At 37.7% G+C, this 108,466-nt stretch overlaps 3 protein-coding genes and 1 long non-coding RNA gene across 4 annotated transcripts; 2 read left to right on the top strand and 2 right to left on the bottom strand.

Annotated features, from left to right (window-relative positions):
* Nucleotides 1–499: 499 nt before the first annotated feature.
* LOC119772728 lies at nt 500–1,333 on the bottom strand. The gene is made up of 3 exons (XR_005279295.1): nt 1,262–1,333; nt 941–994; nt 500–703 (listed from the first exon to the last, which is right to left on the bottom strand). It is a non-coding gene; the product is annotated as an uncharacterized LOC119772728 (long non-coding RNA).
* A 15,875-nt stretch (nt 1,334–17,208) lies between these two features.
* On the top strand, nt 17,209–26,579 carry syt4 (synaptotagmin IV). The gene is made up of 5 exons (XM_038269299.1): nt 17,209–17,507; nt 19,908–20,527; nt 20,620–20,943; nt 24,761–24,881; nt 25,291–26,579. Exons 1-5 carry the CDS (start codon nt 17,474–17,476, stop codon nt 25,608–25,610), a joined length of 1,419 nt encoding a protein of 472 aa, XP_038125227.1. The 5' UTR covers nt 17,209–17,473; the 3' UTR covers nt 25,611–26,579.
* Nucleotides 26,580–53,968: 27,389 nt separating this feature from the next.
* si:dkey-183c6.7 (urea transporter 1) lies at nt 53,969–75,976 on the top strand. The gene is made up of 8 exons (XM_038269283.1): nt 53,969–54,480; nt 54,785–54,974; nt 55,850–55,978; nt 56,784–56,973; nt 60,241–60,388; nt 72,227–72,361; nt 74,871–74,920; nt 75,348–75,976. Exons 1-8 carry the CDS (start codon nt 54,354–54,356, stop codon nt 75,528–75,530), a joined length of 1,152 nt encoding a protein of 383 aa, XP_038125211.1. The 5' UTR covers nt 53,969–54,353; the 3' UTR covers nt 75,531–75,976.
* A 2,919-nt stretch (nt 75,977–78,895) lies between these two features.
* On the bottom strand, nt 78,896–108,221 carry si:dkey-183c6.8 (protein O-GlcNAcase). Its single transcript, XM_038269270.1, has 17 exons — nt 107,948–108,221; nt 101,493–101,544; nt 98,267–98,364; nt 96,745–96,875; nt 96,485–96,656; nt 96,299–96,397; nt 92,484–92,753; nt 91,283–91,369; nt 90,670–91,145; nt 90,409–90,583; nt 89,898–89,954; nt 87,534–87,619; nt 87,303–87,407; nt 85,937–86,028; nt 85,158–85,347; nt 82,847–83,006; nt 78,896–81,540 (listed from the first exon to the last, which is right to left on the bottom strand). The coding sequence occupies exons 1-17, from the start codon at nt 108,114–108,116 to the stop codon at nt 81,404–81,406; spliced, it is 2,556 nt and encodes an 851-aa protein (XP_038125198.1). The 5' UTR covers nt 108,117–108,221; the 3' UTR covers nt 78,896–81,403.
* Between the last annotated feature and the right edge of the window lie 245 nt (nt 108,222–108,466).

Below are 108,466 nucleotides of genomic sequence, written 5' to 3'. Positions count from 1 at the left end.
TTCTGAGATTAAAGTCAGAATTCTGAGATTAAAGTCAGAATTCTGACTTTTTTCCCATACTAAACTGAAATTTTTTTTTAAAAATCAGTTAACTTTTTTTTTTTTTCAGTGGCCCTAATCCTCTTCCGTAGCATTTATTGAAAGCTGAATATACATATATATGTATGTAGGGGTGTGTGTGTTTGTTGGGGGCATTCACTTTTTTTTGAGACATCAAAAACAGAAACATAGTTTGTTAGAAGTAAACAAATGTAAAATAAAAATAGAGCCAAAAAGACTTACAAAACAAACATATCGATTTTAACAATAGCAAATGGGTTCAACTTTAATCATAACTATAAAGAAGAGTAATCACTGACACAACTTATTAAAAACATGTCTCATCAATCAGTGGAGTTCTTCTGGTTTTAAATTGAAAAGAAATCTCATCTTTAACAGAGAATAAAGTATTAAACTGCTTGAGCTAATCCTCACCCTGTTTTATGAAATTCCAAATATCCTCAATTTCCTGTTGATGTGCCCTTTTGCCTTTTGCAAAATCTTTCTTTTTTTTTAACAGGATATCTGTGATGGCACCCGAGAGTTCTTTATGCCTTGAAGTGCTGGATGTCGCCGCCTTCACTTGATCCAACATTGGATAAAACTTCTCAAGATCTTCTTCAAAACGCCGTGAGGCGACTTTCAGCAGGTTCTCAAAATCTTTCTTTTAAACAGAATAAACAAAGTCTTTATTAAATAAGCTTTACAGTGTGTGTATGTCATGTTACATGATGTAAGATACACAGAACTTTCTGCTTGTTTTGATTGTTCTCTACATGTGATGCACTTCATCCATATTTATATTTCTAAAATTAACAATAAAATATCTAAATCTACAATTTTTAAATTTTTTGTGTGAAATCTAATCTATTCTATCAAAAAGAAGAGTCATTTAACCAACCTTCTTGTCAGCTGCATCCTCCAATCCACCTTCATAGTATTCTTGAATTATTTTCTGAAATATTTGCAAAATAATGTGATGTCATGCATGTCTGAATAACAAGATCCTGAACTCGAGTCTCTTTCTTTACAGGGTAGCTGTTCAATAAAAAGGACACTTTTCTTTTTAAATAGTAGAAACAAAGAACTATTAAAAAATGATCTGTCTTTAAAAAGGACTAGCTAAAACAACATTCTCTTTATACACATTTTTTAATAAGGTACATACAATATAAAAATTGTATTCAAAACCTAAAAGGAAATTAAATTGTACATAACTTACCAGGTAATTTTTTTCAACCAATGAGTTGCTGATGGAAACTAATGCCAGCAGACAGGAGATGAAAAACAGACCTTTGGCAGATCTGACAAGCGCAAAATGTCTGCTTCCAGATAAAGCGGCTGTCATGATTCCTGGAATCCAACCATGGCAAAATATTGAAATTATTTTACCCAAACAAATTAACCTAAGCGTTTATATTTACTAACAAAAGAAAAAAACCATGTCTGAGATAAAATGTAAAAGAGCTTACCTACTACAGGTGCTGGTCATAAAATTAGAATATCATGAAAAAGTAGATTGATTTCAGTAATTCCATTTAAAAAGTGAAACTTGTATATTATATTCATACATTACATACAAACTCATATATTTCAGATGTTTATTTTGTTTAATTTTGATGATTACAAATGACAACAAATGAAAATCTCAAATTCATCATATCAGAAAATTAGAATATTGTGAAAAGGTTCAAAATTGATGGCTCCTGGTGCCACACTCTAATCAGCTAATTAACTCAAACCACCTGCAAAAGCCTTTAAATGGTCTTTCAGTCTAGTTCTATAGGCTACACAATCATGGGGAAGACTGCTGACTTGACAGTTGTCCAAAAGACGACCATCGACACCTTGCACAAGGAGGGCAAGACACAAAAGGTCATCGCTAAAGAGGCTGGCTGTTCACAGAGCTCAGTGTCCAAGCACATTAATAGAGAGGCGAAGGGAAGGAAAAGATGTGGTCGAAAAAAGTGTACAAGCAAGAGAGATAACCGCACCCTGGAGAGGATTGTGAAACAAAACCCATTCAAAAATGTGGGGGAGATTCACAAAGAGTGGACTGCAGCTGGAGTGAGTGCTTCAAGAACCACCACACACAGACGTATGAAAGACATGGGTTTCTGCTGTCGCATTCCTTGTGTCAAGCCACTCTTGAACCACAGACAGCGTCAGAAGCGTCTTGCCTGGGCTAAAGAGAAACAGGACTGGACTGCTGGTGAGTGGTCCAAAGTCATGTTCTCTGATGAAAGTAAATTTTGCATTTCCTTTGGAAATCAAGGTCCCAGAGTCTGGAGGAAAAGAAGAGAGGCACTTCATCCACGTTGCTTGAAGTCCAGTGTAAAGTTTCCACAGTCAGTGATGGTTTGGGGTGCCATGTCATCTGCTGGTGTTGGTCCATTGTGTTTTCTGAGGTCCAGGGTCAACGCAGCCACATACCAGGAAGTTTTAGAGCACTTCATGCTTCCTGCAGCTGACCAACTTTTTGGAGATGCAGATTTCATTTTCCAACAGGACTTGGCACCTGCACACAGTGCCAAAGCTACCAGTACCTGGTTGAAGGACCATGGTATCCCTGTTCTTAATTGGCCAGCAAACTCTCCTGACCTTAACCCCATAGAAAATCTATGGGGTATTGTGAAGAAGAAGATGCAATACACCAGACCCAACAATTCAGAAGAGCTAAAAGCCACTATTAGAGCAACCTGGGCTATCATAACACCTGAGCAGTGCCACAGACTGATCGACTCCATGCCACGCCGCATTGCTGCAGTAATACAGGCCAAAGGAGGCCCAACTAAATACTGAGTGCTGTACATGCTCATACTTTTCATGTTCATACTTTTCAGTTGGCCAACATTTCTATAAATCCTTTGTTTTTATTGGTCTTCAGTAATATTCTAATTTTCTGATATGATGAATTTGAGATTTTCATTTGTTGTCATTTGTAATCATCAAAATTAAACAAAATAAACATCTGAAATATATGAGTTTGTATGTAATGTATGAATATAATATACAAGTTTCACTTTTTAAATGGAATTACTGAAATCAATCTACTTTTTCATGATATTCTAATTTTATGACCAGCACCTGTATATGAAAAGAAGAGCTGCTGTTAAGGTGTGAATGGGAGAAATAAAAGCAGTCTCAGCAGTTTCGCTTTTTAAACACTTTCGTTTTCGTTTCTGATGTAAAAAAAATCCTGAGTCATCTGATTATGCTTTGACGCAAAATACAATAGCGGCATTCCCCTCTGGAAACAAAACCTACTGAAGTACATACCTGTCTGTTGATTTTCATTCAATGATCTAGAAAACATGTTCCAATCTATGATCTATTTAATTTTGTTTTCTTTACAAATTCTGATTTACTAATTATTTAAAAACAATAAGGTGATAGCTTCAATGGCATTGAGATAGGATCCCAGTTTTCATCTGCTAAATGTTTTTTCAAAGCAAATAAAAAAAAAACTTAATTGAGTTCTTGAGTTCTATTTTATAGAAAACGGTAACTTTAACTTAAATTGAGTCAAAAATATGTAAAATTCCTAAATTATGAATGTATATTGACCTACTAAGACATAGAATTTCAATTAAACCTAATTGAATAGATTTTTCACTTCATGGAGCTATATTAATATATTTGAATCCCTTGCCCTGTTTTATATTTAATGCTTTTCTGTGCCCCCATGAAAATACGCTGGCCCCCTCCAGGCCCCCTCCTGACCCCCTGTTCAATTTGGTCTAGAACCTTTATGCAGGTATTACAATTAATCAAGCACACATTCCAGTCTGACAGATATTCATGGTATGAGGTAATGTTAAAACATATAAAATGAAAACGAAACATAAATCTACCCACAGTTATACTGTAAATCTAGCAGCAGGGATGGGTAATTTTTTATTTTTTTTATTTTACTCTAAAGGTGCTGTAGAATAACGTTTCCAGCAAGCTATATTTTTTAACATACACAACCATGCCTCTCCCTTCAGACCACCCCTCAAAACCACACTTTTAAAACACATGAAAGCACATGTTGTCTGTTGAGGTGTTCAGATGAGGTAGAGAACGAAACGAGTTGAGACAGAGTGCTCATGACAGCAAATATATGTGAATAGAATAGTCATACCACTACCTCACCTTTGCTCCTTACCTACTATACTTTAACTTAATCGTAAATCCACCTGTATATAAGCCATCCGGATTGTACATATTTTTATTTTTTATTTCTTATTTCTTTATTTCTTATTTTTATTTTGTTTTTCATTGTGTGCGATACATGTACACTTGCACCTTAATCCTTATTTATCTTGATATACTGTATATACCTGGATATGCTGTATATATATTGTTTATTGTTTATTCTTAATGCACCTTTTTCCTCCTTGTTTGCACCTTCATTGACTTGTATGCCAATATGTGACAAGTGAATTTCTCCGCTGTGAGATCAATAAAGCTCATCTAATCTAATCTAATCTAATCTAATATAGCTGCCATTGTTACAGCCAAAGAAAGGATACGCACATCGGACCCACGTTTTCCACCACAAAGCTAGAGCAGCAGAGAAGCTTGAGCCGCACTTCAGAACTAAACTTGTACAGGCATAAAAAATTAAGCTGCTCTTGCTGCTTTAGGTGTGAATGTAGCATATTAGTGGCTAACTTCCAGCCATGGAGTCCTGCATGAGCACTGGGGGGGTCGATTTGTTTACAACAGACCGTGTTTTGTGATTGCTGGATGTTACTCATTGATTTCACACTGTAGTGGGGACCCTTTATTTAAGTTTCCCTTCCAGACCTTCTATTTCACTGCTTGCTAGGTGACTGTGGGGAGATCTTCAAGCCACATGGTAAAAAATGCATCAGGAAAGATCTCCTACTGCACCTTTAAACTCGATGGCAGCCCACTGCTGCCATCGAGGGGGGACCTGGGGAGCAATCCCCCCGATTTCTCCCCAGGTCCCCCCTCGATGGCAGCCCACTGCTCCCGAAGGGGATGGGTTAAATACAGAGGTAAATTTCTCCAATGTGAGATCAATAAAGTTTGATTATTATTATTGTTCGTTTATTGTGTGTTTCCTTTGGATCTGCTGGTGGAGGGCTGCAATGAGCTCCAGCTTTCCTCAAGTGGTTGTTGCAGGCTAATCAGTGGATCAAACCATTTGTAATGGGAAGGGAAATGTATTTATCATTTGTTTAAATATTCTTAGTTTGTGTATTTTGTTAATTAGTTAAATTTAAAAAGTACTTAGTGTCTGGCCAATATTTATCTGTTTAATTAAGTTTATTTGTTTTTAGTTTGTTATCCCCCTTTGTGTGTCAATAGTGGTGTGATCAGCCACTATTTAAGTTTCCCTCATGTCTTGTTTGTTAGCTCAGTTTGTGCTTGAGTTCTTCATGTTAAAGCCTGAATTGAATTCTGTTTTGTTGACCTCTGTTTTTGGGCCCAGTTTATAATTTTTTTAAACACTTTTTTGGAGTAAGTTAAGATTTTTTTTTTTCAATTCTGCAGTTTTCTGGCTGGTTTGTGCAAATTCCTCACAAACTGCTTGTCTGATGTCATCATCGGTGTTGTGTCTGGTAATTTTCCGGAGAGAGGAGTGTGACAGTAATTTAGTGTACATGTTTTGATCAGACTGATCATTCCACCAACGTTGTATCACCACAATCTGACATGCTCAGAGTAGTAAAATATGATTAAACCATGTTTATCTGCATTTTAGTTGTTTGTTTCTTTAGGCTACGCACTATATACCATAATGTTAACATGAAAGGTAAACGTAAAACTCAAAAAGACAAGATTTATGTTTACATCCAAAGCTGAAAAAGTTAGCTCCCCGATGTGGCGTAGGATCCCATTTCCGGTACCGATAGTGCATAGATGAGTGATAAAACAGGATTTTATGGCATTCATTTTCTGAGGATATAGTTTATTAACCTTTAAAACATTATACTTTAGTATGCGTACTATTATAGGGAGGGAAAAACTTAATTTAGGTCTATTTTACAAATTAAAATCGAGGGCGAACCTGATGTATATCTGGTTGCAAATGCAGGAATGGTACGGATCAGTTAAATAAAGGCTGTATTAAACGAGTAACCCTGTAAAGAAAGAATATGAATAGCATTTGTCCGCCAGACGAGCTGAACCTGTGAGGAAATGTTTAAGAACACGGGGGAGAATTTGAACAAACCTGAGCTATATTTGATGGCTATAAGACAAGATGATGGCACTGATTGTTGGAAGATGGTACTCTTGCTAACAGTAGCAGGACATGCTGCTCTGGATGTTTACAAAACCTTCGTCTTCACAGAGGAAAAAATTTAACACTGAAGTTATGATAAAGAAGTTTGAGCACTACTGCACATGGAGAAGAAATGAAATTTATGAAGATTATGTCTTCAGTCATTGGAGTAGTATGTAACAGATATGTAATTAAAAAGCCAGTCCTGCAACTTTGGCTCACAGTGTGATTCAATTATAAGAGACCAAATTGTTATAGGAGAGCAAGACAAAAAGTTAAGGATGCAGTGATTAAAAGAAGCAAACCTTAGCCTGGAAAAAATAATCAGCATATGCAAAGCATCAGAAAGTACAAGGATGCGGTTGAATTTGTTTGGAAATGAAAGTGAAAAGCAACAGTTGATGCAGTGAAATACACAAATAAGATGACAGATAAGAAACTGTCCCAAAAATAAAAGACTGTGAAAGATGTGGAAGTAAACAGCCTTCAAAAATGTGCCCTGCATATGGAAATGACTGCAAAAATATATATTTTTGCAAAATGCTATTTTTCAAAGAAAAAGTGCATGATGTAGAAAAAGAGATGAGGACAGACCAGGAGGATGATGAATCACTATATGCAGAAGAGGTTACACTCAAAAGCATAAAAAACAGTGAGGATGAGTGGATAGCACAGCTGTAGCAGTTCAAATAAAGATAGATGCAGGTGCACAAGTGAACATGCTGCCAATGAAATATCACAAGAGATTCAGCAATAGGCCAAAAATGAGGCTCAGAGCATTCAAAAACCTAGACGTTTCCAACACAAGGAGAGTTTAGAGCCACTCTTAAAGGAGATGGACAGTCTTTAAGAACACTGTTTATTCTGGTTGAAGAGGATAGACAAGCCATTCTAGGACTGGAGGCACGTTAAAAGCTAGGACTTGTTAAAATAGTTCATGTCATTGGCAGCCCTCTGGTGACCCCTAGAGGCAGCACAGAGAAGCTAAAGGATAAAAAAAAACGTTTTACAGCAGAGATCATGGAGGAATTTGGTGATGTATTTTGGGGTACTGTATAGGATATAAAATACAGTTGAAGGAAAATGCTGTTCTAGTGATTCATGCCGTGAGAAATTGCCTGTAGCCCTAAAAGAAAGACTGAGAAAAGAACTGAAGACACGCACAAAAAAGGGAATAGTGAAGAAGTTGAAGAACCTACTGATTGGGTCAACTCGTCATTTTAGAATGAAGATATAAGGCTTTGTATTGACCCTAAAGAACTAAATAGATGGATAAAAATGGAGCATTTCAAATCACCAACTAAATCAGACATAGTGCAATGGGTGGAGCTCAGTTTTTCTCAAAGTTGGATGCTTCCTCAGGTTTTACCAAATCAAACTATATGAGGAAAGTGCAAAGTTTTGCAAATTTAATACACCCTTTTGCAGACCCTGTTTCCTCTTCATGCCCTTTGGGATTGCGTTGGCACCAGAAATATTCCACAGAACTGTTCAACAGCTGTTTGATGGGATGGAAGGAGTTAGATTTTTTTTTGGATGTGGTCATACTGCGGTCATATGCTGACTTCTTAAATTAACTAAACAACTTCTCTGTCAGGTTTGAGGCACTACACATCGCTCCAGCGGTGGAAGTCGTTCCGCACCAGGGTGAGAAGGCACTCAACCTTGAAGTAGATGAAATTAGCAAAACTCTGAGGAGAGTCAACCCAAGAAAGGCCCCAGGCCTGTGTAGGTCAGCTGGCTGGTTATGCTTCACAGACATTTTTAACAACTCGCTGGACCAAACAATGGTGACAGCATGGTTTAAGTCTGCCACCATCATTCTGGTTCCAAAGAAGCCTCAGGCCACCTGACTCAACGACTACCGGCCTGTCTCACTAACTCCCATAATGATGAAGTCTGCAACATTTGACCCGTTCCAGTTCGCCTACAGATGAAACTGCTCCACTAAGGACCCCATCTCCTCTGCTCTTCACCTCAGCCTAGCAAACCTGGAGAAGAACACTGTACAGCTGCTGTTCCTGGACTTCAGTTGAGCTTTCAACACCATCATCCCACTGGAAAAGCTGGGCTTCAATACACCCCTCTGAGATTGGCTGATATTCTTCCTCACAAATAGACTTAATTTAGTCCGGATCGGACAGAAAACCTCTTATGTCATCAGCCTAAGCATAAGCTCCAGTGAGGGTTGCGTCCCGAGCCCCCTGCTTGTCACCCTGAATTCATGACCCCCAGGTTCACCAGAAACCACATTGCAGATGACACAAGACCAGGACTACAGAGAGGAGGTGGAGCAGCTGGTGGATTGATTCAGAGACAACAGACCGATCCTGAATGTGGAGGAAATGAAGGAGATTGTCATTGAAGAACCAGGAAGAACCGGCCTAACTATGCTCCACTGTTAATTTAAAACAAATTTCTGGGGGTGCACATCACAGACAACCTCAACTGGACTGTAGACACCACCTCAATGGTCAAAAGGGCACAAAAGCTCATGAGCAGGATGAGCAGAGCCCACCTGCTCCCACCCATCCTAACGACTTTCTACAGAAGCACCATAGAGAGCAGTCTGACCAGCTGTCTCGCTGTGCTGTGTGGAGGTTTCAGCACCGTAGAGTGGAAGAAGGTGAGAAGACAGTTGAAAAAAGCAGAGAATATCATCGGGGCTCCTCTTCCCTCCATGAAAAACATTAAATCACAGTGCTGCGTGTCCCGAGCCAGTAACATTATTAGTGACCTCTCACACCCCCAAACTGGACTATTCTTATTGCTGCCCAATGGTATGGGGCTTTGAAGCATCCAAAACAGGTCCAGCAGATTCTGAAAAAGCCTCTTCCCCACCGCATCAGACAGCTGAACTTTTGAAAAAACTCTAAATCATGTCACAGACTCTACATTACAATGACAAAACCAAATAATTACGTCGCATAATTGCACCATATATATTTATTGCTCTGAACTTCCATATCCATGCGTTTTTTTGCACCATGTGTTTTCTCCCACACCGTTTACATTCCATCACTGCTGCACTTTAAGAGATGAAAATGCTTGCACCAGCAGCACCTTTCCCTGGACAAACTCTTCCCCTTTCAACATCCGTCACTAACCTGGGTGTTAAAATGGACTCGCATTTGACCTTTGAGGCTCACAACAAACACCTCTGCAAGACCTCCTTCTTCCACCTCAGAAACATCTCACACTCACTTCTGCAGAAATGCTTGTCCACACTTTTGTCTCCTCCAGGCTGGACTACTGCAATGCACTCCTCATCAGGATCCCTGAGAAAAGCCTTAAGAGGCTGCAATACATACAAAACAGCGCTGCTCGGATCCTGATGAGGGTGCACAAACATGACCAAATCACCCCTTCCTCAAATCACTTCACAGGCTTCCTGTCACACTCAAATTGTGTACAAGGTCTCCCTCCTTACCCACCACTGCATCCATGGTGATGCCCCACCATACCTTAAGGAACTTCTCACCCCACAGACCACAACACCTACCCTCCGATCTACTGCAACATATCTGCTGAAACCACCAAGGACGAAGCTTCATACAATGGGAGATCGGGCTTTGTGTTTGCTGCTCCCAGGCTGTGGAATGCTCTCCCTGGCCACCTGAGGACCCCACAGACCATGGATGCTTTCAAACGTGGCCTTCAAATCCACCTTTTTAGGAAAGCTTTTAATTGAACTCTTCCCCCTTTTTTTTATAGTCTTTGATTATTCAATCTTTTCTTTAACTTTTTTATACTCTCCATTGGTTTTTATTTATCACTTACTATGTAGCACTTTGGGATTTTTTTAAATATAAAGTGCATTACAAGTCTAAAGTATTATTATTATTAACAATAAATAATACAATTACCCTATACATACGACTTTGTGGTCTTAGATTTCATGTGATCTCTTGTTTCATTTTTACTTTGTATACATTTCTAGTTTACAGGAACACAATGGTTTGGTTCAGAGTAGAAATTAAACAAAAATTAAAAACACAAACAAAGCTGTCATAATTCTTTACAGACATATCTTTTTTGACGCATAAAGTTACCAATAAATGCTTTATTCATATTATGAGCTCATCTTTACATTCTTTATTTATTTTTTTTCTATAGCAACAGCTTAAAAACAGCTTTAGTTATATATATCTACAAGAACACTTCAGCTAAACTAAATTATGACTGCTTTAATCTAATTGTTTCAGCTCATTTGCCCGGTTAAAAAAATGTACAAAGAAAACATTTTACTTTTTATTTTAATTTCACATATGATATGTTAAAATACAAAAATCACACTACACTCCTGTTACAGAGTCTTCATAGAATCATAATGTTCAGTTCCTTATACAGCTTTGGACTCTCTGATTACTGTCTGCTTCATCTCATTCCCATCTACTGGCAAAAACTAAAAACTTCTAAGCCTGTGGTTAGAACTGCAAGGAAGTGGTTGGTTGACTGAAAGTAGATGTTCCAGGCAAGTACAGTAGATGTTCTTGCTGATCACGGAATGTTAAAGTTCCTGTTCTGTGATGACTCTTTCAACCGACTGGTTGATGACCAAAGTTTTGTGGTCAGGATTTAGAAAAGTTATTCACATGTCTAACCTCTTCACCCAAACCTCACTACCTCACAAAAGTTACACCCTTTCATAAAAAATCTTATAGTTTCCACCAAGGATGAACATTGAATAATACAAGAAAGGTAAATGATAGGAGTACAGCCTAGCAATAGGGCACAATATTGCTATAGTAATATATAAAAACTATTTATTTTCTGAGAATGGGTTTAGCAACTATGCAAATGAACAAATATCTAGAAAAATTACACTATATTATACTATTATCCATGTGAATCCCAGATTGATCATTCTTCTTTGCCTTTTCTAAAGAGTGTTTTAAATCAGTCCTACCTGCCTTTATCCATGCTGGGTCAGATCCTGACGTTGGAAAAAAGATGCAGGGAAAGCAGAATACAGTGTTAGCCTTGCTACATGCAGCTAGCCAAGCCTTCTTGGTAAACCAGGTCCTTGAAAAGGAAGTCTCTTGTACCCTCTCTCTCTCTCTCTCTCTCTCTTTCTCTCTCTCTGCAAATACACTTCCTGTCTCCTCAGTTCTCCAATACCTTTGTATTGGAGAGAATCTAATGCGCATGTACAATTTTTAACGAGAGTCTATTAGGCCATTTCTTAATATGTGTACTTCTTATGTGCTCGTGTCCTTGTAAAACGTCATCAGCCTCAGCCCTAGTACTGTTCAAATTCACAAAAACATCAGACCGAGAAACAAATTTCCCGGATGTTGATCTCTCCCCTCCCTATTTACCGAGTATGCATAAGAGCAGACTTGTCCATGCTTGAGATCAACAGCTGTCCCAGCATGCACTGCGGCAGCAGCAGCTTTCAATGGAGAGCTCACAGAGCTTAGAGTATTAAGTTAAAAGTTCTCTTTTCTGTTGCCGTTGCCCAGTAAAAGTACATTTTAAGATCATTTTAGGCAAGAACATTTTACTTTAAAATGTTACTATAGGGTTCATTTACCGATTTAGTGCATATATATATTTTTTTTTTCCCGCAGTTAAGAGAACTGTGGCAACCAGCGGACCTCTGAGAGTAACGGCAGCAAGGGCTAACCGATGCCTGTCAGCAGCAGCCATCTCTCGGCATAACCAAGTGTGAGGTACCACTGGCTCTGATGGCGATGTTTTGTACTTTTTGGCAAAGTGTTCATTTGATTTGTGTTTATCTGACTGTGTTAATTATTATTCCCCGAATAAATTAAAAAGGTAAGAATGTATTATTATCTAGAGACTATTAATAACAGGAGGTGAAATGCAGCTCCAGACTAGCTGAGCGTGTAGTGACGTCATAAGTATGCTTCTCATCCAATTGACCGATATTTATGCTGTGTGCTCCCGTTTTCTCCTAGTCCACACTTTCCTGTGATCTTCTCAAGAACATACATGGTGAAGACATGAGTCTGTATTCGTGTTCTTGTGAGTTGAGAAACGGCCATTATCTCTCAAACTTGCTTCACCCATATCACCCTTTACAGTCTCTAAGGTCAGTAGATCAGCTGCTTCTGGCCATGCCAACGTCTAGGCTGATGCTCTGAATTGATACGGCTTTTGTGGTAGAAGTTGTTCTGGAACAGGTTACCACTGCATGTAAAGCAGGCATCTCTGCTATCTTCTTCTCCCACACTGTTTACATTTGATCACTGCTGCACTTAAGAAATGGAAATGTCATGAAAGCTGTACAAAACCAAATACAGATACACAGATATGCATACAAAATGACAATAAAAGTTGTCTGTCTTCTTTTAATTCATTTTTAAAAGATTCACTTTTTCCTTTGGCTCACAATACAATTTGAGTTGTTTGTTTCTTTTCCCCTCATGAGTCGGCTGTGTACTTTGTTTTTGTGTCTGGTTCAATTTCTTTTATTGATTTGTAGATATCATTTCTACTTTCACTGCTTGGTATAATTTACTGTGCCAAAGTGGATGTGTCATTCCAAATTGTGTGATTTTATCAGCTACACAATTTTATGCTATTTACATGCTCTTGTTTGTTTACACATTAGTATTTATGGCACACTAGCTTGGCTTATATAGAAAGTAAAAGTAAGCAATTTATTTTGCTGTTTGACCTTAAACAGATAAAACTCTGCACCAACATTACAAGAACAACCTTACTTTTGGTGGTTTTGACATGATACGACACGTATATTCATAGACAAGATTGCTTCTGATGGTGCTGCTAAAATATTTATAAAATTGTCATTGCCTTCCTAAAATACTTTTTTGTGTCTTTACAAATGTGTTTTGGAGGTTTTATTTTGTAAAACTACTGTGAACTGCTTTGTCAAATTATAGCATCATGTTATGTGATTTTAAAGAGGCTAGCTGACCAGGGAGGATGAGATGATAGATGGAGGAAACACCGAACATACAGAGCTACAATGGTTTTTGATTCTTTTGAGTTAGAATGGCTTATTAAATGTTCAGATCTAAACCCAACTGAGAATCTGAGGCAAGAATTGAAAAAACAACGTCCACAAGCATTTTACATCTAACCAGGTTGCTTTCTAAGTTATGACTTAAGAGTCTTGTCTTAAAAGTAATGTAATCTATATAACCTTGAATTTTATGCAGTGCATTAGAGGAAAAACAATACAATTTAAGCTATAAATCGATAGTTGTATTTACGTTAGTACTCTGCATCATAAATAAAAAATAGTCAGTGGCAACTGTTAAAGGTTTAAAAGGTATTTATTTTGGCCAAACTTTTTCAAATCCAAAACTCTGTTTACCGAAGTGAATCCTCCCTGGGGAAATTCACATTTACTTTTCTAAAAGCAATAGTCTGCTACCACAAAGAGCTCTATATTTTTTTTTCTGTTCTAGACTCAATATGATATTTTCCAACTCTTCAGTTTTTATTTTATAGTTCATGATTTTTGCAGCCTATGGCAGGTTGTGGATGACATATGTATGTATTCTAATTATGTATTAGAAGTTCAAAATGATTATAAAGCTGGCTTAGTCATCATGCTTTAGGGATGCTTTTCGTCGACATAGGTTTGGATTCTAGTCAAACTTTCGTCTCTATGTTTATAATAATATAAAACTACAGTTCAATGTAAAAAGCATTTGTATTTTTAAAACATGCAATAGATGATTCAGATCTATTGGAGTATCCTTTGCTCCCCCCCCCCTCCCCCGCAATCTTTAGATTAAGGTAAATCTTTATTTTCTTCAACAGGCACAATGGGTGACTTGTTTTACTAATGGATGTGTATGCATGATTTTCTTTTTCTGTAGTTGAGAAAGAAGCTTAGCCATCATCTCATAATACTTGTCCATTGCAATTGCTATTCTGCATCTTTAGAAAATCTGCATTAAGATAAAAATGTATTGAAAAAAATAGATTATTATGTCAAAGAGTCTTTTGTTCATCACCAAGCACTTTAAATGCCAAAAGAGGTACCTTGTTTTTATGTGTTTTATCTGCAGCTTGAATAAATGCTGAAATTTACCATATAAAACCATGTTAGTATGACAGGGAAAAAGGAAAAAATAATAATAAAATGAATAAAAAGGTGTGCACAGACAAAATAAAAATACAAAAACATTAAATATGAGGTTTTACATTAAAGTCCCCACAAAAGGTTAACCAAAAACACTTCTGGTTCCAAATTCTTGATTTAATTTTTTCCAAACGCTTTTCAATTGCTTCAACTCTATTTCGCTCTTCTTTCTGAAGCAGACCACTTATTATTTTTCAACCAAAGCTTTTACAGTATTAGATCCTTCCGGCGGAAATCTGAGAAACATTTATACTCACTTGGCTTCTGATCATTTCCTCCATTATTATCTGAAGATTGTTTATTTTTCCATCCTTATATGTACAAAAAGAAAGACCCATCTAAGTATTGCATAATGAAAGTATGACTACAATTCCAAATGAGTATATGATTTGGTTTAGTGAAAAATAGTCTGCAGGTACTTACCATGGCTTTCTTTATTAAATGTAAGTCCCCATTGTAAAACAAACACAACATAGATAGGGCCATGAAAAGGGATTGAATGAATTTGGAAAAAGCCTTTGCTGTGCATCCGGATGTCGCATTTCTAAATAGATTTCCGTGGCACATGAAAAACAAAGAAAACTTTGAAAACAGTTTTTAGATCTTCAAAAATAGGGTTCAATTATTTGGCATTACAACTTTTTGATAAAGAATACAGAATGTAAACAATTTTATATGTCTCTGGATAGAAAAAAAGTCATTTGACAGATGGGGTGATACAGTACAAATTGTTGAAATATTTGTTTCACTTCTCTCACTTTGTGTTACCAACCCTTCTACTTTCAATGTTAAAGAAACATAATCACATTATGTCTGCCTATTCATCATCTTTTCTTTTTCCTCCTATTTTATACAATATTATACAATATTATACAATATTGCAGTTATATTAACATTTAGTTCAAGCAAATAGAGTCCATTTTGATTAAAGGCCTAATCTACTTTAAAAAAATACAGGCAATTTGTAAAGGAGGTTAGCAATCTGAGAAAATCGGAAGGTTGTGTTTCACCCTTATTTCAAATATATGTTTCTGACAATAGCTACCCAAAGAAAATTCAGGGAAAAAAAAACTAACTACAACTAAATGTAGAAGCTGCTGTTAGTGAGACACAACAAATTTTAAGATTAAGGGTTAACTGTGAAAAAAGCAGACAGTTGGGTGCAACCGTCTGTTTGCGTCTAATTTAAGCCTGCTTTGTGGTTGGCATGACCAGGATGACTGGAAATTTACACATGTTCTTAGTCTAGTTTATTCAAAACTACATGTCAAATTACAGAGAAAAGAAGGTTTTAGTGTTTAGTGTTTGAGTTTAAGTTAGGTATGAAATTCACTATAGTTCTTTACAAATAACTTTTTATGAAAAGTGAAAAGATTCTCAGTCTTTTTTCCCCCTGCTCCAAATAAATGACTTTACAGCCAGTGTAAACTTTCCTGTATTCTTTCTTGATAACACTAAGGGGCAGTGTTGCATAAACTTACAGTGTGGTAACAGCATATTACCAGTGGTGGACATCAAACATACTTATAGGTTATCAAATAATGAAGACAGCACTAAAAAATATGTATGCATGTTATTTCGCTTCTTATGTATCTTCCCAGTTTATCATATTTTATTTTTTGTGACCTGTGCTCTTGATATTTTGACTTTTTGCAGCTACTAACCTTTGTGGCTTTTGGTAATAAATTGTGTAATCTTTAAAATTATCAATATCAGTTTATACTCATTTTATGACCAATTCATACCTACATTGTCAATCAATGATTTAAACATATTTTTTTCTATATTCTAATATTAGGGTACTTAAAATATTGTAATCACATTCATCCAAAACTATGTTTTTAAAAATAAAGACTCCACAAAAGACCAGAATTGGTTTGATTGTTTCACATTTTGTAAGCAACCTCAAGCTAAAAGAGGGATCAGTAGAGAAATTCAGAAGAATAGTGTGCAGCTATTGTCTCCCCCCTTTGGGAGACATTAAAGACTATAAAGCTATAATCCCGAATAAACAGCACACTATGATATAGTACATAACTATCCTCTCTCGTTTCCTCTCTCTCTCTCTTTCGCTCTGTTTCCCCCCTATATATATATATATATATATATATATATATATATATATATATATATATATATATATATATATATAGGGGGGAAATGTTATGTTATATATAACATAAATCAGGTGGTGCACAGAGGTCCTTGTTTTCCTGTACCTGCTAGCCTGCTATCACAGGCTTTCATTGGAAGGCAACTAAACCTTCACTCAGTTTTTCCTGGAGACATTTTAATACCTATCCAGGATTCTTTGTAAATCAGAATTGACATGAAATGAGAAAAATCTAACTAAAACTGTAAATGGTCTTTAGTTTTAACATAACTACATAAAGGTATGTACCTTTATATATTAACCTATGTTAGAGGTAATGTGAGCTCTGATTAAGAATGCAATGTTGCTACAAGATGAATCCAAATTAAATAACATTTTAAACTTCTTTATAATTTACACACACAGCAGGAACTTGCATCTCATTTCATTTAACACATCTGCCATCAGTGCCCATCAAAGCATGCCATATAACCAAACTGTTTGACATAAAAACACACACAGAGCTAAGGATGCTTAAAGAGGTTGACAGCATTTATTTCCTCAAAATCAATCACAATGAGGACATTGGCAGGCTCTTTGTGCTGCTTCACCAGGGGTCCTAATTTCTCAGCCAGCCTCCGTCACCACTGCGTCAGCAATGATAAGCTCAGCCTTGCCGGGGAATGGGAGGGGTCGAGAGAGCTCGCTATCAGAAAATGGGAGAGAGACCAAGAAGACAAAGAGAAACGGAAGGAGAGAGAGTGCAGGGTGTTGCCGCCTCTGAGACTCTCTAACGCATCAAAGAGTAACAGAAGCAGAAGCTTGTGAACAGAGCAGCCTTTTCCCAGGAAATTAACAAGATTTTCTACTGCATTATTAAAGCTGTTGAATTAGATTTCTAAGCAGAATCAAACTCAGATTTATAGCAGTATTCTAAACCAGGTCATCAGCAGATTGAGGAAGGGACAGCGAAGTGTGGATACAAAAAGAGGCTTCAGCACCTTGGATAGCGATCATGGCTCCTATGATGGGGGAAGGAGCACAGCCTGGTGAGTCCTTACAAGAAACACACTGGTTAATATCTCTCTATAGATCACTAACATGGTGGCTCTTATTAAGTGGTGGCAGTTTAATGATTTTGACAATTATTAGTACCTGATAATCCTTTCTCAAGACTTTGCCATAATTAAAAGCTGAGAATTGTTTTCCAGTCACCAATTTAGCATGTCTGTTCTTCTTTATTTAAATTCATTTTAGTCTGTGAAAATGAAGGAAAATTAAGTTGATAAAAACAAATGAAAGATCTTAAAAAGAAAGCTTAAAACCTGCATTTTTAAAGTACAGTCTATATTCTGTTAGAACAGTCATCATCTTGGATGTCATGGTATGCTGCAGGCACTAAAAATTATATAGGTAAAAATTATATAAATAAATACTACTGTTAAATTAAATAATTATATTTAAAATTTCCCCTTTGCATAATTAAAGCCTGAAAATGACAGCTTGTGTTTTATGCTCTCATGCATCAACGCCCCCCCCCCCATCATTTCCTCCATCTGTTTGGCGTTGTTGCCTTGAACAACATCCCACCCAGGATTACAGACTAAAATATTAATAAACTCAACAGCAGAAAACATTTTGTACAAATGCTGTGATTTAAAATTGTATATTTTTAGATAGATGGATGGATGGATGTAAAAATAGATAGATAGATAGATAGATAGATAGATAGATAGATAGATAGATAGATAGATAGATAGATAGATAGATAGATAGATAGATAGATAGATAGATAGATAGATAGATAGATAGATAGATAGATAGATAGATAGTTAGATAGATAGATAGATAGATAGATAGATAGATAGATAGATAGATAGATAGATAGATAGATAGATAGATAGATAGATAGATAGATAGATAGATAGATAGATAGATAGATAGATAGATAGATAGATAGATAGATAGATAGATAGATAGATAGATAGATAGATAGATAGATAGATAGATAGATAGATAGATAGATAGATAGATAGATAGATAGATAGATAGATAGATAGGGTAGACAGATAAGGTAGAATCAAAGGTTAATTATTATCATTAGTTCAATGGGGTTTCAGTAACACATCGTCATCACATCAATCATGCTGTGGCAGCTATCATGTGTGAAAAATCCATGAATAAATGATCTAACACATTAGCTTAAACCAGATGAAAAAGGCAAGTGAGTGAGTGATTGGTCACCACCCCCACACCTCAAGCCTGTCTCTCTCTATAGATGGGTTAATCTGAGTGCTTTTCCACTGACTCTCCCTCTTAATTGTGGGAAATGGACTGCATTTCCTTTTTTGAAATCTACCCATTAAATCTGGCTGCATGAGATAGCTGTGAGATTGCAGACGAGACAGGGCTCAGTGCCACAAAACAAAGAGGAAATCCAGTGAATCATATTTCTTGTACTGTACATCCTGTTCATGGTCTTTGTGTTTGTTTCATTTTAAAAATATTTACCTGGTGGATCTCTACTCCTACAAATGTTATCTCTATTTGTTAATTTACCCTTTCTAAATTATATTTTGAAACCATATGATATTGAGTTAACTTTATTTATGAATATCAGAGATAATGATCCTATAAATCAAACCTTAAATGTTTTTAATGTAAATTGTTATTATAGGTTGAAAAACTTCAGACATATTTTCAGTTTGTTTCAGTTTTGATGCCTAATATCCAGAGAATTTAGTATTTTGTTACAAGTAGGACTCCTGATGAATTGAAATCAGGTGTGAAGGACCTTCTGTTTGTCTGTGTTATTTTGTGGAGTCATAAAACCAGAATTATTTTTCCAAATAATACATAAAAAGATAATTCAAATATCTAGTTTCCAGAAGTAGATAAAACTATATGTTTGTATGTTGTATTATCAATGAAAGGTTGGTATATACAAACAGACTGCTCTGTTTGGTATCTGGAGTTAACATGGCTTCAAAAAACAAGAAATACACAAAATGGCCACTTGGTGAACTGTACAGTGCCCTATTTTTACTTTCTTAATAATTTGAACACCATATATATTCAATTAGCAATATTTTCCAGTTTTTTTTTTTTATTGTCTTTTGGATGGTTAAAATATGTAGAGTTACAGATAAATCTATCTGTTTCCAGCGGTACATGTTCATAGTCCATTACCAAATTTGGTATACAAAAACAACAAAAGGTTGGACAGATTGTGTTGTTCTTGTTGTTCTCTGATTCAAGACTGCAGGGAGTGTCCGAACTAGTAACATTAATTCAGTTGGTTCAATAAAACCCTGGAATCATGCTGTCTCACGTTTCAGATATTGCTTTATTTCAGAGTTCCTCTTTATTGAAATAACACATTTTACTCTACTTTTTTCAATTTCCTCCATCCCTGTTTTCTTCCTCTTTCTCTCTATCCATCTTAACAGTGGCAGTGCCTTTAGGTGTTGCAGTGATGAGTGTTTTTGGCCTTGTCTTTACTACATCAGCCTTTGCCTGGATCTGTTGCCAGCGCAAAAATACCAACAAGTCCCAGAAGACACCTCCTTATAAGTTTGTGCACATGCTTAAAGGGGTTGACATCTACCCAGAGAGCCTGAGTGGCAAAAAGAAGTTTGCAGCACCCAACAACCCAACAACTAATGATGCTGGTAAAACAGATGTCAACGGAAACTGCCAAACCACACCAATGAGTCCTTCCAGCACTTTTAAAGCTGCCACAAGTCCAAATGATTCTAGATCAGCTCTGCATCTTGATTTGGAAAAGCGTGATCTAAATGGAAACTTTACCACCAAACCATTTCATCACCACCATCAGACAGTGCGGAGCTCCCCAGATCTGGAGCTTCTCTCTCCGCAGACAGGATTCACTCAACCTGGTGCAATGGAACGCTGTGACCTCCCTTCACCATCCAGTGCTCTTTCAAGCCAGGCACCCACCCCTGCTGCTGACAGGCCTCAGGGAGAAGAAAAGGAGTGTGGTTTAGGGACACTTCACTTCTCTCTTGAGTACCAGGCAGAGAAGAAGGCATTTATTGTTCACATCAAGGTACCATACATTTATAACTTTTTAAGGTGAACATCTTGAGTGTTTTCAAATTTATATCTTACGTAATTTCATCTTCATTTATTTTAATCCAGGAGGCCCATGGTCTGAGTCCAACAGATGAGCAGTCACTTACCTCTGACCCTTACATCAAGCTGACCCTCCTGCCTGAGAAAAAGCACAGAGTGAAGACAAGAGTCCTTCGGAAGACTTTAGACCCTGCCTTCGATGAGACCTTCAGTTTCTATGGGATCCCACTAGCCCGGGTGTCTGAGCTGGCCCTCCACTTCATGGTACTGAGCTTTGATCGGTTCTCTCGTGATGAGATCATTGGAGAGACTTTTGTGCCTTTGTCGGGAATCGACTTGTCTGAGGGGCGTGTCCTGATGAGCCGAGAGATTATCAAGAAAAATGTAAAGGTAAGATGATGTGCAAATATTTAATTTATTTAAGAATTTGTTAACCAGCTTAATCCCTATGGGATCTCAGGGGGCCTTGTGTTTTCAGATCACAAAACAAGAGTACACCCTGAATCCTGTTATCAGTTTGTCCCAAGGCAACAATGTGGCAAAAATAAATTCCATCCATTCATATTTAGGGGGCCATTTACATATTTTGGTTTGTACATGCAAGATTTTTCTGAGCGATTAACCAAACTACAGCAGTTTCTGCAGAGTTAATCATCTTAAAGAATACCTTGGATCTTTCCCAAAAGACAGATTTTACTTTGCCCTTAAATGTCAGTTTATGTGTGCAGTGTTGTTAGATTAGGTTTAGGGTTTTTCGGCAGAAGACTGATATTCCCTCCACTGTTGAACTATGCTTTGCCTAAATCAGTTGATGTAACATAAATGAATATATCGTATAAAAAAAAAAACACACACACATTACAAAAATAGAGGTACATAACTAAAACAATGCTTTTAATAGCATAACATTAAGCCACAAAATTATTTTGGAAGTTATCTCCAAATACTTAAAGGGGTTGTAATAAGTGAAACCACTAGCTGTGGGTGTTGAGTACTACTGTATTCGTAGAGCAAAAAATTCTCTACCTCCACTCTGACTGCAGCCCCACCCTGAATTCCTCCAACCACCACCACCACAATCAAACCAGTTGGCTCTTATGCCAATGCTTTTAAAAGATAAAAACACAGCAGAGAGTATTACCTTTCAGAAGAACAAATCTAATGAACTCTAATTATGTAAATTTGTTAGCAAGAAAACAACATTATGGCAAATTGTCCTCTTCAGGTAAATATTCCAATCTTCTGAACTCATTGTGAATTTTGCTGCTTCCCCTTTTTTATTGCTAAGTAATTTGCCAAATGGCAATTTGCTATGTAATTATTGCTAAATTCAACTCTAAATTACGATTTATATAAGTACAGATATTTTGGGGTTTAGAAAAAATATTTAAGGCAAATTAGACTAAGGCTTACACAACTTTTATTATAATTTTGTATGCACAGAGTTTGTACAAAAACAACATTTAATTTATAACAGCTTTTCAGACGGTAAAACGTTTTCATTCCATAATATCCCCCTAAATGTTTTCTGAATTCTTTTACAAATGGAAGTTGACATAAATGTATACAAATAATAACATATTTAATTTAAATTAAAACCACACAGTACAAGTGTTATTTAACTATATCTAAATGTAAGGATCATTGCTGTCTGTGTCTTACTTTGGTAAGGAGTTTGGTAAAGAATTAATGTGAAATTAAGTCACCGGAGAAGGCAGATGGGAAGCTTATCTCTCTGTAGAGACTTAATAGATCTATTAAAGTATCCTATGTATGGATGTGAAAGCTTAGAATTAAGCCCCAGGATTTGCTTAGTGTAAGGTGGGCTATATTAGGTTTGGACAAATTAAAAAAGGCTTTTTGTGACTGAATTTTTTCATCAGGTAGGATGGATGGATGTTTCTCATTCCTCTGTAATTATTCCTATTTAAATTTTCTTACAATCAGCAGAACGTTCCTAAAGATAAACTAAACCATTTCATGATCATTTAAACTTTTTAATGCTGCTATTTTGTCATTAACAAAAAATATACATGTACATGACTGCATAGCATTTATGATAAATACAGGATTCTATTAATGAATTTATTGTTGCAAGTAATTTTGAAGAACAATTTTCTGTAATAAGGGGCGATGTTTGCCATTGTACAGATTTGCAGAAAAGATTTACCATGCAGCTAAATAATTTCTATGTTATTATTTATTATATTTCAAAGAAATAGTTCCAGTTTGCAGCAGGCGTTCTTACATGATGATATTAGATAAGAGGCATTGCTTTGCTATCAGGGTGGTGGCTCCCTTTGTCTGTGAGGCTTAAACTGTGTCCCATTGCCTCATCTGAGTGGGTGTTGGCATACAGCACTACAGTCGATCGATGCAGAATTGCCATAAGCAGGTGTTTTAATCAAATGTTATATTAGATAGAATCCTGTCCCTGGTTAGCAGGTAACAATTTTTTGTTGTGGTATTTTATCTTTCTGCTTTATTTTGGGGAATCGTGTTGTTTAATAGAGCCGATCACATAAGTGCAATAAGAGAAAAAAAATCATCCAGTAAGCAGAATTACCATTAGAGGTTGAAGATACACCAAACACAATAAACATTTTTTACAATTCTTTTAGGTACCCAGAATACAGCAAACAGATTTGTATTTTTTGGTGATAAATTTCAGGTCAGGGATAGGAGTTCCATTTCCATGGCAACTATCTGCAGGGGTTGGAAATCCTGTTATGTGTGATGGCAAAATCCCAGGCGCCTTGTGGGTGTGGATACAAGTACATGCATATGTGGAGCAGAAAAAAAGAAATCCTCTACAAATAAAGTGTTAGGGATTTGTTAGTCAGACATTTTGTATCACCTAAGATCTGATAATTTAACACATTGAAAGATAATGTTAAAAATCTCTATATTCAGCTGTCTAGAGTGAAAACTAAGGATAGCAGTAGGTTCATTTTTGGTTTGTAAATATGTGCATATATGCATTATCATTATTTAATCATCATTTGCAACCTCCAGATCAACACAGTCGATCAGCAACATTTGTTCATTTGCATGGGATTAGCCATAGGGGATAAAACAAACAAACAAAAAAAGATATCTTGCATCACCAAGGCTATATTTGGGAGTTCTGTTGTTTAATAAAGCGTTTTACATGAAGGTGAAGCAATCAAGGAAGATCAAAACATAGTTGTGTGTTTATTACTTTAAACAGTTGTAAAAAAAACAGCAAACTATGGTGTCCATTAATAACCAGCCTGGCAGACAAACAGATATGTATACACAGCATATCAGTCTGGTAAAGAGCTGATACACCTAGATTTCAAAAGCAGGGCTATCTGCGTCAGCTTTTTCAGGTCAGAACCATAAGGTAACTATGGATGTGACACAAAACTCCAAGATTTCTGTGTTGTGGTCATCAGCATAGAAGCGCTGCTGCATTATGCATACTTCTGGCACTGGAGTAATGCATCACAAAGTTCTGCCTCCTGAGCTTTGATTGGGTCTGCCAGATCTGGCTGGAGTCAACAGCAATTTGCCAGACTTTATTACAGCAATGTACACTCTGTGTAATTAAGCCTGGCTGGCTAATAACAACTAATTTCAGAATTACTTCAGGAAACAAGCTGAAATAGTGGAGTTGCTGGAATGCCAGCTGCTAGTGTATGCCTTTGCAAAATAATTCAGGCATAGAAAGCACACATTTACTTTAGGTATGCTATAAAGATCTAGATGCTTTTGACCACTGAAATATTATTTTCATGTATTACAGGACCTGTCAGAGGGTAGCTGACAAGTAGCTGGGTGTTAGAATGATTGCAAAATACATAGCACATTGTAGTTTTTTCTTCATATCAATGCAGACCATCTTACAACTTAGGAAACTGATGCCAGATATAACATACACCTTGAAAGGTCAGAGCTGTTTTTGCAGGGAAAAGGGCAACTTTCATTATGCCTGTCTAGAGAGCTATGCTAATGTCTAAAGCAAAAAAAAAAAAACAATGTCAAGACAACTTGAGTTTGCTTTGTATTGTAAATTAAACATGTAAGTTGACCTAATCAGTTTTGGTAAAAGTCCTGTTCCAAAGGTACTAACCGGAACCTTCCTGTTCTTTGTCTCCTCTTTCTATTTTTTTTTTTACCTGCACTTTCTTTTCTTTTCTTTCAATTATCTTTAATTTTGCCATCATTCCCATTCCCTATACAGAAGTCCTTAGGTCGAGGAGAACTGCTGCTCTCTTTGTGCTACCAGTCCACCACCAACACTTTAACGGTGGTAGTCCTCAAAGCCCGGCATCTTCCTAAGACTGAAAACAATGGTCCAAGTGGTATGTACAACTTTATGTTAGCATCTTTTTAGTAATAGAACATCTGCAGGCACTAAAACTGTTCGCCAAACAATCCTGTGATCTTGCAACATGCTTAAAAAGAAACTTTTTCTGCCAATATGAGGCTGTAAAAGCTATTTTAATGTCACCATTACTGCACTGAAGGAATCTGAACAGGATGTGACCTGAAGCACTTTAGTGACAAGCACACAGAGATATGCACACCCCAGTTGTACAGAGAAGATATTATGTTATCATCAACATCCATCTCTTCTGCTTTATTGATTTTTTTATTGATCTGGCCTGGGAATAACAGGCCACTAGTCAACTGCTAGAAGGATGGATATTTTCATTGTTTTCCTTGCATCTTTGCAATGTTTCTAACTGCTATTTCCATCATTTTCTCTAGATCCATATGTCAAAGTGAACATGTATCATGGAAAGAAGCGCATATGCAAGAAGAAGACCCATGTGAAAAAATGTTCTCCAAACCCAGTCTTTAATGAGCTTTTTGTGTTTGATCTGCCCTCTGAAGAGGGTCTGAGGGACACCAGTGTAGAGCTGCTTCTGATGGACTCAGACAATGGATCTTCACGCAACCCCAATGCTGTTCTTGGGCGTCTGTTATTGGGAACATCAGCGGCAGGAACAGCCGGTGAGCACTGGAGAGAGATCTGTGACCACCCACGTCGCCAGATTGCCAAATGGCATGTCATGTCAGAGGAATAGAAAAGCTGAGGTTGTTGTTAAGTCTCTTACCCATAGCTAAACTGGTGCAACCTTAAATGCTATTAAGTGGGGATTGGCAGGATATGATGTATCATCAGCGCGGAATCATTGGACATTAGGAAAATAGTGGTTTGGGTAAGTCGGGGTGGTTAAAAAATATATAAAAATATGAAAAGGACAAGATCATATTTCAAGTGATGTCATACTTCAGTCATTCATGAGATCTCTTATGTTTCAAGTTTTGGGGTTTATTTGGTAGGCAGGTCATGTTAAAGTTAACCCTATAGCTTTAAACTATCCCAAAGACTGCTACAGAGAATCCCTTGTTAACGTGCAAATTTAGCTTCATGACAACAACAAACCAACACTCCATTGCCGAATGTCCAAAATGTTGCTTTTACACTTTCCTTTTTTTCTTCTCTTCTACCTATGCTCACTCTGCTTCTCTTTGTAGCTCTTCCTCTTATAGTTCAGAATCAATAGACCATCATATCAATAGCAGAAAGAACCAAGTTTGATCATATTGTAAAAAAATGTTGACTATTAAAGAACATTTTATAATGCCAATGTTTTATTCTTCGATAATGTATTTTATATTTTAATTGTCACATTGATTTTAAACCTTCTAGTTCATTTGCTGAAACTTGTTTTTGTAGCTCTAAATGTCATTTCATATATTGTGACCAAGACAAAAATCCGAGCCTAAGTTAGGTGGTTTATCAATGGACTGGAACGGACTCAATGCACCGAGTGCTGTAGTGTAGCTGTGGATGCATTTATGTGTGTGCCTGTTCTTGTTAGTCTTTTCCAGAAAGGAATGTATGCAGAGACACAGCTTTTGTAGTGTTTGGATGCAAGTCTCACGTTGTTAACTGTTGGTGTTTTGTTTCTTTTACCGTTAGCACAAAGGAGGCTGAAATGTAAATGTATGTAACTTAACATAAAATATGGCAACTTCTGAGAAAAATATGCCTGAATCTTGTTTTAATTATACTCCCTGTTGTATTGAGAGTGTGCATGTTTTTGTGTGTTGTGATTACTGCACGTATTTATCTAGCCAAAACATGAGATGGCACAGGAATGGAAGGGTTTTATTTTAAATATGGGTAAATTGCACACTCAATAAGCCAAGGACTAATACACTACTGCGAGGCAAGCACTGACCTGAGACACAGCAAGAACCAAAGGGTCAATAAAGGCAAGGAAGAAGAAATACAAGGGGACCCCTGAACTGCCATCAGATATGGAGGGTCAAGACTGAGGATCCTCCAAAACAATATGCCATAATATGCCTAATGTGGATTTTAACGAGTTTTCAGTCTCACAACAAATCCATCTTGAAAGACTCCTGCTAACACGTCCGTCTCCGAACCACCAGCGGGTCGGACTAATGACATGCCAGCAGTGTTTTTTAGGGCTAGGACATTGTCATATGAATGACAACAGTCAAAAGGGCCTTGCTGGGGCATTACAAACATGGCTACGTTGGAGGACTTACCGGTCAATACCGCAATAGACTCAGTTTTGGCCAAAATAGTAACAATTTCTCCTTTAAAGAAGGAGCAAAGAGAAGCGCTTCTTGCATTTTTAAATGGGAAAGATTCTGACAATTGATTTTTCAGCTTACAAGTTTTCACACACTACGATTGGCTGAAAGCGTAATATGGAAGGTGGGTACTAGCTGGCACACCACCCAAACAGCTCAATGTATTGTACTAAACTTCCCTACCTTTCACGGACAGACTGAACGGCAGCCATCACAGATTGATAACGCAGAACTCAACTCAGTTCTACAAATATTAATCTGGCTACTGCCATGTTATAAACAACCACCTTACCCTCAAACTTTAGTTACTCTCTTATGACACAGGACTCAACATTATGTGGGAAAGAACGTGCATTCTAGACAGCAACTCTCCTCCATATTACGGACCAGCAGTCATACCCACCACCACCAATAAATGAAAAATTGGCTATTTGCACTCAAGATAAATGTTCAGTTGTTATTGATAACAATAAAACTATGTTTTGATCTGTTAGTAAAAAGAGGTATTACTTATTAAACCTACTTTACTTGACAATAGGAAAAAAAAAGCTTAAACAATGTTTTTGTTTCTTTATACTACAAAATTTTACTCAAAACCTCATGGGCCCCTGAGGCGCCGTCCACACGAGGTCAAAACAAACATGAAACGCTAATATTTTCCAGAACGTTTGTCGTAAAGACGGAGACGTAAAATAAATGTGATCGATCACACGAACGCATGAAAACGCTGCAAAATCTATGCCAGGCCTGTAAGTGGCGCTGTGGTGCCAAAGCAAAAATAGGCGAAAACAGGCAACGAAATGTTGAGCATGCGCAGTAATATTTATACAACAACCAAACCGGAAAACCCCTGCGGCACCATTTTCGTGGTTCAGCCAAATTCAGGTGCTGAACTTTGGAGTCTATATTGCTCTGTTCTTCCTGGAGATATTCCAGAAGAAGATTCTGTTGTAAGCCCGACAGCAGGGTGAGTAGCATGAGCAGCAACCATTCAACACAGTACGGCGCCATTGTTGATGTGATACTGTGTCGTGCATGCGTGTTTAGAGGTGACGCTATGACGCATGCGTGTAAGAAAAAAAATGTGGTTAGAGCTTAAAGATGGAAACGCGAAAACGGCGTTTCAAAATCTTCCCACTCAGAAGGCTTAATAAAAAAAAGATCGTTTACAGACCCCGAAACGCCGGCTTCGTATGGATGAGAGGCTGGTTTGGTGAAAAATGTGTGCGTTTAGGCCAGGGTTTGACTTTGTGTGGACGGGGCCTTAAATCCTTAATACAATACACAACCTCCACACATTTATCAACCCTCATCAAGAGGATGAAATCACTGGGACAATTTCCAATTTGATGATGTAATAACTTCTGAGTCTCTAAGTGCTCAAGCATGAAGTCATCAGGCCTGAATTTAATTCAATTTAAAGCTAAGTGGTTCAACGAAAGAACAGCTGTTACAGTGTCCTTCCTCTCTGTCTTTGGTTTTACTGTACCTTGTTCCCCTGTATACAATATATGTATTGTTTGACTTAGCCCAGGTAGTATCAGATGCTCTAAGCTGATTTAATAATCCTAGAATATTTGTTATGGTGCTATTCCCAGTTTTGCTCACACAAGCCCCCCCCCCTTGATTTTTTTTTAAATTCCAAACAAGGCCTTTTAGCACCATAACCCGAAAGCTCTAAACTAACTATATAAATATAATTAAATTCCCCTGTTAATAGCAGATCACCAACATTTCAGTTTGGGTTCTTTGTGGCTCAGTCCCTGAGTTACTTTGAAAGCGGCTTTATTGAGTCCTGAAAAGGCAGGAAGGTAACTACACAATGGCAATGTTATAAACTTCAAGAGAGAAGCTTAGTTCAGTTTAGTTGCTTTGAGCTTATGTGTGAAAAAGCTGAACTACTGACTATTTTTGCTAATTTTCCTCCCCTCAATGATAGGATGGTTTTTATTTAGCTGCAAGTATGCAATCAACATGTAAAATGACTGTGTTTGTTGTGTTTTCAATGTAACAGGATGTACAGGTGAACTAAAACTCCTTCAAGGAAACAACACTCGGTTCTGTAGTTATCCGTAAATACTGATGCTGATATTTATATCTAGATAAAACATGTAAAAGGAAGGACTACCCCATTTCATTAAGTTTAAAAACTGGGTATGAAGGGGTTTTTTTAATGCTGGCTTCATCAACTTTTGTGAAGACTTAGGTTGTTAGTCAAACATCAGAGTGTCAAAGATTTTTTCAAAGAAATATTCCAAAAGTTCCTAACTTCCTGGCTGTTTTTCTGTGCGTTTTTTTTCATTCGAAAGCAGGTAGCCTGATAAACCAGACTAAATGTGAGATTAAATGTGTAATTTAGTCTTGCCCCAATGAATGACACATTGGAAGATTGTTGATGAGAACAACCCGTTGTTTTTCAAACCATGTCAGTGCCTATTGGCCAACGCATTGACCAATGAATGCAACTGACTGTGACGTAGTAAGCGAGACAGGAAGCTGGTGGGGATATGTAAACAAACAGCCTGTCCGTAAAACGGAGAACACATCCTTAAAAATGAATAAGCGTAGAGCCTTTTCCTGCACGTTTGAACAAAAACCCAAAGTCTAATCCTTCTAAAACTGATTCCAAAGCTGAGTCAAGCGAGAACTTTTCAATAGTTGTGGACATCTTTCTTGTTGTGTTTTCACCAGTGTCGCGCAGCTTTGTCGTCACACCCTCAAAACCCCTCCTGCTTTGCATCCGAAAATTCAAAACACATCTCTGCGTTGTGATTGGCCTGACAGTTCTAGGCACAGGGAATTGATCGAGGCTAGACCACTCGCAGGGAAAAATGATTTTGGCCGCTGGCGGGTGGGGCTAGTTTACTAAGCTACAAAGCAGGCTATAATAGACCAAGAAAACTTTTTTTTAACTTTTTTCATGTACACATTTTTAGTCAAACTGAGATAAAAAATAATAAAAAATGTCAAACTTTAGAAATAAATTAGTGGGGCCTGCAATAGCAAATCAAGGAACATAGAATATCCTTGTGAACGCAGCCCAAAAATCCCATTAGAATAAATTGGAAATGGAGAGGAATCAAAAACAAAACTCAGAGTAGAGAGCGCAGTTGGTTTATGCAGAATTCAGAGTTGTAGCTGTTTTTTTTTTTGTTTTTTTTTTGCCATTATCCTTACTATTTTTATTTTTTTTTGTATCAGATACAGATAATAACAATGGCAAAATTCAGCCAAATCTTTTCTAAAAGTTTATTTAGAATTTTTATTTTTTGGGGTGCCATAAAATTAAATTTACTAATAAAAGTGACATTTCTTAGCATCCTCTGTAAGAAAAAACTGCTTTTTTTAACAAGTCATGACATTTGAAGTCACATGTATGAGTCAAATAGTCGGCGTTGCTTCAGCCCTTCGAGGAGAGTAGGTAGTTATTGGGTATAGAGGACATATGCAGATTGCAGCTGCATACTGAGATCCCTCACCAACAGAATGATGCAGAAAAGAATGAAATTTTTTCCTCAGAGGGACTGAGATTCTACTGCTGTTCCACTCCACATGCAAATCTTATGGGAGCAGATGGACGCACTTGCTTGTGAATGGCTTATTAGGTACTGTGAATGGGATCAATATGAATTATGGAGAAACCTTAAATAAAAGGAATAAAAACTGATCTATTGTCTCTGGCGGTGCAGCTCACACCCACACAAAAATCTCTGGATATTGCCCCACCAGCAGCTGGTGTTCTTTGAAGCAATCTCTTTTAAGTTCTAAAAACAGATCACTACAATACAGTAACTTTTAGAATGGTTTTGATGTTTTAAAAAATAGCACAATTGCCTCTGAGGACAAGGTATGGCACTACAATGGCTGTCTTAAATTACATTACTTCAACAGTCCAGCAATGACTTAAATAAAATCATTACAATTTAATGCATTTACTAATTGCTTTTTTAACCAGCAACCCAAATAATGTCAGTATGATATTATAATGTTAGCACGCAATATAACCGTGATCTCTAACATGACACCTGCCCTTGACTTCACCAATTGCTCTCACACCACAACTCAACCTGTCTTCTTTGGCCAGTAATTTTCCCTCCACTGTCTCTTTGCTCTCTTGGGCAATAGGCTCATAATTATAGGGATGTTGTCGATCATATGTAAGAATGTGGTCTACATTGAAAGTCTCTTTCCTGTCTGAATTAGTATTAGTACGCATATTTGGTTCTAGTTCTGGGTGTACAGAGTAGGCTTGAACAAGAAGACAACATTGTATGAGTAACTCAAACAGTTCTGAAAGACTGACTACATGTTTTGAATCATTTTCCATACTACTGTGGCCTTTTAAAATAAGATCCCACAGGAAAGTTCAAAGTAAAAGCCTTATATTTCACTAATCACTGTGTACTATTATGCTGTCAACAATTGGAAATTGGTTTGGAATTAAATACTTATGCAATTTAACCTTAAAACACAATCATGCCACGCTTTTCAAAACATAGCCTGACATACCCTATAAGATAAAAGCTCTCGGATCTCACATAGCAGATCAATACAGTATATGCCTCGACACTAAGGCTGGGCTTAGATCAGTATGGAACAAAGACTACCACAAAAATATAACCCACTTATAATTTCTAAATAAAAGCAACACCCCTCCATGTATCTGTACTTTATTGTACTTTATTTACCTTTGATTAAAACAGTTTTTCATTATAATAATGTGTTCTGTAGAAAAATGCTGAGCCAGAGAGAATGTTTTAATATTATATGATGAATCATTAATCTTTTTTAAATGAACAGGACAACCTTCTTGGCCATATAATGAATGATCTAGAGACTTAGACAGTTTTTCTCTTTTTATCTTACCCTCTTACCTGATGCAAGGTCTACAAACTTGCCAACACAACCTTTAGCTCAGGCTCAGTTGCTAAGCACCAAATGGCACATAAAAATTTCATCAGGAAATATATAATTTGATTTATTATTTTCTTTTAACAAATACAAACCTCTATACACACACAAACCCTGAATACAGTTGCTTTGGCAACTGCCGGTGATTCGGGTAAATGCAGAACCTTGCTGGTGGGAATGTGTGTCAGTATGAGTTAGCTGGTGATCCCATGGGCTTTAAGTAAAGAGCATAATCAGTGATGCAAACACAAACCCCAGTTAAAGAATTCAGCCAGAAAAAGTTGACATGTAAATTGACAACTTCTGACTCATTTGAACATGTGCATCAAATTGTGAGCAATTATGTAACATCAGTATGAGTGGTATTCAGTACAACCATATCTTTAAGAAGAGATGCAAAATAAGAGTTTTTTTACTTCATTTTTATTGTTGATCACATCATAATTCTTTAGATTCAGACAATTGTGATCTGTTGGGACATTCTTTTAAAGCAGGGGGACTGCTCAACCCTTCTGAATATAGAAAGTCCACATAAAAATGTCAATTTCATTTTTTGAATTCATTAGTTCATCATTGCACCTGTTTAGTTGAAAACACGAATCTCCTCCTGGTTTGCCAACTCATTGAGGCATTCTAGCAAAAAGGAGTTTGCAAAAATATGTTTGCTCAAAAGTTCTTGTAGGAAATCAAGGAGATGAGGGGATAGTACTAGTGTTAAATCTGATTTATTGTTTTGATTGACATGAGATTTGCTTAGTTAGAAGGATTTGTAGATATACAATTCTTTATCACACACTTATTATTGTTTTTGAGTCATCTTTGTGTAAAAATAGGTTATTTCCTGTTTTCTTATTTCATCTAATGAAACTGTAACCTGGTTATAAAAGACAACTAGTTTCTGTCACTGAAATGGTGTTGATGTGTACATGAATTGCAGCTCAAACATAAAGACACTACTAGATCTTAATTTAGTAATCCCGCCCCTCTATTAAATAGTGACTTTCCACTGGTTAAAACTGAAAAAAAACAGAAAAAGTTCTATGTTTGGTTGCATGACTATATATAATCCAGATATTTTAGGTTAACCTGGTCATATATTGATATTTCTAATGCAATGAGGCAAATTAGTGAACTATTGGTAAACAAGCCAAAGCAATGGAGGCGAGTTTTGGAAAAAAAAAAAGAAAGAAAAGTCTAATATGAGTCTAAAAGGGAACAAAAAGATGTTCGATTCGAAGAGGGATAAGGTTAATGGATGCATCTTAAACCTACAGGAAAGTATATCTCAAGGATCAGTGTTGAGACCCCTGCTTTAAAGAAATGTTAACACAATAAAGTTAAAGTTACAACAACACTGAGGCTCCCCCACATCAAAGTTATTCTTTAATAAATCCAACTTCTTTTTCCCACCCCATGCATGAAGCTGTAGCTGAACTGCAGAGCTCCTTCAGTGACAGACTGCTGCACCCTAAATGCACCAGGGAGCGTTATCACAGAGCCTTCCTTTTATAACCACCACTGTTTCCAACAACCTCAGTAAGTTGTTACATTCATGCTGATTTTGCACAGTTTCTGTCTTGGTCACTTCAATATCATGCTGCTGTCATTTTGCACATCTCTGGCATTGCTATTTTTTCACATATCCACTACTGTAAAAATGTCCACAGCTGTATATTGATTATTTGTTCTCCAGGTGCACAGTATTTATATTGTAAAAACAAAGTACAGTACAGTATTTTATTTATTTATTTTCTTATCTCTTATTCTGTTATTTTTATACACTTTTTAAGGTCTACATTTTTGTGACCACTTTTATTAAAGTCCTTTGCTTCTGTAATGCCACAATTTCCAAATTGTGGGACAATGAAGGGATCTTTCAATTTCTATTGTTTTCAATTAAGGTATTAACATCTGATTAGCCAATTAACAGCTTTTTTAAGCTCAATAAATAATGTGGTTTTGATTCACCAGAGCAGAATATAAATATGTGCAACATTTCTCACTGTCCAAAGTGAATATTTATATGAAGTATGACAGACATAAGTGTTTGCCTCGAAGCTCAGCTTCTTCCTGTAAGATTCAGCGTTGACTGAGTCACAGCCTTGATTGTCCTTCCCTCCAGAGCTGTTGTAATTTTCCAGTGAGCTCCTCTTTAAAGGCATCCTTCTCTCTGTGTGTCTGTGTGGAGAGATTCATCCCCAGTGCACTGTGGGGATGGAGGGATGAGTCATCATGCAAAAGACTTCCACCCAAGTAGACAATTAGTGTCAGTGAGACCTTTACATATGCTTGGTGTGTGATGGGTACCAACGTCATACAAAAGCATAATCCAAAAAGCTTTTAGGATGTCTTAAAGAACCCTTCTCCTTAATTACATCAATCAAGTGCTGAGTTTTTGTACATTTTTAATTCACACTAATTCACAATAGCTCAAATTACCTCATTAGTTTGTCACTGAGGCAGTGCTATGAGTCATATTGTGGGAGCACTGAGAAATGGAAACCATTACAGAGAAAATGGCAGGGCATGAGAAATCAATGCAGCCGAGTCCTATGTTTGACATTATGTAAAGATTAACATAGGAAGGTTAAAGCTATTTCTCCCCCAGATGAAGTAAAATATAATTTTGCAATATGTTGGAGGTTATGAATAGAAAATAGATCAATAGAAGGAAATGAAACAGCTGTATTTTGTGAAAGGCTAAAAGCTGATTGCCTTCATTCCAAACAGCAGGCAATCTCAGTGATTAATAGGCCTGTGCAGAAGAATTAATTATCTGCTTGTGTGCTTAGTTAAAATAGAAATCTGCAGATTCTAATAGCACCATCTAAGTAAAAATGCACATTGTGTCTCCATATGCAAACATCCACTTTTACGATTAAGCAGGGGCGGTCTTACCATTAAGCAAACATAGGCAGTTGCCCAGGGCCCCGAGTTCCTGGGGGGCTCCATGAAACTCCTTTTACATGTATGGGTAAAAAAGCTATTACTTATTTGTCCAAATTGATTATGTTTTTGATAAAATTCCTTTAGCTAAAATGCCATCAGAATGATTATTATATTAAGTGAGTCTGCGCATGTGCAGAAAGGCCCAAACACATTGAAGCACAACAGTTGAAAACAGACGAGCAGAGAAGAGAAGAGAGGAAAAGAACAGTACGATGAAAAGAAGCTACCCTAGCGGTACCGAAAAGAGGAGAAAGAAGGAAGAAAGTAGGAAGCTGCTTTTAAAGTTACCGAAAATGACTGACTTCTGCTTCTTCACTGCGGCAGCGGCTAACACCAACAGCATTAACCCACAATCAGCAGCAGTCTAAGTGGCACGTTGGCACCTGTGGAGGAGGGTCCGTCGCATTGAGATGAACTACTGGTAAGTATTAAAATATTATTTAAAGGCATACTATGCAACATTTTTCAGTTAATTAATGTGTTTCATAACGTTTTTGGATGATTAAATGAGTCATTTCAGGTCGAACAAAGGTTTTCTCGGCCGCCCTGGTGGTCTGTAGGGGAAATACCGTACTTGCAATTGCAGGAGCCCTCGGCCCCACAGGCTCAGAAGTCTTGTGCATCGCGAGAGTCGGTCTTGCTTTATGGCGAGAACTACTACATGCCCCCAGGGAAAGGCATGCTCGTTGCTAGGGCAGTGGTGATATTTATGCAGTTATCATGGCGGAACCAGCGAGAAAACAGCGAAAGCCCATGCATAACAAATAATGTATGAAAACATTCTAAATTTTCAAACTCAAAAATTGGAACAAAATAGTCACTTACCGCAGTAGACATGGTAATTCTTTGCGTTCGCCTGTCTGCTAAGCTCAAAACAACCGCGCCAGGCTTGACGGAGAAACCAGAAGAACAGCTGAGCATATTTACGACAGTGCACTTTTACTTTCGCCCTCTGGGGGGGGAGCCTTGCTGGAAAATCAACACCGGTTGCATAGTGTACCTTTAATAAACTTTAATATATAAAGTAGTATTTATTTATCTTATTGAAGATGGGTGATTTTAAAGTAAGTTTTCAATTTCGTTTTTATTTGCTAGTCCAGTATCATCCACTCAGCTAGTAAGCAGTGTACTTCTGGAAGATGACACAGCTCTGTGGCTAAAACAGCTGTCTGATTGAAAATTTGTGCTACAAACGATGAAAATTAGTTGAATATTTTTAGTTGTTGCTTTTTTTTCATGTTAAATTTCAGGAAAACCTCAGACTTTCCCTTTTAGGTGACATAAGCAAGTTAATACCAACTTCTCTGCAATACGGTTTTGTATTAACATTGCTTTTATGCATGTTATTGTGTACTGCTGTGGATGCTGAGGGTCGAGTTAATCATAGATTATTAATTATAGATGAAATCCTTTACTGTTTGGTAGTTTAAGCGTTTGTCATATTTGTATGTGTCCTGTGACATGCATTATATTAATCCTCTGACTTTCAGTGACGTAGACAAAATGGAAGTTGTGTAACATCCTTTTTCTACTTTAACAAGTGAGTAAATATACTTATATTAAACCACTGGGTAAAAGCCTTATACTGTGTTTTATGTATGATTGTTTTCAGCATGAGACAGAGATGGGCTCCGAGATCCCCAGCACTCTGGTCAAAGAAGCTGTCTGATGAAGCACACTGCTTGATAGTACGGGGACGACCACTTTAGGTGAAGGACGGGATCCTTCCAAAAAATGGAGACGGGCGCGGAATTATTTCCAGCTATTATTTCATTCAAATGAAAAATGGAGAAAAGATAAGCAGATCATGGCTTGTCTAAAAAAAAGAAGGACTTTGTTATTTAATTTAGCCGTCACCTTTTTTGAAACACAAGAAGGAGCAATCAGCTAAGTGAGCTTAGCTCTGATTCCTTTTGAGACAGCATGAAAGGTCAGCTGAGTACAAAACATACAGAGGAAAACAACAAGAAAAGCGACAAAAAGAGAGGGACAAAACCTAGAACAAATAATGGATATCTATTCTATTAAAATTTCTCTATCTATATAATGTGTCTATTTTATGTTTTGTCTTCTCAATTCCGAGGGCCCTCTGCCTCTCTTTGCCTAGGGCCGCAAAATTCTTAAATCCGCCCCTGCAATTAAGAGCTCCAAAAATATTTGTGACTCGTGTAAAAAATAAATCAGAATGGTTTTAAAAGGCAAACATAAGATGCCTTCTACCAATCATTCAGCACTGCTTCTTACTACCAAGGAGTTTTATGTTTAGATAGAAAGCATTTTAGCTCATAAGATGAAGTGTGATTGAGGCGTAGCAGAAATCATGTCATAACCTTTTAAACAGTGACCTCTGATTAAGGTTTTTAGAAAAATGCACCACAGTCTCCGGTAGAATGATTACAGATGATAGCTGAGCAGATGGAATGCAGAGTCAAGCTGGGATTGCACAGCTTGTTGCCCACAAGGTTCTAAACCACAGTAGGTTGTGAGGAAGTTAATCAATTATACTTTCATATTTTGTCGGATTAAACGGACTTTAACCATATTTTGGACTTAAGCTGTGTACATATTCAGAGTTTTTTTTTTGCAAATCCACAGTTGCAATGCTTAAACTTAATGAATCTTTGAGTAATATGTAACACAATGGTTACAAATCCTATGGAGACAATAAAAATGCTGTCAGTTTTGCTGTGGTCAGCCTATTTATTACTTTAACCACACACAACTTTTTTTTCTGTTGTAACTTCCCTTTTTTTTTTCTCCACCACCAAACGTTTCCATCAAGCTACTTATTATTTTTCTTAAACATCTAACAGCAGAGACATTCTGGGCAATTTTCATTGTTTCAGTCCATATATATATATAATCATTAATACTATATTCCTAATAAACTACTTACCCATAAAACATCTTTTTTGCTAATAAACTGAATAAACAGATGTCTTATATTTCTATGCACAAGAATTATTTAAAAAAAATTACAACACATTTTGCTAAAAGTCCTACTTTCTCTTTGCTGCGCTCAGATTAATATTTAAATTGGATGAAAAGAAGTTTAAATCATCTGTCCTGTCTATAAAAATTATTTGACTTTTTTTTTTTTTGTCCAAAGACCTATTGGAAAGAACATAATTTTTTTCCATGGTAACTGCAGTGAAGCAACAGCAATTTGAATATGTTTTAATAACTTTGATTTGAATGGACAATGTTTGGGGATAAACCGACCAATGGAATTCTAATGGCCATTAGGTGTGCCAATTGAGCTACAGTAAGTTAGCATCCATAAGCTTTTGGTATCAAGTTAAGGATGGTGCCTAACTGCTTAAGAACAGCGTACTTTATGAATGACATCACCTCAGGCTTACAGAAAACAGATAAAGTAAAACAGAGAATCTATTTAAGCTTTAGAGAAAAAAATGGAATAACAAGGATGCTTATAAGAGACTTGGTGGAACATGCACAGCTTATCTTGCTGCCGTCTTTTAAAATAATAATAATAAAAGTACTAACTTCATGGAGAGTCACTGTAACAGCCTCATCCAGTTATAAACCGTTCCAAAGCCTTTGTTGTGGCTGCTTTTAAAAAAAAATATTTTTCATCATACCTTGATATATATTAAAATCCTTCACTACTTGTTTTTGAGATTATTGTGCAAAGGTTGGTGATTAAGTGGGATGCTGCTTTGTATTTTGATTGTATTCCTTGATTCCTGGTTGTTTTTTCAGTGGTAGTGACTGTAGCTCAACTTTATTTACATGTAAGAACCCCTTGAGAATGTTTCTTTTTACTTTTCCTAATCTGACCGTCAGATCAGATCTGGACCTACTCACAGGTCAAAGGTAATCTGCTTTGTAAGGTAGTTTACATCTGTTGCATTTTTTTAATTTATCTCTTCTAAAATTCATTTTGCATTTCCGGTAAGATTTTTAAAAAGAGTATTTTTTAATTTTGCAACATTTGAAAATAAATATTGTGAACGTCTTCAATCCTGATGTAAAATATTTTTTCACCATTCAAAAAATCCATACCCAATCCAGCATGGTAAAGGGTGCAACTGATGTACTCTAGCCTGCACCAATCGAACCGATGGAGACTCAACCTGGGGCTAGACAAACAAGGAGCCATCAAAGAAACAGTGCATGTTTGTTACCATGGCATCAACACAAGGGCCACAGGTGCCCATCCTTGACAATGGCAATAAAATGATAGAGACAGCAAGACCCTGTTATGTCTGGATGTTGTTTATATGTGAAAACAAAGGATGTCTTGCTATGCATGGTTGTCTGCAGATCTATCTTTTTCCTTTGCTGTCATGACAACATATTGTTGTAATGCTTCTAGTGTCAGGAAGAATATTCAGGATATGCTGGAGCTTCAGAAAAACAATAGTCTATATGTATTATATAACCTATTAACCTAGACTATACAGTAGATGAACTGCTGTAAATGACCCGATCAGGAGTTTAGTAAAACAGCAAAGCTGAGTATAGTACTTTAACTGCTCTATTATTTCGTCATTTAATAAATTCAAATATGAAATGGGCCCAAGTAATGTCTCAGCAGACATGTTTCCATCAACCTTTTATTTGAGCTTTTCAAAGTATTGCATTAGAAGAGATTGATGATAACAGCAAAATTTTTATAAACTCACAAAACATTTTTTACACTCCTCTTTTTTTTTGAAAAAGCATTAGTGCGCTAAGGAGGAGATGAAAACTGATTTTTTTAATAACCAGGCGAATATTTCCCTCACATAACTTATCTGCCGTTTGCACTGCAGTTGGCATCCTGAATGCAGCACTAGAATCATACTTTTTTTTCAATGGCTCAATCCCAAACTGGTCCTTAACCACTAACCCTTAACTATCATGGTTCACTTCCAGTGAAGTCTCACTGGCAGCTGTGGAAGGTGCCTTGATTATAGGTGGGAGGGTATTAACGAGAATGGGGCGGCTTCTTCCCCCCAATGAAAAAGGAAAGCAGTCGTTGCTAAGGCAACACAGGGATACCCAATGTGCATGGCTGTAGCTCTGTTAAAATAAGCCCCTTTTATAAAACAATGTATACATTTAAATAAAACTGTTTCAAAGAGGACCTTCAATTTTTGAATTCTGTTTTTTTCATAGAATAACAAGGCTGCTGCAAGTAATTTTAAACATCTAATAGCCTATAGGCCAATTTAAAATACCATTAAAATAAATAAGTAAATAGATTGAGATTCACTACTTTATTGTCATATATACTTCAGTGCAAACAACCAGGGTCTGTAACACACAGACAAAGTTCTGAGGTGAATGTATGCGCTATTAATTAAACTTCACAATAACACAATGTAGATTTGGTCAGTTAGCATGAAGCCGAGTCAGTTTGTTTATGTCACACATGACTATTAGCTCCAAAATAGTAATTTATATTATATAAATGTGATAAAACAGTTCTCGATTACACAAAGACACTCTAAAATACTATGGTTCCAGTAAACTGCACAAATAGATATGAATGTGCGCAGTGGCACCATCCTCTTACTTTGAGGTAGAGGCAGGGTGCGCTGCCTGCTTACAGGTGTCCAAATGTTGAGGTGCGCTCTTGGGTCAGGGAGATAACATCTCTCATGAGTGGATGAATCCGAAATGAATTTATGCGCCATATGTCTCCCTCGTTTCTGCCATTAGACTATGTATATTTATTAGTCTGCTGCCGCGGGTGAGATATCTCTTTACTCTGCGAACCTCTAGCTGGCTTAATGTTGCCATCACAACATAACTACCGTGAATTTGGGTTTATTAGGCCTCAAAATAATTAGATCAGTATCAGAATACATGTAATAGTAAAATGAAAAAGGCAAAATCATTTCCCGAAATACTCATAAGTTAATAATAAATTGTGCAAAGTATTTTTGATAATTTTTTTTCTCATCTCCCTCTCGGCAAATTTTGATTCCGTTGGTTTTCTGCATCTTCGTCAAGCCATGCCATAGTGTGACGAAGATGCAGAAAACCAATGAAATCAAAATTTGGCTGAATGTTCCGCCACCAGGCCGCTGTTACACCTGCTTCCTACAGCTTTAACATCTACCACAATTGGAGTTTATGAATGTAAAATAGGTCAATAGAAAAACAGGGTTACTGCAACATTTCAGTTCTCTTTGGGATCAATAAACTATTCTTGAATTGAATAGAACTGAATTTGATTTTAACTTATATGCAGCGGTTAAGAACATAGAATTTATCACTTTCTGTTAGCCACTGTCAGACCTCTTCTAAGAATATATATATATACTTTTCCTTCCTGCAGACCTCAGTTTCCAAATGCATTTTTTTTTGTTTGGCATTTCCAACTATAATCCCTTTGGCTAGCATAAAATATATTTTTAAGGTAGTATGTCCCTTTTTTCATACACACACAGGCACACACCAATGCGGTTTGATCTCTGACCCTCTGTCAACATATGTCTTCAATCTTGTTATGGAACCCACAGAGTAGATCAAGCATCCCTGCAGTGGTGTCACTCACTTTTCTTGTCTGTCAGCATTTTTCCTGCCATTCTTGCATGTAGCTTTTTGTGATACAAACAACTAACTGCAGAGGATGTTTTGACTTAAGAAACAGTATGTAGCTTGTGAATGCTTATACTCTGCAGATGCTCACAGGACACACTATGCAGTGTCACATGTGTAGAGGATTAATCTTATGATTAAAATTACTTAAACACAATTACTAAATGTCGTAAAGACCGATAACTTGGCATGAACTTGGCACAAGTCAGGTTGATTTGTGTAGTTTGATTTAAATTTCAGACAGCATCCATCTAAAAAGGATGCTGTGAAAAGCGTTTGCAAAGACAGGGTTATCCAGATTAGATAAATCAAACTGCACCTGCAGCACACGATGGATTAAAGAGGTGTGAGATGAGCCTCTGCAGAAGCAGCTTATTCAAGTTGCTCTTTTTTAAGAGTTATTTGAAAATTGCAGTTTTTAGGGCATGGGGGGGAAACTGTCAGGGTTCTGCCCTTTGTATAGGTTTCTTTTTAATATCACTGTAATTTTGTGTCTGTAGTTGTTTTCTTACAGTGTTGTGATTTTGTATTACTCTCTGTTGACCCCTTGTGCCAGTTTATCTTGCCCTTGGCACTTTCTAGCTGCTTCTGTCCACACCTGCTCCCAATTAACTGATTACTCCACTCTTTGTTCTGTCTCCCATATATTATCCTCCTCTGGAGTTTGTCAGTGCTGGTTTCTCTTCATTGCTTTGCCCCCGGTGTGTGTTTCTTTCTGGTGTCTCCTGGTTTTTGGTTTTTCTATTTTGTTCCTGGATTTGTCCTTCTGTTAATATCAGAATTTTAATAAAATCATTGAGAACTCATCTCTGCCTCCTCATCTCTGCAAATGGGTCCTTGACTAACTTCCACCAAACCTGAAAAAAAAAAACTATGGATTCAAATCAAACATTATGAAATCCAAACTTTCTTTAAAAAAGTATTATTAGTAACAAAAAAAACACAAGAGATCATAATGTGTCAATATTTCTTAAGTAAAGGTAATTTATTAAGTAAAGGTAATTTCCAAAAGGACCTTTACTTGGATACAACTTTGGTATTGGACTTGATAGAGAAGTACTTCTCTAATCTATAATTTTTTTTCAGGATAAAATTTATCAAATTCTTTACAAGCTCTTGTAGAGTGAAGGTTAGACTTACGGACAATTTGAAACTGGGTGTATTTTCAACCTGGATGACACTATCAAGTTTCACCTGCATATCCAGACAGCCACATTATCCTGCTCTACCTCTATCAATCTACTCCAGCAACCAGTAGCTTCCAGTACTATCCTTTATAAGCTGCCTTATCAGTGTCAAGTGTCTGCCTTCCAACCAGCTAACACCCACTTCCACCTACATCACTGCCCTGGTCACCTGTCCAGTTAATTTCAGCTCCCTTCCTCGTTAATCTTCCAGTCCACTACCTGTGTCCAGGCCCCTGGGAGATAAAAAAACAAAACAAAACAATTCTCATGAATCGCCCAATTCTATCATCCTTAGCAATGCTCAACTCTATATCTTCTGCTGGTCTGAGCACCAAAAATATCTGTATTCAAGTAAATAAATTATCTAAATGCCTTTTTAATGGCAATTGAGGCACATGAATTAGAAATATTTTTGTTAATAATGTCAGAGAGGAAAAATTCCCCTACATATTTCGCTTTCATGTTCTATTAGTAAAGTTTCTCTTTATAGATGTTATAGGGAACCTGATGTACAGTTTTTTTTAAATAGAACCACAACTCATGTCAATGCTCACCATGCCTCTGTATGCACCAAAGAATTGAATACTTTTACCCCCCCCCCCCCCAAAAAATTTTTTTTTTTTTTATTATTATTGTAAGTTCAGGTTTAAAACGTTGTTTGTGTTTAAAAATAAAGAAAGAAGCTAATGAAAAATGTTTAAGCATAAAGAAAAGCTTTAATACTGACTGTCACTGCATCCCCCTCAAACAGACATTTTCTTGCATGGGAGCGTTCATGGCTTAACTTTTGTACTGAAATCAAAGCAGTACTTTCAAATCTTATCTCCTGACTTAGTTTTTTTCTCTTTCAACAGTTTAGCAAGACTTTTAAATCTTTTTAGCCTTTACAGTTTTTTATTTTATTTGTTTTTAACAAAACTCAATATTCTACACTGAAATGAGTGGAAACTGAGCTTTTTCAAGCTGACTGCTTGTGACTCTTGTAATTCAGAAACCTTAGCCTAGCACCAGAAGACTACCCTCCTCCTTTCATTGCTCTCTGGATTTAGGACCAATAACCTAGATTTGAAACATTTGGTCAGGACCAAGAACTCATGAGAGAAGATTGATTGGCAACACCTGTAGGTTTAGTGAATGGAAATAAAATCAAGGGTGCACATCTTGCCTTGGTAATAGATTGTGTGAGATCATGGATCCATTAAATTAAATTGTGTTGTGATTTATAAATTGTAACACTTCCAGACTAGAAACAAATTACAACCTAAATGGTAAAGAATTATTTTAAAATTGTTCAAGAAGAGAGGAGGGCTACTTAGTGATAAGTCAAGCTTTGTAGAAAAGACAGAACAAGATAATCAATACAAAGAAACATATAGGATAATTAATCTCCTCTCAGGAAGTGTACACCTGACTCTAATAATTATCGATCTGCATCTGGAAAAGGACACTCATTTTAGTCACTTTACTACTATAACATTTAAATGATTTAACCAAAACCTGACGAAAGCTTATCTTGATTAATTCTTAGAAATCTGAGAACATTTTGTGAATTCTGCATATTCATTTTAACAAATTTTTTTTTTTATGTTACACACACCATCTTATAACAAAAAAAATACTCAGGCTGGGATTTTTTTTCAAACACTCACACTGATAGGATTATGCAAAAAAAATAAACTGTTCTTGAGTTCAGGGAAGAAGCTATACGTCTATGGAAAAAGTAAGGTCCAACACAGATGCATTCCTTATGTTGTAAGACTGTTGGACTCAAATTGGACACCAAGCCCCACTTCACACACCCTTCAGCATCCTTCACCACCACCCAGGACAATACTGCTACTTTTGTTTAATTTGCAAAACATACCTTCCTACAAAATGTATATTATGCATTTCATGAAATGTGTTCAACTTCTTTTGACATAATGATTTTCCTTTATAAATTTTATTCTTCTTACTTAGGATCATCTTTTGTTGCTAATTTGTTAAGTTTGATCAATTTACCATAATGCTGCTGAGTTGAATGACAATAACATTAGTCTTTTTGCTCTATCTGATTAACCTGATACATTGCAAAGTTTTTTTGTATATCTAAGACATTTTTAGGCTTCCCAGTAAGCAGGAGCTCTGTTTTCAAAGAAATAGAGTAGAGTAGTTCCCCTTTCACCCGGAAGATAATGAGTTTTAAATAATAACTATATCAGGTGCATGGTTATTAATAACTTTCAAAAACAAATTATAAAAAGACTATACATCATTAATATTGTCAGGTTGTGTGGAAGTTTAAAGGGGACCCAAATGCAGAGACAGAAGCTGAGGTTGTTTCTTGCAGATTTCATTATCCAAAAGGGCAAAAATCTAAAGATAACTAAATACAGAAAACCACAAGACTTCAGAGAAACACATGAGGGGCAAAGAATGATAAGGAACCAATAAAGAGTAACTGAAGAGGAGGAGTATATATTGGAGACTGAACAAAAACTGGGATGATGAATTGACTGGGAGCAACTGTGGACAGAATAATCTAGAGGGGAGTTGGGGCAAGAAGACTGAGACAAGAGGGCACCAGAGGGTAAACAAGAAATACATAAGAACTCAAATAAGAACTCAAACCACAAAACAGCACAAAATGAAAACAAACAGAACCAAAAAGTGCAAAACCATGACAGATATAGAGTATTAAGTTCAGTTTATTCCAGTTAATGTTAAGCAAGACATTAATATAGCTATCTCGGTTAAATTATTTAGATTTACAAACTGAAATAATCTGAGGAAAACAAGGGATTTTTGTCTCTGATTGACAATAAATAATACATTGATCAGTATATCAGTCATAAAAAGTCCCATATTCCAGATATCTATCGGAATAAGTTAGCAAAATCCAATCATGAAAAGATTTAGAATGATGATTTATGCTAGTAGGTTAATTGCTATGTTAAGTAAGACATTACACTCACTAACTTAAGATGGAGATAAGAGTTGATAAAGAGTCCCCATCAATCAGAAGGGGGATTTGGAGGTCTAAAGATAATTCCAATTAATACATGTTTTCACATAAGATCAATTTAGCAGACTTACTTACAGTATTATGCTAAACAATCAAGAACTTTTTTTTTGCTCTTAGAGTATTTCCTATTACATACTTACACTAAATCCTTTGAAATGTACAAAATCAGCTTTTTTCTTCCTAAGTGGGGTAGAAGTTTTCTGAACTCTTAGCAGATTTCAGTCAGATGACAGGTTTCCTAACAAAAAAAGGTCTAGTTTTGAATAATCAGTGCTAAGTGTTCGCTCATCAGTACCATATAAAACAGACTTAGACAACTTTTACTGTCATTTTGTTTACACAGTGTATACAAAACCAAACTGTGTTTAGAACCGCTTTCAGACAACAAACAAACCTACGATGACCAGTTAAGCCTTGTTTAAAAGCTGACACTCAACTTTATTTGAATTGCTGTTTGTGGTCACACTGCACACATGAAATTAACATGAAATCCACCTGAGCTGGATTTAAGGTGGATAAGTGTTTAACTAATCCACTTGAGGTACCTCCTTTATTTTAAGCAATCATAAAACCCACCATGCTTTGTCTAGGTTTCCCATACACTCATGTCCTGCACTTCTGCACCTCATTATGAATTACATTAAAACCTTATTAAAAACTAAAACATCTATTTTGGCCTTTAAAGCCCCCCTGAATGATTAGCTATTTCAGTCCAATTCTGTATGGTTTCTCTGCACCTTGAAAGGAGTATTATAAATGGCTGATGTGACTCAGAGCCTTTAGAGAAAAACATCAAAAACTCCCTTTTATGAATAATTGCTCTTTGCACAGCTGGAGATAACACAACAGACGTTTACTTTAACAAAGTTATTTTAGGATTAAGGCTTAATATCAAAATCTTTTAGTTTTAAAGAGGACAAAGAAGTAATATTTTTAAATAGTGCAAACTATTTAGACTGAGGATACATATTTTACTGAGTTTTCTCAGGAAAAGTAACTTTAGGTATGTGATATTCAGTGTAGCATTGAGTCAGGTTAACCTAAGGTATCTGAGTTTTCCTGATTAGTAAGATGTTGCTGATCAGGAAACTAGAGGGGGAATATTAACAAAATCACAAAAAACAAGAAGAGTTTTACTGGAGCAGGCATTGTTGCCCTTCTAATCTTTTCTAGGTATTCTTTCTATGGTTTTGTAGTCAGCAGGTCTCATATCCACTAATGGTAGTATAAAATGATACCTAAATCCTAAAGAGGTTGCAAGGTTGATGCAGACCTTACCACTGATGAGATTGTAGTCGAGCTGGACAGGGATGTAGAAGGTCCTTTACATACTATCATGAACAGTACCTACAACATTAGTGCAAGGATAAACTTGATATGTTCCACCATCAGGTTGGGGGGTTCAGGGTTAGTCACATGACATGAGAGGGTCATACACAGAGTGGCAGGATCAGAAACCATTCCAAAGGCTCAGGCTCCTGTTCTGGATACAGAACCAAAGTTCATCGTCAAAGACAGAAAAACAACGGAACAACGAAGTAAATTTGAATTATGGCACTCCAACCAGGTTACGACAATGTGATACAAATCCTTATGCAAGAACCAGGCAAGAAACTGTAGTGTAGAGAGCTTAAATATATATATATATATATATATATATATATATATATATATATATATATATATATATATATATATATATATAAAACAATTGCTTGCTAAAGAAACAATTGGCATGGCATTAACAGAGAAACTAATCATGACACAGTCCATTAAAATGTACTGTAACAGGATCTAGTAAAATTTTTATAAGGAGATTTGATAGCTTCCTCCGATCTATTGATCAATGTATTTGCATTTTTCTTCCAAAAACATGATAGTGTTGGGTATTAAAATAGAAAACTGATTTCAGACATATTGTGAACTTCAAGCTCTCAGTGGATAGCAAGGTAGTCAAGTTCCAAATGAAAAGATAGAGGCTTTTTCCCAGCACATCAAATATTTATGAATTTTACTCTGGAAGGCCAGAGTGGCTTTGTCTGGTATTATGTTCAAGGACATGCTTAAGGAGATGGTAAATGAAACTACTGTGAGACAAAGCAAAGAACTACAAGAAAAAACACTCATGTAGGTCTGTTTTAAGAAACCTTATGAACTGAAAAAGTGCAAAATATTTTTATCAATTAAATCACTAGTCATTTTAAATAATGCATATTATTTAAAATGTGTAGTGATGCATATTAAGAGTTGATTGAGAAATACACATGAATGATGAACTAAATAAACTGTAAACTTTGCTATGGTTATTGGGCTGTTTGCTGCCTGTCCCTGTTTTGATCTGTTTGCCTGACCTGTCTTTGGACTCCTGCTGGATTCCGCCTGTAGACTGAACCTGGATCTTCCTCTTGACCTTGACTTGGATTTCCCTTGCGATACCTCTTTGGACCTCTGATCTTCTGTTTCTGAATCCTGAACATGTCCTTGACAACAGCTTTGACTTTGACCTCTGGATTATCCTGCCTCCCTTCATCTGCTTGGATCTGATCTCCAGTCAGTTCTGTAGTCTTCAGGGCTTTAGCATCTGGAACCATCCGTGCAGCAACCGCTGTGTCTTGTCAGTCGACCAGCTGCAATCAACCTCGTTCTGTGGGCATGGACTGAACTCTAAAACCAGGTTAGTGACTCACATGTTCATAATCACCCTGTATATAGCTAGCTCTTACTCATAGAAAACATATTTATTGTGCAGGAATAAGGTCTTAGCTCTGTTACACTGGTAGTCAAGTAATCAACATTTTGTTGTCAAGATTCACCTTGTGTTTTTTTGTGCAATGACAATAAAGGAAGTCTAAGTCTAGGCCTTATCGGATCTGGATGGGGTAATAAAAGGGTGATACAATAGAACATACCTTTAAATTCAAAAACTGCACTTAAATCTTACTTCATTTAATTTTCTGTCAAGCATTTTCTTCTGACTGATTTGAAAGTGTATGAGCAGAACTTGCAAGGCAGTCACAAACATCGTTTAATTTAGTTTTCTTTGTTAAAAGCTGTTTTTTCATAGATTCTGACAGGCTTCTGCTTACAAAAAAAATTAGTTAGTCATCTGCACAGTATTCAAATTCTCTTTAACATTAGGAGCTCATGGTCGTATGTGTTGAGTCACAAATGCTCAACAGTCACTCACTGCCTACATGCTGTTTGTTCCCTCTTTACTTAATGACGTGAATTTGTATGAATGGTTTTATTTCAGATTTCTTCCTCTAAAACCTTAATAAGGCAGGGTTATTTTTAGATTCCTGTGACAACTTGCTCTAATCGACAATAGTTAACATTGCTATAAACATGATCACCTTATTGTGATTGCCATAGAGTACTAGGCTTCTAGATTATTAGAAAAATTCGTAATAAAAGGACTTTAAAAAAAAGTTATTAACATGAGATATATATATGTAATTTTCATATAAAGATAACAAAAGGAAGTGTTATAGTCCCGATTAAAAAGAAAACAAAACACAAATTCACCTTGTTGTTATTCTTCATGGTTTTTCTTAAAGAAGTATTTTAATAGTTCTTTACGTTCTTTAGAAAGTAAAATTTTTTTTGTTTGTTTGTTTTGTTTTGTTTTTTTTTACCAGGGTTTTCATTTAAAACAGTTTCCTCCCCTTACCTAGCAGAGCTCAGCCTCTGCTCAGCACTTGAGCTGCTCAAAGTACCATTGCCTTAACCACTCGGCTAGAAACCCACTCCCTCAGACTGCTACTATGGCTCCCGGAGCGAAGACCCTCAAGCCCACACTGCTCCATGGGCGCCACAAATGGCAGCCCACTGCTCCCCAAGGGAATGGGTTAAATGCAGACAGTGAATTTCAGCCCTGCACTTCTGACAGTGTAATGCCAATAAAACGTTGAAAAAAAAAAAGAAATAACTAACTCCTCCTAATATAACACACATGTCAGTAAATGTGTCCCTGGTAAGTTTTTATCAAATTTGCAAGTAGGGGGTCTCTAGAAAGAACTGTAAAGGAGAAGTCAAATGAAACCTAAGGTTTTACTTTTACATCCACTATCTTCAGTCAGACAGGTAGAGATAAAACATCACATTTAAATAATAGGTTTTTGAATTGTGTGCAAACTGAAAAACATATTACCACTATGGATCTACTACCATGGAAACAGCAAGATTTCACTGCTAATTAACTATATATCATTTTACAAAAATGTCTGTTCCCTAGCCCTTTTGGTTGCAATTATTTGTGCAAATTATGTAGACTTTCTTTACAGTTGCAAAATCCTCAGTGTTATCATATTAGAGGATAGTTTGCCTGCTCAGCGATGGCCTTTGGGAAAGCACAGCTATAAACTGTTTGGAAATTGTTTCTAGATGTCCAGATGGGCTGTGATTTCAGCTTCAGCTCGTTTGTAACATGATCTTGGATCATACTTCATTAGCTTTAGAAATTGGATCTTTTGAGCAAGGCTTTTTGTTTCAATGGCCTCAGGGAAAATTCAAACAAATTCTACACAGACTTGTATTACTTTAGGTCTTAATCCTGATATATATATATTTTGCTGTTACTGTTTAGAGAAATTACTGATGTTCTATGTTGCTGTTTTTGAACAATCATAACACTTGCAATGGTGTTATTTTAAATAATATCTTGACATTTCTCAAAAGAAGAAGATGAGATAGGACTTTCACTAATTAAACTGTTATGTTGAAGATATCTGTTAAGTGTCACCTCAAAAATAAGCTCATTCTAGAATTTTTAATGATCTATAAAATCTGATGTCATTTAGTAGTTTTTTAAGGAAAGGAAAATAAATATCCTTTTATTTTTCCACACTGGTGACATTCTTGTATCCCTTTTGGAGCAGTGTGCTGCCACACTGGGTACCACATGGAGAGCATTAGGAAGGGTGGTCTTGACGAGTAACTCAAAGTGACAGTAACAGGTTCAAACCAGCACTCTGCAGACTCTCCAGGGCACAAACACCCTGCTCTCTAACCAACACACTACAACTTACCTTATTTTACCACCTCACTTAAAATGAACTGCATTCTAGTTTAACTACATATATTTTCCTCCAGAAATGTTGACACTGTAAATAAGCCTGAAATGTTGGGTACTTCTAAAGCACTACAATGTTAAGAATAAATTTTGAAGTCCTGAATCTGTTAAAAAACAAAATAGATAAAATGTCACTTAAGTAAAAAAAAACCTTGGGGTGTTACAATATCTGCTCCACATTTACTTGTGAAATATTGATAACCTTAAGCTTTAGGGTTGTTGTCTAGTTGTCTTTTCATCCTTAAAAATCATAGCTGACAATTTCACATCCTGCAGAAAGTTAAAGTACAGTCACAAGAGATATCATATGAATGAAATTTAAATATATGTAATTTATTATGTTACATTAAGTTTAAAGCAAGGTAAATTATTATTAACATCATGTTAATATTGAAGGTATAGTGGAGGATTTTTAAAAACAAAATGCATACGTACAACCCTGTACCCGCTCCTGAGAGGGAAGGCTTATTAAACACATGCAAGAGCCCATTTCTTCTTGTTCAAGCTCTGTTTAAAAGTAACTGTTTGCATTGATCATACAAGCTTAGTTTCCAAAAGTAGATTTGTAATTTTTTCACTACGTCAGACTCACCACTGGTAAGTGAAAATAGGGAAGGGCACATAGGACAGCCTTACAAAGACCTATCACCAGAATAATTAATAATTAGGAGGACCACTTATTTTGATGATCCACCCAGAAAAAGAACATCTTCCATTATACCTTTTAGACAGTAATTTGTTATAGATAGGTTGGTCTGTGTAATTTTGAAGGTATTTCTTTTCTTGATTTTTTACGTACAACCATTCTTCAAAAATACAAACGTTGTGAGGAACAAAACACCTTGCTGATTATAACGTCAGAAAACAACGAGGGTGATGTTTGGAGATGATGAAGTGGCAAATGCAATTTAAATGTAACAAAACTCAAATATCCTCACACGGGTTTCACAAAAAGGGTAATGACTCCACTATCAAGACATCAGGGTTCTGTTTCATGAAGCAGGTGTAACTAATTTATATTCCAATCCGCAACTCTAAATTGATCTAGGCTAAAGTCGGGAACTCTTAGTGTTCGGGTTCACAACGGCTGCTATCAATAAGTTAAATTAATTTTAAATAGGTCCACTCAGGTTTAAACGTGTGCCCAACAAATATGAAAAACCATTATCAATTCAGCCCCGATTCATGAGTCACCTTGACAACAGGCAACAGGAAGTGCCTATTTCACCCCACTGGAACTAGAGATTTTAACGCAGAAATGCAAAAATAAAAAAGAAGAATGTGTTTTAAAGACAGAGTAACAGCGCTACATCTACAAAGGAGAAAAGATGGTGTAGAAGAAGATTGTTGCTCCAGGTAATGCATCATTTTATATGAAGTAATCTATGGCAGGCCTGTTTTACATTTATTAAAAGCACTCCTCTCTGTTGTTCCATTTGTAGATCACTAAAATAAGATTCTTCCTGATCAAAATCACACTCCTACATCTAACTGTATTGGTATATTTTCTAAATTACATTTTTGAAGCAGACACTTAATTTTATAAAGTAAAAAAAAAATTGAAACTAGTAAGAATTTTCATATATTATTTTATATATCTATAAATGTTCACACATTTTAAGTGGCCGTTCTGACATTTATAAACTTGACTTAAAATTTATATATGACATCTGAAAAAAAAAATGCTCATAGTAAAAAATTGTGCAAATGCGGACCAGTAATATTAGGAATATGGAGATCTGAAATTACTTTCTAGACATCCAGAATGTTTATTCTAGATGTGGAAATGGTCATTTAGACTATCAGAATATCAGGAATACATATTCAGTAAAACTAGTACATATCAAAACGGCTTGCCATAGCCGTTGTTACGTGACAATATTACAGATTTATTTCTTGAATAGCTGTAGAACAATGTATCTATTTAGGTGAAATCTTCTGGCAGTGAGTGAAAATTATGTCTAAAAACGTTGTTCTAATATATAGAAGTTGTGGATCATCTCATGCGTCCCTTCTCATGTTCACTCAGTCTTCTTTTACACAGTGAAGTGGCTGCTTGCAGATACATGGCCGTTATAAGCAGCTATCAGTACCATAGAATGGCTTCAGATTGTGCAAGTATGCCCATTAGGTTGTTATCATCCAATGAATCCTAATCCTAACCCTAAAGTAATTCCTTCTCCTCCGCGGAATTAATTAATCTATTTACGAATAATCTGAAAATTATTTCAGTAGTACTTCATGAACTGTAAATATAACTAAATAAGAATAAAATAATCTGCATAATTAGATTTTTGTCAAACGGAGATGCAATGTTTGCTTTTAAAACCTGATGTGTGTAGCAGACCTAGTGAATGATATATATATATATATATATATATATATATATATATATATATATATATATATATATATATATATATATATATATATATATATATATATATATATATATATATATATATTTTTTTTTTTATATATATAAACAAAACTACGACAAATATCTGACTATTTCAGTAAGGAGAGCGGAGATAGAGGACACTCCGAATTTGCTACAGACCAGGTTAGCTCTGGGGAGAATGTTACCAAAGTGACTGAAACAGACGTTAGGGAAACTTTCTTCGTGAACCGAAAAGGTCATTTTACCTGTTTTCAAGCTTAGACAACTTAGAGTTAAACCTGCTTCATGAAACAGACCGCAGATCTCTATCCAAGATAGCACCTTTATGACTGGGAGAACTGTATCATACTGTAGATGTGCAGCCAACAAATCTGCAATATATGCTTGGTGGTGACAATATAGACCAATAACTCTGAAGAATACTCTAAAAACCTTAAACTTTAAATCTATGTTTTTTAATACAATTTCTACTTGGCACTATCAAGTCAGTGTCACACTACACTTTACAGCTAAAAGAAAGCTCCTGTATGGTTATTTGGTTAAAGTTCTGTGAAAGGTTCCACCCATACCCCATTATCTACGCCGCTCCAGACTCTGCTGGAGCAGCATAGATAACTGTTAGGGATTCTGAGAAATAAAACACCCACTAATGGGTTTATACATGAAGGAAAGACAAACATTCATCAACATGGTGCAATAAAAAGTGGATGAGTAGCTAAAATGGACAAACAGTAGGTGAGGAACTGTCACTCTGTGTCTGAAGCTGAAGAGAGAGCAAACAGGATGATTGTGAAATGGTAAAACAGGGTAGGAGCAGGCTGTGGGAATAATGATCTTCTCTGTAATCACACACAGCTGACAGTGTTGAACTTTGTTCCACTGTGGCACATGAAGCTGAAGGAATATATCACCCACCAGTTTATAAGTCACCCCTTACAACTTCATGGAGAGGGGAAGAGTTACAGGAGGAAGAGAAGCGATGAAACAAAGGAAAAAGGAAGTAGATGAAAAAAGACGGGAGTGAGAGGAATATAAAGAAGAAACAAAGTTTGACGTTTTTCTGGATTAGGGGGACGTTGGATCTCCAGTTTTCTGTGAGGAAACCCTACAGCTGTCAAAATGTGGATTGAAACTAAAACAGAGATGCGGGAGCCCAGCAGGAGTCAGGCCAGCTTTGGTCGGAAAGTGTTTGACAGGCTGATGTTGTGCACTGGGGACATGGATAACTTGGATAAGTACATTAAGGGTAGGAAAATTGAAAAACTGCTAAATCGTAGGAAAAATAACTATGTTTAAAAAAACAGCATTCATTTAATAGGTTTGCAGATAAAGCATGTCTGTCCAAATTAACGATGCCTAAGCATATGAGTAAAATGAGTAGAACTATTCATGACATGTATATCCCACAGTAGAGAGCATTCTGCCTCAAACTACATACCAGTCATTGAAATAGTATTTTGTCATTCCTCCCCCAAGACCAAAATATATTTTTCTGTGACTTTTTTAACAGCTGTGAATATTTGGTTTTACTGCTTTTGTTTTTCCACCAGATAAATCGTTTGTGCTGCAGCTGGCTGTGTGGGGACTCAGAGGAGTGGCTAGGGTGATTCTGGCCAACAACCCACTGAGCGGGGCTGTCATCCTGGCTGCCCTGTACTGGGCTTCCCCCTGGCAGGGCCTGCTGGGAACTCTGGGGGTACTGGCCTCAACGCTCACAGCTGTCATCATTGGACAAGACAGGTGGAATTTATGCTATTACAAGAAAAAAAAAAGACACTGCAAAAATTGCAATCCTTAATGTGATTTTTTTTTATCTACATTGGACCGACAGAATAGATAGGTATACAAAAAAGGTTGCTACTTACATTCTTAGCATTTTCCATTGTTCCTTTAGCACAAAGGCTCTGCAGTGATTTTATGGAACACATGCAATGTTTGCACATGCTAACATTGCCTCTGCCATTAAGCAGCTAAAAAAACAAACAGCAGCATCTAAAAAGTGACCAAAGATTCTGACATTAAGGCTCAATAGTCATGCTTTTGGTAGCTATTCATGCTGGCATTGTTTTACTTTTAGAAAACATGAAGTGCTCCAAATCTTTTGAAGACTTGACAATGTTGTTTTTTTATGTGTTAGTGAGCTGTAGTTTTGCTTTCCTTTAAAACTAATTTCTCTGCTCTGTCCCCACCTTACTTAATTAAACTCGCTCTGTAGTCAGGCAGCATTGGTAAACACTATTGGTAAAGTAAACATGCTCAAGCTAATAATTTAATTATCGTGCCACACAACACGTGATAAAAGTTGTTGCCAAAACTAAAACAAAATTAATTTGTTTTTGCTGACCTAGATTGCACATCTTAGTTAAAATCTGCAGTAAAATAATCATAATGTACACCCTTATTTTAAAGTTTTAAAAAACAAATTCTTTTCACCAGAAAGCAATGGTTCTTGCTGATTTAGAGTTGCTGAATTACTTTAACTTTGGAGTTAAAGACTGTTTAATAATGTTAAAAGTAATAATGACGTTGACAGTAATGATGTTTTCAGGTTATTGAAAAGTTGTCTTTCTTTTTAAAAAGTCAAGTTAAACATAAGAAACATTGTTTGTGTGCAGTGCTGAGGTGGCAGGAGGTCTTCATGGATTTAACGGCATGTTGGTGTCTCTGCTGATGGGAGTTTTCAGTTCAGCCGGAGACTGGTACTGGTGGCTCCTGGTGCCTGTCTTTTTGGGGTCAGCTACGAGGTATGAATCTCTCACATACTGTTTATACAGCAGTCTAGAATCATTCCCCTAAAATAACCAAACAAACTAAAGGCTGACATCTGCAGTTTTCCACAGGTAGGATATCACAGGACTATGTGTAATTATTCTTTGCATTTGTTATAATTTATGAGCTGTTAAAATAAAAAACTTTTATTATGTTTGAATCTTTTGAATGCATGCATATTTTTATTTATTTTTACTCAATGTGAATAGGTGTAAGGTATATGTTTCATAATCATTGAAGTGGAAGGATTAATTGGACTTTTCACTTTATTTGGATTTAGTTTTTACATATACATAGATATACGTACAGATATATATACAGAAGAGCTATATGTGTATATATATTTTATCTCTTTTTATTCTTATTTTTTATCTTTATTATATTGTATAGTTGGATGTGTGTATATATCATGTAAAACTGTAACTAGAGCGTGTAACAAAAGTAATTTCCCTCTGGGATTATTAAAGTATTTCTGATTCTGATTCTGAAGTTGTACCTGATACTATTATTCCACCCACAAAGGGGAATGTTTCAAATGCAGCTGTGAAAAATGAAAATATTTCATCCTTTGTGATTATACCTCTCCCATTCAACGAATACACCCCACTGATATTAGTTCGTTTTACATCCAGGAAAGCAGAAAGAGTTTCATGTTACTTATTATACTCATAGCAGAAGCTAGAATGAGTTTGATTTCAATTTTTTACAAATCATTTGTACACTGGAGCAGAATCTATGAAAAAGCTGATTCCTTCCCTCAATTTTCTTTTATTTTCGCAGTGTCTTCATGTTCAGTGGACTCACCACATTACTGGACAACTGGGATTTGCCTGCTGCTGTGTTTCCCTTCAACATCATTATTGTCCTTTACCTACTATGTACTGGAACAAACAACCCTTATTTTCCTCATAACCCAGCAATGCCACCGGGGGCACTAGAGCCCAATAACACAGAGCTCATAGCAGTGGAGGTGAGAATAAATCAAACTGATACAACACCCTAATGTTCTGCAGGTCCATAAAGCTCAGTGTAATATAAGCTTTATAATACAGCTAGATGCTAGCAGTTGAAGAACCTAAACTGAGCACAAATGTACGCAACCAAACAATCCAGTTAATAGAGAAGTTTTACAATGAAACATATCCTTAGACCTATACTGGAAAAGTAACTTGGTACATTGCTAAATGCATACTTTTGACAAAATGTAGGCCTTGCATTTGTAAATACAGCATTTATAAACTTGTAGTAATAATGATTTTAAAATGGCATACAATCTAAATGAAATAAATGAGCAAATTGCCTTTAGCTACACTTCCTTGGCCATCTGTTGAGATCCATCTGTAAGTACAATTCTTTAACGGCTACAGTAATATTGAAAGTTAATAATTATTCAAAATGAAGACAAATATGGTTTTTACAAACATGTCCAGAGATAAATCAAATAAAAGACCTTTAATAAAAGAAATAAGAACAAAAAAAGTGGCCGAATGAGGCATCTAAGTTAAAACAGAAATTTTGCAACTGGAGAATAACAAACGAACCTAGAAACTGTCCGAGATAAAATTTTACCCAGTAAGGAAGAGAACTGGGTAAATGAAAACATGGGATAATCCATACTGAAAGAGTAAAAGGCGAACAGAAAATACACATTTTAATTTGTAACTAAATGTAGGTCTAAGGGAAGAGTGGATGCAGAGACAGACAAGAGGTAGAATGAGACACTGCCAATGCAACAATAATCAACGTGACCTTTTAGCAAAACTGAACCAAAGCAACAGAGCTGGAAGCTTTCAGGAGTGACTGTGAAGTAACTCAGTCAGGTCTGGCTCACTCAGAAACAATCACAAGTGAAGTTCTTGAAGAAAAGTTACAGTATAATTACTAAGAAAAGTTACATTGTTCCTTTATAGTTTTAATACCAGCTTTAAAGTATTTATATCCAAATTCGCAGATCAATGTAAATGTCGAAGCTTTGTTGAGTTTCTTATTGTTATAGCTGGAAAGAAATAGACTGAATAATTGACTGAACAATCATAATTAAACTATGTTTAATTATGGCAGTAGTAGCCAACATGACCAAAAAGAGAATGCCGCTTGATACAGTTTAATAGTTTAATAGTGGAAAATTTTCCTTTTCCGGGTGGATCATCAAAATAATTGGTCCTCCTTATTGTCAGCCATTCTGGTGATATGTTTACGTAAGCCCCTCCTACATGCTCGTCCCCATTTTCACTTACATGTGGTAAGACTGGCATAGTGAAGAAATTGCAAATCTTCTTTTGAAAAGTAAGCTTGTATGAATGATGCAAACAGCAACTTGTAAACAAAGTGTGGATGAGGAGAAATGGGCTTGTACATGCTCTTGCAATCCATTAATAGGCGTTCCCTCTCGGGAGCAGGTACAGGGTTGTGCATGTGCATTTTTTTTTTCTAAAGTGGAGAGGGTGGGTCTTTTCAAAAATTGGCAAAGATCCTCTAGTCTACAGTACCTTTAACTTCTGAAAACATATGCTTTTTTAGTTTTTAACAAAAATGTTTACACCAAAATATGCTTCTTTAACAACAGTAATTGTTGTGATTCTGCCATTTGAGTTTTTTTTTAGTTTTCAGTTACACTTGGATTTATGTCATTATGTGTTTTGTTGGTTATTGGTTTCTCTTCAATTTTGTGTTGTATTTAAGCAGTGTAGTATTATTTTGAGTTACCCTCTGTTTCCTTCTTGTGCAAGCCTCCTTTCCCTTAGCTCCCTTCTAGTTACTTCTTTCCACACCTACTCCCTATCAGCTGATTAGCCCATTCTTTGTTCTTTCTCCCATATATACACCTCCTGTGCAGTTCCTCATTGCTGGTTCTTCTTTATTGCTTCACTCCTCATGTTTGTTTCTCCCTGGTTTCTCCTGGTTTTGGTCTATCTTTTTATTGTTCTTTTTCATTCCGTTGTCATCTGCATTTAAATTAAATCTGCAACAGCTCAGCTCTGCCTACTCATCTTTGCATTTGGATCCACAACTAACTTCCACCAAACCTGACATGAACCCAAAATTACCAGCTGTTATAGTCGGGTTTGCTAGTATTTCAGTGTTTCAAGAGAAAATACATTTTATTGTTCAGGTTATAGGTTAACGGATTCTCAAGAGATAATATTGTTATACATCAAAATGACTGGGGACCTGCAAAATTGCTTCTTGTGTGCAAAATGTCAAAAAAATAACTTACGAACCCTGGTGGTTTATAACAAATTAAGTGTGACACAATTATCCCCTCAGTAGCACTCTTGGAATATCAAAACAATGGCAAGATATAAGCATCAAGGAGTTTGACAAAATTCACCTTTTTCTTAATTTGTCTGCCATAAGACCTAAACACTTGACCTGTTAAATTGCCACACCAAAGTGTCCAAAAACTATTCTGAAACACATTAAATTCCACGAGTTAAATCCACTGCTGTTCTTTAACCCTTGCAGAGTTTGAGCTAGCCTGCCATATAAAACAGTTTAATGGTGGACAATAACCAATTGTGTGACAGTATGTCATGATAAGGCTTTCTTCTTTCTCCTTTTTTGTCCAAGCTATGCCACTTTTTCACCTTATTGTACCATTTTTTACATCTCTGTCAATTTTTTTTTATTTCACCCCTTTTCCCATTCCCAATTTATGCTGGCCATTTGGGGATGAATAAAAGTCGTACATTGTATTTATGTTTCTAGTAAAAGCGGCTATTATTTCTCACTTTTCTTTTGTTTTCCTCCTCCATTATTTTTATTCTAGCCATCACTATCCCTTACCTTCACTCCACCCTGGTTTCCTCCTGAGATGGGGGGTGACATCAGTCCTATTTATACTTAATGTGCTCAGCTTCAGTCTTGCTGCATAGGAAAGATTTGAGCCTTTATGTATAGTGCATTGAATTTTACAGATATATAGATGCATACTCACATTAAGGCATAAGGAGCAGTGAGGCTGCCATGTATTTAAGACCATTTATGACTTGTAAATATCAGCAACATACAGGTGCAGTCTTCATGTCACCATGGAAACTGCTATTCTGACTGACTGCTGAGAAGGCAGCAGTTGTCATTACAACTACTTAAGCAGGATGGAGGAGAGGAAAAACTGATTTTTTTTTTTTCTTTTTACACTTGTAAAAGTCTTTAATTCAGTACATGTTTGAACCATTTTTCATGATTTAAAGTTAGCATTTTACAAAATTCTTCTAAAATCTCTATGATTTCCCAGGTGATCCGTGGCATCCCTCTTGGTGTTGGTCAAATTTATGCAACTGGAGCTCTGGGACCCTCTCTGCTTATTCTGGGGGCCGTTGTTCTCTACTCCCCACTGATGGGCATCCATGCTGTGCTGGGATCTGCGGTCGGAACATTAGCTGGTTAGTCCTTCTTTGTCTACTTTATCAAGCAGCTTCCGATTTATTTTCTAAGGCAGTGTTGACAAATTTGAAATTTTACTTCAGTTTAATGCACTCACAGCGCTCTACTTAAAGGATGTATTCACAAGCAGACTAGAATGTATTTCCTTTTGTACAGGTGGGAATAAAGGCCAGTGAACTCTGCTCTGGATCAAACACCCAACAAAAACTAATTTTTTGAGGTGATCTTTGTCTGCTTCCTAATGGACTCTAGCACAGCTTACTTCATTTATGAATACAAACCAGTCATGGTTTGACCCAAATGCAGAAAGCATGCTTATCTTTGGGCTTAGCAAACTATCCTAGTAGTTAATGTAGTATTGGAATCTGTTGGGATCCTCGGGCTTGCCCACCAGAGGGCGCCGAGGATCCTCTTCTGCTCTCTTTGTTTTTCCCTTAGGTTTGGAGTTACTGTGGGGATCTGGAGATTACCCTGTCTCCAGCAGGATGCGCTGTGGGTCTTCTGGAGCTGGAACTTTCCTGCACACCTGTTCCTAATCCTCTCATTAGAAGACCTCTCCTTTATAAGCTCCTGCCTGACCTTGATCCCACGCCGCAGTGTTGATCTTAGTTGGTTAGCTTCCTGAACCTTCTGCTATAGACTGAGTCTTGGTTGTTCCTAGGTTGAGACCAGATTCTAACTCTTCCTTGTTTCTGCCTCACAGGAATCCTGTCTCCTCGTGAAGCTCTGGATGAGCTTAACCTCCTGTCTCCTCGTGAAGCTCTGGATGAGCTTAACCTCCTGTCTCCTCGTGAAGCTCTGGAAGAGCTTAACCTCCTGTCTCCTCGTGAAGCTCTGGAAGAGCAGTCTCTCTGGCAACTTGTTTCTGGCCTGCAGCTCTGGGAGAGCTGCATCACAAGAAACCAGTCTCAAGCCAGAAGCTCTAGGAGAGTCTAACCAGCTAATCTACCCTGGTGAGCCAACCCGAAGATTCCTACGTGGATGAAGCCTGATGACTTCTGTGTGGAGTTTCCCTAGAGGTTCCCACGTGGATTTTCCCCTGTTGTTCCCTGCTAAGAGCTGGAAGCTCAAACCCAGGACTGCCAGGCTAAGCCTGAAGCTAAATGCTAGCTTCACATGAACTCAGCTACCAGCCATCCCCCGTTCCCCGTACAGACCCCAGTGAACCAGTCACCTGCCTGAACCGTTTCATTATTTCATGTGCTTGTGTTCTAAAATAAACTCTTTTGGACTTTTTATCCAGTTCTCCCGTGTGTGTTCTGCATATTGGGCTTGCCTCAATAACCCTTCATGACAGAACACTGCGGCCAAACACAAAGCCCAGCAGATCACCTCCGTCGTAGATCTGAGAAACAGCACGCTCTGACTCCTGATCACACACAGTCCCTCCGTGAGTTAAAATCCCATTTAGACTTTAAGAAAACACACGTTTCAAGATCCCACAGGCTTCGTGGGAATCACAAGATGGCGCCAGTTCAACTTCCGGTTCCGGTTTCGTCACTTCCGGAAGTCCGTCCGTCACTTTCCAGTCAAGATGATAACCCTCCTTTCTGTTCTGAGCTCAGTCCGTCGTTTTCGTCACCTGGTCCTTCACTTCCTGAGAGATTTTCTGGCAACCCATGTAAGCTAAGGGGATTTCTATTTCAGTGTCGGTTATTTTTCAGTTTTCATTCTACTAGCTTTCTTAATGATAAGGATAAGATTGCTTTTGTAGTTTCTTTTCTTTCTGATGAGGCCCTTGAATGGGCAGAGACAAAATTTCCGCTCAAGACCAGAAAAAACCACACATATGAGAGATTCATCCGAGAATTAGAAAGAACCTTTAGCCAGTCCTCTAGTTTCTCCGTTTCCAGTTACCTGCTGAATTTTAAACAGGGTATTAGGTCCGTTGCTGAATGTTCTTCCGAGTTCCTGGGTAGAGCAGCCGTTTCTGGTTGGAACGAGTCTGCACTCAAGTCCGCTTTTCTCTTAGGTCTTAATGAATCTGTCAGAACCGAGCTTTCCTTTTACGTCGAGCCACCTAGCCTCGATGACCTCATTGAACTAGCCATAGGATTAGATCTAGCATCTCAAACCAGTTTCAACTCCTCTTTGCGCCGGTTTAGCCTTAGTTCCCATGTTCTTGACCACCATTTAAGTTCATCCGTTAGAAGCCTCAAAATTAGTCCACCAGTTTCACGTCCATCAGTCAGAGTTCCACGCCAGCCAGATTCTGATCCTGAACTAGTAATTAACCCGGATAGTTTTAAACCTGACCCCGTGCCTGATCCCTTAGCTTCTGATCATGTTATTCATTCTGGTACCCTTACGTTTCAACCGGTTTATTTATCGCCAGATCCAATCAGTGAACCCGTCAGTTTAGCTTCTAAGACCCCCCGATGTAAGAGACGGCGTCGCCATAAGCACGCTCTGTGCCGTCCAGAGACCCCTGAGTTAGCCCTGTGCCGTCCAGAGACCCCTGAGTTAGCCCTGTGCCGTCCAGAGACCCCTGAGTTAGCCCTGTGCCGTCCAGAGACCCCTGAGTTAGCCCTGTGCCGTCCAGAGACCCCTGAGTTAGCCCTGTGCCGTCCAGAGACCCTTGAGGATACATTTAAGAGGGCTTCAGAGTTTTGTGTTGGTGAAAATGTGCCTCCAAGAGTCCCTCAGCGAAGGCCTCTAATCACCAGGGACCCTCCACTGACGCCCCAAGCCACCTCAGAGGCTGAACTTGAGCCTCAATGGGTGATCCCTTCGTTTCCAGAGGTGGAACCACAGTTGGTGGTCCCGCCTGTTCCTGAGGTGGAACCACAGTCGGTGGCCTCCCCAGTTCCTGAGGCTGAACCACAGTTGGAGATTCCGCATGTTCCAGACCCGGAGCCGCAATCGGCGGGCTCCCCTGTTCCAGACCCGGAGCCACTATCGGCGGGCTCCCCTGTTCCTGATCGGGAGCCGCAATCGGCGGGCTCCACTGCTCCTGACCCGGAGCCGCAATCGGTGGGCTCCTCGGTTCCAGACCCAGTTCCTGAGCCGCAGTCGGCGGCCTCTTCAGAGCCACCTCCAGAGCCGCAGTCGGCGGCCTCCTCAGAGCCTCCTCCAGAGCCGCAGTCGGCGGCCTCCTCAGAGCCTCCTCCAGAGCCGCAGTCGGCGGCCTCCTCAGAGCCTCCTCCAGAGCCGCAGTCGGCGGCCTCTTCAGAGCCTCCTCCAGAGCCGCAGTCGGCGGCCTCTTCAGAGCCTCCTCCAGAGCCGCAGTCGGCGGCCTCTTCAGAGCCTCCTCCAGAGCCGCAGTCGGCGGCCTCTTCAGAGCCTCCTCCAGAGCCGCAGTCGGCGGCCTCTTCAGAGCCTCCTCCAGAGCCGCAGTCGGCGGCCTCTTCAGAGCCTCCTCCAGAGCCGCAGTCGGCGGCCTCTTCAGAGCCTCCTCCAGAGCCGCAGTCGGCGGTCTCCTCAGAGCCTCCTCCTGAGCCGCAGTCGGCGGCCGCTCCTGAGACTGTTCCTGAGCTGCCGAGGAGGGGACGGTGTACCCCGTGGGGGTACCTACTGAAGCTTGGGCGTCATCCTCCTGATAAGCTGCTTCGCCTTCGGCCTCGCGGCAGACCCCCAGAGCGTCAGCTTCGCCTCCGGCCCCGTGGCGGACCCCCAGAGCATCAGCTTCGCCTCCGGTCCCGTGGCAGACCCCCAGAGTGTCAACGTCGCCTTCGATCCCGCTGCCGGCCACCTAAGACTCTGCTCCGTTGCCGGATCATAGGCCGGCCTCCTGAACCTCTGCCATGCTTCCGGCCCGGCGGTGGTCCTCCTAAGACGCTGCTTCGTTCCCAGCCCCGTGGTCGGCCACCTGAGACTGTGTTCTGCAGCCGGCCCTACGGCAGGCCACCTGAGACTGTGTCCTGCAGCCGGCCCCACGGCAGGCCACCTGAGACTGTGTCCTGCAGCCGGCCCCACGGCAGGCCACCTGAGACTGTGTCCTGCAGCCGGCCCCACGGCAGGCCACCTGAGACTGTGTCCTGCAGCCGGCCCCACGGCAGGCCACCTGAGACTGTGTCCTGCAGCCGGCCCCTCGGCCGGCCTCCTGAGAATCTGTCTCGCTGCTGGTCCCTTGACCGGCCACCAGAGATTTTGCCCAAGAAAGTTGTTGGGTTTTCTTTTGTTTCTGTTTTCTGCCCTCCTGGCCTGTTTCCCCCTTCGCCCACCCTGGGTGGGTTGTTTTTTGATTTCTAGACTCTATTTTTTGTTGTTTCTGGCCCTCCTCGCCCTAGTGCCCCCTCCGCCTGCCCTGGGTGGGTTGTTTTTGTTTTCTGGACTCTGTTCTTTGTTGTTTCTGGCCCTCCTCGCCCTAGTGCCCCCTCCGCCCGCCCTGGGTGGGTTGTTTTTTGTTTATTTTTTTTCTGGGGGCGTCTGGAATCCGCCCTTGAGGGGGGGGCTCTGTTGGGATCCTCGGGCTTGCCCACCAGAGGGCGCCGAGGATCCTCTTCTGCTCTCTTTGTTTTTCCCTTAGGTTTGGAGTTACTGTGGGGATCTGGAGATTACCCTCTGTCTCCAGCAGGATGCGCTGTGGGTCTTCTGGAGCTGGAACTTTCCTGCACACCTGTTCCTAATCCTCTCATTAGAAGACCTCTCCTTTATAAGCTCCTGCCTGACCTTGATCCCACGCCGCAGTGTTGATCTTAGTTGGTTAGCTTCCTGAACCTTCTGCTATAGACTGAGTCTTGGTTGTTCCTAGGTTGAGACCAGATTCTAACTCTTCCTTGTTTCTGCCTCACAGGAATCCTGTCTCCTCGTGAAGCTCTGGATGAGCTTAATCTCCTGTCTCCTCGTGAAGCTCTGGATGAGCTTAATCTCCTGTCTCCTCGTGAAGCTCTGGATGAGCTTAACCTCCTGTCTCCTCGTGAAGCTCTGGATGAGCTTAACCTCCTGTCTCCTCGTGAAGCTCTGGATGAGCTTAACCTCCTGTCTCCTCGTGAAGCTCTGGATGAGCTTAACCTCCTGTCTCCTCGTGAAGCTCTGGATGAGCTTAACCTCCTGTCTCCTCGTGAAGCTCTGGATGAGCTTAACCTCCTGTCTCCTCGTGAAGCTCTGGAAGAGCTTAACCTCCTCATCCTCGTGAAGCTCTGGAAGAGCTGTCTCTCTGGCAACTTGTCTCTGGCCTGCAGCTCTGGGAGAGCTGCATCACAAGAAACCAGTCTCAAGCCAGAAGCTCTAGGAGAGTCTAACCAGCTAATCTGCCCTGGTGAGCCAACCCGAAGATTCCTACGTGGATGAAGCCTGATGACTTCTGTGTGGAGTTTCCCTAGAGGTTCCCACGTGGATTTTCCCCTGTTGTTCCCTGCTAAGAGCTGGAAGCTCAAACCCAGGACTGCCAGGCCAAGCCTGAAGCTAAATGCTAGCTTCACATGAACTCAGCTACCAGCCATCCCCCGTTCCCCGTACAGACCCCAGTGAACCAGTCCCCTGCCTGAACCGTTTCATTATTTCATGTGCTTGTGTTCTAAAATAAACTCTTTTGGACTTTTTACCCAGTTCTCCCGTGTGTGTTCTGCATATTGGGCTTGCCTCCATAACCCATCATGACAGAATCATGCTGCCTGTTGCTTAGCAACAATGCATTCTCGTAAGAGCTGCTTTTGACACCGTCAATGTTTTGTGCATGTAATAACAGCACAGACATGAAAAAAGAGGTGTTGCATGCAGGACTCCCATGGCAGTTTTTCTCCATTGCACCCATCGTGTCTGATCAATGGGGGCAATGATCGTCACGTGCGTGACTTTGTTGTGAATTAAATTTTCAGATGTGGTCATGAGATATCTAACAGATCACTAACAGAAGGATGGATAAGTAAACAAGATGCTTGGATCCTAAATATTAAGGTTTTACAAGGTAGACTTACTGTGAAAAATTATTGCCATGGAGAGGAATTCACGGATGTCTCTCTCTGATCTGATGTCACCGTCTACCATCTTTGGTTAAGCAATAGACAAAGGTTCACTAGTAGGCCTAAAATACTTTCCAGGGAATCAGATCAAAGGACTTAAAACTGCAGCAGTGGGACATAGATGATCTTGCTGGATGTTATTAACAATGTACGATTCTCATGTATAACAAATGTAATGAAAATATAAAAAAACAACTGGGCTTGGACTAAATGTCATTGGTGTTATATTTTTCAGCTTTTGCATGGGGAGAAAAAGCTGAGAAAGCATGAAGTTATAAGTGGAACTTAATAAATTCTGCAGAATGGGAGAATAGAGATAGAATAAAGGAAAATGAGGAAAAGTGGTCTTTATGTCATCCAGCAGCTAAACATATGGAAGCATATTTATAGAAAATATATAAACAGGTGCTAGGCTTCAGGTACTTAGAGATTCACTTCCAAACAGAAACCCCACATTCATATCTTCAGGTAACACAGAGTACATGTCAGACTTAATAATATTAACTTAGCGATAGTTTCAAGGTGTTGCTTTATTGTATATCTCGTACCGTGTCTTTTGGTTGTGCTGTTCTTTTTTCATCTCGTTGCAGGTGTTGAAGCAGACTGAAAATGTTTTGTCATTGTCTCCTTTCTATCTCCTCTTTCTTTCATCTTTTGTCCTTTTTTTTCTTTTTCTTTTTCCTTTTTCTTCTTCTGTTTTTCTGCTCTACTTACATTGCAGTGTCCATATGAACTGTAAAACTCCCTGCATAATTATAATAAAGCAATTTATATGCATGAAACAAGTGGAGCAGTATGGCAATTGCCATACCGCTACACTTGTGAAAGTAAAATCTGTTGGGCTCCTTTTGGCATCAAGACAATTATTCTTATTGCCACCTTGCCAGACAGGACACTGTAAAAAAAAAAAAAAAAAAAGAAAATATAAAAACAAAACAAAACGTGTCCGAGCTTTAATTCTCCCCCTCTGGATCCAAATGCTCCATCCCCACCTACCTCTCTACTCACCTAGACATTAAGCAAACTCTGGTTTTATCCACATGCTTTATCAAAAAAGAAAGTTTTAAGACCCTGTCTACTCTTATTAAAGTCTTAAAAGTAGACAGGGTGTCTGACTTACAGACTAAAACATTTAGTTGGTTCCACGGGAGAGGAGCCTGATAAATAAACAGTCTACCTTTTGTCCTACTTTTAGAAATCCTAGGAACCACAAGTAAATCTAAAGAGCCAGAACAAAGTGCTCTGTTAGGAAGATAAGGAACTCACAGATCTCTGAAAAAGATGGGGCTCGGCCATCTAAGGCTTCCTGTTTGAGAAAGAGGATTTTAATTATATCCAGAGAGCCATTGAAAAGAAGCTAGGATAGGAGAATTTTCATCAGAATTGAATCAAAATTCTGGCTGCCGCATTTTGATCAGCTAAAGGCTTTTTTTTATTACAGTGGAATTTCCGATGTCAAATTTAAGCTTACTATCTAATAGACAAGGCAATCTAATAGACCTAAAGGGAAGAAAAAGGGGACAGTAGATTATCTGTCACAGGGAGTTGAAAGAAAGATCAAAGGCATTAGAGTACTGGAACAAAAGAAGGGGAATAAACTTGTTGCTCAGCCAGAAGAGAAGACAAAAATCCTGGAAAATTTGAAATAGATTGGAAAATGTTTGTTTCTCTGTCCTTACTGTATGTGCACTCTTGTTTCGGCACTTGTTGGTGTATCCTCTCTTTTTTTCCATCCTCTTATCATCTTATGCTACTGCTGTTATTGCTTTTTGACAATTTATGACTTAACGCCTTAACATAAAACCTTGTTTGATGTTATGCCCGTGATTTCCTTTGGGAAAATTCCATCAAAGTGCATCTGAAATGAAGAACAAGAGTTTATGAAACATCGACTCCTTTCATGTTTACAATCTGTGTAAAGTTTATATAATGTGTATATATATTGTGTATATAATGTATATTCTATGAGTATTGAGGTGAAATGTGTGAAATGTACAGTCTGTCCCTGCATCAAGAAAAACTCCCTTCTCCATGATGTCACTTCATGTAATGTCAGTTCAAGTTACGTAATACCTAATAACCAGCTAGTGATTAAACTTTAATACACTATGAAAAGCATTTTTAGCTGATTTAAAAAGATCAGATGGATAAATGTTGCTGTTGGAAGCACTTCAAGCATAGCATTCTCTGCTGAGGAACTCTTTATCAGTTTGTCTGTATAAAGTACTGTGTCAAAGTATTCATGGTTCCATCAATCACAGCACATTGTGCAGGTCCTGAAATACAGAGCAACCTAGTCAATCATTACCTCCGTATGTTATTTTTCTGAAATCATGGTGAGGTTTTATGGCTGACTTAATTAGATGAACACATTATTAAATGTTCCACAATATATGACTCCAAAAAAATATTTTGCCAGAATAACTTCTTATTAATTGAATTACACTACATGAGGAAATTGAGGCATACAGTGTTTTAGACCTCATTCATGGTTCTTCTTTGAACTCAACATGAGTCGTTGATTTGTTCTTAAGGTAAATTTCATTAAACCACTCCTTTTAAGTAGAGGAAAGATTTTTTTTTCATTCGATAATTATGGCTTTTACTGTAGTCCATCACAGTTCAAAAGTCTTAGAGATGATTTTTTTTTTATCCTGGATTGATTCATGATGCACCAGTGTTTCATAGACAGCCAGTCTGATTTGGATAATTTTTTGGTGAACAAATTTATATTCAAATCTAACATCTCAAAAATATTCACATAATTTGAAAATTGCATTTTGTCTTACAAAACAAACCCCAAATGGGAAAAATAAAGGGAAAAAACCTAAAAGGGGTTAAATATAATTTTTTCACATCACTGTATATCTCAATCTTTAAACACAACATCAGCAGTACTTATAAAATAGAATCTTGTGTGGGTGTACAAAGATAATATTCACATATCTTTACGCTGGGTCACCTGGGAGCCAATTAGGCATCTTTCTTAACCTCTTGTTAAAAACAAAATAAGAAAGGTAAAAGCAGAGCATTAGCACATCAGAACTCAGTCAAAAAAAAGGAAAGAATAAAACTCAACAGGGACAGACATTTATCCTATATTTAGAGCTGCTACTCAAACACAGAGATGAATACTGTTCCCATCAGAGGCTTCCAGAGGAGAAAAGCAGAGAATGCATGTTTGACCTACATGCAGTCCCTGCTTTTCTCCTTAACTCTAACCTGCTAGAAGAAAACAAAGAAAATCAAGAAATGTGTTGTCTTACTGTAGGATGATTATCTAAAAGAGGTGAGACAATTAAAGTTATAGAAAAAACCTCAAGATTACTGCAAAAATCACATATTTATATATATATATATATATATATATATATATATATATATATATATATATATATATATATATATATATATATATATATATATATATATATATATATATATATATATATATTGTTAAACATAAAGCGTGTTGGTTAGCAACATTTGTTGCTGCAATAGTAATTATTAATACGTGTCACTGGCATTCTAAAAGCCTCAGCCATACTAACATTTTGGAGTCTTCTTAAAAGCATATTATTGATAATACCAAAAAGTATTGCTGTGTTACTTTCCTGACATAACATTCACACTGCAGTGACTAATTCAGCTGAATAAATAAATGTCAGCAGGTTAACGTCAATAAATAGCACTGGATAAAGAGGACATTTCATTTTGTTTTTACTAGCACTGTTGCATTTTTCTCTATTCTGTGTGGAGCTATGTGCCCATGAAGGCAGTGAAGCTAAATGGAGTGAGGAGGAGACGTATTTTATGATAGAATAAATCTTAGAAATCTGCTGGAAAATATAACATGCTCTGAGTTAGTCCAAGCTGTGTAGATTACATAATTATCTGCAGCTTCTTTCCTTTATGACTAAATGCTTTCTTGGTAATGAATATAAAAAAGAGCAACAATTGAATGCTGGAAAAAAATAAAAATAAAAGAAAATAGCTTTGAATATTAATATATGAACAAACCTTATCTTGGCATAGTTGTCCACCATATGCCCATCACAAAGAGGAAGTACAGGGGTGTGGTCAGTCTGATTCAGGACGTGACTGCTAAACTACAGCTCATATTTCCATATTATTTAGTAAAATGATCAAAGTGGAAGCTTAATGATGTCTTCTTTAACATAGGCTCTACTAAGCTTTGTGTTTCTCTAAAAAAAAATCCTGCAGATTTACGATACGAGAACGATGTGGTGTTCCAGAACGCTTTTTGCATTTATCTGTGCTCAGCATTGATGTTTGGGTATTTCAGGGTAGCTGTAGCTTTTTTAAAGGGTTTTGCATCAGCTGAGATTTTCAACTGAAAACATAAATGCTTATATCTTATTAAAAAAAAAGAGAAAACCACCAGTATAGGAAACAATAGCTGGAGCAAAAGATGGTCCTTCCTCTTGTCTAAACAGTCTGGCATCTAATGCTTACACAGAAGGTTAAAAAAACATTTCCTGCTGTGGGCACAGTGATACTCATGTCTATGAATGAAACACTCCGAAAATAGCGGCTTGGATGGTTTCTGATTAACTGAAAAAAAAAACAGCTACACTAAGTGACTATTTCACCCAGCTCTCATCTGCACTTTTCTTTGTAAATCAAGACAAGGGGAACCTGTTTATTTCACACATAAGCTGTTCCTGTGTTCAGATAAGATGCATCAGCAATAATTGGATAGGCTGTTTCTGACATTTCTCACATTCATCGTTCTCACTTGATAAATTTTAATGACCAGAGCGTCTGGTTGACATTTCCAGAGGGCCGTGATGAAATTCTTGTTTGTTGCTAACAACACTGATGAATGGCTGTGAAAGTTGGTTCTGACACGGGTAACCCCTCAGGATGCGCCTGCCGTATTTGCTTTATTACTTTGCAGCCTGCATTGGTTTAAAGTGCTATTTGTTCAATAACATGATTAATGAACCAACCGTGATTATGCAACCTTTATAGTCCAAAGGTGTAAAACGGGAGGGTGTAAGACTCATAATAGTGTTGATTAAGCTGTCAAATTTTGTACTCCCATATACCCTAATTAATGACCTCATTAGGTGTACTTTGTTAGTCCAGGTCTTTAACACAACGGTCTTAAGACTTAGAACCTTTAAGGTGTCTGAAGGCTCTATGTTTGGTGTTGCTAAATTCAGAATCAGCTGCCCTCTCTGTTCATGCGACTGTGTGATTCTACTATCCTCTTCTATGCATGGCTGGGAGAGCCAGACAGCACCTACTAATGCTGGATGCTATGAGTGAAAATGTCAGTGCATCTGGCTGAGCTGAGATCTGCATGGGTCAGAATGACCCCTGTGTAATCTGTTTATGGTTTCAATGTGCCGTTTTTCTGCTGCAGCCATGATTGAGATGTAAGGTTCAGTCTTATCTTCAGCAGCTTGCTGATGCCTACCAGAGATACAGGTAATGCAAGCACAATTTAGTAATGTGGCAGTTGAGATTTTTTGTAGTGTGGTTTGAACTAAAATAGATAAAGGCAATCCTTTCCTGACCGTCCTTTGAAACTGAATACAGATGGCCAATTAGTTTTTCTGAGTGATTCATCGTTTCCTTCTAACAAATTTCCTCCTCACACATAAGCAGGACTAATTAGTTAAATGATGTGTTGAAAAAATGTATCACTTATACCATTTGTCCTCATTTTGGGTACGTTGACGCACAAAAAAAAATTTCCTTATAAGGTTAGATGCAAAAAAAGGGTTGGATGGAGGGTAGTAGCACAAAAGTATGTGTCTAGTGCCACCACATGGACAAGTATGGCACAGCTGATTTGAGAAATACTCCACAATAGATTTTGTTGTTGAGGGTCCATTTGGCTGTCAGCTCTGACTCATTGGTTTATGTAATCGTAAAGTGTCTCTGTCTGTTGATGTGTTATAGGTTTATCCATGGCAGTGCGTCATGAATCATTGTACTCTGGCCTATCGGGTTTCAATGGTGCTTTGGGCTGCATGGCTGTTGGAGGACTCTTCTTCACCTTCAGCTGGAGGACTTTTCTCTTTGCCATTGCAAGCGGTAAAACACATTTAACAAGACTGCCAACATGCAAAACAGCAGTAAGGCATATTATTATGACAACATGGGTATCAATAATGCTTTGCAGGCATCCAGTCACACCTAAATGTTCTTAAATGTTCTTAGGAACCATTAGTGCACTTGTCATCTTAGTCATTAAAAAAATATACAATTTTAAAAGGTAAGAAAGATAATCTATTTTCTGATTCAAAATATGCACCATAGAGCCATAGGAAGGGTTATTAAAGCTTGCTATTTTGTAGCAGTTCCATACCAAATATTATGTAAACTCTATTCTGAAAATAGTTGATATCTATTATATAATCCTCTTAATTACATTATAATAATATTTTCACATGTTGTATTTTACATTTGTTATTCTCTTAGCAAGCATAGAAATCATGAATACTGTAGGATCAATAACTGCTTATACAACATATATGGGCTCCTTATTCTGCATACGTTGTGTTTAATATAGGTCAGTGAAAACTGATTGTGCAACTTTATCATCAACAAAATATCACAACAATTTGCAGAAAAAACAAAGTTAATATGCATTAGAAAATTCTAAACCTGATAAATGAATAAGTAAAAAAAATATTTATTACCAAGGACCCAAAATAACATGTAAATAAAAATGTATGACGAAAAGCCAAAAATTCGGAAATGCAAAAATAGTAAAAATAAATAAAAATTTCACATAAAAAAGAAAAAAAAAAACATTAATCTAAGAACTGTGGTGAGAATAAAATCACAAAAAGTCCAAGAAATAATAACATTAAATACATTCATAGCAAATAACAAAAACTGCATTAAAAGAAAACCAAATTAAAATGACCTAAAATATGAGCAATTTAATTAGAATAAAATATTTTTAGAATAACAGCAAAATTAGACAACGAAATTACTACATTCCAGGAAAAGTGTTTCATTTTTGGTTTCATTTACCAAGTATTGTCAGGATCCGGGACTTTGCCCACCAGAGGGCGCAGTGGATCCAAGCCTAGGGAGTTTGGACTCAGCTTGATCAGCTGTTTGTTGTTCTGCTGATTAAGGAAGCTCCCTATATAAGCTATATGTGATTTTCTCTCTGTGCTGGATCGTTTGTTTTACCTGTGCCATCATGCCTGTCTGAGCCTTGATCCTGTAAGATTCCTCCGTGTTCCAATAAATGTTGGACTTCTATTCCTCCCTCTGTGTCTGTGAGTCTGCATATGGGCTAGTAAAACCAACGCATCATGACAGAACGATCCAGCCAACAGACTAGCCCCGCAGACTCCTTCTACGCGCTCCTGGTGAGCCCGCTCTGTGCCGTCTAGGAGACCCCAGAGCCCGCTCTGTGCCGTCTGGAAAACCCTGAGCTCGCTCTGTGCCGTCTAGGAGACCCCTGAGCCTGTTCTGCGCCTTCCAGAGCCTTCGGAGGTGGAGCCACAAACGGTGGATCCCTCAGTTCCTTGAGGTGGATCCATAATCGGTGGATCCCTCGGTTCCTTGAGGTGGAGCCACATTCGGTGGATTCCTCTGTTCCTGAGGCGGAGCCGTATTGGGCGGACCTGTTGCAAAGCTGCGGGAGCGTGACGGCGTCCTTCCCGGGGCTTCATACGGAAGCGGAGACAGAGTTTCTCCCGGTGCTTCCTGCTGAAGCGGAGTTGACGTCCTCTTCCAAGGCCCTGCAGCTTTTAAGACTCTGCTCTGCTGCCGGTTTCATGGCCGGCCACCTGAGACTTTTTCTGGCATCCCTGGTTCGCCCTTCGCCCTCCATGGGCGAGTTGTTTTTGTTTTCTTTGGGGCGTCTGGAATCCGCCCTTGAGAGGGGGGTACTGTCAGGATCCGGGACTTTGCCCACCAGAGGGCGCAGTGGATCCAAGCCTAGGGAGTTTGGACTCAGCTTGATCAGCTGTTTGTTGTTCTGCTGATTAAGGAAGCTCCCTATATAAGCTATATGTGATTTTCTCTCTGTGCTGGATCGTTTGTTTTACCTGTGCCATCATGCCTGTCTGAGCCTTGATCCTGTAAGATTCCTCCGTGTTCCAATAAATGTTGGACTTTTATTCCTCTCTCCGTGTCTGTGAGTCTGCATATGGGCTAGTAAAACCAACACATCATGACAGTATCATATTTGAATATTTCTATTTTCCATCAAAATGTCTTCCTCTTTTTGTACCCCTTTTATTTTAGTCATGTAATCTGACTATTTGATTAATACTAAGTTTAATTCAAATAATCCGTCTAGACTGAATGTTCATTTAACCAATTTAACCATTTAACCAATTTCACCGTGCTCATATCCGAGAGGAAAGAACACTCCAGAAGACACAGAGTTTGCAGACATTAGTAATGAGCAGCTTGACATGAAACTAATTTGCTACCATTATGAAAATTGGCCTTAATTGCTGCTCTGACTGGTAACAAGAACAAAGAGCAACCAGCAAATGCTGTGCACTGAGAACCTAGTGGGAATGAGTAGAAAATAATCTGGATGAATTGACCCTTTTTTTTTTATTTGCAGCTTTTCTCTCTGCATACTCTGACATCGCCCTGAGCAACCTGCTAGGAACTGTAAGTGTACACCCTCTTTGGTAATGTGCTTTTTAAATTCTTCTCATTTCAGTATTTTTATTCTCCTCTTTAAAAAAAAAAAAAACATTGATTTTTTATTTCTTTTTTTTTTATTTTGCATTTTAAAATTCTCCTCATAAATTCTACATACCAAGGCAGAAAGAAGAGGTGATGTTTTTAACCAACATCAGCATTGTTGAACTTAATACATTTGAATTTGCTTTACTGCCTAAAATGTTTTTGTTGCCAATAAAATACGTGAGGCAAATCTGCTTTAAAGGAAAATAATCGAACAACAATAATTACCATCTTAATAAACAGTTTATATATATATATATATATATATATATATATATATATATAAAGGATTGCACTAATACACCAAATCCCACTAAGTGATTTTGAAATATTCCTTCTTCCCACTCAGGTTGGTCTCCCAGCATGCAGTTGGGCGGCTACTCTTACTGCAACACTTATGTTGCTGTTGACTGGCAGCCTAAAAGAATACCGCATCCCCATTGGACAAGTAAAGGCCCCTGAACGCAACCTGCGCACTAGGAGCCAATGGGAAGCAGGAAACACTGAAGACAGGGAGAGCACAGATGTGTAGTTTAAGGACACATTAAAACTCTTCATATTATGGATAAAAATGAAATAGTTTTAATCCAAATATAAATGTATTTGTGAGTTGTTTTTTAATCAGCTGTTCTACAAGGAAGATGGCAAAAACAGCCAAAGCACCTACTTAAACTGTCCAAATGCTGGCATTAAAGCACTATGCAAGAATTTGAACCCAATGTACTTTGTTTATACTCAGTCAAACCCATCTCTTTTTTGACTTTGGTCTTATTGTGGCGTACCATTACAGCAAATTGTATCAAAGAAACCAATTAGCTTTGACAAAAAAGGAAGCAAAACAAAGTGTCAGAGCTATATTATAAATCTATAGTATCAAGCTCTTTTCTGTTTGTCAAAATGTGTTATTTTTTGGTATTCTTTATTGCTTTATTGTAAGGCTGTGGCTAACAAAGCTAATTAAATCTGATGTTCTAATGACTTTTTTTAATTTCATTTTTATATATGTATATATTCAGAATCAGAAGAAAAAAAACTACATTTTATTAAAAGATCCCTATGAAGTATGTGTGGGTTTAAGGGTTTTTTGTGCCAATCATTGTCTGAATATCCTACAGCAGTTTAAATGGTTACTATCCAAATTCATTGAATATTTTGGGCCACTTGATGCTGGAGCTGCTCACAGGAGCCAGAAAATGAAAGGCACACGCAGACTTATTAGTATTACATGCATGTTAGTCATTTTAAATGATTCCTTAAGCCAATATACTGCTCTTGACACTATCAATGCTACGAGTGGGTCCTCCCTCCATACTTACACAGTTGGCTGAAATACCAACTGTGTAAGTTTGGAGAAGACGCACTGTCGTCGGCCAGGTAATGTGACCTGGGACAAAGTATCACTTTACAGCCACAGGCTCTTATATAGTCATGGAGCTAAAGCTCTATTATTTTTCCACCTGCTGGTCATGGCTGAGGCAAGGAAAAAACTTTAAACCTTCTCAGGAGGATAGGGCGAGTGAAATTTCCTCGCAAAAAGCATTTGAGCTTCAACTACTTTAAGAAAATGTAGCAATATGTGCATATTTGCCACATACTGCAATCAAGATTGTGAGTACAACATTTTCTAATGAAGTATTACATATGTAGAAAGGGTATTCATTCAAACTTATTGATTCCCCCGTTGACAAGAACATTTGGAAGAATTAGACAGATGACTTGGGGTGCAATTTTTGATTCTTAAACGCATTAAAAAAATCCAGCATGATTTGACATTTTGTAGATATATAAAGAAAATAACATATTCCAATTTAAAGAACATGGGAAACAAATTGCATCCAACTGTGAGCTCACATTGGCTTTGAGAGCAGTGAGCAGGGCGGTGAGCAGCGTTCGGCTAACACTGATGTCCACCAGCTCAGGAAGTGCATCCAGACACTCCATTTTTTTTTTTATTCATAGACAGATTAGAGTGCGCTTCCTTGAACAAAACAAACAACAAAAAAACATTTCTCTGAAATTCATTAGTAATGTGCTGGATGCAGGTAGAAGAAAGCTAAGTTCAAAGAAAAAAACATGGAGGCCCCCAAATTAAAAATAATAAGGTATAACTCAACACATTTCCAAATTACAGTATATATTACTTTATCTTCAGCAATATATGGTGATATTCAGGAGAAAACGACAAATTGTGCACATTTTTCTGTGTTGTGTTTTTCCTCAGTGCTTATCCTTAAGCAAATGGAAAAGGTATCTCGAATAAAAAAAAATATATATTTTAATCACATTAAAACAAGATTGTTTATAATCTAAGTTCATATCTAAAGATCTCAACTAGTAATGTCAGTCGAAAAGCCAAACTGAATTCAGGAGTAATGTTTTTCCAAGTAGCTCTATGTAGGCAATCAGTGTCAGCTTGGAACTGTTAAATATACATTGTTTAATTCTCTTTTTTACAGAAAAGTGATTATCTTTATTTTGAATATCCATATACTGAATACGGACATAATTTTTATAATTGTAAAAAATAGTATTGAAATGTAATCATTTGTTTGCAATGCTTCTGTTTATGCAGTCTTGTTCACTGCATACAGTAAACTTAATTTCTGTTGCTATTATTTATTGGACTTTACTAATTTTATGCAAGGTTTTCAGTAATTTTTTTAAATAAGGAAAATACCCCCCAGAACACAGAAATATTTGAACAGACACAACCATCTTTTATTTTTAATTTACATCATGCATTTTATTTATGGCGCTTTATCTATGTTATTCAATCACAACCATCTTTTTATTATTTTAAAGCACCTCGCAAGATTTTTTTTAAGAACGGAAGTACAAAAGTACCTTTTAGTCCACAGAACAGAACCTTTAAAAAACAAATGTTTGCACAAATAGCTGTGTACAGAATGTTTCCATTCAAAAACAAAGAAAACAAAGTAACATTCAATATGCTTTAAGGACTGTGACTGTGTTTGTGCTTCTTTTGGGTGATTTGAGTATGTGTATGTGTGTGTGAACGCTCCGTTTACGCCTCGCTGGGGCTCAGAATGAAGGCAGAATTACACAGCCGTCACAGCTCAATGATTTAATAACACTGGAGCATCTGCCTTAAAGTCACACCTTTTACTCATTGGCACTGTTTAAGTAAAAGGCATTATTGTAAGTGGCATAAAATAAGGAAGATGAATCGTAAAAAAAGAAAAATGCTGAATCGAGTGTAAACCTTATAGAGTGATCACAAATATATTGCATTTTCACTTTTTTTATTATCTATTCTAATGAGTTCAGACATGCAAATATGTATTTTTTTTTTCTTAAATCCCCCTGTGTTCTTACAATTGTAATGATGGATAAATGCCCTAAAAGGAAATCTTCATGTATGTTAATACAGGTAAGCGGCTACCGTTGCAGTTTTCATTGCATTAGTTTTAGTGTGAATAACCTGCTTGGTAGAAAAGCAACACAAAGTTATGTTTCTCATGCATGTAAACATTCATCTGATCTAGAAAAATAGTAAACATTAATGTCCTTTGAAAGGTTTTGAGGTTGTCATACATGGTACTAATCTAACAAAATATGAATAGCAATAATGAGAATGAATGAAATTAACGAGTATCTCGTTCACATCAAATCACGATATGTTTGTTGGTTTTTTTTTTATCTAGCCTTGGTGAATTGTGTCTCATGATCTGTGCAGATGCTTCTACAACTAGCTGAGCGTGCACATATGTTTGTATAAAAATGATATAACCTGCTTTTCATGTGCAGTTGTGCTTGAAAGTTTACATTCCCATTAAAGACAGAAAAAAATCAGTGCCAGGAAAATGAATCTTCTTTTTTGACAAAAAATCTAGATCAATATTTAATTTTACTAAATATTTTTTTTTTTTTATGTATTATTATATATTCAGCTTTGTGTTATTTGAATTACCGGTGTGAATTCATATTTTTTCTTTAATGGGAAGCTATTTAAACTTTCAAGCACAACTGTTTATTAATTACTTTTATAGTTTAAACGATTTGCCATAGATTCCACTGAACTAGTAGGAAGTTAACAGTCTGGAGCACAATCCAAAGGGTTTTTGTCAAAAGCATCAGTAACTGTAAACAAGAGCTTGAACAGTAGGATGTTCCACGCGAACATAAATGCTTGACTATTCAAGTTCACAAAAAAACAGTACATTAAAACAACTAGAAAGCCCAGTTAAATTAGAAATTTAAGATAGAATTGTTACCTGCATGACATTAAAATTCTTGTTTTTAATGTCATGCAAAAGTTAGTGCTTACTAACTGGTTATTAACCTTGTGTTTCCTTAGTTTGATGCTAAGCAGGTTTTCCTCAATAAATTTTTTCTTTTTTGTCTTGTGCTCGTTTTCTTTTGAAATGAAAACCAAGAAAGCAGTTAAGTTCACCCAGAGTAGGAAAAAAAAAAAAAAAAGATTGCTGCAACAGGTCTGCATCTCACCCTTTTGTTGAGATGCACCCAATGTTGTTAGATGCTGCTTGTAAATTATAAATTATTGTTACATTTATAAAATGTAATAAAATTCCTTAGATTTTATATTGTGACCTTATTTTAAACACTTGTTTACAACAAAGCATGACAAAAACTTTAAAGGCCGTTTCAGAAGAATTCCCCAGTTTTTTTTTCTAAACACATAATGGTCATACATGTAGTGCTTTACATATGTAAAAAAAAATTGCCACAGGGCCACAGTGCAAAAAAATTACACGGTGGTACTAAAGGTAAATTGGGGTTTCAATTAGGGCTGAAACTAATGAATATTTTGCAAATCGATTAATCTTATTTGATCTATTAATAATTGGATAGCCAAAGCTTCTTTAAAGATTTTTTTTTTAAATTAAACAAGTGAAACTAAAACTTTTCCACTTGAGTTTTGTATAAAGCATATTGACAGATGAAAACATATTTTTTTTATCTTAAAATGTTTATTTATTTACAATTTTGAGATTACTTCTCTAACTAGGTTGTTCTGTCAGCTAAAAGGCATATTTTAGAGTCTTCATACTTCATTTAATGATTAATCAATTGCTAAATTAGTTAACAATAATTTCAATAATTGATTAATCAGATTAATTGTTTAAACCCTAGTTTCAATATTCCTGCGTTTCAGGATTTTCTGCATGTCTTAAAGGGCGATGTATTTTTCTTCCTTTAAAAGGGTTGCAATGAAATAGAATTGGATGTGATTTCAGCGGCCCAAACAGATCTGCACCAGCATCTAAAAGATAAGGAAACTGATTTTTTTCTCCGTTACTTTTAAGACCTAATTTTAGATGCTCAGTTGTGTTTTTAATCATTCAAATTTGGATAGGTGATTGATAAAACATATTTCAGTGGTGTGACAAACTGAGAAAACACATGTTTTGCTTTACATGAATTGGGTTTTTAAATGAAGGGGAACAGTTTTTAAAAATATTATAGCAGCTCCTTAAAGAATGTTTGAAACCTAAAGAATATTTCATATTTTATAAATGGCTTAATTATCCTAGGGTTCATGCCTGTATTAAAATGTAAAGACATCAGAACATTTTTGATCACCTGATCAAGCTTCCTATTCAAGCTTTAGGATTTCTTAAATACCCTTTACATTGGGTAATAAGCAGTTTTATTTCCTGCAAGTCTCTACTTTTTAAATTTTTTGTGCAACAACTCTTGTTGTTTTTAAGTGATGTATAAGCCATAGTCAGTTTAGAACATGCAGTGCTTTCCATTTATCTGAGGGCAACCGGATGGCATCTATATCAATCTCTTTAATGCTTTATTGAACATTTTGAGATTTCCAATTGCTTGGCAGATAGGTCATATTTTCTATCACTTATGTAAATAAATCAAAATTATTTGAGTTATCTAAAATATCTCATAAAGCTGAAGAAGGACTTTCTATTTGGCATTATCTCAATGAGTTTAGAGATTCTAAACGATTTTAGTTAAAGTCCAGGATTTCTCCTATTTTGATTTTTTTAGGGGTGGTAAATCATAAATATATTGGCAGATTTTAAACCAGTTGACTTAAAAGGTTGACAATTTGCAAATTTCAGAATGGGGCTTCAAACAAGAAACAATTCCCAGTTGTTAAAGCAATATCCAGTTGAAAACAAGTGTAATAGCCTTGAGAGAAACAAACAGTTCTTTTTTCTAACTTTTAAAATGGTTATGTCTAGGGAAGTGACTCTTTAGATCGACTGAACAAGGTGACATTAATGGCAGCAAGTCAACATTTTGTTAAAACAAGCATTAAGACTCCCTCAAGAAAATAATTTTGGTGGTATACCTAACCATGCACTTTATGTGAGAAGCTCATCAATGTTCATGTATCTCAAAGGAGTTTTAATTTCTTATTAAGGGATGGCTTGTGTGACTTTCTGTATGTTGTGGGTCTCAGAGCAGCCTTCCGAGAACCACCCCCTCTCTGCTCCTGGCTTCTCCTCTGAGGATCTCCAGGAAACCCAGTTTGGTTAGAAATTCCAGCCTCTGATGATCCGTGGGCTGCACCTCACAGAAGACACCCTGAGAACCTGCATACGAGCACAAACAGGAAACATCCATCAGTCCTTTCCTTGTGTTTTCAATGACTGCAGAATAAAAGAAAGAAAGAAGAATTGTCTGTTTCTCAAACAAAGTGATATGCAGAATGTTATTAACAGTGCATAGAAAAGAAGAACATTGAGGGGGAAAAATGACTGATGATGATGATTTGATGTTTATTCTCTTTTTACAAATGAAAATGAAAAAATTATGTTTTGCATTAGTGGCAAGGTGCTGCCTCATATCACCAAATATGTTTCTTTTAGCAGCTAATCTAAACAGGTACAGCAACTGTTCATAATGTAGCAAATGTCTAAGTTGTGATCCCGAATATTTTTTTAACGATTAAAAATTCTCTTTGTTTAGCTCTCAGCGCAGCAATGATTTGGCATGAAATGAACAACTCCCACATGGGGAGAGGTGTCCTCATTTTCAAAACAGGTGTTATCAGTGCAAATAACTTTATTGTGTGAAATCTTTCAATAAACATTTGTTAACTTTTACTCTGTTTCCGTGGTGTTCTGCATTTGGGTTGAGCTCCTTAGACCCAACATAGTTGTTTTCTTCCGTTGGGAGAAAACAACTATGTTTTTTTTCTTGCTTAAGAAATTATTTAATCATATATACAGTATATTCCTATGTTTGACTTTGAAAGGCCGAAAAAAGTATGATAAAGCAGCTTTACAGTTAGGTGAGACAGTAAGCACAAAACTACTTGGCTGTCAATCTAAATTAGCTATATATACAGGGAATTTAAAGGTATAGTGTAGGGTGTTCCGGGTGGATCATCAAAATAAGTGGCCCTCCTAATTGTCAATCATCCTGGTAATATGTTTATGTAAGGTCGTCCTCTGTGTTCTTCCCCATTTTCACTTACCAATAGTGAGTCTGACATAGAAAAATTGCAAACCTTCTTTTGGTAAGTAAGCTTGTATGACCGATGCAAACAGCGACTAGGAGTTCCTTCTCAGGAGCGCGTACAGGGTCGTACGTGTGGATTTTTTTTTTACTGGGGAGGGCAAGTCTTTTCAAAATATTTTAATTGAACTTTTTTTTTTTTCCTATGCTCACCATAAAAAGCTCTTTAAATAATCAAAAGAATAAAAAAATGACACTACAAACCACAAAAGAAAAAATTCAGAAAAGTTCAACTTGTATGCAAACTTTAATAGGGTACTAAACATTAAAGGCATTAAAAAAACCAGCAAGATAAGACATTTTGTAGATATCTAAAGAGAATAACATATTCCCATTTAAAAAACATGAGAAACAGATTGCATCCCACTGTGAGCTCACCGTTGGCTTTGAGAGCAGTGAGCAGGGCGGTGAGCAGCGTTCGGCTAACACTGATGTCCACCAGCTCAGGAAGTGCATCCAGACGTAGTTGGGAGGGGAAGTGATAGAGGAGCGAATCTGGGTACTCACCCTGGTCCTCCTCCATCAGTTGGACCAGTTCCTGCTCAGAGAAAAGCAAACATTCATTTCAGTTAAAAATGTTACTATACGTTATCACTTTATTTATAGAGAAATTAACTGATTTTGTAATTCCTTGTTTTTTTATTTGCTTGATTAGTTTGTAAAGATCTCTAAGACAGCTCAGATGTTGCTCCCTCAGCAGATGATGTTAGATACTCTAAGATCACTCTCTACATAAAACTACAGAAAATAAAAGGCATTTTACTGCAAACAGAAACTAAGCTTCTTTAAGAAGTGCACTTTGCTCTGTCACTCTTTATGGATGCCTTCATAGATGCGTCTCCAGCCAAGTGAAGTCCGGCTGAACACTGATATATTGATAATCCACCACCTGCACTTCTTTTCCAATAATTATAATAGCATATTCTTCTGAAACCTAATTCTTCTGAAATCTAGAATGGGCTTTTTTATCCCCATACATTATAAGATAATTATTTCCACATTATGGCACAGACTGGTCCACCTCCCTGTACGTGGCTTCTTTCCAATGCACCCTATGTCTATTTCCGATGCACCCCTGCAGAGCCATCTATTTCTGTAGATGACAAGACTGTCTAGCATGAGCGTAGGTTTGATTTCAACTTTAGTAGGGACACTATTGTTCTAAGTTTTATTGTTCAGATGTCATTCATCCTATTCAAACATATGCATACTCTTTTTCTTTTTTATGCTTGACGTGAGCATCAGGGTCCATATCGTACTTGCCAAATTAACACTCATGCACGCAATCACCAGACGTTGGAAGTAAATCATGTCATCTTTTCAATATCTTTTCAGACAATTTTTGCTTGGTGGGAAATAATATGGACGAGAACTAAAAAAGGCTTAAACATCTGGGATCCAGAGACCAAATGTCCTGGATCACACCATCTGTTGTTCACAAGCACTGCTAACCCATTCCATTGCTTTTACAGCCTTTTTAATATGTCTTGCCTAGCATATGATCCCACAGCCATGTTTCTATAAAACACAAAACTGCAATACTGAAAATCTGCCTGGATCGTTGCTAAGCCTTGGAGTTCTTCAAACTAGTTTGGTAAAGATCAATACCCATAATGGGCAATGGAATCGATGCCTTGAATTTCCTCCATCTATTTGTTCTAATTCCATCTGCTGTGCATAGTCAGCACCTCCATTTCAACTCATGTGGGGACTTGCAGAAGTACTTAAAAGTATTAATTCAGCTTTTATGATTTTAAACAGCTGTTATGTTATGTAATGCATCATAACATAATAAAAAGATGTCAGCAAAAATCCTTTCAGCAACACAGCATACAACACACAGAGGAGAAAAACGTCAGGAAGAAAAGAAAATCTGAACAAGAATATCAGAAAAAACTAGTAGAGCTACTCCAGTCTTCTATCCCCTAGAGCGGTACAATTCTTGAATTATATACATAAGATATACAGGTTTACATTTTTATTGTTTATTTTATTATGCAAAATGTTGACTAATCAGTCAACATTTTGCATAATATGTGAAAGAAAATGTAAAAATTATCTTTATTACACTGAAGCCCATGAAAAAGTTAATTATTTGATCTAGAAAGAGCAAACAAAAAAATGATTTAATAGTAACTGATATCTATTCATCAGTATAAGTTAAGTATAAATTATCCTGCAGCTTGTCTGCTAGTTCAGGCATATGTAAATCAAGATTTTCAAAAAACCCTCTTAAAATTGATCCTATGCCGGAGGGTTTTCCCACCTTTGTGTAAGGTGCATCAGAAGTTTGGAATGCAACACAACAGGTTAGAAATGCCTTTCTTATTTTCTGCCATTCAACATTAAAATAATTATCTGGAAGGAAAAAAAATAATTTCTGCCTTCTGATACAAGTCAAACATTGAAATGATTACATGCCAAAGCAAAATGTCTGACATACACCTTGACTCACTGAGCCCAACGAAAATCGCAAATCATATTTTTGCTCTGCTAAAATTGCTTACTACCGCACCGTCTGCACAATTTATGCTTCAACTACATGTTAACAGCAGGTAGCCAACACAAAACAATTGTGTTCATGACCGCTTGATTCCTTGGTAGGATCCAAACACATAGCGTGCTACGTTTGTTAGAATGAAACAGACACAAGTACAGTAGCTCCTCCACCTAATTTCAACATATTTACCAATGTGTTTGAGTGTGTGCCGTTCCCTTTAGGTGGGTATTTATCTCTCATGGCAGGAATCCAGCTGCCCTGGCATCGCTTAGCAAAGGAGCGGACATCTAAGATGCCAAGCACACAGCCACAAATGCCTAGCTCATCTTCCAAGATGAAGCTGTACTCAGGGCTCAGTGCCAGACATGGACCAAGACACCTATAGGTGGTAAGAAAAAGAAAATATATTATTAAAGCAAGGTTATTGTTCTCCTTATAAGGTGAAATGGTTCAGTCAAGTGGTAACAGAATTAGTAAATCACCCAATCACATGGCAGCATTTCTATACATTCAGAGATCCAGGTTTTTAGCTGACTCAGGTTTCAAGAAAAAACAAAGAGAATTAAGAGATTTTAAAATAAGCCGTGCGTATTGGTGGCAGACAGCCTGGTCTTAAAATTTCAGACACTGCGTAGTGAGTAAGTTTGTTAAACAGAACCACCTCTCAGGATTACATATAATGGTCTGAAATAAAGGAAATATCCAACAAGAGCCAAACCTTTAAATGAAAATGTGGACTTATTGTCAGATATTAGATAAGAACAACTGTATAGGTCATTTAAGAGAACTTAAATTACCACTACAATCATCAATCGAGGCACAGTATGCAGAATGCCATTTCTAAATTTGCAACACATCATATTTGTGTAACCTAAAAAAGAAGAAGCTGGTCAGTGTAAGCAAATCACACTAATAAAAGTCTTGATTCTTAATCTTTGTCACTGTTTAACATAAATAAGGTGACAAACCTGTCCCCGATTACATCAGGGTGAGCCATAGAGGACTCTTGTCCACCTTGAGTCCTCAGGTGAAGCTGGCGGACCATGCGATACAGCTCCACCTACAAGCATGTCAATCAAAATGTAATCACTACCATTTCTGACCGGTTTGATATTAGATTTTAGAAATAAAGCTTTTTTTAAGGCCTATGCTGAAACAGATTATTTTGAATCCGTCAAACCTTTCCCTAGAATGCACCACCAATTTTGAGGCAGGTTCTTTAGGCAGATTTTGCTTTCTCTTCCTCTATTTACATGATAAAAACAAAACGGAAACAACTGCTTCACAGGTCTCAGATTAAAAACACAACCTGTTTTATTCAAGGTACTAATTAGATTAAACATAGCAGTCAACAGATTGTGTTCTGTTGACCTTTCAAACACTTCCTTTCATAAAACTGGTGGATGAAAAAATTAACTATGTGTCACTATATTATTTAGGAAGTGGATACAGACGTTTTGAAGGACTGGTCCAGTGTATCCTATGTAGCCTTGGGTAACCCGTTATTCATTTTGAGTCCAAGCAAGCCGGCGGCTCCGTGCTCAGTGGAAAAAAGGGAAACCAACCAATCTAATTTGGTAGTGTTTTTTAACAATCTATATTGGTAAAAGGGCAACCCAATACAAACTGGTCAAATTGGCCAAAACACTGGTTAAGCAGTATAGCAACTTTCCATCGTTTAAACCTGGTCTTGAAAAACCAATGGATTGGTGAGCTAAGTGTTACAGCAGACGCCATTTGAAAGAACACCTCTACTTCAGTAAGCAATACTATTAAATACTTATTATTACAACTGAAACAGTGGCCTCTGATCATTTTATTGTTTAATCTACCCAAAATTCTTTTAACCACCTAGATTAGCTATAAAAACAACCAATCTATTATTAGAATATATCCAAACTCTATCCAACTCACCGTAACACTCCTACAAACTCCCACATTATGACTAAATACTAAGGCTGTTTAAATGCCTGTGGAAGTTCGTGGGCGAGCTGAACCACATCCCAAAGTGGTCACATGGTATGGCACAGTGAGGCTTCGGATGTCATCAATTTTGGTCCCTCCCCTAAATGAAGCAAGCCTCAATACACGCTTTGCGGAAACGCCCCCTCCACTACTCAACATACGCCTCGAAGACTTGGTTCATCCCATAACATTACTAGTTTAAGACAAACCAGTATTTCCAACAACCAGCAGGTCAAAGCTTTACCAATTCAGAGATCTAAATTCTGCAATAAAAAACTCAGCTTTTTTACATATTTAACCAAAGTATATTAAGTGGATGACTTGAGTTTAATGTATGCTTAGTTGTAAAAATTGTTAATTATCTCTTACCTTGTCTTTGCTGTGATAGGGCCTGATGTTGTAAAGACGAGAGGTAGGAAAGAGAGGAGGGGGATGAGTGAAAAGTTCACTGCTGCTGCCTACCGGTAGGAGCATCTGATTAAACAAGTACAAACACAAATCCAACAACTGGATGAGTTTCATGACTGAATTTGACAAAGATAAAGTGGGAAAGACTATGCAGTAGAGGTAGACATAAAAGGATGAAAACATTTAAGCTACCTGCACCTCCCCTGACACTCCCCCTTTGAACACCCAAGGCTCTGAGTCCACTCCCAGCTGGTCTGCTCCTGTGGTCTTCCCACACCCTGTCACATCCAAGAAGAAAGGGTCTATTTATCATCAAAGGTTAGTGGAAACAGAACCCTTATGGTGTTCTTATGATGGTACTCAAACCAGGTTAGTGGAATTATGACCAAAAAGTAATTTTTTTGTCTCATCTGACTACATGACTTTCTCCCATTACATCTCTGGATCATCCAAGAGGTCACTGACAATCTTAAGACGGGCCTTTACATGTGCTTGTATAAGCAAAGGAACCTTCCATGCCATGCATGAATCGCAACTATGATATCTTGGTGTATTACAAACAATAAGCCTGGAAACGGTGGTCCCAGTACTTTTCAGGTCATTGACCAGCTCTTCCCGTGTAGTTCTGGACTCATTTCTCACCTTTCGTAGGATCGCGGCGACCCCACGAGATAAGATCTTGCAAGGAGCCCCAGACCGAGGGAGATTGACAATCCTGTTTAGCTTCTTCCATTTTTTTTAATAATTGTACCAACAGTAGACCTTTTTTCACCAAGCTGCTTGCCAATTTACCCAAAATCCCATCCAGCCTTTTGGATGTGTACAATTTTATCTCTAGAGTCTTTTGACAACTCTTTGGTCTTGGCCATGTTAGTAGTTGGATTCTCATATATGGTATGGGGTGGACAGGTGTCTCTATGCAACTCACTACCTCAAACAGGTGCATCTAATTCAGGATGATAAATTAAGTGGAGGTGGACATTTTCAAGTCAATAACAGGTCTTAGAGGGTCAGAATTCTAGCTAATAAGTACAGTAGGAGTTGAAATACTTATTCACAGCTGTATCATACAAATATATAGTTTAAAAAATCAAATATTGTGCTCTCTGGATTTTTTATTTTTTTATTTTGTCTCTCACAGTTGACATGAACCTACAATGACAATTTCAGATTCCAGAAAACTTGCAAAATAGCAGGGTGTTCAAATACTTATTAATCGTAATTGTTTCAATTTCTACTCCTTACATTTTAAAAATAGATTCAGTTTTGTTTCATTTAAGCTCCATTTCATTATGGCCTGTTGGTACTGAAAGAAAAATAAAAATCATTAAAATAATTTGTTTCATGTGGACTGTAAATTTCTTTGTGGTTGAACTCGATACTGCTCCAACTTGTTCGACACATACCAAAATATTTTCAAGATGAAGCAAACTTAAATTTGACACTGTTGCCATTAGCTAAGAAGATTAAGTATAAGGAAGTTATCATCCAAAAATCATTGAAAAATGTTTCTTTAATAGGCTAGTTGAGTAAAATTTGTGTCCTTAACCTTTTTGTCCTGCATTACTCTTACTTTTATCATTTTAATAGTTAAAAAAATCATACTTTCACATTTTTACTTTAGTAAAAAGCTTTAGTTGAGTTCTACAAAACTGTTTTTAAACAGTAGGATGTATACTTCTACTTGAGTAACAAACATTAATACTTTTGACCCCTCTGCTGTGCAGTGACTGTAAAACCCAAGTAAACTGCCTGTGTAAATTCTAAGTCATCAGGGTCATGGCAACCAAAACAGGCAACTGGGCTTTTGCTAATTTCTTTTAAGTTTTGACACCTATCCAGGAGTCTAAGTCAATGATGTTGGCTCACACAAAGTCTAGTTGGAGTTAATAGGATGGAGGACTAGCCCCTTGCACACATTTCAAATCAGATCCTAATGAAATAGCCAACCTTTGTTCTTCTGTATTATTGGAGCGTTTTGTTGTGTCTCGGCTTTGTGATTTGTCTTTTCAATCATAATGGGAGTGCTTATGTAACTTCTTGGCAATGAGTTCCATGACTAAATGTAAATGCTTCAAAGCTGAAACCACTATCCTCCCTTTCTATTGAGAAATGCCTTTTCTATTTTCACAAAATGGCTTCCTTGACCCCTCTTTCAAACCATTAGTTAAAAAGTCCAACAAACCAGATTAAATATTTTTTTGTGCTTTATTTGTTATCAGCTTCTAAGTCCTCTTTACTACTGAGGGGAATGCAATTAATGTGCAGCACAGTGATTGGGTTGTATGGCTGTGCTATTAATGTGTAACTTGCATAAATATGCAGTTTAAGCGTAAAAATGTCGCCACCATGTTTGACTTTTCCATGAGGCTTTTTTTTAATCTTTTCGTATTCCTCTTCATATTTCTACCCTTCTTTATTTGTTCCTCACAGCAGAAATACAGCGCTGTCCCTTCTGCGCTAATTATTATTATAATAATTAAAGTTCGAATGAAGAGTGGCTAACTGCACGAGCTGCACAATGAGAAAGGGTTAGAAAAATGATAGACTACTCACAGTGAAAGCAGTTCCTCCAGGAGCCGAGGCTTGAGCTGTCACTCAGCACTCGCCCGTCTGTGGAAAACAACAAGAATGTGTCATTCAAGTATGACAACTCTAAGAGGGCTTGCAGCTGAACAACAGGTGTTCTAGCTTGTTAATATCAAACAGCTTTGTAATGTACTCTGTTCTTAATGCTAAGGAATTGTAAAATGGAGCTACTTTTGAAACAACTGGAATAAACTCTCGTATAAATGTTTAAATGCATACATCATATTAAAGACATATCTAACTTTATCAGTGTTTCTTTCTTTTTGTTTTATTTATCTGTTGCAGCACATCATGCATTACTTTCAGTATTACATACTGAAGTTAGAGAAGAGCGTAATGATCACAGAAAATAAAAGTCAGAATTATATCTGTAGCGCAGTATATGAAAAAAGTCAACAACTAGTGAGATAAAATATCAAATATGAATATTTCAATGTTATTGAATAACTTTTTTCCCTCCCACTATCACTGTCCTCACCCAGCCAGCATATGAAGGCTTTGGCCACCAGAGCGGTGTTCCTCAGGTCCCACACATAAGGGTACAGGTCATACAGCACAGCCCTGTTGGCTCCTCCCACTACGCTGCAGTGTAGCTGAGCTATGTCTTCACATAGAGATAAGAATCTGGAGGCTCTCCCACGCCACTCGTCAACCTGAGGACACCAGAGAAAACACAGTGATGCTCATCTGTGATGTTCTTTTGTTTATAACTACTGAGAAAGGAAATGTCCTGAATCACCTTCTGAGGTTGTGGCTTCTTGCTGTTTGCACCAACTAGGTGGCAGTTTGATTTTAGCCAGGTTAGGTCTTGCAGGAGTTTCTGGGCTGAGGGACCATGCTCATGGGGGAGATAATGAAGACCAACGAGCAGCCGCACCTGGGCCTCACTTAGTAACCCCTTTCCATTGCAGAGTCCACGACCCTGTGCCCGCTGTTCCCGCTGTGCCCGGCCCCCACCAAGAGGTGCTGCCGACTTTGATGCTGCAAGAGGTTGACCTTGTTGCTGTGACCGTTTTTTCTCTCCTTCTCGTCCCTCTTTATCTGCTTTACTCAAAGGTGGGGATGAGGGTGGAGAGCTGGAATCAAGTGGGAAGACTGGAAGTTTGGGCACCGCGTGGGTGGCTCTGAAGGTGGAAGGACAGTCAGACCTGTCAGGTGTTTTGGAACGCGATGATGACACAGAGGCACGATGGTCTGCTTTTGAATCCTGCCGACCTGAAATATTCATTCAAACATAGATCTGTGGTGACTTTAAGTGGCGCTACTGGATACCCCCTGAAATCATGGGATGCAATATATAAACTAACAGTGATCTAAAGACCCACCTAGTTCTTTTGTTTATACAATCTTACCTGCTTGCAGGGGCTGGTTAAGTTCTTCCATCCAGTCATGAAGTGCAGCTGTTAATGCTCTCTCAGGACAGTAGTTATATTCCTCTCCTGAAATATATAACTTTAGTTAAATTGCTTGAAATTAAGGCTAGAGGATCATCACTTTAAAAATTTGGAGAATATTTGACGCAACTAATCATGCAGTTCTTCTTCACCAGCTTCCACATTGCTTGGATCTAAAAGGTACTTATATCAAATTGGCATATTTGAAATAACTAGTAGTTTTTTTCTGTTTCTAATTGCTGTTCTGAAGCCATTAAAATGTATGTTGTTTGTTGTCTCCACTCGTTTCAGTGATATTTCCTTTCACAAAAACTATCTGAGTCTCCCAAACACAAAAGGAATGTTACTTCTTCCACCACCTTTCCATCACTACATAGAGGAGAACCTTAACCCCCTCAATGCTTTTCAGCTGCTTCTGTTTTTTTTTGTTTTTTTATTTATTCTTCTCCTATTCCCTATTTGTCTCCTAATCCTCATGTGTGTTTTCCCTGATATCTCCTGGATTTTGGTTTTCTGTATTTTGCTTTTGGACTTTAGCTTCAGTTGCCACCTTTGCTTATTAAATCTAGAAGTAATCACCTCAGCTTCCGTCTCATCATTTCAGTCCTCTAAAACCTCCACACAACCTGACACAACAGCTATTTATTGACATTGCTTTGTTTGATTTGACTATAAATATTTCTTTTGTTTAAATTGAGATGTGTGTGTAACATTTTCTTATCAAGTAATTTTGTTGATATAACTTGAGGAAGAAAACACAATATGATATAAAAATACTCAATAAAAGCATGTAGTGGTCACTCTCTAGTTTACACTTACTAATGATTACCCTGACAACTGTGTAAATTGCAAAAATTAAATACGAAGGACTACTTAAAATATCATACACAGTGTGATTTAATCTCTATTGAATAAATAATTATGAATAATTTATGATAGTGGAACACATTAAGACTATAAAAAGCTACTTTAAACGTTGCAACTACAGAAAATATGTTCTGAATACTGTTAATTGTATTTTATAAAGAATAAGTAGGAAATTCCAGAACCAGAACTAGTTTGTCTGAAAATCAGGAATAAAAATAAGTTTAGTCTGTTGGTTAAAATGCCTGATTGAATTGCTTGAACAGACTGATTAAACAGAAGGGCATTTTGTTACCTTGTACATCATCCTTTTCAGCTCTGTACCAGCTACCCAGAGTATGCAGTGGGATGTAATTGGCTTCAAATTCACAGTTGGGATTGAGCAGCAGACCCCTCAGGTGGCTTCTAATGTGAGGGTCACGGCCCTTGAAAGGCCCCAGAAAGAGACGTCGAGTATCATAGTCATTAGCGTGCAGGTTGTCCCATATCAGTGGGGGGCGCTGTAGGACTGACTCCAACTCAGCAAGGCAGTCTAAGGACAATTTCCTGGAAATGACTTTGCTACCTGTGAGAAAGATAAATGGAAACTCTGTCATTTTGATGATAGACTAATTTCTGAGGTCTTTAAACTATTATTTGCACGTCTAAAAGATATTATTAGCAGGTTAAGATTGATATCTGAGAAGACCAGTTCTCTGATGTTCTTCAATTAAATTCAGTACAATTCATTTTATTTATATGGACCCAATTCACATCACATGTCATCTCAATGCACTTTACAGATAAAAATTAATTCAGATTGGTTTAAAGTTTAGGCAAAACCAGTTGAATGATCCAGTCATTGACTTGAAAAAAATGCTCCTCCTGGATGAGCTTGCGGCGATGATTTTTGCTTGATCTTTGCCCCAAATAGGATGGTTCCTCTGATCTACCAAACAGTTGGACATTTGAATTTAGCTATAACCCACTATGGTGGTTCAAAGTCATAAACACCATGTAGTAGTAAATTAGCCTTTGGTTGTATTAGTCCATGAAGGCCCTGGCACACCTTGACTTACGTACAAAAAATCTGGCAAAAATGCTGGCATATATTGGATAAGTTATCGATAAGTTTTGTATAAGATGTTCCCACACATAAGCACGCTAGAGCACACTGAAAAATGCTGGCACAAGTCAGCATATGGAAGGTATGAATGCTCAAAATTTTCTGACGTATGCCATACATGGAGCGTAAGTTACAGGTAAGTTATTTGATCATTGACATACGCTACGTGTATGTTACTCATAAGTCATGGCGTCTAGCTTATCCAAAACCTATGAGTAACTTGTGAATAACTTATGTGTAACTTGTCAAGAACTTATCTCCAACGCATATCAACGTTTTTGACATGTTTTAGACGACCACTGAACGTGTTTCTAACTTACACCTACTGTTTAATGGCGTTTTGGTATGAAAAGGAGTTCACAGGAGGAAACCGTCAGTACTCCTCCAGACTTGATCCCCATTAAAGGGTGAGCCAGAAGGTGAGTGTGATGGTTCCTTGCTGTGTTCACGCCCACGGCCATGACCAACAAACTTCTTAGCAGACATGATGCTGAATCTGCTGCGACTGTAAACCTTCTTTCTTTCTTTCTTTCTTTCTTTCTTTCTTTCTTTCTTTCTTTCTTTCTTTCTTTCTTTCTTTCTTTCTTTCTTTCTTTCTTTCTTTCTTTCTTTCTTTCTTTCTTTCTTTCTTTCTTTCTTTCTTTCTTTCTTTCTTTCTTTCTTTTTATTTATTCTTTTTTTGGCAGGGGGTAAACAGCAGCTAGGTTAATACTGGGATCAAAGAAATCTCCTAACGAGCAGCGATTTAATTGATGCTACGTAATGTCCATGAAATAAAGCTTGTGCATCATGGGCATTCGGCTGCCGTGTGTTATGCATAAGTAAGGCTGTCGTTGAACATAAGTTCTGGAGTCATTATGAATACACGATGCATGTGGCCAAAATTGAGAAAATACATAAAAAGTTCAGGCTATGCCAGTGTTTTAGGAGATTCTGAGACGTCAGGCATATGCTGGCTAAATCGGCAAGGTAGGACAGGGCCCTAACTAAACGTGCATTGGGTTGGAAAATAACCCAAACTAGGTTGCTTTATATATTAGATATTTTAGAGTCTATAGCGTAGGTATAAAGTTTTTAAATAAATCTGTTTTGGGAGAAAGTTGTTTCCTCGTGCAAGAGGGCAGATGCCCACATAGGCAAAGGAATGGCAAGTTTATTAGTATAGCACAATTTAATACAAGGACAATTGTTTCAGTACAAGGACAAGTGTTTAATTCAAAGGGAATTAATTCAAAGTGAACAATAAATGTAGAAAAAAAGCAAATCAGGATAAAATCAGCTAGTAAAACAAACAAAAAAAAGCTGGACAAAAACATTAAATGTACACTATGCAACCGGTGTTGATTTTCCAGCGAGGCTCCCCCCAGAGGGCGAAAGTAAAAGTACACTGTCGTAAATATGCACAGCTGTTCTCCTGGTTTCTCCGTCAAGCCAGGCGCGGTTGTTTTGAGCTTAGCAGACAGGCGAACGCTACGAATGACTAATGCTGCGTTCACACTGGACGCAGCTGGCGCGACAGAAGCAGCGAGTTTACATGCAAAGTCAATGGTTGACGCGTGTCAAGGTGCAGCAAAAGGTCCTGCGGCGTGTTTTGAGCAGCAGGCGCAGCGCGTCTGAGCAGCTGAAGCAGTGCGTCGGGTGCGTTTAAGCATCTGCCAGAGGCTGCTGATGAAGGGATTCCTACTGTCGGCGCACCGCTGGTATGTGGGGGTCTAAGTGGCTCCGACAGAAAAAATATTGGAAGGCAGGATGATAATCTGAATGAACTGACGGCACTGATTACGTTTTAAGGTGTATTTTCTCACTTAAAAACATATTAAAACTACTTTATTCCCACTGATCACAGCAAATATAGCTGCAAGGCAGAGAAAGGATAGTGAAGCTCCGCCCAACGCGCGTCAGACACATTTTTGCACCGCGCAGCCAGAGCAGCAAAGCTGCTTCAGCCGCGCGTCAGAACTAACTGGTACAAGCAGCAAAAATGAAGCAGCAGACGCGACTTTGCTGCTCTTGCTGCGTCCGGTGTGAACGTAGCATAACTGCACAAAGATCACCACTGTGCTAGCAACGAGCATGCTTTTAACTGGGGGCATGTAGCAGTTCTCGCCGTAAAGCAAGACCGACTCTCGCGAGACTTCTGAGCCTGTGGGTGCGGGCCGAGGGCTCCTGCAATTGCAAGTGCGGTATTTCCCCCACAGACCACCAGGGCGGCCGAGAATACCTTTGTTCAACCTGAAATGACTCATTTAATCATCCAAAACGTTATGGAACACATTAATTAACTGAAAAATCTTGCATAGTGTGCCTTTAAACTAATAATAATACTTCAGTATATAGTTTAAGTTCAACAGCCAAAGAAAATTCTAAACAATTTTTTTTTTTTTACTATTACTTAAAAAGACACAAGCTTTGAGGACTTTTACAGTCATCTGGAAGTTTTTTCTGGATAAGTGGAGTATAGGAACTAAATGCTGCTTCTCCATGTTTGGTTCAGCAGCAACTTTAAACTTTCTCCATGTTTAAAGCAGACACTTGTTTAAAGCAGGCACTTTTTAAAGCAGACACACAAATGTCCTGAAGCCTACAGAAAACCAATATCTTCTATGAAATTCACACCTGGGTTTATAATCTAAAGTCAGAATCTCAGCTAACTTTGAAGATCTTAAAATAAAATAAAAAAACTGCTTTGGCATCTTAATAATCACATGTTCCAGGGAACAACATAAATAAAGACCTGTTAATGAGTTACCCAGATGGAAAGCATAACCTGCATGACATAACTTCCTCATGCCTTTGGCAGCAATACAACTGCCACTCCTAACAACATTCCTAAATGCATAACAACTTTATCTGCAAGATTCCTGCAGCCTAGGTAAATAAATCAAGTCAGCAGCTGTTGAATATTGATAAGAGAAATCACATAGCAATTAACCTAATCTAGTTTAATACCACAACAACGAAAAATCATCTGAGACAGCAAGATTACACATCTTTTTTTTTTTTACCTGTCCATATCACTGTTATGTTAGGTAGAAGGTCTTCTCCAACTGTTTGCAGGTAGGGAGATTCAGCCACACTTGGGGAGCACAGAGAACCACAGTACTCTAACAGTGAGAAAGAAATAGAAAATAATGGTTCCTGCTGTGAAAACTCATTGGTGGTGTTTTATGTAGACTCGACCTGAACTTTACCTGTAGGGCAGAAAAGGAAGACAGGTGGCTCCCCCAGGAAGCGATAAATCTCATTAGTTACTGTGATCTGAGCATGGGCAAAGGAACTGAAGGCCTCGCTGTCAGCCTGGCACATGGAATGATCAATGTCGTCAAAGAGAATGGCATATGCCTGGCACCCTAGATCTGATACCTGGCAGAGGAAGAAACGAAAACAAGTTAGGCTCTGGCTGACTGAACAGTTAGGTGTGTTTCTAAAAATTTTAAGAAGGATAACAAGCCTGTTTCAGCTTGCGCTTTAGCAGCGTCATGTCGAAGGAAGAGGAGAAGACAATGTCCTGACCAGGAGAGAGCGCATAAACAAACCTCAGACCCCTGGACTGGGCTTCCACGATAAGAGTGTGCAACTGAGCTGTGAAGAAGACCGGGTAAAGGAAAGGAACGATTCATAAATATGAAAGTTAAAGAGATATACACCAAGTCTGGTAAATAAAATGGTAGAGAAGGACCTATGTTAAAAGAATAAGAGGACCCTTTCAGCAAATTTGAAACCTCGTCCACAAGTTGAAGTCCCGCCCACTTCCTAAACCCCCCCTACCTACTCCCAAACACCACCCCCTGCGCACCCCACCTCCTCATACACACACACATAAATTATTTTCATTATTACTATTATTATTTTAAATTATGCAAAGGCATTTAAAATCATCCATCATTGCTTCTTGCTTTATGTTCTCCTTGTTAATCACTGCCTCAAATGCTATAGTGATAGACAAACCTAGAACATAAAAATTCTAATACATATTTAATTTTAGTTAGTGTGATATATTTACATTATTATCCTTTTCTTTCTTTATGTTGTACATGTAGAGCTCTAATGAAGACTGAGAATCCTTGGGTTGACTGTTACGAAGAGGTAACAAACCAACTAGGCTGCCAGTTCCTTCTCCTGCTCTGTCCATTTAAGTTTAGGGTAGGACTCCCCATCTTGCCTGCTGTTGGTGGTCAGACCACCCAAACACCAGACGTCATTTATCTGTTGGTTTTAAGGCTAAATCTGGTCCGTCCATCATAGTCTTGATTTAGTTGGTGAAAATTGGGCTTTGTTCAGACTTTGTCCCACTTAAGTCCAATCAGAGACGTTGAAAAAAAACAGTTTTCAACAGTTTTTCACCTTTCAAATTTTTAACCGAATGTAGAGGTTGTTTGGAGGTAAATCATGTCATCTTTATAAGTTGAAATTTTATTTCCAACTTATTTTTTGCTTGGTGATGCCGGTTTAAGCAGGCTGACTTCTGTGGGTCTGCCCAAGACTACAATGCAGCTGCACACTGCCTAGACCATTTACAACTTCCAAGGATTTTGATAGGCTAAAAAGGCCCAAAATGCATTTTCTCAAAAATCAAATGGCCAGTTTAATATTTAATGACTGTGGAGGACAATAACAGCGGAGTATTGCAAGGTTTTATTTTAGACATTTACTGTTTTCTTTGTAAATCCTGGCCCTTGGGTAAGCTTTTAGAATACGTAATATTTTGTTTCATGTTTGACAGATGATCTACAAATGTATGTGGAAATTATGTTTAATTGTCCTACAGAACTGAAGATAAATAACAGAAACTGTGATGTTTGGAAATCGCTGAGTAGCTAACATCAATCTGCTTAAAACCTTGCTGTTGTTTTAGACTCTTTCATATTTGACAAGCAAATAAGCTTAGTTATTAAATCTAGATGTGCGTTCTTACTAAAGTTATGGTTTGTTGCGTGAGTAGCATGATGGAAGTATAGAATGAAAACACAAACCTTCTTCTTCCGGAGAATAGACTTCCCTCCACAGAAGTCTGTGTTTCAGGTCATCTTTGGGACCGTACAGGTAGGTGTTCAACCCCCACAGCTGCATCCTGACAGGAATGTACAAATGACAATTTTTGTCTCAATGCTGTAAAATAACAAAATAAGCTTCACTAAATTGATCTAAGAGGCTGATAAACATCTGTCATTTAAATGTAATGTCAATAGAGAGGTCAGAAATGTGTTCCCTGAATATCTTCTAAACTGTGCTGTTGCTTCTGTTGACTTTATTTTACAATCATGTAAAACAATTAGGACACCCTATTACATGGATTCTTAATCTTGACCTGATTCTTCACAGTAAAAGAAAGGAATTTATTTAGGGTAAAAATAAATACATATTAACCATGTTTTTAACTCAATAACCTTGTTAGGATTCCAGTTTGTGTGTGTTGTTTTTCTGTGTTTTTCCTCTTCCTACCATCAGGCAGTGGCCTGTCCTTGCTAGGCCTCCCTGCACACCTGCGGCTCGTTGGGTCATTACCAGAGTCATTACTTGAGCTGCGGACTGTCACCACCTCGACGCCAGAGTGTTTGCCAGTATTGGGTACTCTAGCCTTACTGAGATTAGCTGAGTCTAACCTTTGCCTTGTCTCTCTGAGTCTAAGCTAAGCCCTCCTGATCCACTGGATAAGCCTGGTCCTTCTACCCCCCTTGGAAGGAATAATTTGAGTCACACTAAGCAAGGGGAAACCTTCACCAGATCTGTTCAAGTCCACTTCAGGAAAACCGGTCACAGTCCGTTCCATTGCTCCTTTGGACCTAACGCAAGTCTGCCTGTCCGCCCTCCAACGTGTTCATTCATCTCAGGATTAAATCCCCCCACAAACTGGACCCAAGGGAAACCAAGAATCCCCCTAAAGTGAGTCTTCTCCAGCTATTCACCAGTCTCAGTCATTTTCCCTATGGACCTTGAACTGATCTTTGTGATCTCCCCTTCAGAGTTTCCGGTTCCGGTTCACCAGACCGCTGAAGTCCCACTGAGAAAACCCTGCATATTATCTCTCTCTCTGTTTTTGTCGACCTCTCAATAAACCTGTTAACTTTTCCCCTGGCTCTCTGAGTTCTCTCACTGCTGGTGCGTCGTCAAACTTCCTCCAACTCCATCTCTCTGAGTCTTACCTCCTTGTGATAGTCTTCTCCCTGATGTCTCCATGGTTTCTGGTTTGTTTGACTTTTTCATGTTTTGATTTTTTTTTATTTTTGGATTTCCTGCCTCCCTGTTCAGTTGTTTGTTTATTCATCATTAAATCATCTAGAAACTCACCTCTGCCTCGCTGCCTCTACATTTGGGTCCACAAATCTCAACCAAATCCTGACAAAAACTAAAGGTTTGAAAACATTAGTTTGTGTGTAATTGCTATTTCTAGGGCCTAATGTCCTTTATTTAGTGAGTTAAGACTATTAAGTTCTCTAATTTTTAGGATTCTATTTCACTGAGCAAGACTGTATAGCAAAAAAAAAAAAAAAAACAAATAGCCAAACATTAAGTCTTGAGCAGCTACACTAATATTTTAACCAATAGTACTGGTGCATTCAGTGATAATGAAACATCTTAATAAATACCCTTTATTGACTTTTTCAAAAAACAGTTTTTACATCCATTTTCAGTGCTTTAAAGAGATAATTCTGTACAAAAAGATGTTTGGCAGAGAGAGGAGAAAAATGACTAATAGAACAGCAAAAATCCTGACAAAAACAGAACAATTGTCTATATCAAGGTGGAGTCACTGACAGAAAGCAAGTTTCTGAATTATAAAGAGAATAGAATGTATAGTAGTAGTAGAGATTAAACTAAATCTACTTTAGTGACCCTTTCATTTAACCAGCTTCTCTGTTTTTGTCTCTGTTCTGTATGTTCCTAGTCATCTCTGGCACAGAAGCGATCTTAGTCATTTCACCCTTCGGTCCCTGGGCAGATGGCATGATAGCCACCTCCACAAAGTGCCAACCTACGTACCTACAATACATACGATTACGCAAACACAGATACTGTGCCACTCACAGTATCACTCTGCCAAACCTATTAACCACTCAAGTAGCTATGTTGGCACTCCGCATTTGAGTCCCAAATGAAACGTCTCTATTATTAGATTTTGAGCCCACACTCTCAGCTGCTGGTGGAGTTTTGGAGGTTCTCAGAGTGTCTTCTAAACACATGTTAATACCAATATGTAACATTTTAATGACCTACAGTAATCCTAACTGTTTGGTATATGCTGCAATTGAAATTACAAAAAGAACCCATGTAACCCAAACAAATGTGTTACAGGTACTTTCTCCCAGCTCCAAATGTGGATTTAAGAGTTAATCTTTCAGGTAAGATCAGCTTGGCGTTAAGAATGAGTTGGTTCTCTTCGAGCTGCAGAATATGATGATAAATGAGAGAAGATGGAAATCCTTCACTCTTCATAATGCATACATTTTCAGCATGTTTGAGGCACTGCTCACCTTATTGCTCACTTACTTTTATTATTTCCCTTTAAAAAAATTGATAACTAATTCTATTTTTCTTTTTTTTAAGTAACAATTAGTCAGTGAATTGCCAAGGGTGCTGAGTCACAAACAGCTTTTTTCTCTCTATGAGCTGGGGAAACTGCTGATGAGAAAATGTTTGGCACTCAATAGAGAGCGCCATAGTTTTTTTTTCAGCTGTGACAAATTTAATTCAAGGATAAAGGTGCCATTTTCATTCAAAAGTACACAGCATTCAGTATCTGAATACCCTGACCAATAGTTTATCTCTTTTTATTTTTTGTCCTTCCGTTATTCGCTGAAATAAAGCTACTGTCCCTTCTTTGAAATAATTTCTTCAGGAAAGTAACATTTCACTGCCTTCCATTTAATCCAAATTTACACAAAGAAAAAGATTTGGCAGTAATGGAGACATTTTGAGCAGGGCTATGGTATTAAGCCATATTTCAAAATTCCAACATCTTGCAGAACTTTGTTCTATTCATTAATTGAAAACAAAATGCTTGTCAAAGCAATTTTTTAACTTCTATAATTTCTTAAAAATAAAAAACCCTAAAACTTCGAGTTAGACTTAGAGCTGCAGTTGCAGTAAAATGTGGTTCTTCTAAGGTTTGATTCAGGGGAGAGGGGCTTTTTCAAATGAAGAGAACAAATACTCAACAGGCTTCATTTAGCATAAAGAATGAGTGACACATCTACTCACCACTGAAAGAGAACTTTTCTCTGATTCATAGACCAGGGTCGACCATAAAAACCTGGTGGGAAAGAAAATATAAAATGAATACATTCACACTAAAATACTCTTGACTTTACCTTTCCATTAGTAACCCAGACATTAGACATTAATTATGTTAGCCGATTTTAGGGCTGAAAACTTAGACAGTATGTCAAGTCAAACCCATAACCCGACTCTGTCACATCTGTTTAATCTGAGCTGGATTACAGCAGATATATGATCTACTGCTTAGTCACAAAAATTAGACAAATACAGTTCTTTTATGAGCGTTTCATGTTAACATTCCCCCCTGTAATCTTACTGATATGGGCTCAGATTCCAGTCAGAGAAGACGCTTCTACTCTAAAGGACTAGAAGAGAATTCAACTTTTATCTTCATTACACTGTCACAAGTACCAAGCAACAAAATTACCTCTTTGCATTTAACCCATCCCCTTAGGGAGCAGTGGGCTGCTATTGTGCACCCACCCCCTGCGGTGTGGGGGTCAAGGGTCTTGCTCCAGGACCCGGAGTGGCAGTCCATGGAAGTGGGGCTTTAACTCAGAACCTCTGGGATCCAAGTCCCAACCTCTAGGCCACCACTCTGCAAAGCTATAGCTATAGACCTATAGTTACTTAAAAATGAACCTAGGAACAATAAGGCAGTCTACAAAGTTCTGATCTCAGTAGGAAATAAATGGGTAGAGCTAATGTGTGTCCTATTCAAAAGCCCTAAAAACATGACTCACTGGATTACTAAGGAAGAATGGGCCGCAATTCCAGCAAACCTTTGTGGGAGGCTTAAAGAAGGATACCAAAATCTGTGTCCCTTGATACATTCTAACTTGATTTATATCCAAAAGACATCCTTTGAATGCACCGTAATGTTTTGAGTTATGAAAGGTATTAAAGTTTAGAATCAAGTCTATGATGGATAAGTAGGGATTTCTTAGAATTCCTTTATTTGTTGCTAAATTCAGGCCACTGCATCTTCAAAATCATTTTATGGCAAGTTTTATGGCTGATTTAACTGCAGTAAAATTGAGAATTTAAAACATTAAAACACAAATAAGTTTGTTTTGTTAAGTAACTAGAAGAAAAATCTAAGTCAAAGTTCAGAGGTGAGACCTCTGCAATCTCAAATAAAAACCTTCCAAATAGAGAATGAGCACTTGAGGTTCAGCTCACTGATAACTGGCTGATGCAACTACCATGCAAAACATATAGCAAGGCAGAAATATTTGAGAACCTCCAGCGCCTTGTCGCAATATACCTTCTGTATTTGGTTTAGGCATAATTTAGCTGCATTCACACCACTGCATGAAAAGTGGGATTTTCGTCAATATACGGCACTGTAGATTGTCGTGGAACTTCAGGTTAGCGGCAGTTTACGGCAATTTGCAGGCTTCGTCGAAAACTCCCGTAAATTGTCAGAAATTGACGTGGAATTTCTTAGGCAGTGTTCCCCCCATGCCTCCCCCCCATGGAATTCTAGGGGAGGCTTTAACATGTAAATGAACATGCTGTGAGCTATACAAATGCAAACCAGGGTTGCAGGGGGGGTTTTACCCCAAGTGACATCTTTCTGAGGAAGAAAATCTCTGATAGAAAGAGATCAGGCTTAGTATAGCCTCTCACATTTTAGCTTGAATTGATTTATTTAATTAAAGTATAGAGACCAAAACAGATCTTTAGCCGACAGAGCAATACATTTAGAGCAGTAATTATTTTTAAAAAAATTTGCATTTAAGATAAAAAAATAAAATGTTGTCTGTCAATATGCTCAATTCACAATTACTTAAGTGGAAAAGTTTCAAGAAATGAGTCTGAGATGATTCACTTTATAACATGGCGCATTATCCTGTTGGAAGTAGCCATCAGAAGATTGGTACACTGTGGTCATAAGGTCCGGCCAGGTCAAGATCCGCAATTGCAATTGCACCAAACAGGAAAAAGAACATCGACAAATTCCGGTTCGTCAAATTAAAATATAGCAGCAACAGATCGGTGACTAGAAATTATAGCACAATTCTTATATATATATATATATATAAAAAAAAAAAAAACTAACACCGTTTATTTAAATGATTGGATCCAAACTATTGGTTATTCACCAACGAGGAAGCAGATTTCTCATCTCCATCAAAATATTTATTTTATACCGAGGGACTTAAACTTTAATGAAATCCATTCAAAAGAAACTTCTTATTACAGGAATGAAAAGAGATGCTGAGTTTGGAAGTAGTGAACAAGTTCATTAAAAAAAAAGCAGTTTTGAATTATCCTTATCCCCGTTACAAAAATCTACAAAAATATATATATATATATTTGGGCAGAAACTGAACATATGCTGGATGATGGTGGGATTTTTTTTAATATGTCATATTAAATTAAGCGCTCACAGGGTTCATACAGGAATGAGTGACTCTAATTTAATGCTATTTAAATGCTATTAGAAATGATTTTAATACCATCAACAAGAATCATGTACACAAGTTATTAGTGTACATGAAATATGAAGGAGCTGTAAGCAGAGTTCCATGACTCCTGTATGTATGTAAACACACACACACACACACACACACACATATATACGTATATATATATCCTCTAGCTTTTTCTCCGCCTGGAGCGATATAATATATCTGACGAAATTGTTTTTATAAGCATTTTTTATTAAAGAATTATAAATGCTTCGATAAACATATTTAAATAATTTTAGTGCCAATTAAGGCCTTGATTAAAAAAAAAAAAAAAAAGAATGATTTTTTAATTATTTTTATTGATCCGCGGAAACTCTGGTTCATCTCGCGCATGCTCTGTACGATCTCCAAGAAACTTAGAGCGGCGGGGTCTGGATCCACAATGGAGGATGCTGCTTTGCTTTGTGCAGGCGGTCTGGAGCGTCTGGATTTCGGGGTAAAACTCCTCTTGGACGCGATGGCGACTCTGAATCGAACAAGAAGAACTCAAAGAAGAGATGCTAGCGGTAAATATATGTTCGATTACTGCCTGCTAAGCTAAAAGCAGCCTAGCCTAAGCTACCGGCTAATAGCAGCCTAGCTATTAGCCTATCTAGCCTAGCCTTGCAAGAACAAGCTTTATTAAAGTGTATTTTTTGTGATTACAGGAAGCAGTATGCCGTCTTAACAACTCGGAGACTAATTGCAGGCGCTATGAACCGGAGCAAGGGTAAGATTTAAAGAATATGCTTTCATTCTGCGGTAAAAGGCAATGGATACGGATAGATACCGATCATAGCTTTTACATTTTGTTTTCACAGACTACTCTCGCCTCACAATGAGGCGGTGACCTCCTATTTGCTCGGAGCCATAATCAGCAAGTCCAGATTTGCACGATGTTGATAAAGACGACATTGTGTGTAAGTGACTTGTTTTAATGTTTTCTCCTTCCTTGTTACTGTGACTTGCGTTTGACTTTTTATTTATACCACTCTCATTTAATTGTTTTCCAGCTGCCTGTAAGACGTATTATGAGACGGTACGCAGGAGCTTCAGATATACGCTGCCAGCCAACACGCTGCGTGCGGAGGCTATCTGCTCGGAGTCGGGCCAGAAGAAAGAGGGTAAGACTTTATTTGGTGACTATTTTTCAGGTGCATTGATAGATGTGTTGTGTCCATACGCAGTGCCCTGATTCATTGTTTTTTTTTTCAGCTGCTGAAAGCGAGGCAGAGTGTGCTAACAGATGAGGAAGTGGAACTCTGGAAGTCCGCCTTCCTCGGCGGTGTCTCTGGATGGATTGTACGGTCGCCGCCATTTCGTAGGCCGGATCTCACTGAACTCTGTGTTAAGCTGCAGTCCCGGTTAGAAGCGATGCCGAAGAACAGGGCCACGCACAGTAGGCGTCTGCACAGTGCACATCGGACCTGCCTCGGAGGGAATGCTGCCAGTTACCTCCAACCCCGAGGAAGCAAACGGACCCTTCACGGACTTTTAATTTTTAGAAACGCATGTGTTTGGATACGCGTTGTATATAGTTGTGTGTGTTTCAATAAAGCTCTTTCTTTGCATAAACAGCTTCCTGCAAATGTTCATTTCCTGTATAAATTCATTCATGTCCTTGATGGTAGCCTAATAATTGTGTAGTAGTGTAGGATAACATAAATACACACCATATGAATGAATAAATATATGAATGAATAAATATATATATATATATGAATAAATATATATATATGTAAATATATATATATGCCAACCAATCACGAGCGACTTTACTTGTTTAAAAAGAAGTGGTTCCGTCCAATACTCAGTAAGAAAATTAAAGCCTGGCGTGGCCACGTGTGGTTTTGCTGCCAATCACGAGCGATTTCATTTGTTTGAGAATAGTGGTTTCAGCCAATACTGAGTAGGTTATTCAAGCCAGACCTGGCCAGCCGCGCGGGTTTGCTGCATTCATATGCTAATTAGGGCCATTAGTACAGCTGATCGCTCTCCACATACGTCACGGTACGTTTTCGACAATTTGTGGCACGACAAACGCGGACAAGCACGGGTTGCAAATTGTCGGAAACTGACGAAAATCAGGCAGATCTGCGGGAGTTTACGGGGGTTTACGGGGACGAAAATCTCACTTTTCATGCAGTGCACTCCATCACATTTTCTATTCTTAGAAATGAGAGCATCCCCAGTGTCCCACCCAGTTGTGTACGGTATGTTATTGAATACGTCTGGAGTGTGTGTGCATGTGTGCAAGTACAGTAAGTGGGTCAGACTATATTAAATACAGTCCAGACCCCTTTCCTCTGCATGCCTTTGGGGATTTTCTTCATTAAAGCTTCGACTTGCAGCTGTGTGACATTTCTAGAACTAAGTGCAATGCTCCCTGCTAAGCCAAGATAGTGAAAATATATAGAAACCACTGTAAGGTTTGAGAAAAATAGGTTATAGGAAATACAAAAAAACAAATGTGCTAGAACAATTAGCTGCTGGGTAACACTGGAAAAAAAACCAATACCTAATAACTTTTTTTGGTCACCTGTACATTAAAATCATAAACTGAATCAGATTAAATATGTTTTCTGAGAATTTCCACTCCTTCACTAGATATGGATATACTTTAGTATATTCTGCTGCAAAATGAGTCTTATTAGGGTACCTTGAGTTTCACAGCCCCCCCCTCACCCATGCTCTCTCCATTTATCTCCTGGTCGCAATCTTTACTCACTATAGCAGCAACGTCCACCTCTCCCTCTTCGTTTTTTTGAAAGAACGTGTTTATTTTGGGAAGTTTTTTTCCGTTTTTTCCAGCAGCTCTTCTTTCCTTTTTCTTTTCTGGAATCCGCTTAAGTCCCTTTTCTTGGTATCCATCGTCACTAACACATTGTAGGTACCGGTTATGGTTTTAATCTACGCTCTTGATTACCCATAATTCCAAGTCGTATTGGAAAAAAAAAAAACTCAAATACATCGCTATTTTAAGATCTTTATTGCGGTTTGAAACATATTATAGGAGTGCATTGTTTACCAACCATCTAATGAACTATACACAATTATTAACATAGTAATTAGAAGTTCCACTGTCTGCTTTGCTACTGGTGTTGTGTTTAAACGACTCACCATCCTGTTGAAATCTGCCATATTTTGGAGTATAGATAAGGTCTGGTCAGGCAACCTAGTATCAGATGGGTTTAAGAGGAATTTTTCGCACCACTACATCTGCAAAGAGACGTCCTAGTCTACAATTGCTTGAGGGCCTACGAGGAGTCAGTGACGGGGCCCCTAAGAGCTCTGGGGTCTCTGCTACAGATAGTTACACCATTGCCTACAGACCTCTGGCATTTGTCAGTGATACTGCACTAAAAAAAATGCAGTTTTTGGCCTTTACTTAATCATGTTTATTTACTTTAACACAATTGTTTCATGTCAGCAGGGTGGGACATAAAACATTTGTTTTAAAGTAACTAAAAATGATTCAGTTAATGCCAAAAATTGTTGCATTATTTTTTGTCAGTGTGGCATTCAGCTTATTCAACCTATGAGGGGTATAATTTATGCGGTGAAAAATATTAAATTGAATTTGCATGTGATTTGTTGATATTAATACTGTTTGAGATGATTTTAGTAATCTGCCCCAGCTTTTATTAGTTTTGCTTTTTATCAGCACATCTGTTTTTATCAATAGCAAGGTTAAACAGATGGATATTTTAAACATTTTAAATCATCTGGTCTTCAGATCTCTACTTTAGGCTTGGCTGATGCCCACAACATCATCATTTGCCAAAGACCTTTTTATCCAAGCTTATTTTTCCTTTATTAATATGTAAACACTTACACGCCCATCTTACAGCAGCTGCAAACGCTCGGTTTAATTAAAGGCAACGTCACTATCATTTCCATCCAGAATATAACGTGCAGAAAAAAACACACTAAAATCAAATGTTATTATAGTAGGTGATTGATGAAGTCGGCCGCTCTCACCTTCCACCACCCCACAAAGGAACTGCTTCCCCTCCTCCATCCTTTCAGCACCGCTGCCTCCCTCCGCTTCCTGTCGTCCTCTAATGGCCGAGAAAAGATGTTTTTTTTTTCTCCCCGTTGATCGGCTCAGATTCCGGGAATATTCTTCATGCTTGCTTTCGATATGCATCCACTTCTTCCTGTTCCTCTGTTTCCTCTCATCCTGGTCCTCCTCTCTCCACCAGCGGAGGATGCTGTGCTGCGTTCAGGTGCTCACGGAAGCGGAAGCTTTAACGCACTGAGGAGATTTCGGGCAATCACGCGTTTTTCTAAAAATAACCTCACCTGTTTGGAAATATTATTTTTATTTGCTGGAATTATAATACTTTATACTGTTATGGAGGGTTAAAAGATGGAAATACAAGCGCATTTGATTTGTGTGCTTTGTAGAGCTAAGCTCATTGTACGGAAGAGGATTAGGGCCACTGAAAAAAAAAAAAAAGTTAACTGATTTAAAAAAAAAAAAATTCAGTTTAGTAT

Source organism: Cyprinodon tularosa, unplaced genomic scaffold, assembly GCF_016077235.1.
Source record: "Cyprinodon tularosa strain WSP-4 unplaced genomic scaffold, ASM1607723v1 ctg1194, whole genome shotgun sequence".
NCBI classification, from domain to species: Eukaryota; Metazoa; Chordata; class Actinopteri; order Cyprinodontiformes; family Cyprinodontidae; genus Cyprinodon; species Cyprinodon tularosa.
Note: the sequence above shows the minus strand (reverse complement) of the source record. Positions and strands in the feature narration are given on the sequence as shown.

Bases quoted from the DNA above. Each gene is read 5' to 3' on its own strand.
- si:dkey-183c6.7 (XM_038269283.1), top strand. From the start codon at position 54,354: ATGTGGATTGAAACTAAAACAGAGATGCGGGAGCCCAGCAGGAGTCAG. The intron at 55,979-56,783 runs GTATGAATCTCT...TTATTTTCGCAG, and splicing joins TTTTTGGGGTCAGCTACGAG to TGTCTTCATGTTCAGTGGAC. The intron at 74,921-75,347 runs GTAAGTGTACAC...CTTCCCACTCAG, and splicing joins TGAGCAACCTGCTAGGAACT to GTTGGTCTCCCAGCATGCAG.
- syt4 (XM_038269299.1), top strand. From the start codon at position 17,474: ATGGCTCCTATGATGGGGGAAGGAGCACAGCCTG. The intron at 17,508-19,907 runs GTGAGTCCTTAC...CCATCTTAACAG, and splicing joins GGGGGAAGGAGCACAGCCTG to TGGCAGTGCCTTTAGGTGTT. The intron at 20,944-24,760 runs GTAAGATGATGT...TTCCCTATACAG, and splicing joins TTATCAAGAAAAATGTAAAG to AAGTCCTTAGGTCGAGGAGA.
- si:dkey-183c6.8 (XM_038269270.1), bottom strand. From the start codon at position 108,116: ATGCATATCGAAAGCAAGCATGAAGAATATTCCCGGAATCTGAGCCGA. The intron at 91,146-91,282 runs GTAAGATTGTAT...TGAATATTTCAG, and splicing joins TAACCAGCCCCTGCAAGCAG to GTCGGCAGGATTCAAAAGCA. The intron at 86,029-87,302 runs GTAAGAGATAAT...ACATGCTTGTAG, and splicing joins CCTATCACAGCAAAGACAAG to GTGGAGCTGTATCGCATGGT.